This window comes from Balaenoptera acutorostrata, chromosome 15 (assembly GCF_949987535.1).
Source record: "Balaenoptera acutorostrata chromosome 15, mBalAcu1.1, whole genome shotgun sequence".
In the NCBI taxonomy this organism is placed as follows: Eukaryota; Metazoa; Chordata; class Mammalia; order Artiodactyla; family Balaenopteridae; genus Balaenoptera; species Balaenoptera acutorostrata.
In genome coordinates this window covers 83,694,956-83,838,664 of record NC_080078.1, presented here as the reverse complement: position 1 = coordinate 83,838,664, position 143,709 = coordinate 83,694,956, and the positions used below count along the sequence as shown (strand labels likewise).

General features: G+C 45.6%; 4 protein-coding genes across 5 annotated transcripts; 1 reads left to right on the top strand and 3 right to left on the bottom strand.

Moving 5' to 3' along the window:
• Positions 1-41,068: 41,068 nt before the first annotated feature.
• LOC103011264 (protein FAM209) lies at positions 41,069-42,556 on the bottom strand. Its single transcript, XM_007185265.2, has 2 exons — positions 42,308-42,556; positions 41,069-41,374 (listed from the first exon to the last, which is right to left on the bottom strand). Exons 1-2 carry the CDS (start codon positions 42,554-42,556, stop codon positions 41,111-41,113), a joined length of 513 nt encoding a protein of 170 aa, XP_007185327.1. The 3' UTR covers positions 41,069-41,110.
• A 2,214-nt stretch (positions 42,557-44,770) lies between these two features.
• Positions 44,771-86,052, bottom strand: RTF2 (replication termination factor 2). Of its 2 annotated transcripts, none has more exons than XM_007185267.2 (9): positions 85,903-86,052; positions 82,074-82,168; positions 80,822-80,915; positions 78,954-79,093; positions 74,678-74,756; positions 49,344-49,457; positions 46,404-46,458; positions 46,201-46,296; positions 44,771-45,404 (listed from the first exon to the last, which is right to left on the bottom strand). In XM_007185267.2, the coding sequence occupies exons 1-9, from the start codon at positions 85,969-85,971 to the stop codon at positions 45,226-45,228; spliced, it is 921 nt and encodes a 306-aa protein (XP_007185329.1). In that variant the 5' UTR covers positions 85,972-86,052; the 3' UTR covers positions 44,771-45,225. The 2 variants fall into 2 exon arrangements, with proteins under 2 accessions (XP_007185329.1, XP_007185330.1); XM_007185268.2 differs by having other exon boundaries at positions 44,771-45,401.
• LOC103011756 (beta-1,3-galactosyl-O-glycosyl-glycoprotein beta-1,6-N-acetylglucosaminyltransferase 7) lies at positions 60,070-65,673 on the top strand. Its single transcript, XM_007185266.2, has 3 exons — positions 60,070-61,039; positions 61,980-62,075; positions 65,450-65,673. The coding sequence occupies exons 1-3, from the start codon at positions 60,070-60,072 to the stop codon at positions 65,671-65,673; spliced, it is 1,290 nt and encodes a 429-aa protein (XP_007185328.2).
• A 7,791-nt stretch (positions 86,053-93,843) lies between the features above and the next one.
• On the bottom strand, positions 93,844-139,074 carry CASS4 (Cas scaffold protein family member 4). Its single transcript, XM_007185269.2, has 7 exons — positions 138,879-139,074; positions 116,742-117,164; positions 112,359-112,460; positions 101,955-102,038; positions 99,399-100,706; positions 98,106-98,183; positions 93,844-95,061 (listed from the first exon to the last, which is right to left on the bottom strand). The coding sequence occupies exons 1-7, from the start codon at positions 138,912-138,914 to the stop codon at positions 94,651-94,653; spliced, it is 2,442 nt and encodes an 813-aa protein (XP_007185331.2). The 5' UTR covers positions 138,915-139,074; the 3' UTR covers positions 93,844-94,650.
• Between the last annotated feature and the right edge of the window lie 4,635 nt (positions 139,075-143,709).

Genomic DNA, 143,709 nt, shown 5'->3' with positions numbered 1-143,709 from the left:
GGTGCAGGGGCTTAGTTGCTCCGCGGCATGTGGGATCCTCCCTGACCAGGGCTCGAACCCGTGTCCCCTGCACTGGCAGGTGGATTCTTAACCACTGCGCCACCAGGGAAGCCCTCTCTTGGATTTTTGATGTAGTCATGTTATCATTGAATAATGACATTTTTGTTTCTTTCCTTTTAATCCTTATAGTCTCTTCCTTCTTTTTTCTTTTTTTCTCAGCAGGGGTGGGCTTGGCTTGGAACTGGGGAGTAAGGAGAGCTAAGGCTTGTACTAGGGCCATTTCTGTTGGACTTTTAGGCCTTTGCTTGTGTGTTTGGCTGTATTTTTAATAAAGTGATTGGTTTTTAATTATTTTTAAAAAGATATACCCGTGATCCAAATAAATCAATGTACAAGAGCACAGAAAGATTGTCCCTGGACCCTGCCAGGACCTCTGGTGTAGTGTTGAATACAAGCAGTAATAGAGAAGGTTTTGTCTTATTCCTAACTTTATTGAAACATTTTCACCATTAAGAATTCCCTAGGGGTCCAGTGGTTAGCACTCTGTGCTTCCGCTGCAGGGGGCGTGGGTTCCATCCCTGGTCGGGGAACTGAGATCCCACAAGCTGCACTGTGCAGCCCCCCAGCCCCAAACAAACAAACAAAAATGTGTTCTCTCTAGATTTGTGGTGGATACCCTTTATCAGGCTCAATTGCTCTTATAGAAAAAGGTTGTTGATTTGCTTAAACTTGAAATTGTATGGAATTTTATCAAATGTCTTTTCTGCATCCATGGATGTAATCAAGGAGCCTAAAAATATTTATTGAATGAATTCTGTTTTCATCTTCAAAACAACCCAATGACTCAGACATTGGCTTCCTCATCTGTAAAGTGGACAGATGGGGCTCAGAGAGACCGTTTAGCTTTTCCAAGGCCACCCTGCCGGGAGACATCAGTATCAGAATAGAAAGTAGACCTGTCAGTCTCCAGAGTCTGTGATCCTTCCGCTAACCCTCCATGTGTACCCCGGGAAAGTCAGCAAAAACCTGGACATTGGTGGAGCTCCACGTATGTGCAGGGTGGAGAGAGGAGAATTGAAAGCAGCCAGAGACACCCCAGGAGGTCCGTTCCCAGGGGCAAAAGGATTCTCCCGATCGGCACCTCGGCCTGTTCTAGGTTACAGAGACTAAGGAAACGTAACAGGCCAACGCAATGCGTGAATTTTGATTTGATGCTGGATGGTGTGTGGGGTAGGGGGACAACTGCAAGGTATACTTTTGAGGCGCTTTCTAGAGCCTTGATGGAACATTAGAACACAGCTTCCCAAGGGGGGCTGCCCCAGGCATGGGGATAAGCATGGCATGTGATCATCTGTTTTGCAAATTAACTGTGAATCAAATACTTGAAAATTTACAAAATCATAGGAAATAAAATAGGGAGGTAAGTGACATGGGCATGAAAGTGTCTACTTTTTATTTTCTGTCTTTGTGTGGTCTTGTACATTGATTTATTTGGATCATGGACATGTCTTACTTTTATAATTAAAACCCAATTATTTTGGTTTTTATTTAAGAGGTTCAAACTTCCAGTTACAAAATAAATGAGTCCTGGGGATGATATACAGCATGGGGAAGATAGTCATTAATAATGGAATCTCTTTGTATGGTGACAGATGGTAACTAGACTTCTCATGGTAAATCATTTCATGATGGATGTAAGTCAAATCATGATGCTGTAGACCTGAAACTTATACAGGGCTGTATGTCAACTGCATCTCAATAAAACTGGAAGAAAAAATTATTTTATGAAAAATAAGACCAAACAGGGACTTCCCTGGTGGTCCAGTGGTTAAGACTCCTCACTCCCAATGCAGGGGGCCCAGGTTCGATCCCTGGTCAGGGAACTAGATCCCACATGCATGCTACAACTGAGTACGCATGCCGCAACTAAAAAAAAAAAAAAAAAAGATCTCGCATGCCGCAAGTAAAAAGACCCCACATGCCATGCCGCAACTAAAGATCCCGCATGATGCAACTAAGACCTGGCACAGCCAAATAAATATTAAAAAAAAATAAGACCGAACGCACAAGCAAGGACATCAAAGCCCAACAGAAATGGCCCTAGGGCTTCCCTGGTGGCGCAGTGGTTGAGAATCTGCCTGCCAATGCAGGGGACACGGGTTCGAGCCCTGGTCTGGGAAGATCCCACATGCCGCGGAGCAACTAGGCCCGTGAGCCACAACTACTGAGCCTGCGCGTCTGGAGCCGGTGCTCCGCAACAAGAGAGGCCGCGATAGTGAGAGGCCTGCGCACCACGATGAAGAGTGGCCCCCGCTTGCCACAACTAGAGAAAGCCCTTGCACAGAAACGAAGACCCAACACAGCCAAAAATAAAATAAATAAATAATACAAATAAAGGAATTCCTTAAAAAAAAAAAAAAAAAAAAAAAGAAATGGCCCTAGCACAAGACTCAGCTCTGCCCCCTCCCCCCTCCCACCGCAGCCCACCCTTGCCCTCTGCACCTGGGATGTTCAGTCACAGGGGAGCTCCCACCCTCTCGGGGGGAGGGGCTCCTCTGTGATTCTTTCCTTGTGGGTCTCCCCACCAGACTCTGGCCTCCCTGAGTACAGAGACCGTCTCCTCCTCTTCCTTATTTCAGTAAGAACCTCCACGTTCCAGGCCTTGTGCTAAAAGGAATCTGAGCCGGTCAATGTTCAGTTCAAGAGTATTGGGTAATGGGGATTTCCCGGTGGTCCAGTGGTTAGGACTCCGCACTTCCACGGCAGGTGGCCTGGGTTCGATCTCTGGTTGGGGAACTAAGGTCCCTGCTCTGCGCGGCCAAAAAAAAATATTGGGTAAAAGGCAGCACAAACCTGGTCCCCAGTTCAGGTAAATGGGCTAATTCCCAGCAGGAGAGCTCTGACCCAGAACCTGAATTGTGGCTCTTCCCTGCCTTGATGTTGCCCACGGTCAATCCAGGCACCCACCTGGGGAGTGGATGCAACCGAGGACAGGATGTAGGCCAGCACCCACTCTCCCCGAATCTCTGTGGTAAAAAATTATGAAAGATCAACCCAAACACAAGTGTTTAATGCAGATTATTAATGAGTGAGTGGCCAAGGCCGCCTCTTAATAAGGACTCTCCAGATTGGCACCTTGGCCTCGGTCATTTCATCTGTCACATGGGCAGCACCAAGGTGCCCAAGGTCATCACGTTTGACCAGTAAATAAAGTGATCTACATGGGGAGCTTAACACAGGCTGGCACTGAATGTACATCATTGTCAGCCACTACTGAGGCTGGAGGGGAGGAAAAAACATCTCTTAAAATTCGGGACAGGGGCTTCCCTGGTGGCGCAGTGGTTGAGAATCTGCCTGCTAATGCAGGGGACACGGGTTCGAGCCCTGGTCTGGGAAGATCCCACATGCCGCGGAGCAGCTGGGCCCGTGAGCCACAACTACTGAGCCTGCGCGTCTGGAGCCTGTGCCCCGCAGCGGGAGGGGCCGCGATAGTGAAAGGCCTGCGCACCGCAATGAAGAGCGGTCCCCGCGCCGCGATGAAGAGTGGCCCCCACTTGCCGCAGCTAGAGAAAGCCCTCGCACGAACCAAAGACCCAGCACAGCCAAAAATTAAAAAAAAAAAAAAAAAAAAATTCGTGACAGTTCACAGGTGGGGTGGCTATGGAAGACCACCCGAGGTTTCAATGCGCTCTGCTGTCCTCTGTGAGACAGGAGCCGAGCAGGAAGCCGTGATATTTATTATCCCCTCTTCTTGCTTCATGCTTGAAATATTTCACATTTGAAATTCTTACATAGTAAAACGTTTCCACCTTTTTCTTCATAGTCCTGGTGTTTGAGTCATCGTTTCTCTTTTCTTTCTACTATTTTTTACTATGACTTCACCTTATACATCTTCCTGGCTATATCTGTCCTTCTTTGGGACTAAAAAATGATGCATCATTTTTTTAAGTCTTTGATTAATATTTTTTTGAATAATCAATTCTTTCTCTGCTAATGGGAACTGATACCTTTTGCCATTTCTCAAACTCCTATTGAGTTGTCTGCTTTTCTAGTACTAGATTATTTTACTTTTTGGTTAAAGACTGAATCATCAGTATTATAAAAGAAAAGATATATGGGACTTCCCTAGTGGTCCAGTGGTTAAGAATCTGCCTTCCATTGCAGGGGACACGGGTTCAATCCCTGGTCGGGGAACTAAGATTCCACATGCAGCAGGGCAACTAAGCCTGAGCGCTACAACTAGTGAGCCCACGTGCCACAGGGAAAGGTCCCACATGCCGCAACGAAGATCCTATGTGCCGCAACTAAGACCCGAAGCAGCCAAATAAATAAATAAATATTAAAAAAAAAAAGAAAGGATATATGTTTATGGTAAATGAATTTGAAACAACAGATAAAGGGTACAATTTCCCACTCCCTATCTAATTCCACCTCCCAGAGGTCTGGATTAGAGTTCCCAGCGGGATTAGGGAGCAAGAGGTGACCAGCTGTGCCCAGCCTGGGGTGCCAACAAGTCAGTGGAGCTTCCGGGTGGCCGTGACCCTTCCACTGGAGATGAGGACCCCCAGCCGGCTGTGTCTGCCTATCTGAGTGCCTCACCTTCTCCTTCCCAGGCTCTGCTCTGTCAGGCCAGGGGCGGGGTCAACGTCAGAGCCAGCAAGAGGCTGAGAGAGCCTGGACCAGGCCGTCGGGCCCACACGCTGCCCGGGTCCGTGCAGGGAGGGAGGCCTGCGGTCCCATCTTCATCCCCCACTAGCAAGTTCCCTCACCTCTCGTGCCTCAGTTTCCACACATCTAAAATGGAAACAATATGCTCAAACTCTTGGGGTTTGGGGAAGGGAGGGGTGAGAAGCAGTATCTGCAAAGCCCCTAATGAGCGTCCAAAGTGGGAGCCTTGACTTTAAAATAGGACTCACGGGACTTCCCTGGTGGCTCAGTGGTTAAGAATCCGCCTGCCAGTACAGGGGACACAAGTTCGATCCCTGGTCCGGCAAGATCCCATGCTGCGGAGCAACAAAGCCAGTGCACCACAACTACTGAGCCCACGCGCCACAAGTACTGAGCCCACGTGCTGCTACTACTGAGCCCGAACGCCTAGAGCCTGTGCTCCACAACAAGAGAAGTCACCGCAATGAGACACCGCGCACCGCAATGAAGAGTAGCCCCCGCTCGCCACAACCAGAGAAAGCCCGCATGCAGCAACGAAGACCCAATGCAGCCAGAAAAAAAAAAAAAAAAAAAAGGGGGACTCGCTTTGTGGTGTGTTCAGCATGTACGGTTCCGTAGCATCGGCCCCTGAGAAGGCCTGACTAACTGGTCCCCTCTCGGACCAGGGTTGAGTCAGACGTGTCATCTTCTCAAACTGGCCTCCCCCACCCCACCCCCGTCACCTGGGTCCACGACGTCCCTCCACCCTGTGATTCCCGGCTCTGCCCCGAGTTGTCTCTTCCCCACCTTTCATTTCATAACTATTTATGGAGAGTGTACTACGTGCCCAGCGCTATTCTGGGCATTAAGGATGGAGCAGGGAAAAAAACAGACCAAAATCCCTGTCCTCCTGGGGCTTCTGTTCCACTGAAAGGACCTAATAAACTAATGAGTCAAATACAGAGAAGGTCAGGAGATGCCAAGCACCAGGGAAGAGAATAAGGCAGGTGGGAGGGTCGGCGGAACATCCCGAGGGGTATTTGAATGATCACAATTTGCAATGTTTCATTTATTTGTCAGTTTTCTTATTTATTGCCTGTTGGTCAATATCAACACCCCACGCCCTGACTCCAGCATAAGAGCCCCAGGACGTGGGGGGCCTGTCCTTGGTCCACTGCTGTACCCCTAGGGATTACTTCTGTGCCTGACACATCCAATCACTCTGTATTTATTCATAGAATTGCAAGAGGAACCCTCACCCTCTAGCAGTGTTGAGATCTCAAAAAAAAAAAAAAATGTATTTAAAGTGTAAAAACCTAGAACTGGCTGAAATCCTCAAAGGAACTTCATTCAAATACCTTACAGCGCTTTGCCCAGTCCTCACGGCTTCCCAGTTTTACTTTGGCCTTAAGGAAAAGTTGAAAAATACAAGTGGACCATGAAATAAGAGTGAGGTGGCAATCTAACTAAAGATGCTTCTGACTGAGGCTCATGGTAAGCGTTAGTTACAAGTAAGTATTAATTTCTTTATCCCCCAAGGGGACTGGGGGCCAAAGGTCAGGAGGATGAGGTCACAAACATCGGCGCATTTTTGTGGGGAGAAGGGTCAGAGCCAGGGTGACTACATGTTTTATCAGACAGGGCGTTTCTGAGAGTCAAAGGGGTCGATGTTAGTAATTCCCCCAGCTCAGGAGATGCCAATCAGGAAGATCTCAAGGAAACCTGAACACAGATCACCCTAGTCAGGCGGCTCTCAGCCAGGGGCGGGGGTGAGGGCGATTTCGCCCCCAGGGAACATTGGGCAATGTCTGGAGACATTTTTGGTTGTCACAGCTGGGGGGCGGTGGTGTTTACTGCAGGCATCTAGTGCGTAGAGGCCAGGGACGCAGCTAAACATCCTACAATATATAGGACACCACCCCCTCTCCCCACCACCAAGAGGTCTCTTGCCCCAAATGTCAGCAATGCCAAGAATGGGAACCCCTGACCTAGTTAAGACTTTTCATCTGATGCAGAATGGGGTTGGGGTTGATTTTTCAGCTTTTTTTGGAGGGATCTGGGTGAGATTTTAATTTTAATTTAGTACTCCTGCTGCCCAGCTCTGGCACAACTGTCTAACTTTCCCAAGGAAGCAGCTGAGCTGCTAACACCAGCATTTACCTGCTAGAATTGTGGTATTGTGCTGGGCTAATGTCCACTGTTGAAAGTTGCTACTTCCTTGTTCGTTTTAATGCTGTGTGTGTTTTTTAAATGACCCGAGTAATACTTGAATACAATCTTTTTTTAAATTCCGGAGGGGGAAGAGACTTAATCATTTGCATTTCTAGGCTCTCATCTGAGTATCAATTCACAAACACATATAACTTAACACTGGCTTTGTTCTCTCCACAGTCCTTGATGTCATCTTTGGCTTCTGCCTCATTATTTTAAGCACCTGGGAGACATTCCATTGTATGGATGCACCCTGCTGAACCTCTTCCCCCTTAATGGACCCTTAGGTTATTCCAGTTTTTCCTGTCATTACAAAGAGAGATAAAAGGAGCATCCCGATGCTTGTTTCTGAAGATGAGGTCCCAGGAATTGAAACTGCTGAGTCACGGGGTCAGCTCAGATTTGTCTCATTAAAACTCTTCTACAGTGGTGGAACTTTTAATACCATGATCATATATTCCCTGAATCTAAATAAGTACATATACATATATATGTTAATTTCCTCCCCTGCAGGGAAGACCAAGGTCTAAAGCATTCCTTGACATCTGTTACTATTAAGAGGAGACACTGTTTTATCAGAGCCAAGAAATCCCAGCTAATTGGAGGCGGTGTCTTTGTGAGGGCCAAGCCCAAAGTACAGTAATTACAGGAAAACAATCCTTTTCGTTGGGGACATTTGGGGTCAGCCTAGTGTATAAACCATACCCAAGAGAGCCCGGTGCATGGGCACAGTTTCTCCTACTTCCTGTGTCTACCCTGCTGTGGAAGGTGGATGGTATCAGAGCCGTTTCAGGTGGAAGTATGACGAAAGCTCTGTTATTCACCAGTTCTCGGGTATCTACAGGGAGGGCCCCCGATGAACAGTGGGAGCAGGTCTTGTCCGCTACTGAGTGCACTCTTCCGGCTGGGGTGATGGGCCTTCCCAGAACTCTGGGGCGGCTCCTGAGAGCCTGGGTCTCAGGAAGAGAAAAGCTGCCTTGCTTACAGTTACACCCTTTCTGGAATACTCACAAGGCAGCAGGCTGATCATCTGCATGCAAATGACAAACCTCTGTGGAGGACCCACTGCGCTCCCTCCGTTCTAGGCACTAATGTACAGTCACTAATGAGACTGACCTCAATCTGGCTTCCATGGGGCTCCTGATCTACTAGGGGGGATGGATTTAATTAAAACATCACACAAATATACAGTTACAAAGCGTGGCATTGGGTTGGGCTTAGGATGGGGGCGGTGCTCCAGGCAGAAGGAACAGCACCTGGCCAGCGGTGCACCTCGGACGTGGCGAATTCTGCCCACTCAGCAGTGTGGCCTTGAGCTGATCACCTAACCTCTCTGAACTTCCCTCTTTCACCTACAGAGTGGAAAAAATAACCATAGCTTCACCATATTGAACAGTGCCCATATAATTTTTCATCTATAGGACACTTTTGAGAATAATAAAAGGACACTTGTAGGGAATTCCTTGGTGGTCCAGTGGTTAGGACTCTGAGCTTCCACTGCAGGGGGCCTGGGTTTGATTCTTGGTCAGGGAATTAAGATCCTGCAAGCTGCAGAGTGCAGCAAAAAAAAAAAAAAAAAGGACACTTTTAATAATGATGCTGGGAGACCAGGCATGACCCAGGTCTACTGTGGGCGAACAAGGATGCTTGACCCTTGCTCCTGTGAACACACGGTGTATAACGGCCATAGCACTGCATACTTGCCTTCACCTTCAGAGCAGGAAGCATTATCCTGATTTTACAGATGAAGAAACTGCCCATATTTGCAGGAGGCAGGATTTTTTTTTTTTTTTTTAAAGACGGGAAGTGAAATCTTTTTTTTTTTTTTTTAACTTTGGGTTTATTTATTTTATTTACGGCTGTGTTGGGTCTTCGTTTCTGTGAGAGGGCTTTCTCTAGTTGCGGCAAGTGGGGGCCACTCTTCATTGCTGTGCGCGGGCCTCTCATTATCGCAGCCTCTCTTGTTGTGGAGCACAGGCTCCAGACGTGCAGGCTCAGTAATTGTGGCGCACGGGCTCAGTTGCTCCGCGGCATGTGGGATCTTCCCAGACCAGGGCTCGAACCCATGTCCCCTGCATTGGCAGGCAGGTTCTCAACCACTGCGCCACCAGGGAAGCCCCCAGGCAGGATTTTTATGCAGGACTTTTTGACTCCCAAATCCATGAGGGGGATTATTATGCTATCCTGAGATTAGGCTGAAATACTTGCCTTTAGGGTTGTCGTCCTTGCCAAAATGTATTCAAGTTGTCTGGCTGTAGGAGGACCTTCAAAAAATGGGAACTATTACTATTGTAATTAGTGAGAACTAAAACTCACATAATCCCCGTGTTAAGCAATACTGGGATCAGGTAAAAGTCACTTGCTGCCGGTTCCACGAAATATCTGCTTCTGGAAGATAAGATTATGCATCAGCTCTGCTTTCAAAACTCCACCTCCCTGGGCCCACCATTCCAAAGCTGTTGTGTCAGAAACTGCCCGATTCCAACCAGTTTGCTGCCTTGCAAAACTGCTTTAAAATCACCCAACCAGGGCCCTAAAGCCCTATAAATACCATTCTCTAATTTCCCTAATTTGAGACTTTGTTGAAGTGGCGTTTTCCTTTACTGCAGGAGGTATAATAACCCAGCTTCGCTCGATCGGCAGGTTTTTCTGATGGAATTAAACCAGTGGAATTAAGGTCTAGGAAGGCATTAAAAATGCTTTTTGTTATTATTCTACAAAATGGAAGTAACCAAATGTGCTAGACACAATGATGGCCTCCAAAAGATATCCACATCCAAATCCCCGGAACCTGTGAATATGTCGCCTTACACGGCAAAAGGGGCTTTGCAGACGTGATTAAGGGTCTTGAGGTGGGAAATCATCCTGGATTGTCGGGATGGACCCAACGTCATCACAAGGATTCTTATAAGAGGGAGACAGGAGATGAGAGTCAGAAGTAAGAGATGTGATGACGGAGGCAGAGGTTGGGGTGATGGCTTTAAAGATGGAGGAAGGGGCCCTGAGCCAAGGGATGCAGGCAGCCTCTAGAAGCTGGAAATGGTAAAGAATGGCTTTTCCCCTAAAGCCTCCAGAGGGCACACAGCTCTGCCAACCCATTTTAGACTTCTGCCTTCCAGAACTGTAAGAGAATACATAGGTGCTGTTTTAGGTCCCTGAGTTTATGGTAATTTGTTACAGCAGCCATAAGAAACAAATACGCCAAACATTCAAGAGACAAACTATGTGAGAGTGACCAGCAGAGAACAGCAGAGGAGCTGGAACACAGTCTGGAACTAGACTACCTGGGTTTGAATCCCTCCCCTGCCACTTCCAGGTTGGGTGATGTTGGCTGAGTTACTAAGTAACCCTCTGAGCTTTAGTCTTTCCATTTATAAAACAAGGATGATACAGATAACTGCCTTGTAAAGTTACTGTGCTGATAAAAGGAGAGCTACTGTGCAATGAGCCCGGTGCAGTGCCTGGCACAGAGCAGGTGCTTAATAAATACATCTCAGCATTGAGGTTAGAAATGGAGGAGCTGGGGAACTGCTCTACTGTTCGTTTTCTCAGGCTAGACTGGAAAGCATGAGTTACTGGGACAACCAGGTGAATCTCAGTTACGCCACTGCTGTCTGCCATTGGTACATAACACATCCTTCCGACACTTCATTTCTTTTTTTTTTTTTTTTTTTTAATTTTTTTTTTTTTTAATGATATTCTTGTCTGCTTACATTCTTTTTATGTATGTATGTATGTATGTATGTATGTATGTATGGCTGTGTTGGGTCTTCGTTTCTGTGCGAGGGCTTTCTCTAGTTGTGGCAAGCGGGGGCCACTCTTCATCGCGGTGCGTGGGCCTCTCACTATCGCAGCCTCTCGTTGCCGCGCACAGGCTCCAGACGCGCAGACTCAGTAATTGTGGCTCACGGGCCGAGTTGCTCTGCAGCATGTGGGATCTTCCCAGACCAGGGCTTGAACCCGCGTTCTCTGCATTGGCAGGCAGATTCTCAACCACTGCGCCACCAGGGAAGCCCCGACACTTCATTTCTTAATTCACACAACCAGTTGTATATCCTGAAAAAATGCTTTCCAAGGATACATATCATGTTTGTCTCTGATCCGGGGGAGGGGGTCCTGAGGGAGCTGAAGCCCCTTGGGCCCGACCTTCCTTCTCCACAGTCGCTGTTTCTTCTCAGGCTCCGGACGTGCCTCTCGCTCAGTCTAGGTATCAACACTGTTTCCTTTTTCAATTTTATTTATTTATTTATTTATTTTTGGCTGCGTTGGGTCTTCATTGTTGCGCGCGGACTTTCTCTAGTTGCGGCGAGCGGGGGCACCTCTTCCTTGCAGTGCGTGGGTTTTCTCATTGCGGTGGCTTCTCTTGTCGTGGAGCACAGGCTCTAGGCGCACGGGCTTCAGTAGTTGTGGCACATGGGCTCAGTAGTTGTGGCTCGTGGGCTCTAGAGTGCAGGCTCAGTAGCTGTGGCGCACGGGCTTAGTTGCTCCGCGGCATGTGGGATCTTCCCGGACCAGGGCTCGAACCCTTGTCTCCTGCATTGGCAGGCGGATTCTTAACCACTGAGCCGCCAGGGAAGCCCCTCAACACTGTTTTCTAAAATGGGGATCGGTGACCTTCCCAGGCACCACCGAGGCAGATACTGCGATGTGCGATGTGCGTGCAATGCAGCCAGTGTCTGTTCTGGAGCCGTACCAGCCACGGTGGGACTGGTCGAGGATGGAGGTGCCCTTTCAAACGCCGGAGGCTCCGCCCTCCCAAGCAGAGGGTCAGGACCACCGGAAGTTTGGGGGAAAGACACAAACATCCCCATTTCTGGTCCCCAGGCTGGGCACACTCTCTTTGAAATGCTGGCATCTCTACTGGGTTCTTGTTCCCTAATCCTACTGGGAACCCTAACCCAGACCTTAGCCTCTGGGCCTGAGATTGAGCGGGTGGAGGGGTGGGAAATTACTGGCTGTTATTTCAACGTTGTCAAACTATTTTTTTCTTTCAGTTTTATTGAGATATAACTGACGGGCTCAAATACTTTTGAAATAACGATACTCATTTTTAGCATTATTCAAAAAAAAAGATTTTTTCTGAAAACAAAATAAAACAATTTGTTTTCTGAAACAAACAATATTATTCTAGTTCAAAGATAAAAAATTCAATAGATTGAAACATTTAAAAATTCAAATAGGGAACACCTAACTATACATGTAGATTTGGTATATGATAAAGGGTATCATTTTCCTATCAGTGAAAGAAGAAATGGTTATCCAATAAATCATATGAAGTCCTACTTGGAAAAATAAAAATAAATCAAGAAAGCAGAGATTTAAAAGGGGAAAATCTGACTTGAGCCTTAAATGCACCATCAGCGGGGTCCAGCTCCCCAGGTGGGCGACTGGAAATGCCCGATCCCTTTGGGAATGACAGTGGGCCTCAGAAAACTCTCTTCCTTCTTCCTGCTGGGAATTAACCCAACTACCCTTATTGGCGGTCTTCCTAAACTCTAGAACTCAAGTGTTCTCAACGCTCTTCTCAATTGTTAATGTGCATGAGAATTGCCTGGAGGGATTGTTAAATGGTGGATTGCTAGGCATAACCCCCGAGCTTCTGATTTTGATTCAGTAGCTCTTGAGGGGGAGGGGTGGGCAGGAATTTGGTGGTGCTGATACTGCAGGTCTAAGGACCACACTTTGAGAACCACTAGCCTAGGATTGGAGATCCGTGGGCTCGGGGCCCTGTGAGCCAGAACTCAAGAGCTGTGTCTGACACAGTCATCAAGAATGGAGCGGGGCTTCCCTGGTGGCGCAGTGGTTGAGAATCTGCCTGCTAATGCAGGGGACACGGGTTCGAGCCCTGGTCTGGGAAGATCCCACATGCCACAGAGCAACTGGGCCCGTGAGCCACAATTACTGAGCCTGTGCATCTGGAGCCTGTGCTCCGCAACAAGAGAGGCCGAGATAGTGAGAGGCCCGCGCACCGCGATGAAGAGTGGCCCCCGCTGGCCGCAACTGGAGAAAGCCCTCGCACAGAAACGAGGACCCAGCACAGCCATAAATAAATAAATAAAAGAACATGAATTTCTTAAAAAAAAAAAAAAAAAAAGAATGGAACCAACTCTGGGTGCTCAGTTAATATTCAGCTGACAATCCTAAAAGCCCACTCACTGTGTGCAAGGGTCTTTGCCCAAGACCAGGGGCCCTGCTGCTGAACACCTGGAGGAAAATCAAGGAGGTCCCTGGCCTCTGGGAAGTCAGAGTCCAATGGGCACCTGTAAGCAAAGAAGCCCATACATGAGCCCAACATAGGCAGAGGGAGCTGGCCCCATGCTGAGTAGGGCAGGGGTATGTCAGCAGGTGAGTGACAAGGTACATGAGCTACAGAAGAGCCTGGTGACTGTGGTCCAATTGTATGAGCATAAAAAACCATAAGGCTGCTGCTTTCTGCCAAGCCTTGAACCAGAATCTCTAGGGCCATCCTAACCATAAACGTATGGGGAAGGGAACTGTGGGAAATGACGTCCAGTCGAGGCAAATTAACTCATTACCAAGCCAACACAATCATGATATTTTCCCATTGATTGAAGCCTAAGTTTATGCCCTTTGGTCAAGTTTTATACTTTCTTTATAAAGATGTTACACTTCTTTTGCTAGATTTAGCCTGCATATACTTTTCGTTCAGAGTTTTGCCAATCATCCTAATAATACTGTCCTTTATATCGAAAGGATCCAAACTCGATCACACTCCGCACCCAGTTGTCTTATCTCTTCCGTCTTTTCCATCTGGAGAATTTCTTCAGTCTTTCCTCAACTCTCATGACCCTAACATCTTTGAAGATTATGGGACAAGTATTTTGCGGAATGACCCTCAATTTGAGTTCATCCACTGTTTCCTATGATGAGACTCTGGTTACATGTCTGCCTGGAATTTCACAGAAGGGATGCTGTGCTCCTCTCCTTGTCTCCTATCAGGTAGCACATGATTTCAACTTGTCCCATGACTGAGGATGTGAGCACTGATCTCTTGATTAAGATGCTTTGGTCAAGTTCCTCCACAGTAAAGTTACTTTTCTTCTTCTGTATTTAATAAGTATTTCAGGGGGAGATACTTAATTTCCCATTCCTATTCTACTTTCACCCACTAATTTTAGCATCCATGGATGTATCTTGTCTGAATTATTTCTATGATGACTGCCAAAGAGTAATATTCTAATTCCATCATTCTCTCTACATTTAATTAGTTTGCATTGTAGTGTTAGGAAGAGCTTCCTGTTTTCCTCATTTATTTATTCATTTTAAAATTTATGTCAGGGCTTCCCTGGTGCCGCAGTGGTTGGGAATCCACCTGCCAACGCAGGGGACACAGGTTCGAGCCCTGGTCTGGGAAGATCCCACATGCCGCAGAGCAACTAAGCCCGTGCGCCGTAACTACTGAGCCTGCGCTCTACAGCCTGCAGGCCACAACTACTGAAGCCCGCGCGCCTAGCGTCCATGCTCCCCAACAAGAGAAGCCACTGCAATGAGAAGCCTGCGCACCACAACGAACAGTAGCCCCCGCTCTCCGAAACTAGAGAAAGCCCGCGCACAGCAATGAAGACCCAACGCAGCCGAAAATAAATAAATAATAAAATAAATTAAAATTTTTGTCAGTGTGAACTCAAGGATTCCTATTTTATTCAGTGGGTTTTAATCCATTTCTGTCATTACTTATTTTGAAGTTCTTGTTGTCCCAGGTTTGGAAGTGGGAGTTGGTTCAAGACAGGTTTAGTGGCTTTTGATATGATTGCATCAGTCTTTGAGTGATTCCTTAGCATAAAAAGAAAGTTCAGGATCATCTTGTTCTTTTCCTGCCTCGGCCCTGGAACCATCCAGTTCTCCACGGAGTCCTGGCTTCTTTTAGTGCAGAGCAGTGTTTAGAAACCAATATCTGGGTGCTAGGTGTGTTCATTGCTCTTGGGATGGTGCTGCTCCCAGGCCCTCTTAGTGGTCAAAGACAGGGTGTGTGTGTGTGTGTGTGTGACTGTGTGTGTGCATGTACACAGATATACATCTATATTTATTTACATTGGAAAAACATGCATTCATATTAATCCTTCCAATTCTAATTCAATTCCATAGGATTCATTCCAGTATTCCTTCCTTGCATATTTGGACCTCCTTTCCCTTAAAGTAAGATACATGGATCCCATTATTCTCAGTATATTTACTTATTTTCTCAGTCCCCTGTGCTCTGTGTTCAGCAAATCTCCTGAACCACTGGGCCACGGGCTCTCAGGACACCCTCATGAGGTAGACACAAACCCCTGCTGGACTGCTACCCAACCCTGTTCCATGGGCCTCCATCCTCATGTACAGTCTACATATTGACTTCCATTTGACTGGATGATACTTATGTATATGGATTTTTGAATTTATGTTCACAAGAAATATTGACAATGGTTTTTCTTTTTCACAGATTTGTCTCTGGTAAACCTAGCCTCATAAAAATGCATTGAATGGTTTTCTTTCATTTTTTATCCTCTGGAACAATATAGGAATTATCTGGGTTTTTTAAGAACTTTCCTGTGAAATCATCAGCGTCCTGCAGAGTCTCTGTTCACTGTACTTTAAACTACTGATACAATGTAACAAATACAGGTCTACTGCAGTCCTCTTAAGTGATTTTGTAAGGTTATATTTTCCCAGAAAATTGACAGTTTCTTCTAAATTTTCAAATGTATTGGTATAAATCTGCTTCTAAGTGTTGGCTTACTTTTTAACCTCTGCAATATCTGTAGTGTACTTCTTTTCATTCCTAAAACTTACATCTTCTTCTTTCCTTATAAGTAATATCATCAGGGATTTACCTATTTGTTTTTATTTTTGAACAGCCAATTTTTGGTTTGTGATACTCTGAGTTGATTCTAATTCATTTTTATTATTTTTATCCTTTTCTTCCTCCGGTTTTCCTTGGGTTTATTCTGATGTCCTTTCTCTAATTTGTTGCATTGGATATTTAGCTTATTAATTTCAGCCTTTTTTCTTTATTACATATGTGCACTTAAGGCCATATGTTTCCCTATAGTTACTACCATAGCTGAATCCACAAGTTTAACTAGATAGGATTTTCATTGCTGTTTAGTTATAATACTCTCTCACTTATATTATCACTTCCTCTTTTTTTTTGCCAGTCGGTTTCTTTTTTTAAAATTGAAGTACAGTTGATTTATAATATTATATTAGTTTCAGGTATACAACAAAGTGATTCAATATTTTTATGGATTATACTCTAAAGTTATTATAAAATATTGGCTATATTCCCTGTGTTGTACAATATATCCTTGTGGCTTATTTTTTTTTTTATACATAGTAGTTTGTACCACTCAATCCCTTCCCCTATCTTGCCCCTTCTTCTTTCACTCATGAATTATTTACAGGTTTGTCTTTAAATTTACAAACATATAGGATATTTGGGGTTTTCTTTATATAGCATTGGACTTAAACATAATGAAATCTGCATCACAAGGACAAAGTGAACAATTTGTTCCTGGCAAAACTCAGTTATAAAATATCTTTTCATTTACACCACAGAACATCTGTTTAATGTGTGCAGAGGGTGCATTTTGAAGTGATTTCTAGTTTGTGGGGCGGCACTGAGTGAAGTTTGGCTACCTGGGCCCTACAAAGACCTTCAACTGGACCCCAGAGATAGATAACCAGTCTAAGACAGGCACGAGGTACTGTGGGAGATAAACGATGACCCCGGGTTCCAAAGAACCTAGAGACAGTGGGGTGAGAAAGCAAGCACCCAGATTCATCACTCTTCATCCCCTCACTTGTTCATTCTTTGAGAACCTTCCTCCCAGGTCCAGTCTGCAATCTGTGAAAGGATCCCTACTGTTCCTGATCCCCAGGCTTAGGTAGAAATACTTGGAAGGAAATGCAGAAACAACGGCAGAGTCAAACTGGGACTTTCGTGTCCATAGGGTCGAAGACACTCTGGTGAGGATGACCCAAGGCCCAGGCTGGGACTGGACACCAGGTAGCCTAGCATCTGGACGCTCCAGGAAGGTCTGCCCACCAAGCAGCTCAGGTTTGGGACCTGCCTCTGTTGGGGGTTCAGGCCCAAGGAGCCTCAGACGGCACCTGCCCCTCCTGCCCCACTCAGAACTCGTGGGGCAGATTTTTGTTCTCCATTAAATGATGGGGTTGCCATTGCCCCTCAGGGAGCTGGGGTATTTCCAGCATGGGATGTCCCTGCTCCTCTTCCCACAGGTATACTCTTAAGCGGGTAGGAAGAATCCCTAGAGGCATTCACACTTCAGTCCTTCCCATCTTTGGAGGTTTCATTCATCTGGGTTCTTTTTATTTGTTTTTGTTTTTTGGCTGCATTGGGTCTTCATTGCTGCACATGGGCTTTCTCTAGTTGCGTCGAGCAGGGGCTACTCTTCTTTGGTGCCCGGGCTTCTCATTGTGGTGGCTTCTCTTGTTGTGGAGCACGGGCTCTAGAGCACAGGCTCAGTAGTTGTGGCGCACAGGCTCAGTAGTTGTGGCTCGCGGGCTCTAGAGCGCAGGCTCAGTAGTTGTGGTGCACAGGCTTAGTTGCTTCACGGCATGTGGGATCTTCCCGGACCAGGGCTCGAACCTGCGTCCCCTGCATTGGCAGGTGGATTCTTAACCACTGAGCGCCCAGGGAAGTCCCATCTGGGTTCTAAAGCAGCTGGGGGTGGGGAGCAGCTGAGGGGTGGGCGGGATCCATGGAGGAAAATGCCTTTATTTGGGTCCTGACTGTGTGTCAGGAACTGAGGCAGGAGCCTTATGCCCACCGTTTGGTGTCCTTGACTTCATTTTTCACAAGGCAATGAGTGGGGGCAGATGGCTTGCTCTGGGTCATAGAGATCTAAGTAATCTCTGAAGACGCCCTCCTAGGAGACGACATCCCCCCTCACCACCTCTTTATAACACGCCCCCTCCCCCAAGAGCTCACAGCTCCTGGTGACACCGTACACATTAGTGGTTGTGAACCCAGTTTCCTGAGTTGAGCAGAGACGGGTTCAACTCTGGACGTCCCGCATCACACCATCTCCCTGAGCTCTGGTCTCCTCATCAACAAAATGGGAAGAAACCCATTTGCAGGGCTGCTGGGAGGATTCAACAGAATAATAAGGCAGTAAAGTGCATAGTTCCATGATCCCTCTAAGAGAACAGGTATTTGGTCAGAGTCAGACAAAGGGCCAGGCCTGCAGCCGTACAGTTTGCTGGGATGGAGCAGCTACTGAAAATGCTGCCCGGCCGAGGGCAGGGCCGCTCCCCTCCCCCTGGGTCACAGTTTCCCCTTCTGTAAAGTAACAGGATTTGGGGCAAGGTCTTCACTAAATGTCGGAAATTCTGCACACCCGGGCGCTGCCCGGAGCCCCCAGCCCCACTCCCAGGTTCCCTGGGCGCCTCTTTATCAGCACGTTGAAGATGCCGCTTCTAAAGGGCCGCGACTTCCGTCCTCACTGGCCACATTCCTGAACCCTGTTCTGCGGTGCCACCTGGGACCTTCTGCCCTCCAGGGTCCTCGTCTGAAGCCAGAGCTTTCGACTCACTGCTAAACCAAGAAGCAGCAAGGCCGAGTCCTACAATATGAGCCTTGAAAAGTCTTGGCTTCTGCTTTCTTTTCTCCTGAGCCTCAGTTTCTTCCTCTTTGAAACAAGGTCACACCTAATGATTCCCAAACCCCTTCCAGTGCTAAACATCCAAACTACCCAGACAGCTTATGTTCTCGTTTTAAGGTAACCCTGAAGAAAGACGTTCTTACTGCACCCTCCGAAAGCAATACCCATCAACCACAGATAGGAGAGTTTACAAAAGCCTGTGACAGCGACAATGTCATTTCTTGTTGGGTCTTTACCCACAGAGATGAGAGCATTGCTATCTCCACGATTCACATAAGAAAACTGAATCCGGGCTTCCCTGGTGGCGCAGTGGTTAAGAATCCACTTGCCAATGCCGGGGACACAGGTTCAAGCCCTGGTCTGGGAAGATCCCACATGCCGCGGAGCAACTAGGCCCGTGCGCCACAACTACTGAGCCTGCGCTCTAGAGCCCGCGAGCCACAACTACTGAGCCCGTGTGCCACAACTACTGAAGCCCACGCGCCTAGAGCCCGTGCTCCGCAACGAGAAGCCACCGCAACGAGAAGCCCGCGCACCACAACAAAGAGTAGCCCCCGCTCGCCGCAACTAGAGAAAGCCCACGCGCAGCAACGAAGACCCAACACAGCCAAAAAACAAACAAATAAATAAATAAAATAAATCTATATTAAAAAAATAAAGAAACCTGAATCCTCTTTGGTCATACAGCTGGGGGTGGTCAAACCAGGACTTGAACATAGGCTTTTAGACCCCAGACTCTGGTAGGACAAGTCACTGGGGGTCCGAATCCGGGCCCCTCCACTGCGAGGAGCACCGGAAACGAAGACGGGAGGGTGCAGTTTCTAGGCTTGACCACAAGATGGCGATCTGATTCTAGGCATTGCCATTAAGGGTGGGGAGGGCCTCCTTTGGTGTCACAATTGTGTGTTTACACTCTCCTACCTTTACTTTCTCCAGTCCTGGATCTGGTTTTCCAGAGATTTGCAGTGATCTTTAAAAAAGCAAAGCAAACAAAAAGGAAATCAGATCAGGTGATGTGTTTGATTCCCCAAGGGCTTCTCACCATACTGAGAATAAAATCCACAGGCCCACGTATGACCTGGCCACTGCGCCCTCCCCCTACGCTTTCTCCCACCCAGCCTGCAGCCTGCCTGCTCGGTGCGATGGCTCTGCCAGCTCAACTGATGCATTCGGAGAAGGGCCATGGGTGCTCCGGGGACCCTGCCATCCTGTCATCCGATGGTTCCATGATTTGGAGAGCAAGAGCCATGCTTGGTCTTTTGAGTGTGCTGAAATTAACAGCTGGAGGCCAACAATGTGAAACCTGGAACTCTGGTTTGAGAGTGATTTCATTCATTCACGCACTCATTCATTCATCGGTATTGAACCAGCCCCTAGTAGGGGCCAAACACTTGGAATACAACTCATAGTGAGGCCAAGGGGGGTCAAAATATGCTATAGCCAGCCTCCTCCTCCATTTCTCAAGCCATCCTAAGTGACAACGATGATAATTATGATATGAATGAAACAAATCTAGCCAAGGATGTGTTTACAATTCCGGAAGATGGTGTTGTGATTTAATACGTGAAAGGCAGAAGCCAATTCTGTAATCTATCACTGGAATAACTGACCACCCATGTGGAAGAAAAGAACTCGGTTTCTATAAAACCCAGTTAAGTATCTTTTTACGTGAGCAAGGTATACTTTTTATTAATCAAGTCTCTGCTTTTATTTCATTTTCTGATGATCTGTCCCAATCAGCTAATCACATCAGTCACATATCAGGTAAAGATTTGTGTTTTTCTTTAAATATTTATTCATTTATTTATTTATTGGCTGCGTTGGTGCTTAGTTGCGGTGCGCAGGCTTCTCTCTAGTTGTGGTGCATGGGCTCAGTAGTTGTGGCACGTGGGCTCTGTAGTTGTGGCACACGGGCTCTCCAGTTGCGGCTCACGTGCTCAGTCATTGCGGCACGCGGGCTTAGTTGCCTCACGGCACGCGGGATCCTAGTTCCCCGACCAGGGATGAAACCCGTGTTCCCTGCATTGGAAGATGGATTCTTAACCACTGGACCATCAGGGAAGTCCCAAGATTTGTGTTTTTCTAGTGCTATGCAACTGTTTATATTTAGACCCCATTTCTATGAACCTGTAACAAGGAAGGCAAGTAAAAGCGGTGTGCTTGTTGTGCAAACACAGCTTTTGTGATCCCTCCTCAGGGAAGAAAGGAGCTTATGACTCAGTTTTTAGGTCTGATTTGATTTTGTTTTGTTTGGGGAGGATGAGACAGGGAGGGCTTCCTGGAGGAAGGGACCTTTAAGTCAAGCCAGAAGAATGAGTAGGAGCTAACCAGAGGTGGGGAGCAGAGTAGGGAAGGGTAGACCAAGAAGGCAGCAGCAAGTGCAAAGGCCTGGAGTGGAAAGAACATTCTGGAACCCGAGAGGCTGTCAGCATATCAGGGACACAGAGTGCACCCTGCGGGGGCAGCCCTGGAGTCGGGTGAGGCAGCGAGGGGCCAGGCTCTGAAGGGTTGTGTAAACTGAGTTAAGGCAGTTAGACCTCCCCTTAGAGCCCTAGGGAGCATGAAATGGCTTTAAGCGGGGACTGACCTGATTCGACTTTCGTTCTAGAAAGATGCCAAGGGCAGCAGTGTGAGAAATGAGGGCTGGGGATCATGCAGGAGACTGTCACATCACCCAGGAGGGCGTTGACTGTGGCCTGGCCTCAGGTGGCAAAGTGAGGACGAAGAAAGTGGGGTTGGAATTGACAGCCGGTGGCTGATTGGATGGGAGCTTAAGGGAGGAAGAAGAAGAAGAGGCAAGGGTGTCGGCTCGGGCGGCTGGGTTGAAGGGCGGTACCATTCCTGGAGCTGAGGAGGCCTGGGGCGGAAACAGGTGGGGCAGAAGACAACGCGAGGTTTCATTTGGACACGTTCAGTGTGGAAAGCCCACGAGACATCCAAGTAGGGGTGTCAGGTAGGCGATCAATCTGTGAGGTGACAGCAGGACCCGAGGGTAAGTGTGGGAGCCCTCAGCCGCCAGGTCACATTTAAAGCCTTGGCGGTGGATGAGGTCATCCCGTGAGAGCCCAGTGATGAAGTAGACTCGGGCGAGCCATGCGGAACCCAGCATTTAGAGGGCGGGGAGGAGCGGGGCCCAAGACGGAGGCTGAGAAACCACGAGCGTGTCACGGAAGGAAAGGAAGGAGGGAGCTTCTGGAAGAAAAAAGTGGTCAGCTGTGTGGAGTGCAGCTACGAAGTCTCATCACATGAGGACATGAGCGGGTCCTTTGTATATTGTAACATGGTTGTAGATGCCCCTGGTGAGAGAGAAGCCGGGGGTGGGGCAGGGGGCTGGAGAACGGGTGGGAACTGAGGGCATGGAGAAAAGTTTGTCTGTGAAGGAAAACAGATAAATGAGGGTGGACGCAGGTGGGGCTCACAGAGGTCAGAGTGTTCTGTTCTCGTTTTAATAAGGAAGCGGTGCCGCAGGCTGATGAGATGCAGGGGGAGAGAGAAATGGAAAATTTGGGAGAAGGGAGAGAATAATTAAGGACCTGAAATCCTGGAGAAAGTCACAAAGGGTAGGACCTGGAGCAAGATGGGGGACCGGCCTTAGGTCAGAAGAGCAGGTTGTATGTTTCCTCCATAAACCAGGAGAAACGGAGGAAGAAGGGGACCCAGGAAGGAGCAGGCAGGGATGCCCGCAGGACCGCACCCTTGGGCCCTGCATTTGGGAAGCAGACGTCTCTTGGCAGGACGTGGCTTGTCTCTGAGGTCTGAAGCAACTGGCCCCAGAGATGAGTCGACTTGGCCCCAGAATGGAGACCCAACCCAAGGCGAATGCCCTGGCTCACCCGCTCCGAGGTTGGCGGCTCGCTCCCCGTGAAGGCTGTACACGTGGGAGCTCCACCCAGCCAGAGGCAATCCAAATGAGGCCCCAGAGAAAGTGGTTTCCAGGGGGATTCTTTAGCAACACTTCAGGTCTTGTCTCTGCAGAGAAGAGGAGAAACTCACAAAGGATCTTAATCTTCCCTTAATCCTGCCTAGTGCCTGCGTTCACACTGCCTGTCCTGCTTAGTTAGGTTCTTTTGAAAAGGCATCAACTGACATTGGGAATTTAAAGAAAAAAGGGGGGGAGGGGGAGGGAGGAAGGGAGGAGGGGAGGAGAGAAAGAGAGCAAAGGAGGAAGATTCCTTAACGTCAGGCGTTTGAAGGGGAGAAGCTTCCAGAGTGACTTATTCCATCCTTCCCTATGCAGCCACGCTGTGTGCAGGCGGGCGGGGGCGCTGGCAGCTGCCCCCTGCACAGAACCTCAGCTCAGTCTGGAGATGCAACCAAACCCGAACCCTGGCACCAGGCCCGCTCCAGCTCTAGGTCAGCATAACTATCACAACTTTCCTCTGGGGTGCACGGAAGCCAGGTGCTTTCATCGCTGCCCAACGACTCCAGAATTACCCTTGTTCTGCAGCTGGAGGACCAAGGCTAAAGAATGGTCAGCACCCCAGCTTGCCTGGTCAGGGAGCTGCAAAGCCAGAATCCAAGCCTCTCTGAAGGCAAGGAGGGCACGATGCTCAAGGTCCTATGACTCTTGCTAACTGTGCAGCCTTAGAAAGGTTGCAAAGGACCTACCTCATAGGGTCATTTTGAGGTTTAAATGAATGTATGCTTATGAAGTACATAGGAAACATCCTATGTGCCGCGTGATGTTTGGCTATTAATATTGGGGGTTATCACCCCCCCACTCCATCTCCATCAGCACCCCCATAGCAAGGCAATCCAAATAAGGATACACTCAAAATAAAGAGGGCGCGTTCTAAGAAGACACTGCTTCAAGACAAATCCCCCATATTTAAAGTACATTGCCACGCCTAACCCCTCCTTCTCAGGAACTAGCGTTTCAGGAACTGTCAGTCTATATTTTTTAAAAATATTTTTATTATTATTATTTTTTGGCCTTCTCCAGGCATCCTACACTTCCAGCACCCCCAGGTGTTCACCAACCCAGAAGGTCTCTGAATCCCATCCTTCAGCCGGTTTTATGGAGGTTCCATTATGTAGGTACGATCGAGTAAATCATTGGCAACCAGGTATTAACTCAACTTCCAGCCCCCCTCCCTTCCCCAAAGGCCAGTGGGTGGAGCTGGAAGTTCCATCCCTCTAAGCAGGTGGTTGGTTCCCCTTGGCAACCAACCCCACCCCAGCCTCCCATCCTGAGGCTACCCAGGAGCCCCAGTCACCAGTCATCTCATTAGCATACAAAAAGACATTTTTCACTCCAGAGATTCCAAGGGTTTTAGGAGCTATGTGCCTGGAAATGGGGGGCAGAGACAAAATATGTATTTCTTATTATGTCACAGCATCTTAAAATGAGTAAGGAGGTATTTGGAAGAATCGTTTATTTACCCAGAATTCTCTGGCAGGGGGGCATATTGGGGTTCTCTCTCCTTGTCTCTTCCATGTGACGCAAGCTGAGCCAATCAGAGCCCTTCCCTGGGATTTTTCAACTTGAACTCTTGTAGTTCCTCCCTCCTACCCTTCAGGGAGGAAGACTTACAAATCTAATTGGGTCAAATTCTAAGACACTTGAGTATGATTTACTAATGGGCCAGGTCACTGTCACTTAAAACAGCAGCTCCTGACCCCAGCAGTTCTAGCTTTCAAGTTCTACATCCTTGTTTCTCATCCCTTGGCATGATTCACCCCTGGTGGCCAGGTGAAGGTTGACTGGCAGTTGGCAGGAGATGAAAGGCTATCCTTTTTCTCCATCTTCACATCTAAGCCAAGAGGTACCCCACTATTTATCAACAATTAGAGTTCAATTTATCACCAGAGTTCTGCCAAAAGTCCAGTTAATAATAATGAAGCTGGTCTTCCCTGGTGGTCCAGTGGTCAAGACTTCATGTTTCCACTGCAGGGGGCATGGGTTCTATCCCTGGTTGGGAAACTAAGATCCCACATGCCATGCAGCGCCGGCCAAAATAATAATAATAATAATAAAGCTGACTTTTAATTTGCCTTTGCCTCTTGTAGTGGGTGGACCTTAAGGGGAAGGAGTGGATTGGGCTAAAACAAGATTCAGGCATTCCTGGAATGACATGCCCAGCAGGGGCCCTTGCCACTTCCTTTGGGGAAACACTTCTCCTTGAATCTGTCATATGATTCATCATTGCTGTCAATCACAATATCCCATCCTCTTGGCCATGGAGAAGGGCGTAAGTCCCAGATCTTGCCATCACAGTGTCTCATTTCACTAGCCATAGTGGTTGGTCCAGGAGTGGGACATGTGACCCAAGCAGAGTCAATCAGATTCCTTGAAATTGGGGAAGGAGATTTGACTTTGAGGTAGACACTAAAAGGATGGTGAGAAAGGATGTTGACACTCCATATTGATTATCCTCAGTCCTGGCTGTATATAAGAATTACCTCATGGGCTTGTTTAGAAACACAGGTTCCCAGGTGAGATCAACTGAATCAGAATCTCAGGTAAGGAAGGAGGTGGGAATCTATATTTTTTCATCAACAACCTAGGTGACTTTTATGTAGCCCGCATGGGCTAACCTCAGAATTAGGAATCATTGATTTATGATGCAAAGAAGCCTAGCTATAAAATGAAGAATTCCATCACCTGCCAGAATATCTTTAAGGTACCAATCATCCATATAGTCCAGGATTGGCCAGATTTCCCTCTTGATCTCTTTTTGTTGGACAATTAATTTTAAAATGGTTGCATGGGGGTTGAGTTATGTGTGTATTTCTCCATGTACCTGTTGTAATGACAAACAACAATATTTCTGTTTTTCATTTCTCTTGAAAGACTCTGTCTTTGAACACCACACTGCATGGAGAATGCATGATATGGAGCCCAAGTTCGTCCTACAGGGTTATTCATGTTTACCTCCTTGACCGTGGGCTGGTGGCTATGTTTGTTTGTTTGTTTGTTTGCCCAGTCTAAGATTTCCTAATTCTATAATGACCATGTATCATTTTACAACCACAGGAAAAAAAAAAAGTTTAAAAATAAATTTTAAACAAACTCCAAAGCCCCCCATACATTTTTTAAAAAGGCAATGCTATAAATCTGAAAAATGATTATAATGATTGCCTCTTACTTCTTTCTGGCTTTTCCAATCCATCTAAAAGTTGGTTGGGAGATGACACCTGCATTTGGGATGTTTGACATGATAAATGCAGGGGTATAGCCAGGCTTGAGAGTTTGGGCTTTTCAAACACCATTGTTGGTACAAGAAACACTCTCCTGGCTCAGGAGGGGAAACGCTCATCTTTTTCAGGTGAAAATGCTATGAGGAAACTTGGCAGAAGTCCAAGGTTATAGGGCCCAAAGACTCTAATTCCTCTTTTATGAAAAAAAGAAATGCCTAAGAGGCAACACTTTCCAAACAATTAACTTGCCCGTGGGCCCCCGAGGGGTCCTGGATGACAAAGAGCCCCATGTTCCCTGCAAATCTAGGTAAGGTTTCTACCTAAGAAAAGTAAACCCAGAGGAGAATCTGGAGGGTGCCTGGGAACTAGAAAAACTGGTTCAAGCTTCTGTCTTGAATCCTTGATTGAACCTCCTTGATTCAACAAGAAGACCCCTGCCCAGCTTGATGTATCATGACCCCAGGCAAGCAAGTGATTCTTTAGCACAGCTTAAACTGTAGTTCAGGGGGAAATTTTTCAAGGAGCTCCTTGTAAACAGCTTGATGTGGTTGGGACCAGGTTGCAGGGACCTGCAGGGACTCTCCTGGACCATCAGGACAGGGCCCGTGGGATTCCTGAGTACGTGGCTTACTTTATGGGTTTGCAAAGCTGCAAGTTCTTGAGTCAGGAGACATGCCTGAGAAAATGTCCGTTTTCTCAGCCCTTCAGAGCTTAGAGACCAGGGCTGGGCCGGGAGAGAAGTCAGGCAGGGCTTTGGGGACACTTGTCCCACTGCTTCTCAAATTCAGGTGTCTTCCTTAACAAACTCATTTTTTGAGAACATTTGCCAGGGAAATAAATGTGCTCAGGAGAGCAGCTTTGGAAAAGTCTATGGAAGGGAAGCAAAATGCAGTCACTAAAAATGGTGGTGAGGAAGGGTGTTTACTCACTTGGAAGACGTTCCTAGTATATGACAGGGTTGGCAAACATGTTCTGTAAAGGGCTAGATAGGAATTTTAGGGTCTGCGGTACATATTGTCTCAAAAGCAGCCACAGGCAATATGCGAATGATATGGCTGCTGTCACTACAACAGTGAAGTTGAGCAGATGTGACAGAGACCAGATGGCCCTCAGAGCCCAAAATATTTACTATTTCTGGCCAATTACAGAAAAAGTGTGTGGACCTCTGAGTATGCCGGGTGGATTACAAGTCAATGAAGGAAGGAACTCTGGAGAGGAAGCATTCCTACTCTTTCATTGTCAAGATGAAAGAATTGACTCAAAGATGGAAACCACTGGCCACCATCACCACCTGAGCCAGGCAGCCCACAGGTGCGACTTGCTGTCTCCAGGATGCTGGCTCACATCCTCCACACCTCCCCACCCCCGCCCCCGCATCTAAGCTGCCAGCACCTCCCTTTGGGCCCTCCCTGATCTGGCCCCAGCTACCCCTGAGCATGAACCCCACCACTCCAGGCTTTCACTCTACATTCTCATAAAGACGGTATTTGGTGTCCCTTCCGCATTTTCCATCCGTCCTTCCTCTGGAAACAAGTGCCCCCGCTTTCCTCCATGTCCCACTCCCAGCCCACATGTCTCCCCAAGTTGAGCCTCCAGGCCGAGGATGGGGCTTGTGACCTAGGCCTAAGGCAATCAGCACTCTGCTTTCACCTCAGCCATTGCGATTGATCGGGGATGGGCAGATGATCTAGAAAGAGCCAGTGAGAGGCCATGAGACGTTTGACAAGGAAGCCAAAGGAAAGATCTCCATGGCGGTGGCCTCAGGAGCTCCGGGCAGGCTTTTTGCAAGCACGGGGGAAGGCTGGTCTGAGAATGAAGTCAAGATAATAGAAATTGGGCTTCCCTGGTGGTGCGGTGGTCAAGAATCCGCCTGCCAACGCATGGGACACGGGTTCGAGCCCTGGTCCAGGAAGATCCCACATGCCACGGAGCAACGAAGCCCGTGCGCCACAACTACTGAGCCTGCGCTCTAGAGCCCTCGAGCCACAACTACTGAAGCCCGCACGCCTAGAGCTCGTGCTCTGCAACAAGAGAAGCCACCGCAATGAGAAGCCTGAGCACCGCAACGAAGAGTAGCCCTCGCTCTCCGCAACTAGAGAAAGTCCACGCACAGCAACGAAGACCCAACACAGCCAAAAACAAATAAATAAAATAAATAAATTTATTTTTTAAAAAAAGGAAATAAAAATTTCCTTTTCCAGGAAAGAGGGTATATGTGGCAAATTTCCCCCAAACTACAAAAATAAAATAAAATAAAATGCTGAGCAGAGGGGATTATCAGCACCCTCGTCTGGGCTGGGAGAGTTGATCACAGCTGGGAACCTCCCTCCATGGGGTAACTGTTGAAACCACCGCATGGCTGGTGTCTCGGCGGAACCCGCAAGTTTCAGGAATCGGTTCCCAGAAGATAGCGGCCGCTCCCACCCCGACTGCCCCCACCCCGCTGCCCCCAACGCACCCATTTCCACCACTTGTCCCAACGCCTCCCCTTTACGTGAAAGGTTCAGAGGAAGATAAAGCTGACGGTGCAGACTCTCAAAGCAGAGGTCGCGGCGGCCAAGAGAAAAGCAGCTTCTCCAGGCCACACCTGGAAACTATGAGAACTTTCTCCTCCCTGAGCTCATGATGCCCTCCCTTCCCAGAGGCCTGACTCAGTGGGAGCAGGTCCAGTTCCAATCACTCATGCATCGTTGTGGGCCAGGCACCCAGCAGTGATTCAGACAGAACTCTGTGCCTGCTTGGAGCTTACAGTGCAGTGAGGGAGGGAGAAAACAAACAGATATGGGCAGATAAGTAGGGTGATGGCGTAATAACGATGAAGGAGGTAACGTAATATGATTAAGAACGAGAGAGCTAATAGCCCAAAGGTGCAAACAACCCAAATGTCCATCGATGGACAGACGGATAAACCAAATGTGGTCCATCCACGCAATGGAATATTATTCAGCCATGAGAAGGAACATGATACATGCTACAGACACAAGAGGCTGCACGTGTATGACTCAGTTTATGAGAAATGTCCAGAAGAGGCCAATCCGTAAAGACAGAAAGTAGATTAGTGGTTATCAGTGGCGGGGCAGGGATGGAGAGGGAGTGCTAATGGGTATGGGGCTGGTTTTTGAGTTGATGAAAATGTTTAAAGTGGACTGTGGTGATGGTTGCACATGCCTGTGACTCTACAAAACATGCCATTCAGTTGTATGCTGTGAGTGGATTGTATGGGATGTGAATTATACCTCAATAAACTGTTAAAAAGCATGAATGGGAGTTGAAGGAGAGTCCTCCCTTACCACCTCTCTGTAGAGGTGACCTTACCATTCAAACTGGTCAGAAGGCAAGTACGACTGTCAGGATCTTCTACTTCTCTTTTCCCAAGATTTTTAAAAAAGATTAAAAAAACCTTTTTTTAATTTTTTGGTAGCACCACGCGGCATGCGGAATCTTAGTTCCCTAACCAGGGATCAAACCCGTGCCCCCTGCAGTGGAAGTGTGGAGTCTTAACCACTGGACCGCCAGGGAAGTCCCTAAAAAGATTTCTTATTGAAGAATAGTTGATTTAACTTTTTTGCCAAGATTTTGTCTCTGTGTCTACCAAACACTGGACAAGTCACCATGGGTTGCCTGGTAACATACAAGGTGCCCAGATAAACTTGAATTTCAAATCAACAAAGAATAAAATTTTAGTATAAGTATGTCTCAAATATTGCACGGAATATACTTATACTAAAATTATTCAGGGACTTCCCTGGGGGTCCAGTGGTAAAGAATCCGCCTTCCAATGCAGGGGACGCGGGTTCAATCCCTGGTCGGGGAGCTAGGATCCCACATGCTGCGGAAACTAAGCCAGCATGCCACAACTACTGAGCTCGCGCACCACAACTACTGAGCTCACGTGCCTCAACTAGAGAGCCTGTGTACGGCAAAACTACAGAGCCCATGTGCCCTGGAGCCACGTGCCACAACTAGAGAGGAGAAAACGCATACGCTGCAACTAGAGAGAAGCCCGCGCGCTGCAATGAAAGATCCTGCATGCCTCAACGAAGATCCCGCGTGCTGCAACTAACACCCAATGCAGCCAAAAATAAATAAATAAATAAACAAATAATCTTTTAAACATTTTTTAAAAATAAAATTATTCATTGTCATTGTGTGTCTGAAATTCAAATTTAAGGGGGCATCCTGTATTTTTGTTTGCTAGATCTGGCACCCCAGGGTGGAAAGCTATTAGAATCTAGAATCAGCCTTTGATTCAGAGCCTCCTCCAAGCTTGCTCCAGGGGTGCAGATGCCATCCCCACCACCCACCATGATTTGGGGCCTACGAGGATGTGAAGAGCAGGTATGAGGTGCAGGGTGGGTTCCCTCACTCAGGGCCTCCCACTGTCGCCCCCCATTTCACTGATGAGGAAAAGTAAATTCAATAAGGTGAGTCTCAAGTCCAAGTTCCCAGGGCAGGACGTCATGGAGCCAGTGACCTCTGCCTGACTCCAGAGCCCAGAGCTCTTTGCCGGAACAGCTGTGAGGGTCAAATTAATTAGATGAAGTTTGTGAAGCCCCCAGTGAGCCCTGCTTGCAGGAGGGTTCCAGGAAATGGTGACTTTTACCCATGAGTGATGACGGTCTGTTAATCAGAGGGGGAGCAGGGGGTGGGGAGGGGAACACCGCGAGGGGTAAAGAGAATGACTTCTGTTGAGCCAGTGTCTGGTGAATAAAATGAGCCCACAGAAGCCTCCGTGGCGTTTCCTTTCCCTCAGGTGTGCACGAACCCCTCCAAAGCTGCCCTCGTCTTTCCCAGACCAGTTTTAGAGGCAGACACAGGTTTGGGGGCCTCACGGCCTTGGGACGCTGCTGCTGAGAGAGAGGATCCGAGCTGACCTGGAGGAGACTTTGCCAGCACTGGTCATCCGGCTGCAATTCCTGGGCAGCTCCCTGGAACAGCCTAGAATCAGGGCATACCTCCCCCTGTGAAGGTGTCCTCTTCTCCCACGCTAGGAAGAGGAGAGCAACTCACCCCCAGAGGTGGAGGGCTGGCACTGAGATGAGTCTGCATAAACAACCTCACCACCATAACCCTTATCTTCCATTCGTTTCCCCCATAGATTTCCTGGTTGCATCCCCATGATTTGTCATCCCTCAAAGCTCAAACCCTCTTTCCTTTGTTAAAACGGTCTATGACTTCCCGAATCTAACCACGTCTTTGGGTTTCACTTTTTTTCTGTGAACTGCTGTGCACATAAGTATTGGTAAAAAATGTATGCCTTGGGGCTTCCCTGGTGGCGCAGTGGTTGAGAGTCCGCCTGCCAATGCAGGGGACACGGGTTCAAGCACTGGTCTGGGAAGATCCCACATGCCACGGAGCGACTAAGCCCGTGCGCCACAACTACTGAGCCTGCGCGTCTGGAGCCTGTGCTCCGCAACAAGAGAGGCCACAATAGTGAGAGGCCCGCGCACCGCGATGAGGAGTGGCCCCCGCTTGCCACAGCTGGGGAAAGCCCTCGCACGGAGACGAGGACCCAACACAGCCATAAATAAATAAATAAATAAAATTTTAAAAAAAATGTATGCCTTTTCTCTTGTTAATTTAGGAGAAAAGGCATACATTTGTTAGTTTAATTCACAGGTCCCCATGGACTGAACCTAAGAGGGTGGAGGAGAAGTTTTTCCTCCATAACATAGATCATACAGTATGTGGTCTTTTGTGTCTTCATTCCTTTTTTTTTTTTTTTTTAGTCTTTGTTCCTTTTTATGGCTGAATAATATTCCATAGTTTGGGTATTCCACACTATTAATCCATTTACCAGATGATGGACATTTGAGTTTCCACTTTTTGGCTATTATGAATAATGCTGTTATGAACATTCATGTACAAGTTTTGTGTGGACGTATGTTTTCATTTTTCGTGGTGGACGCCTAGGAATGGAATTGCTGGGTCATGTGGTGAGTCTGTATATGTAACACTTTGAGGACATGCCAGACTTTTTTTCAAAAGTAACTGCATAATTTTACATTTCTGCTGGCAATGTGTAAAGATTCCAATTTCTCCACATCCTCACCAACACCTCCTATTGTCCGCCTTTTTGATGACAGCCATCCTAGTGGGTACAAAGTGGTGTCTCATTGTGGTTTTGATTTGTATTTCCCTGATGACTGACGATGAGCATCCTTTTATGTACTTATTGGCCATTTGTACATTTCTTTGAAGAAATGTCTCTTTAAGTCCTTTGCCCATTTTCAGTTGGGTTTTTTTCTTTTCACTGTTGAGTTGTGAGTTCTTCATATATGCTTAATACTAGATCCTTGTCAAATATATAATTTACAAATATTTTCTCCCATTCTCTGAGTTGTCTTTTCACTTTCTTATAGTTTCCTTTGGAGCGCAAAAGCTTTTAATTTTGATGAAGTCTAACTTATCTATTTTTCTTTGGTTACTTGTGCTTTGGGTTGCATTGCCTATGTAATCAGAAAAAAAGGAAACATTTTTTACAAAAATAGGCCCAGACACTATGCAGTTTATTTAGTTGACAACATTCTTGTCCTCAAGGAGCTAACACTCGGCTGACGTTCCTTGGGACTCACTGTCAGTGGTTAAAAAGCGCTCTGTCTTCATCTTGGGTACTTTTCCAGGTTGCTGGGCAAAGTCTTTCATATTCTGATGAACCAGATGGCCCTTTAAACAGCTCAGAATTTAAGTGGGATGAGTCATCACTTAACTGTACTTAGAAATTCTAAAATAAGTCACGTGTAAGCCACTGCAGGGTTTTTGTTTTCAGTGCCTTGCCTGGCTGTGCTTTCAGTGTTTGCTGACTGTGGAATAAACCCAAACACTGGCAGATGGCGGTTGTACGGCCTGAAGTGGGAAGCATCAAATCCTGCCCAATCTAGGGAAATAGGTACCATATGTGTTCGTAATAACAAAACACTGGAGAGCACCCAGACATCCACCAGCAGGGAACTGGTTAAATTATGGTACATCCAAACTCTAGAATAAGAGGAGCCAAAATCTATTAAAAATAGAGTATTTAAAATGTTGGGGAGAAAAAAAAGAAAACTAAAATAATAATAATAATAAAGAAAGAAAAAAAAGACAAAAAAATGTTGGGGAGGAAAGCTCTTCCTCTACTCTCTTATGCTCAGTAAATAGGGGTTTATGAATTAAACTAATAAAAGATGAACAGAAGACAATTTTTACTAATATTTGTGTGCACAGGAGTTCACAGAAAAGAAGTGACAATCAAAGAAGCAGGTAGACTCAGGGGCTTATATACCATTTTAACAAAGGAAAGAGGGTTTAGGGTTCAAGGGACAAACTGTGGGGAAGTGACTAGGAAATATATGGGGGAAACTAATGGAAAACAGGACTGTTCTAGTCAGGTCTGTTTATGCAAATGTATCTCGGTTTCGACTCTCAGTCTTTGATGGTAAGAGTCACTGTTCTCCCCCCGGTGTGCGGGGAAGGGGGGCACCTTCCTCAGTGGGAAATTTATGTCCTGCTTTTAGGCAGAAAAGGGGAGGGCAGACAACTCTTCCTGCCTCAGCTGCCTTCAGCTCAAAATAATCCTTATGCCAAAGTGGCACATTTGGGGACAGCATATCCGTTAAGGAGCCAATCACAACACAAATGAAGGTATAATTAAGTATGGAGGTCAGCCCTCTGAAGGAAGCGGTGGGTTTCTAGGAGAACCTCAGGCCCTTTGCACTTGCTTTTCCCATCACTGGGTCCTCACCTCACACAGGTTTGCTCAAAGTGTCCTCTGAAAGGTCTTCCCTGACCATCTGGCGCAAGAGACCCCTCCTCTGGAGTATTTTTCTTCACAGCACTTAGCCGCTCCTGAATGCTGTTGTATATTTTTATGTGTTTATAGCCACTGTCTGTTTTTCCTAATTGTCTGACAGCCTCCAATAATACTGTAGGATTTGATTACCTTTGCATTCCTGGTGCCCAGAGGGTGCTTGGCCTTTCTGAAGCCGAATAATACTCAACACATGTATAAGACACATTTTGTTCATCCATTCATCCATCCATGGACACTTAGGTTGCTTCTACTTCTTGGCTGTTGTGAACAACACCGCTATGAGCCTGGGTGTGCAAACATCTCTTCCAGATCCTGCTTTTAATTCTTGGGGGTATATACCCACAAGAGGATTTGCTGGATCATATGGAAATTCTATTTTTAAGTGTTTGGGGAACTTCCATACCGTTCTTCACAGTGGCTGCACCATTTTACAGTCTCTTTCTAGAGAGCAGCCTCTAAGGTGTGTGAGGTGGGTCTCCCTGTGGTCCACGTCCGCTCATCCCTGTATCCTCAGCACCCACTGCCATGTTCGCACAGTGAGGTGCTCCTGAGTCCTGGCTGAATGATGAACAGATAAATGACGGAAGAAAGGATGAGTGAGTGAAGGGGAGAGGGTGTTTCTGGAAGAACGAAGTGGCCGGAAGGCACTGGTCCAAGTGAGAGGCAGAGCTCCTGCAGCATCTGCCGGATGTCTAAGTCCACACACACTGGGGAGGGAAGGGTACTGAGCAGACTCGCAGTCTCTTCAAGTTGAAGGAATCCAGAAGTTTGCCCAATAAAGGCAGGCGCTTTCCTGAGGGCGCCAGGAGTGACCTCAAGGCTGGGGAGGCCTCTCTCTCACCGGCACGGGGAGTGAGGGTCTGGTGGGAGGAGGAGGGGGAGCTCATGGTGAGACCAGGCTCTGCCCTCAGGAGCTTAGAGCCTCCCCTTTGTCTCCAGGGTGCTACATCTCCCAGGTCACCACCCTCGGGCAGGTCCCCGCTGGGCCCCCTCCCCTGGGTGTCCCTGACACCTAGAGAATGGAAGACAGGAGAGCCTGGGCCGCAGCGGGTCCTCCCACAGCCACTGCCCCCTCCTCTCCATCACATTTCCTTTTTATGGGTTTTCAAAATGGAAGGGAATCTAGTTTCTTCACCTCCACGTGCTAGAGGTGTCTTCATGTCCGCACCATGGCTGAGAAGGGCTCAGGGCAGAGGGAGAGGGAACTTTTGAAGCGGCAGACTCACGACTCATGCAATATAAGATGATCATGTGTCAAAAACGTGACTCAACTCACTGGTTAAGGAGGGGTCAGTAGGATGGTACAGCGGGTTCAGAGGAGGCTTCAAAGGACCGGAAGCCAATGGGAGGACAGACAGACAGATGCAGAGCTGCACAACTAACTGTGTCCCCTACATGAGATCCACCTGCATTTTGATAAACACCGAGGCTTCGTGTATTACCCATTTTCTACAGTTTACAGAATTGTTAAGTGGCCCAAAGACAATGGAAGGCAGAGGTCACCCAGCAGGGCCCCTGAAAGGTGCCTCGTCTCCCACAGGAAGCCTCATCTCCCCCCCATCTGTCGTCCCCATGTCCCCCACCCCCAAGGGCCCCTGAAAACAGAGACCAACAAAGCCCAGATCAGGTGTGGCCCGGGCTGGGCCGTTTGGAGACACCTGGAGAATGGGTGCGTCTCTGTCTGGGGAGTGGGGGAAGGAGGGTTTCCACAGTCTCCCCACGGCCCTCATCTCTCTAGGAGGGAAACTCCAGTCCTGCCGGTGGCCTGCGAAGCACCCGCTCCCTGTGTCCCACCTCATCCCCTCCCTCACTCAGCCCCAAGTACGGGACCCCCAGCAGCTGGCCTTGAGGCCTGGCGCTCCTGCCTCAGGGCCTTTGCACTTCCCCTTCCCGTCCTCCTCATCTCCTCGCGGGTCCTCAGGGCTGACTCCCTCCAGTAAGGGCTTCTCAGCAGCCCTTCCCCGACCACACTAAGATCCTAAACCAACATTCACTCACTGACCCCCAAACCCTGCTCTCCTTCCTTGTTTTACCTTTCTCTGTAGTACATGGGCCCACCTGACAGCCCACATATTACACTTATGTATGTGTTTCTTGTCTCTCCCCCAGTGGAATGCAAGCTCTGTGCCGGCAAGATGTTTGCTTGCTTGTTTTTATCTCCTCATGCCCAGAGCCTAGAACAGTGCATAGAACAAACACTTGAATGAATGAGTGAATAATCAAACGACAAATGTTCATTGTTAACAAAAAGTAATGTTTTCATTAATACCAGTACAATGAATGCCAGTTGCTAACTGGGATAAAAGTGTTATGACAGCTACTACTTCAACTCACACATGACTGTTATCGAGGGCCCTTGAAAACGAAATCTTCGGGAAACGAGAGCGCTGTTCCCTGTGACGGGCTTTGTCTGCCACCTAGTGGAAATCTTCAGTAACTGCAAGCCATGCAAAGCGTTCTAAGAACGGCGTTTTGGGCAGCTGAAACGCTGTGTTGGCATCCCTGATGAGAACGCGACTCAGCACAGCCCTTCTGGAGGGAAATTTAGCAATGCCTAACAAAACCACACATGCATTCACCCTTCTCCCCACCAGGCCCACTCCTAGGAACCTACCCTGAAGATACATCTCCAACACCATAAAAATAAGTATGCACAAGGTTATTCACTGCATCATTATTTGTCATTTCAAACTACTGGAAGCTACCTGAATGTCCGCATATAAGGCAGGGGCTGAACAAACACAATGGAGCACTCTGCAGCGGGAAAAAAGAATGAGAAAGACCCCCTAAGAGCCACTTTGAAGGGATTTCCAAGAACCTTCTGGTAAGTGGAAAAAGCAAAGCCCCAAAGAATTTGGAAAGCTTGCTGTCCTTCACGTCGGAAACAAGGGCTATAAGAAAATACACACGCATCTGTTCGTTTATGCAAGAGGAAGACAGGAAGGATAAAACAGAAACCAAAGAGGCTGATCACATCACTACAGGGCTTCGGAGAGGCAGGAGGGTGTGGGATCCGGGTAGCCGGGATGAGGAAAGAGCAGCAGTTCCCCGGGCGTATCTTCTTCTAAATCTTTGACTCTCAGTGGAAGCCAAAACATGCACTTCCCATGTGACCCAGAGACTGCAACCCTGGGCATTTATACCAGAAAGATGAAAATGCGTGTTCACATAAAAACCTGCACACGATTCTTCGTAGCAGCTCTGTAATTATAACCGAAACCTACAAGAGACCAAAACGTCCCCCACACCGCAGGCAGAGGGTTCCACGGACTCAGCAGCAGACAGGCTGGCACATGAGACTACCTGGATAGATCTGAAGGGCCTTATGTCGAGTGAAAGAAGCCAGCCTCACAGGTCACACACTGTAGGGGACTTCCCTGGCGGTCCAGTGGTTAAGACTCTGCGCTCCCAATGCAGGGGGCTCCGGTGCAATCCCTGGTCAGGGAACTAGATAGATCCTGCACGCCGCAACTAAGAGCCTGCATGCTGCAACTAAGGAGCTTGTGTGCCGCAACTAAGAACCGGCGCAGCTAAATAAATACATAAATATTAAAAAATAAATAAAAGGTCACACACTGTATGATTTCATTCACATAACATTCTTGTAAGGACAAAAATCATAGAGATGGGGACTCCCCTGGTGGCGCAGTGGTTAAGAATCCACCTGCCAATGCAGGGGACACGGGTTCAATCCCTGGTCCAGGAAGATCCCACATGCGCAGAGCAACTAAGCCCGCGAGCCACGACTACTGAGCCCACAAGCCACAACTACTGAAGCCCGCGTGCCTAGAGCCCGTGCTCCACAAGAGAAGCCACCACAGTGAGAAGCCCGCGCACCGCAATGAAGAGCAGCCTCCACTCGCCGCAACTAGAGAAAGCCTGTGCACAGCAACGAAGACCCAACACAGCCAAAAATAAATATAAAATAATAAATAAAATTTTAAAAACATCACAGAGATGGAAACTGATTGGTGGTTGCCAGGGGTTGGGGGTCTCTGCTGGGATGGTGGAATGGTGGGTCCATGCCTCCTCACCCGGGATAAAACAACACAGAACTCCCCACACACATTGTTGCAATGTCAGTCTCCTGGTTTTGTGACTGTACTCAAGTTTTGTAAGATGTAACCACTGGGGAAAACCAATGCGGAAAACTAGGCCAAGCATCTAAGGAGATACTCTGCTACTTTTGCAACTTCCTGTGAATCTACAAATTTCAAAATAAAATGTTAGAGAATATGATTACAGGTCAAACAAACATGCTGGGGTTGGGGGAGGTTTGGTCCCTGAGCCAACACTTTGTAACCTCTGGTTTCAAGGAGCAGGGTATCCCTGTTCGTGATCCTCTGCCAGTATTCCTTTGGTCCCATTCCCCTGGTTCAGAAGCTGGTCACTAGGCCAGAGGGAGCATGGATGTGTCATCTGAGGCATCAGAAACAGCAGATGGAAAGAGTTTGTGTGTGTGTGTGTGTGTGTGTGCTGTATTGATTTTCTACTGCTGTGTAATAAACTACCACAAAGCCACTTAGTGGCTTCAAACAACACACATTTATTATCTCACAGTTTCTGTGGGTTGGGAGTCTATGTTCTGGTAGGTGGGCTCATATGCTCAGGGTCTCACCAGACTGGGATCCCCTCTGACTCGGGGGCCTCTTCCAGGTCACTGGTTGCTGGTGGAGCCCATGTCCTTGCAGTTGTATGGCTGAGATTCCAGGTTTCTTTTCTAGCTGTTGACTGGGGACCATTCTCAGATCCTCAAGGCTGCCCTCACGTCCCTGCCCCACGACCCATCACCTCGCGTATGGCAGCGGCCTCTTCAGGCCCCCAGGAGAGGGTCTTGGCTACGAATTCTGCCAACCACCCGAGTGAACCTCCTCTGACAGAGACAGCAGGTGTAGACAACTACAGCGATCCCGCGGCTACGATCTGCTGAGTCACCGCGGAGTGTGGTAACACGGGTTTGAGTTGACACTGGAACAACAGAGGTGAGCAGCTTTGTGGAGCTCCGGCTTCTCCATCTATATCTAACGCATTTTTGCCTGAAAATATTGCATGAAATGGGCTGGGGTGAGGAAACACTGTTTTCCAGGCAACACCGAGGTCTGCAAAGCTCTGTGTTAGGGCGAGGCAAAGACCCGGGACACTATTTTATGGGAATTGCTAAATCCAATTGTACAGCAGATTTCGTTCTCATTTATGTCCTCGATCGAATTGCTGTAAGGCATTTTGATGTTTTGCTCTTTCTTAGGATTCCCATCATTAGCTGGTAGTGACCTGGACAAAACTAGACACAAAAATATGATATGAAATTACATTTTTGCCTATCAGACAAAGAGGGGATATTTGTGAAGGTTATTGAATACATTGGTTCTCAATGAACACCTTTTCTGGTTGTTAACATATAAATAAGATTAGCATAAACTAGGATTGGCAAACTTTTCCTGTAAAGGGCTAGTTAGTAAACATTTTCAGCTTTGGGGACATAATGGTTTCTGTGCAGTAATTCAGCTCTGCCACAGAGCACAAAAGCAACCATAGGCAATATGTAAATGGATGCAGCTGTGTTCCAATAAAGATTTATTTATGGTCACTGAAATGTGAATTTCATGTAATTTTTTTTTTGGCCTCACCTCGTGGCTTGCCGATCTTTGTTCCCTGACCAGGGATCGAACCCAGGCCCTCGGCATTGAAAGTGCCAAGTCCTAATCACTGGACCGCCAGGGAATTCCCGAACTTCATGTAATTTTCATGTCATGAAATACAATTCATCATTTGATTTTTTTCAACCATTTAAAAGTATAAAAACCATTATTAGCTCATGGGCTGTACAAAAACAGGCAGTGGGCTGATCTGGCCCGTGAGCCATGGTTTGGCAACCTTTACATTATCTCTATTCTAATCTAAAATGTGCCCCATGTTGACATCACAGGTTAAAACCAAAATCTTTTTTCCTTATCTGCATTTCTTCAGAATGTGCTGTGAAAATAACTCACATAGTCCCATTTGCTTGAAAACACCCAGAAAGAGTACGGAAGGCACAAAGGAGGCGTCTCAGCACCTTCCAGTTTTTCCACATCCTGGAAGTTGAAGTTTCGGCAACAAGTAAAGGGCTCAGGGACCACTTTTCAAAGGTAGCGTCACAGCTATGAGAGGGGAAGAGATGGCCGGCTCTGATCTGAGGTCTCTTCCCGAACACGTATGTGCGACTGATCCTGAGGACTGTGCCCCAGCGATGAGGATGAACTCTGTGAGCTCTTCGTGGCTGGGAAGGAAGGTGATGGAGAGTCAAGCCCACTTTAATTTGGACTGAGGTGGAAATAAGGGAATTTCTATGGTCTCGCACAGCTGACGTCTCTGCCCAGGCCTGCACCTGCAGGTCTCTTTTTTTTTTTTTAAGATTTTTTTTTGATGTGGAGCATTTTTTTAAAAGCCTTTATTGAATTTGTTACAATATTGCTTCTGTTTTATGTTTTGTTTTTTTGCCGTGAGGCGCATGTGGGATCTTAGCTCCCTGACCAGGGATCAAACCCGCACCCCCTTCATTGGAAGGTGAAGTCTTAACCACTGGACCGCCAGGGAAGTCCCTGCACTTCTCTAAAACTACCAGGCTGGCCTAGATTAGGGGTCCTGAGCTAAGAGAACAGCCTGGAGTAAGTGTAGTTTCCATTAGCCATACAAACATGCCAAAATACCCATATTTTAAAATAAGTATTATAAAGAATATTCATATTGACCAATTTGGGAACCCTGGTTAGCTCATCTATATCCAAAGTACATTAAAAACATGGTTTGAGGGCTTCCCTGGTGGCGCAGTGGTTGAGAATCTGCCTGCCAATACAGGGGACACGGGTTCGAGCCCTGGTCTGGGAAGATCCCACATGCCGCAGAGCAACTAGGCCCGTGAGCCACAACTACTGAGCCTGCGCGTCTGGAGCCTGTGCTCCGCAACAAGAGAGGCCGCGATAGTGAGAGGCCCGCGCACCGTGATGAAGAGTGGCCCCCGCTTGCCGCAACTAGAGAAAGCCCTCGCACAGAAACGAAGACCCAACACAGCCAAAAATAAAATAAATAAATTAATTCAAAAACAAAACATGGTTTGATTCTCCATTTTTCTTAATCCACTTAGACACATGTAACTGTTAGTTTTGTAGTAGAAAAGTCAATGCATGGGACCCATGAGACAGTGAATAAGATGACTTTTCTGGTGGTAAGAAAATGAAATGATTCTAGAATCCACCATCCCCTTGACACACACACCTCCTAACAATCATTTTTATCATTTTAAAACCTATAAAGTTGTCCTTTGTAATATATCATAAAGATAAAAAAGGTTCTGTCTTTTGCAAAAATAGCTACTATAAAGATAGTTATCATGACAATAATATCAGCATCTTACCCCAAATTTCCCAAGCCTTATTCTACAAGGGCCATGGCACAGTGGCCAAGAATGTCACCCTACACTAATGTCACTGTCCATACACTTCTCACCACCCTCAGCTCTAGAGGAAGTGAGGAAGGCAAAAACAAAACAATAACTGCTATGGCTACTGGCCTCGCACTTTTTTCAAGCTTAAAAAAAGAGAAAGGAAAAAGGTCCCAAGTTCGAGAATTCTTTTTCTTCAGAATAGTTTTATTAGTTTGCATACGGTTTGTCAACACTCAAATTTTCCTCTCCTACTTTGACACACAAATCCACTCACTCGGAGTCTTCTTCGCCCCATATCTCATATATTGTAATATTATTGTGTGGGTCTGCAGGCACCTCTGAGTTCTGAAGCTTGAGATTACCGCCAGTTGCCATGGCGGCTTTCAGATTCCGCACCTTGGACATGAATTTCACAAGGTCCATCTCGAGCTGGGTTAAGGTATTGAATGCATAGTCTTTGTTGGGGGAAGCATTTTGATTTTTCTTTATTGGAGAGCGAAATGAACAGCCTCGAAGGGCAGGAGGAGTCTTCTGCTCCTGTCAAGAAAGATATTCAGGGTGAATAATACTGTTGATGTTGCTGGTTTTGACACAATTCTAAGAGAGCTGGGCTCACCTAAGAGAAGTTGGCTCTAGCATTGATCTAGCCCAGGGATTGGCAAATGATGGCCAAATCCGGCCCACCAGCTTTTTTTGTTAATAAAGTTTTATTGGAACACAGCCAGGCTCGTTCATTGGCATATTGTCTATGGCTGCTTTCATGCTCAAACAGCAGAGTTGAGTCCTTGCAACAGAGACTGAATGGGCTGCAAAGCTGAAAATATCAACTATCTGGCCTTTTACAGAAAAGGTTCGCCAACCCCTGCTCCCATCAGTTTGGACACAGAATCCTGAAGCGGTGGGTTTGTCCAGGAGCGAACATGCTGCCGTATTTCTCTCCCTTCCCCTTCTCAGAGCTGTTCAGCCACTTTATGGACAGGCCGTTACCTCTTTACACCTCTGACCCTTTACGACAGGTCTTTTCCTTTACCTGGGATAATGATACCATTTCCATTCAGTTCAGCAACTTGTAATGATTCAAACGCTAGGGAAATTAAAAATCAGGGGCAGTGAATCTGCCTCCATAAATAATGTTGACCTGAAACACGCCAAGTTCTTGAATCTATCCTCAATTTGAAAAATCTGATTTAACAGGATAAATATTGAGCCAAGGTTTTAGTTGCCCAGTAAACAGAAGGTGGTCTTCAACTATGAGTCCCCACCTCTGTGAGTTAAGATCTACCGTCCTTCCTAAGGACACATCAGGAAATGAGTTAGCCAACGTTTCTCAGGACCAGAAGTAGGTACTCTGTATTCAAACTCGTTGTACTTAACGGTCTTGCCTGTAACAACCAGAGCATGTGTTCCTCTGAGTCTGAGCTTTCTGAGATGGAATCAATGTGGTGTGAAAAACGGAGCCATCCTTACCTTATCCTTCTCACTATCTCCTCGAAACTTTAGCATCATATACAGCACGACAACGAAAAAAAGCCAGAGCCACTTGCTCCCAAGCCAGCCTTGGGCATGCTCTGGGAGATTCTGCCGAATTCGAAAGTGCCCTCCGCAAGGCACCTTCCCCTGGGGTTCTCTGGCTTTATCCCTCAGAGAAGAAAACATAAAGGCATAGCCACAGGAGAGGCACAGAGGAAAGAACAAGAACCATTTCAGCGTCCGCATGGTGAGCAGAGATGGGGGACAAAGTGGCTCATGGTGGGTTGGTCTGCCCTTGCACCGGAGACTGGGGACCAGGGCTGGGCTGGGCGGTTGGTGATGTCACAGAGGCCCTGAGCCAGAACCAGCTCTGGCCATTGTGATGACTTCAGGGCAGAGGATATAGAGGCTTGCAGGGGTCGCCTGGGAGTAGGGCTTAAAGGGAAATGGCGAAATTTCCAGCGGGCAATAAAAAGAGAGGCGGGGAGTGATAGAAGGCCATCTCCTTGCCAGTATATTCTTTCTGACCCTCATGCTCTACTGGGAGAGTCCATCTATTTTTGTTTTTCTATTTGTTGACTGCAGACGCTATGGTGAGCAGAGCAGACCAGGCATGTGCCCCTGTGGAGCTGAGAGCCTAGTGAAAAAGAAAGATATTAAACCAGAGGCTAAAAAAAAAAAAACAACCAAAAAAACAGAGGCTACAGACTAGGAGCCACTGATGTACTTTGTTTGGCCTACATTGTTTCTGAAAATGATTATTTGCCAATATTTAAATGTCGGTGGGGGGAGGGCTTCACTTAAAAAGGCCAGATTTCAAAGGAAACTAAGTTTCCTTTGAAAAGTATGGATGATCTGGTAACATGGGGGCCCCTCTCTGCTGGAGCTGAGTAGCAACCGCCCCTCTAGGTGGCCATGTTTTCTCCACAGTCCCCACCACTCCCTATCGCCTCACAGTTACGCTCATTGACTTCACCTGAGTGTGCAATGCCTGAGTTAATTAAGAGTATCATTTATTTCATTAAAATTGTGATAAGGGGACTTCCCTAGTGGTCCAGTGGTTAAGACTGCACACTCCCAATACAGAAGGCACGGGTTCGACCCCTGGTTGGGGAACTAAGATCCTGCATGCTGCACGGTGTGGCCAAAAAAGAAAAAAATAACATTTGTGATAAGAACAGAGAGCTTTAAGAGAACACAAGGGGGCAGCTCTAGGTTGGTTCAGGCAGGAAGGCTTTCCTGAAGAAGACACTCAGAATGTGAGGGATGATCAGGAGGCGGCGGGATAAAATGGGGACGTGGTTGGCATCAGGCAGGTGTGAAGACTCTGAGGTGAGAGGGGCACAGCCTGCAGGACGACAGAGCCCGCTGCCAGGAGTACAGCCAGGGCTCACTGGCCAGTGCACTTGAAACCATCAGTTTCTAAAAAGGACATGAAACAAAAAGTCTGACTAATGGAACGCAGGGCGTGTACCTGTTCCGCTGGGTCACCTGATTCACACTTACTCCCGGGGAATAAAGCCTTCTGCTGGATATAACCAAGGGTCCACTGGGTGCCTGCACTGTTCCTCTAACTGTGTTGAGTGATGGAGAAGTTCTGTGAGACGGTTTGAAACCAGGAGGGGAGACGCAGAGTGGGATCCAGCCGCACAGACCGCCCTGGGGCACATGCTCCCCCAGCTTGGGGTGGGGACGTGGGGCTCCCTGCCGAGAGCACCTGTGCAGGGCTTACGGGGGCATGAAGGCCAAGGGTTGGTTAGGAAATAGGCACGGCTATTATAACCAGACTTGCCTGTATGTAAATGTATATAAATGCTGATCTGGGAAAGAAAATAGATAATTTTCAGGTTTGTTCTGGAAAAGCCCACAACAGAAATTCACTGACGTTAAGATCATTCTGATTAAAATGCCTCTATATTCACAATGTCAACACGTCCTCGGGTCCAGCCGCCCACCCTGTTGCAGCACAGGACCCGGGACGGAGCAGGCTGCGTCCGGCCTCCACCCCCTCCCCAGAATCCTCCTTCTGAGGCTGCCCCCTCCCGCCTCCGACCTTCCTCTCCCAGCTCCTTTGCCTGCTTTTTTAAAAAATGTATTTTACTGAAGTACAGCTGACTTACAATGTTGTGTTTCCTTTGCCTGCTTTTTAATGGAAACCAGGGCCCTGGATCTGGTATAAAGAACCATCTCAATGATACAACTGTCTCCAGAAAGGCAGTGTTGAACCTGGATGTTCCTGATTCTTGGTCTCATAGGAGAATTTCATTAATTATTCACTTCAACACACTTTATGGATAAGATACACCAATTTTAGGCACAGTTTCCCCCTTTTATAATCTTCTGCTGAGAGGGAAAGTGGAATTGACATGATGTCATAGAACTACTATCGCTATCAGTGCAATGGCCGCAATTTTCTTACTCAACGCTCGGGGAAGAAAGAAGAAAAATACAGAGACGAGAGCAAGAGCAGACTTTAGACTTTATTTTCGTACGAAATCATCGGGTGCCAACTAAATCTCCTCTCTCATCAAGGCGATCCGCAAGGAAGGCCCCTCAGTCCCCTCCCTGGCGCCGAGACGACCCCTCCTACAGCCCTGCAGGCGGAATGCACTTCAAACTCGTCCTTCCTCAAGTTCGGTTTCAGTTGGCTTGTTTAATTAACCGCCGCGAGCAAAACCATGAGAATCTGAGTCAAAATGAGCCAACCACATACCCGTGAGGAATCTGGAGTCTTTAATTATTTTAAGCATAAATAGCGCGGCCAGCGTGCTTTGGCCGGGGAAGGTCCACGCGCACAGGGGGAGGTGGTGAGCGGAGAGGGCGACAGGGCGGGGCCGGCGGGGTCACCGAGCCCCCGTCTTGCCCTGCCACGCGGGCTCTGAGCTCTGAGGTGCGCCGAGGCCGCGCCCCGGGCCTCAGAAGCAGTAGGACGTGTGGGTGACCCAGTGGGCCGACTCCTCCTTGGAGCGCTTGGCGGAGCTGTGGGTCGTGAAAAGGGACTTGTAAGCTTCTGACTCTCCGCTGTCAGCGATGGACCTCTTCATGGCTCCACATGGAGGCTTCCCGGCTTTTCCGGAAGAGCTCCCGTGTGCTGCTGGAAAAATGAAAAGCCCAAAACTTTAAAGCTGGGACTACGTCACATCCTCAAAAGTTCATTAATCCCAGGAATTTCCTTCCTGCTTTCTGGGGATGAATGTTGAAATACGTTATCTCAATCGACAAGTCCTAAAAACAAATGAAGCTACTGTATTTAAAATCACACTAATCACTACTTGCTATACATTCTCGGCACTGGTCCCAGCTCCGGGGATGACGTACGTGAGATGCCGAGGCCAGGTGGCTGAGGTGTGTGTCTGGGGGACTGGGACCCATGAACACTCTGGAGGACGATTACACCACAGGATTACACACTCCTTTACCGCATCAATCTGTGCTTTTCTTCTTTGTGAAATAAATACTATTTTCTTTGTTAAAGGTAGTGAGTTTCGGGAGAAAGGCACTAAATTCTGGACTATCCAGCAGGTAGAATGGCTCTCGGTCAAGAGCAGGTGGAGGAAGGCCGGCTCGAGTGCACACGCGGTGCACAGCGCGCCCCAGCCTTAAATTAGGGAACGCCCGCGTCAGGCCTCGGCGCCCCTTGTTAGCCTGGCCCCAAGTGCAGATTCCACAGGGAAACTGGCATTTGCGCCCACACCCCTTCCGTCCCGAGAGGGCTCCTGCTCTAAGGTGAATCAACTGTTTCTTAGTTACCCCCCAAGAGAGCTCAGTGAACTATTTAGAGACACCATTGGGACAAGCTTGAGTTCTCGAATTCACACCAGCAAAACTGTGATGCACCCACGCAGGTTCCCAGCTGTCTAGTGGCCCACTGCCATCTGAATAGGACCCACCTGCACTTCTGGGAGCCGAGGTGCTTTTCTTCTCTTGAGAATCAAGGCTGGTTTCTTCGGGCTTCCCTGTCTTCATTTTTGATGGTCCTGGGGCTTCTGTGAAAAAACAAAGTAAGCAAAACAAAACAACATCAGGAACTTATTTAGGAAACAGGCCTATGGCCTTAGTTTTGCTAAAATAAGGAGCTCTTTTAGCATCTTACCTTCACTGACATCTGATTTTGAGAGAGACTCTGCCACCTTGGGTTTCTTTGTTTTCTGTGAAAAGAAAGGGGAGGGCGGACCCGTGCTCAGATGCACTGATTTCGGAGTCAGTGTGGCTCCCGCCAGTCCGGGAGCCCAGAGAGGCCGACACGGGTCACTCAGGGCAGGGCTCCCGCTGAAGACGACTCCGATCCTCTGCCCTAACCTCGGGCCTCCCCACGTGTTTCCAGTTGCGCACTCTCGCCTCATGTGACACACATCTGCAGAGATCCGCTCGGCTGTACAGTTACATTCCCAAACCACCTCCTCAAAACACCTCAACGCGGAGGACAGGTTTCAGTGGGAACAGTCAGTGTTCACGGTGACGACTGCACACGAAAGGGCGGTTAACTGGATAATAACCCAAGTCCAGCCAGTACTGAACCTTAACCCTTCTGGGAAGACTTCTTCAAAGTTGTCCAGCTGCTTTGACATTTGTGTAGTTAACTGTTAAGGACTTGAGGCCTGTACTAAAGAACACTTTAGCCGATTCTCCTCAACTCTGGATTACTTGTTAGAATTCGGTCGCTCGTAATAGTTAAATTGGTCAGCAAAAATTTAAGAAATGAAACAAACCATTCTAAAACCACACAGCTGATTCAGTCACAGAAAGGACAAACAGGACTTACGTTCACTCAGAGAATTTACTTTAAACATGCCGTTTTCCTAAGCATGCAAAAGGTGGCGTTAAAGATACGCAGCCTAAACACTTCAGAAGGCTCCCATCACTAGAAAACATCAAAGACCTTGCTCGGGCAGTGGCCCTGAACCTGTACTATATACATGCTACGTGATCTGTAACACTTGCATAAAACATAAACACGTCCTGCTCATTTCACACATGCAAGACATGCATTCAAATTTGTAAGGGTAACACATCATTCTTCAAAAAAAAAAAAAAATGCAGAAAACTGCTAATTTCTAAGCCCTCCATTCACAGCTGAGGTTATCTGAAAAGCACGAGTAACGAGGCCTTAGACAGGAAATGCTATGCCCTGTCTCCAGCTGCAGGTACATTGGGGAAATATTTTGGTTTCCTGGTAGCCGTCTCTAGGAAGCATTCCCAGAAGGTCCGGGGAGTATTCTGCGGAGAGGGGCATGCTAGTTCCACCGGGCTTTGAACAACCTGGCAGGAAGCCTGGGACAGAGGAGACAACTCAGTAAAGTAAGAAGAAGGCTAATGACCACACCAATGTCTCTAGGAGCTTCCGTTAAAATACAATTTTTCCCTTTTGTGCTTCTTAAAAACTGAACTTGATCAATAGTAGCAACAAAGAACAAGCAGATCCTTTTTGGTAAATGTCGTCAAAAATATCTCAAACTTCTATTCACTTCTAAACCCGAACTCACCCCTTTAAATGACAGAGCGTCTCTTTATTTCTCATGAATATTGTAATAACCTCATACAAGACCGCTTCACGGAGTACTTCCACTGGTATTTGATCACAAAAGCTGGGCACGATTCCTTGTACTACAGAACCATTCACACACACTATTTATTTTCTACCTCAGTGAAGCTTTCAAAGGAGGAAATGCCACTGGTTTGGCTCTTTCTGAGAACTCTGGACCCATACACAATAACCACACTATCACATTCTCAGCTTTTTAAAGCCTCATGACCATGAATTACATATTATTCCAGGGTGATACGGTCTTGCACTTTCCTCTATTATGATTTTAGAAAATGAAAAGCCTGACAAATCTTTAATTCTTACATCACTGGTAAATGCACGCCAGTAGCCCAAAACCAGGCAGGCTATTTTTCTTCACAGTTTTATGTCCTCAGGATCCTGAAACTAATTTTCTAATACTTTAGGCATTCTTTTGCCTTAGTTCTGATGACATGAAGTTTCTCCCACATTTACCCTGAACCTTTTTTTTTTCTTTTTTTAAAGAATGAAAAAAAGACCATGGCTATCATCTGTAAGTACTCAAGAAAGAACAAAATTTACTACTGGACCCAGAGTCGATGACACACTGAATGGTTTCTTAGCTGATCAACTGTTCTGAGCCTGCTCAGCACATCAGACCATTAAGCACTGATTCCACTGCTTATGGAAGGTGATTCTAAATCTGGGCGCAAAGCAAAGCCTTCACCCCAGCACCCCCGACCCAGAGCGCCGGGCACCAGAAAGCATCGCCGGGGCGCCACTCACAACCGGGGCCAGGGGAGGCTCAGGACGGCCAGGACGGCGGCTTCCACAGTGGGAAGGCTGCTCGGCTCCTCACTCCAGGGAGTGCAGGGAGGGTGTGTGTGTCTGCATGTGTGTGTGTCTGCGTGTGTGTGTCTGCATGTGTGTGTGTCTGCGTGTGTCCGCATGCGTGTGTGTGTCTGCATGCGTGTGTGTGGGTGCGCGTCTGCATCTGCACTCCCAGGAGTGGGTGGGAAGCACAGGCCCCGGGCTCCCCCCAGATCTCTAGGACGTTCAAACCTGGGCCGCACAGGCTCTCCAGAGGTGCTGGGGGTGGTGACTTTCACTCCTCCGTTTTACAAGGTGTGACACCAAGCCTCTTACACTCAGTGCCCGCGCAGCAATCGTGGTGGCCGCCTTGCCCTCCGGACACACTCTGGGCGGACTTCACAGGCCTGAGCTTTTCTACCCTCCTGCCCACACCCACCCCCTGCAGGTGGTGTGACCCCCCCGCCCCCCTTCACCGAGGCAGCCGAGCGCAGAGCAGACCTCTGAGCCCAACCCAGCGAGGGCGTTAATCTTCTAGAGCCCGGGCCCGCCTGGTCATAAAAACTGCCTCGATCACGGCAAACCCCGAACCAGTGCCAGCAGCACAGCTGGCGGGTTTGCGACGGGCTCTGGAGCAGAGGCCGCGGCTGGGCAGGATCTGCAGACTTGACTCGCGCCCAAACTCGGGAAGGCGAGGAACCGAGCCTGGGACTCCGGTACCTTTCCCAGCTTGGCTCGCAGCCTCCTCGCCTCCATCCTTCTCTCCAGCGTTTCCACGTCCTCCTTGGTGCCATTGAGCACGATGACGTCGTCCTCCTGGAAGGCAGCCCCACACTGAAGAGGACGAAAGAGAGAAGACGACAGATTCCGTCACCACGCGGAAAGCAGCTACCCTCAGACCCTCACTCTTAGCCCAACCACTGGTCCTCAAGCTCTTGGGAAATTCCTGTTGTTTCCCCGCCTGCACCTTGGCTTGGCCAGTTTTTGACCCCGAGCCCTGCTTGGGAAAGTTTCTGTGTACAGTTAGCATAGCAGGCCTGCCTGCCAGACTGGCCCTGGCTGGTGTCTAGGCACTTGGATTTCTGGAGGGTTCCTCCCACTTCCTAATTGTGTTGGGCTTCTTTGCTTACAGGCCTCCCCACTGGACCTGACCTCTAGGTGGGCAGGAGCAGGGGCCCCATGCAAAGACCCAAGCACAGGGTGGACGTTTAGGAAACGTCTGTTGAAGGAATCATCAGCAATACTTACTGAGCACCTACTGCTGGCTCATCTCATGAGGACTGACTTCATAAGAGCCTGTGACACTCACACACAGCTGAGCCAAGGCTAAAAGCGAGAGGCTGGGGGATCTCACATGCCAGACAGAGGTTTGCAACCTTGACCTTCCATCAGGATCTCCTGGGGGATCCCTGAGACCCCCCGCCAGTTTCTGATTCAGGAGTTCTAGCGTGGGACCCGCTAATTTGCATTTCTAACGTTTTCTCAGGTCACGCAGATGCTGCCCGTGGGGGAACCAGGCTTTGAGAACCACTGTTCTAGAGTTTAGGAAGTTGGCCAATTGGGGTAAATGGACTAAATCCCAGCAGGAGAGGGGAAGGACCATTCTGGAGGCACAGGCTGCATTTCAGCTCTTTCCTGGGCTGCAGCTGCCCACTGTCATGCCCACAGGGGTGCTGCATTTTCAAATGCTCCCTAGGGAGCCAGCCCTGCTGAGGACAGTGTTTGGGCCAGCATCCATTTCGGGGTTTGTTTCCCTCTTCCTGTGGGTTCTCCAGAGTCCCTCTGCCTAGACCTCGGCCTCAGTTACCACATCTGTTAAATGGGGATAAATTGAACTCCCAGCATGATCGGGTTGAGGCAAGAATTAAGGGTAACGCCGTAGGGAATGGAGCCCAGAGCTGGGCACTGAACGCTCAACCATCACCAGTTTTGCATTTTCCTAACACAGATGGAGCTCCAAGTTCCGGCCCTCAGCATCGTGTCTCTAACTAGCTTCCCTAGGCAGAAGCATCGCATAACCTGAGCTCCTCATCCATGGATTCAACCAACTTCAGACAGAAAATATTTGGGAAGAAAAAATTTTCCAGAAAGTTCCAAAAAGCAACACTTGAATACTATATAAATAGTTGCCACGTACCACTGTAGGGTGCGGCAACTATTTACATAGACCAGCAACTATTTACGTAACATTTACACTGTATTTACAACTATTTACATAGCATTTACATTATATTAGGTATTATAAGTAACCTGAAGATGACTTAAAGTAAAAGGGAAGATGGGTGTCGGTTATATGCAAACGCTACACCATTTTATATAAGGGGCTTGAGCATCTGCGGATTTCAGTATATGCGGGAGTCCTGGGCCAATCCCCCCAGCCCCCCAACCGATAGGGAGGGATGACAGTACGCGCTGCTGCATTTTCCTCGCTGGGAGTCGTGCCCCCTCGTGGAAGGGAGAAAGCGTAAGGAAGCCTCACGTGGACTCCTCTAGACTCTGCCTGGGTCCCTGCCCCTTACCATCTGAGGGCTACACAGCCCTGCTGGGTCACTGGACAAACCTGGGCCGTGAGGACGGCCGTATGCCGAGTCCACGCCCAGAATCTCTCTGACAGAAAACATTCTCAGCACAAGAAAAGCCACGCAACTGCTCTCTTCCTTAAAGGTTGCCACCACTTTCCCAGCACCTCCTAACACACAGAGGAGCCGGCCACCGTCTGCTGACTCTCCTTGGCCGCTGCCTTAGCTGGGTTACTTACTGTGGCTCTGTGTCCAAAACCCACAGCTCTAGGTCAAAGTCGGCTCCTTTTCTAAGGTGGTACAGACCCACAAAGCCCGAGCTCTGTGCACAGAGCGGGGGCGTCTGGTACGGCGTCTGGCCAGGGCTGCCTCTGGAGGACAGAGGTGCCGGGAGGCCAGGGGAGGGGAACAGCCCCCCTGCAGGGGAAGGCCACCTGGGAAGCCCCGGGCTGTGGGAGACTGGGGCAGAGCCTTGCCCTGGGGGCTGTCCTCCTTGGAGAGAGAAGGAAGAAGAATCTGCAGGAACAGAATCAGGCGGCAGATAAGGGCCGGTGGGGCTTGGGGCTGGGGCTCTGGCGTCAGTAACCCTCCTCAGCGCATCTGCTGCCCTGCTCCGTCACAGCCCTCGTCCTCCTCCCCCGCGGGCTTTCTGCGCCTCTTTCCACCACTCTTGCTGCCCGGGTCTGACCGATCGTGCCAGCGGTCCGCAGCCTCCTTCCCCACACACAACTGTTTAGTTGTCTACGTGTGACGGTGGGCCCTGTCTTGTACCCGAGTTGTAGTCCTAGAGTTGAATCAGCTGCTAATAACAACACTGAGCCGGGAACCTTGCACATTAAAACTTGAGATATCTTGCTCTTTGTCTCCAAAATTCAAAAAATCCACTAATACCAAACCCCCCCCTCAAGGCCTCAACTGGCTGGACCTGAGCGGGCAGCCCCTGGGGACGGCAGCACGTGGCCCTCCCTCCAGCTACGGGCCCCTCACCTGTTCTGGGGTCATGCCTGACCTCACCAGGCCTCTGCTGGAACCCAGGGCCCTGCGTGGAGCGGCCCGTCCCTGGAGGCGAGTAAAACCAGGGCAGGAAGCAGGTTTCTGCCACGATGTCAGCTGCCAGACAGGGGCTCTCCTCCGTGGACTAAAGGGCGGGGGGGCTTTAGAAAGGGAGGGGGGCTGCTGCAAAGGCACAGAGGCCCAAAGGGACTGCCCCTCTCTTTGCTTATAAAAGTAACCGGTACACAAAGTAGAAAACACCCGTATTTCCCATTTTTCTATGTGTACTGTTCCCGTACAGGTGAAATCACATATTTATTTTCAGTTTTGCTTCCTTTTATTACTTGTACCTCAGATGTCCAAAAAAGGGGGGAAATGGCTAAATAAATCATAATACATTCCTAAAAAGGAAGAGTATATAGTTATTTTAGAGTTTTCCACAACACAGAATATGCTCATTATAGGTTAAAAGGAAAAGCAGACTAGAAGTTGTATATTCACATGACCTCTGGATGTTAATTTTTTTTAAATATTGAAAAAAAAGGCCAGTAGGAAAGTGCTGTAGGAAACAGAATTAAGAGTAATATGCTACTATATCTGTATATTTATATCACAGACAAATGGAATAGTGGTTTCTCAATCTTTGTTCTTACAAATAATAATTGTGATGAACAACTGATTACATGCATCTTTGACCCCCAAATTCCACTTCTGAGACTTGGTTGTTCTCTATCACAGAACGCTGTTTCTTGCATTCACGGCTTATGATAAATGAATGTATGCCTGTATGTGTGTACTGACTTTTAAAATAGGACTTCCCTCTGTCACACTGTAAGCTCCAAATGGGAAGGTTTTGTCTTTATCTTTCATGGTTGTAGCTGAGTCTTAAGCCCAGCATCCTGCACACAGTGGATGCTCAGTAAATAATTGCTGAATGAAGGAATGAGAACATGACCTAAAGAAATATTTCAAACCAGGATGAAAGGGAGTGAAATTTTAAAGCCAAATAGCTCCCCTAGAAGGTCACGTGAACTTTACACTCCTTACAACATGTGAGAATGCCCATCATACCACGTAAAGGAAGGAAAAAAAAACTTATGCTAATCTAAAAAGCAGAAGAAGACAGCCCCTTTTTGGCTTTGATTAAGAAACATAAAACACCCCACTGTATTCACAGCGCCTCTTTTGTAATTTACATGTCTACGCTCTATATCTGTTTTATTTATTAGGATTTTCATCTTTCAAAAATTTTAGTTGAATCACATCAGTATAAGGAGCTGATACAGGGCTTCCCTGGTGGCGCAGTGGCATGCCAGTGCAGGGGACACAGGTTTGAGCCCTGGTCCAGCAAGATCCCACATGCCGTGGAGCAACTGAGCCCGTGCGCCACAACTAGTGAAGCCCGCGTGCCTAGAGCCCGTGCTCCGCAACAAGAGAAGCCACCGCAATGAGAGGCCTGCGCACCGTAACGAAGAGTAGCCCCCGCTCACCGAAACTAGAGAAAGCCCACTTGCAGCAACGAAGACCCAATGCAGCCAAAAATAAATAAATTAAAAAAAAAAAAAGAAGCTGATACATTAAGCCCGTGTTTTTGTCCATTTATGACAACACTCCGTTCAGCATGGTTGGTTTTACTCTGTGTCTCCCTTAGAGCTATGGGAGTATAAAGCTGCACGCAGGCAACTCTCCGCATCCTTTTCTCAGGTTCTTCCACTGCTTTTGTCCAGGTTAAGCACGTGAGGTCCAGGTGAAGTCCAGCGCCAGTCCTCCTCCCCTAGGGACGGGCCTGCCGGGCCAGCTCAGCAGCGCTCACAGGACAACTTAAAACAAGCCCTCGGGCTGGGGGCAGAGGTGGAACCACTCTTCACCGGCTGGCAGGGTGGCCTTTCCTTTCCTGACCCTCGTCTGATAAAAGTCGTCTCTCAACTCACAGAATGTGAACAACTCCACGCAGACATATACAGGGTCTCCCCACTAAAAGGCTGCACGGATCTGTTTTTATATGAAAGGCATACATGTCACACGTGCAGCAAGGCTGCATCCCCCTCAGATTAAAGAGACTAGGTTCTACCCGCCTAGTTAAGAAATCTTTCTAGGGCAACGGCAACATCTGTTCTGCAAAAGAGCAACAGGTATCTCGAGTCCCCGCAGCAGGGGAAGAAAAGCTGAACTCGGCTAACTAAATAAAGAGCTCAGGTGTCTGGACACCTGAGCGGGTGACAGTCTCTGCGGGGTATGATTCACGTCTCTTGGCTTCACTATTCCCGACAGACACATCTGGGGTAAACCTAAAGAGAGGTCCAGCGAGCGGGAGGACCTTTTAAACCAGAAAAGGAAGGATGTTAGGAGGAAAAGTATCCATCGGAGGAGAATAACGAAAGGGAGTCGTTACTAACCATGCACAGATGGCCGCGGGAGGACGGGGCACGGCAGGGCGCACCTGCCTCCCTGAAGTCAGGCCTCTGGAGAGCCACACTGAAGCACTCCGAATGCTACTTAGGAATCAAATGAGATTTTTAAATGACTTTTATTTATCCCTTTAATGAAAAAGTGTCCGATAACCAAACTTGGCCTCCTACTTTTAAAAACACTTAAAGAATTTGACCCAGGACTGCCAGGATTTCATCCAGCTTTCAGAATCCAACAATTACCCTGCGCTGCCCTTCACCTGGGCTGGGTGTTTCCTGCTGTTTGTTTTGTAAGGCAGGCGACCAGCCCCTAAGAAATACGCAGGTTCTATTTTCCAACCCATGCGTCAGGATCAACAAGAATAAAATCCTCCAGGGATGAAAGGGTAACAAAACCTGCCAAGCGACTCTGTTCATGTGATTTCAGCCGGAGCCAAAGCAAGAGAAGCAACTGAAGGAAAAAAAAAAAGCCAGGCTGGGCGCTGACAGGGCCAGGACCTCTACCCCATATGCGAGCCTCCCGAGGTAAGTGCTTCGTTAACTATGCGGAGATCATGAATGGCACAGGCTGAGCAGGTCTTATTACTAAACTATGTTTTACTGTGCCTCCTCCAGGGTTTTACAACAGAACTACTGGAATATCAGTAATATTTTAAAATGCACAAGTAGCAGGCATCTTTTCCTCTCAAAAAACAGTCCTCTAATAAAAACGTTGTTTTTGTTGTGACTGTTTTAAATGGATATCCTAAAATGTAGTTTTCCCCTTCACATCAAAGTGGCTGAAGAAACGTATACACATTTTAGGAATAAGCATGTTGTGATTAAGACATCTATTTTACTGGACAGCTTTGACGGTCTGAATTCAAAATTAGTCTAACTACTATGATAAAGCTCAAATAGTTCAAGAAAAAACTGTTAACTTGTAGGGTGCTTTGGACATCATTCTGAGCCCAGAGACGACAAAAATAACACACAAAATTTTCATTGCTGCAGCTACAGTGACTTCTTTAGGACAAACATGCGGTAACCGGAGAGAGAACCAACATTCACGGTCTGAGGGTCTCGTTGCTCCGGGGGACTGGCGGTAGCCCCACCGGCTCAAGCACTGAGCACTGCCCGGGGCCAGGCTCAGCGGGAAACGCTCAGCCATCTGCCCCACACCCCTAGCCCGCTGTCCTCATGAGGCAGGTACTATCATACACCCCCATCTGCCGTCCAGAAAATAAAGACTAAATTGTTTAATCTGGTTAAGCTAATGTTAATACTCTGAAACAGTAGCAGTCTATAGAATATATGGCAAAATATTACAAGTTCATCTTTAAAGATGCCCATTTTCTATTTACTAACAGGAATTACCTTTAAAAAAAAACACAAGGGACTTCCCTGGCGGCGCAGTGGTTAAGACTCTGTGCTCCCAGTGCAGGGGGCCGGGGTTCGATCCCTGGTCAGGGAACTAGATCCCACATGCATGCCGCAGCTAAGAGTTCACATGCCGCAACTAAGGAGCCGGTGAGCCGCAACTAAGGAGCCTGCCTGCCGCAACTAAGACCCAGTGCAACCAAATTAAAAAAAAACCAAAAAACCCACAAAGTATAAAAGATTTAGCAAAATAATTAACTTATCCAGGATGTTGCCAACTCCCCATAAAAGCCTATATAACAAATTAAATCCCGTCATAACAAATTCAAAATGACTGCCCTTAAGTGTTCTAGTGGCAACACATAGTACCAGACCCATATTGCTGACTTCTGTTCTTGGCTGTTAAGGCCTGCAGTAGGGGCGGTGGGAGAGGGGCACTACAGACAGATAAAGAAGGCAGAAAAGAAGAAGGAAAATATGCTCGCCGGCTCTCGTAATTAGGATAGTAATGTATTTTGAAACAACTCTTTGGAAATATTTTATGCTTGGACAAAAACATAAATAAAAGGTAAAATAATTCCATTCTGAGAACTATAGCTGGAGATCATTTGTGATTTCCAGTACCACAAAAAGGAAAAAATTTTAACACCATCCTTAACCGTAACTTTGGTAATTACTGCTACTGAAAGATATTCTACAAAATCCCTTAGGTGTCATATGTCCTCAGTCAACTGAACGTGTAATCTTCAAAACATGATTCACTGTCTGGAAGCTATTTAATCCTACTGTACACTCTACATATTTTAATGATGCTATGCACCAAAGGCTGCAGATACGAGGAACTAAAAGATCATCAAAATATCTAAGGCCCAGGAAAGATCACTTAAGGAATGACACTATATGAAAAAAGCCTTAAAATGTTCTCTCACACACACAAAATAATAATTTTAGAGATCATCTGTGATTTCAGTAGTACATGAGGAAATAGAACACTGGAATGGTAAAATAATGGGCCTGGTTTGAACAAAGAACTTTTGTATCTGCTCCATGATATATAATGATAACTGCCACTCTTTCTGAAGTCTTTAAAATAAATAAATATTTAAACTTTTTGTGGAGGAAAAAAAATTGCTCAATAATCAGTAAGACTGCACTTTTTTTTAGTGGGCTGCATGTTCCTCTCACTTGGAAAATATCTCTTACATTTCTTGGAAATTAATTTAGTGATAAAAAGGCACATGTTTAACAATTACAGTTTCATTATGACTACAAAAGCTGATTTCACATCATAGAAACAAAACAACAACAACAAATCACCAGGAACCGAAATGTCTGCAAAGCTGAAAACGATGCTCACCACGATTTAAAAAGGAAAAACTGCCAGGCCCTAAAGAGCTGATTCCTGTGGGAATTTTCACATTATCCACCAGATGCAGGTTAAAGCCACAGCAAGAATTATGTAAATTCAGCAGCAGCGGAGTCTCCAAAGGCTTCATTACAAGGCTGTCCTGACTACCTGGAAAAGCTTGTACTGAAACAACGAAAATAAAGGTGGTGACCCTTCCCACAACATGGCATTCTAGCCACACCGATTTCTAAATTTCAAAGTGAACCTGAGCCAAAAGGAAGATTTAACTGGGCAACTGTGAGCGCTGCACTAACAGAACACGAGACAGAAAGGCAGCAGATTAACCGTGACCAAGCTCCTGTGCCTGTCTCTCTACAAATAAGGGAGGGAAAGCATTTAGCCAACGTATTGCCCTGAAGGACAACGGACTACACACGGGACGTGTCTTCACTTAATTATCATAAAACACTGAAAATACCCAAACCCCTGGGCTCTGCATGGGGTATATAGTCTGTCAGTGAAGTGGGGCTAACATTTCTGTGATGAGACCAGCATGTTTTACACTTTGACCATAAGCTTAAAAACAACAACCAAGACAACAAACCAAAAAAAACCCCAAACCCCCTTCCCATGCAAAAGCTAAACACAGGAGAAAATGTAACAAACTATGGTACGTGGTTTACCTTTCACCAAAATTCTTAACAGAGAAGCAGTTAAAAGCTTTATTTTCATTTCAAGAAGGTATTTCCATCCAACCGAATTTGTTTTTATGATACATGTTGTGTCTACTTTAGAGACCAGATATGAAATGTGTTAATTATAATGATGACTGTGCTTATAAAAGGTATTATGTAATTTATAAAAATGTCTGTAAAATTATGCCATAATGTTTTATGCTTGGGGCAATCAACATTTACTGAACCAGAGTAAAACGTAACCTGACATATTTGGGCAGTAATTGTTTTATTTTTGAAGCATGATGGGTAAAAAGAAACTATACAATGAAAATAAATACATTTTTAAAATCCACAATCAGCATTTACAGTTTTTATGGGCTCACAGTTTAAGAACACAGGATAACTCAAAATGCTGCCTTGTTAATGCTTTATCCAAATGGCATTTGCAATAATGATGTGGAAAGGTAAGGGACTAATGTCAAATCTGAGATAAACACTGGTCAAAAGTAAATGGGTTTTTAAAAACAGGAAGTAGGAGGACTTCCCTGGTGGTCCAGGGGTTAAGAATCCACCTTCCAATGCAGGCAACGCAAGTTCGATCCCTGGTCGGGAAACTAAGATCCCACACGCTGTAGGGCAACTAAGCCCGCACGCTGCAACTACTGAGCCCACAGGCTACAACAGAGAGCCCACGCGCCACAACTACAGAGCCCAAGCACTCTGGAGCCCTCGTGCCACACCTAAGACCTGACGCAGCCAAAAATAAAACAAATATTTAAAAAAAAATAGGAAGTAGGAACAAGCAATGATATGACTTTTTACGGAAACCTAGAGACAAAATTCATAAACAAGGGAAAAAACTACTAACGATATAGATATTTTACCTGATCAATTTTCTTCCCTAAATTCCGAAGGATGGTCTTTGCATGCCAATAACAATTAATTAATTAAAATACTTATTCATGAATCTCTGTAGAGTTCAAGAGAGGAAACTAAATTATTATCAAATAATTTTATTAGATAAAGATATCTTGTTTTTAATCACTGAAGCCTTCTGTAAAAACAATTCATAAACTCATTTCAACAAGTTGAATTATGTGATCACAAAATTTCTCTTGATTTGTTGTTTTCTTTATTGGAAAGATATATTCTCATAACATGATACAGAATAATGGCATAAGATAAATTCTGAATAATGCAGAACAGGACAGTATCTATGTCCAAAATAAATATTTGAGATTTTTATCTGCCAAGATAAGGGCAATAACACATGAAAATACAGTCAACATCATTAGTCATCAGGGAAATGCAAAGTTAAACCACAATGAATTACCACTATGCACCTATTAGACTGGTTAAAGTTTTTTAAATGGACCATACCCAGTGCTGGTGAGGATGTACAGTAAATGGAGCTCTCGTACACTGCTGGTGGGAATGTAAAACGGCACACCCACTTTGGAAAAAAACCTGGCAATTTCTTAAGAAGTTAAACATACACCTATATGCGAGCCAGCCATTTCACTCTTATTTACCCCAGAGACACAAAAACATAGGTCTGCACAAAGACTTGTGCACAAAATGCTTTCAGCATCTTGTAATATCCTAAAACTAGAAGCAACTTCAGTGTCCTTCAACAGATGAACAGATAGACAGATTGCGGCTTGTCCATTTGATGGAATACTGCTCGGCAATAAAAAGGGAAAAATGGTGATAAATGCAGTGACGTGGATGAAATCTTAAACTCATTATCCTAAGTGACAAAAAATCCAAGCAAAAAGTACACACGTATAACTTAGCTTATATAAAACTGTAGAATACGCCAACTAGTCTACAGTAACAAGAGCATATGAGTGATTGTCCAGAGACAATGGTGGAAGGAGGATGGAGTAAAAGGGGCCCAAGAAAGCTTTCAGGGGTGAAAGAAATGACTGTTATCCTGACTGTGGTGACAGTTTCATGAGTATACACATATATAAAAACTGATCAAATTATACACTTTAAATACGTGTACGCCAATAGAGTTAGCAGGGGCGGGGGGGAATAGAGTTAACAACACCCTAAATTCTGCCTGTTGTTCTTTTAGGAAGCTTAGAGGAAAACATTTCAAACTATGGTAATAAGAAGGCGACTGGAGCTCAAAACATGAGCCAGCTGCGAGCCACAAAGCCAGGTCTTCTCGTGTGCGTAGCCACTTGCATCTTCATTTTTCTTTATTTAAGGAATCCAACTCCTGAGGAACCAGAGGAGGAACCCACCTACCCAGCAGTAGTGGAATGTGGCTTTTATCCAGATGAACTGTGTTCGGCTTTGTTTGAAGGGAAAGAGGTGGCTCCCCAAATTGCAAAATTCTGTAAAAACCCTCATGGATCTGAAATACTTTCTCATTTACACAGACCAGGAAATTGTTCCAGGATATCCCAGGAGTTGCATTTCATAACCAGACCCCTGTCTGCAGAAGAGGGCATCTTCCCTTTGGCATATATTATAACTATTCATAAGGAGCTGGCTATGTTTGTGCAGCTTCTCAGAGCTATTTATGTGCCTCAAAATGTTTACTGTATTCATGTTGATGAAAAGGCCCCCAAGAAGTATAAGACTGCTGTGCAATCCCTGGTTAATTGTTTTGAAAATATTTTTATTTCATCAACGAGAGAGAAAATGGCTTACACTGGCTTTAGGAGACTACAGGCAGATATTAATTGTATGAAAGATCTAGTCCATTCCAAATTTCAATGGAACTATGTCATTAATCTTTGTGGACAGGATTTTCCAATCAAAACTAACAGGGAAATCATACACTACATCAGAAGCAAATGGAATGATAAAAATATCACTCCTGGAGTAATCCAGCCACCAAACATTAAATCTAAGACAAGTCAAAGCCATCCCAAATTCACCCCTGAAGAAGATATCTATGTATCTCCAAATGAAAGATTCAAAGATGAACCACCCCATAACTTAACAATTTATTTTGGAAGTGCTTACTATGTACTAACAAGGAAGTTTGTAGAGTTTGTACTAACAGACACCCGCGCAAAAGACATGCTTCGGTGGTCTAAAGACATCCACGGCCCAGAGCGACATTACTGGGTAACTCTGAACCGACTGAAAGGTAAGAACAATCCAGCAAAACAGTGTCTGTTCAGGCCAGAGGCAACAACAGGAGAAGTGTATCCTTAACTGAAGATTCTTTCTATTTCGGATCTTTGGCTTGGTAAACAGCTCTGCATTCTGTAAGACCGTCCACTTGGGTAGTCCAGGAGGGTCTTTGCTTTCAGGGATCTGAGGTTTGCTGAGAGAGCGCCACGTTCCCAAATCAGGCTGGCTGCTTTTGCCCCCTCTCCAGAAGCAAGCACCAGCATTGCGCGTCTCCTCAAATAGAGCCTTCTGAAAATTCTGAGCACAGATCTTTGGAAAGTTCTTCCTTTCTTCCTTCACTTATTAGATACTGCTGGATACCTACTAGTGCCAGGTATTGTGCTAGGGGCTCGTTAAGAATGTAAACTATTAAAACTAGCAATTTTGTTTGTGGCTAACATGATACTTCAGATAGGTTTTCTTAGAGGTAGAGGGAAATCTGATGCCCTCCTTTAAATGGGCCTATTTGCTCTTTCTGTAAAGCTGATTGGCTCTTATTGCGAATGTGGCTTCAAGCTTGAACAGCTAACCGAATCAGTCAGTCCAGGCGACAGTGCAAACAATGAAATCCAGCAGAAATGGGTTAGGAGCTTTTTAAAACCTCTCATATCCACTGAAAATCCTTTCAAATCACCCCCAGAGAGCTGTTGCGGAGAAAACGCGATCCAAAGAGACCCAACATAACATGCTGTCAATACTAGGTGAGTTACTAGGGATGGAGGAAGGGATGAAAAGTGAAATCTAAGCACAAAGATGCAATACGGGACCTCGCTCCACCCTGATACTACCACCGGTGCAGCACACACCCTGCCCCCAGAAGCGTTAGCCTTTCATCACATGAGAACATGCATTCTGAATGAGGCTGGGCTTTCCCTTCATCTGCTCACTGTATGCCTGCATGTCTTTTCCCTTAGATGCTCCAGGTTCCACCCCAAACACTGGCTGGGAAGGAAACGTTCGAGCCATTAAATGGAAAAACAAGGAGGGAACTGTTCATGATGGCTGCAAAGGTAAAAACAAAACCCAAGGGGGTTCCCTGGTGGCCTAGTGGTTAGGATTCTGGGCTTTCACTGCTGGGGCCCGGGTTCAATACCTGGTCTGGGAACTGAGATCCTGCAAGCCGTGCAGCGTGGCCAAAACAAAAACAAAAACAAAACCCAAGCCACAAAACGCCTTCAAATTTTATAAAAACTGTACAACTGCTGCCTCGAAAACAGTGGGAGAAGACTGACGGTCATGTTTACTGCAATCTGGAAGAATTAGTGATGATCCAACTAGCACGGTGTCAATTTTTTAAAAACTTTTCTTTTAATTATAATATCCAGACAGAGAAGTAGACAAATTCTAAGTATCTGAGCTGACAAATTTTCACAAAGTGAACACACAACAGGGCTGCAACTTTTAAAGTTTTCAGATAAAAACACATGCGCTATCTGGCTTTTCCAACCTGCTCCTAACATTCATTTAAAATGAGCTCTCTGTCTCCCTGGGTCTCTTTACGAGAACAGACGTCTGAATAGCACAGGTATATGCTCCTCGGTGGGGTCAGCCAGCTGCCCCCCATACTTCTTACGCAGTTCTTGCTGAAAAAAGGTCTCTTTGCTTTGCCCTCAGGAGCTTCTCCCTGAGGGACAGTGAATTCTTTTGCCCCTTTGTCTTGTGTGCCAGAGGTTTTAGTGGCCAGGGCAGTACACGAAAGCCAGATCTGGGGTGGAGGAGACCACGTCTCTGTTCTGTGGAGTCTGGAAGAGAACTAGCTGGCTGCAGAGCGGCTCTCAGGCACGTCGGTTCGGGGGAAACACCTCCGGAGTCGAAGAGCTAGAACTTGGCTCCCGGGAAGTTATCCGTGCCTCCTCTCTGGGGCTGGCTCTCCACACCCCCGAACCCCCAGGCTGAGCAGACAGTCTCAGGGAGGAAACGGTGGATGAGACACAATTCACAGCATGATACAGACGAGTCCAGTAGAAAGATGGCAAGTCCTTTGGTGTACTCCGGGGAAGGAAAACAGCGTGCTTGACGCCTCTGGGGCCACAGCTGGTGGTGGACAGAGGACGCGGGAAGACTGGAGCAAAGCCGTGCGTGAAGGCGGCTCCGGCAGAGCACGAGTTCCCCAGGGATACCTGGGCCCTGCGCTGTCTGTCTACAAGCAGCTCCCTAACCACCTCGGGAGCTACTGCAGAGATACATAACCTATTTTCACAAGGCATCTGGGTACAGTCCTCGGGTCTGAATACAGTATATCAGATAATGCAAAATAAACTAGGTTCGCCCAGTTTCCAAGCTGATTTAAAGACTGACCTAAAAGAAACAGGTTGTGGACAAACAAAAAACGGAAAATCTAATACCAGAACAGTTCAAAGACAAACAATTCCCGCTGCCACGTGCACAACCATCCTCCTGACGGGTACCAGGTCAGAAGGACTGGAATAATTTTCTAGTATTTTTTAAAAAGTAGGTATGATTCAGCTAGGGGGATAGTCACATAGAAAGAAGGTGACAGTTAAACGACAGGCTAACAAACAACCTTGGCCTTTCTTCAGACAGTAAGTGGCTCACTGTCATTACATACGGGTTGACAGGACTGGCGGATAAATACTCAGAAAAGGCGAGGCTCCGATTCTTCCTGAAAAAGTGATTCACCAATGGTATATAAGATGTCACGAAGGGTTGTGGCTGTCAATGATCAAGTAATGATTCCAAATTCTTAGAGTAGCAAAATCTGAGTATTTTAATAATGTTTGCAAAAAAACCTAGTCACTGTGAGTCTTAACAAGAATCATTATTCCCTACAAGTAAACACTTCAGAAAGTTCTTGCCATCACTAGCTTCACTGTGCAAATGGTTCTACTAGCAAAGCAGTACAGGGCCAACCCCGGCCAGCATTCAGTCAGTCCCGACTTAGGCCAAGCACTGTTGTAGGGTCTGTGGTAAACCCTTCTGGAACCCGGCTCTGGGCCTGCCGTCGATGCTTACAGCGATCTGCAGGTAGAAACTATCATTACGCACACTTTACAGACGAGGAACCCCAGACTCAGAGAAGTGAGGTCACTCCCAGAGTCACAGGACGCGGCACAGGCAGTGGCAGAGCCGGGTCTCAAACCAGCTGCGGCTGCCTGATGCCACGCCACTGGGGGAGCACATGGCCCAGCTCTGCACACACTGCAGAGCCATCCCATTACTATCAGCAACAAAGAGTTGGCTTATTTTTAATCACCAAGACAGCATTAACGCAATTCTGACAAAGTCCCATTTATTTGTGTTCCCTTCCGGTTCATACGTACATAAACTATAGAGTATGCAGTTACGATCAAGGTGCAGTTGATTCCTCTTTCACTATGTCCTAAGCTTTTCATGCTATCTTCATATTTACACTTTCAACTGGTTAAATGTAATACTATTGAGATTCTGTGACACTGCACCAAGAGTCTATCAGTTAAAAAGATTCTGATCATGATAACAGCTTCCACGTATACAATGCTCACCATGGGCCAGTTCTAGGCCCTTCAGTACACGAATGCACGCTTAGCAGGGAAAAGATCCCTTTTGATTTTTTTCAGTCTTAAAAACAACACTGGACATTTCTGTGCATGCAGTTCCAACCCTTTTAAATAATATTTCCTTAAGACAGGTTTCTGGAAGTAGGATTACAGCATCAGCAGGGGGGAGAGAGCATGGCAGCGCTGAGCAGAGAAAAGAGCAAGGTCTCCAAAATGAGCAGAAATTTCCCTTACACGCAAACTGAGCACTCCTGCCTCTGCAAACCGAAGGTGATGACAGAAACCACCTCCCACTGTTGGTGGGAGGATTAAAATAGAGTAGGAAGAGCCAAGCACAGTGTCAGACCCATAAAACGTGCTACTGAGTTCACCTCGAAGGAGTCCAATCAGTACTGGATTTGAACTAGAATTCCAATTTTAATTACTTCTATTTATATCAAACTCACTCTGCAAAACCATTAGAAGGCTGAAGCAATGACTTCTTAAAACCAACACAACTCTTATGAACTACCCACAACCGAGGAAAATACTTGAAAAGTTCATGGCACTTAAAACAGCAGCTATCAGAATTTAGGTGTTATCTGGCAAACAATGGCTGTTACTTCTCCCTCGTGCTCATGACTAGCTAAAATTCTACAGTATTCACCTAAAGTAGCCATTAAACATTTCAGAAATCACTAACCAAACGAATGAAAGCTTCCCTTCCATCATGAATTCAAAATTCAACATAAAAGCCCCTGTCAAAGCGATCATGGAAACCCCGTTTAATCTGAACTGGCACGAAGCAGAGAGGCCTTACAGATGACCTTAGAAGTGCGTCACTCTTCCACGTGGATGCAAACTGACGAGGAAACAAAGGCAGCTAAGTTTCTGTGTTCCCTTTGCAGGCCGCTATGTCCAGGACGCCTGTGTGTATGGACCAGGAGACTTGCCCTGGATCATTCAATCACCTTCTTTGTTTGCCAACCAATTTGACTCGACCGAGCCTCTGGTGGTCTCGTGCTTGGAGCGGTGGCACAGACTTAAAGTTCTAGGGCGGGCGGAGGTCCCTGTGGAACCACACTGGCATTTCCAACGGGAGAGTCATTTTAATATGAAATTGAACCGCTGAGCTGGAAGTTATAGAGAATGTTTGCTTTCTTACTGGTATAATTCTGTTTCCCTGACTTGAAATCAGAGAACGCTCAACCAAAAAGAATGGGAAAATAATTCCTTGACACAAGTTAGTTCTGAAATGAGTTTAGAAACGTGCTACCAACAAGACTCTGCTATAGATTATAGGCCACTTTTACGGCTTTGAGAAAGAAATCACAAGAGAAAAAATAACTCAAAGTCCCACTGGTGACTGGGTAAGTGACCCGGAGGCTCGACTGCCTCACATAACAGCTGCTGAAATCAAAGTCCCCCAAACACTTAGATCCAGGCTCAGGTTAGAATAAGAACATATCTTGTCTTAAAGATATACTACTGTGGATGAGATTCTAAAAAAGAACAAACTCCCACAGAAAATGGGAGAAAATATGCTTGTCTCTAACAGTCCTCTTTGGCTGGGAACAATGTACCTTTGTTCCGGAAATCCTAGAAAAACATGGAAGAGTCTACTTCCTTTGGGTAAAATAAAATTCTGGAGTTGAAACACAACTTCCTACAAAGGCCGCTCTAGGTACCTGCAGCCATGCAGCTGTGATGACGCAGTGGTCTATGTCTGCACAGTCTGATACCAGACACAACCACGGGGAGAGCTGGGCATATGAAACGTGGCTGCAGTGGCTGATTAAGTGAACCTTAACTTTTAAAATTTTAGGGGCTTCCCTGGTGGCGCAGTGGTTGAGAATCTGCCTGCTAATGCAGGGGACACGGGTTCGAGCCCTGGTCTGGGAAGATCCCACATGCCGCGGGGCAACTAGGCCCGTGAGCCACAACTACTGAGCCTGCACGTCTGGAGCCTGTGCTCCGCAACAAGAGAGGCCACGATAGTGAGAGGCCCGCGCACCGCGATGAAGAGTGGCCCCCACTTGCCGCAACTAGAGAAAGCCCTAGCACAGAAACGAAGACCCAACATAGCAATCAATCAATCAATCAATCAATCTTTAAAAAAATAAAAATAAAATAAAAATAAAAAATAGTCATACATATGTGAAACCATCAACGAAATCATAATAATAAGCATATCCAATGTCCCTAAAATTAAAAAAAAAATTTTTAATTAATTGAAATCTAAATAGTCACATGTGGCTGCTGATTACCATACAGAACAGCACAGGTCAAAGGCATGAATGGTCTTAATTCTCTCTACTCACAGATTCAGGTCTGCCAAAAGTCCACGAATCTTTGCTGTTCTGTCGAGGACTTTTAATATACTCTCTTTCTAAAAAAGAGCTCACGGCGTTATACAAGGCTGGAAATATACAACTATTAAATAGCACAACTTAAAACAACTAAAATAAAGGAAAAGCAGGAACCACAGGAGAGGACACTAAAGAAATAAATGTATAATTCAAGGGCGAAGTATAACCCCTCAGTGAACTGACGCTTCCCAAACAGAGAAATGAAATGAAATCCACTCAATGAAAATAGCCCTTGAAAAGCACGAAAACTACATAGAAGGAAAAGAGGCTCTGAAAGCACAGCCCACAAATCAAACCCGAGCTAACCACAGCATATTAAAATCTCTGTTTAAACAAACATTCTTCCCCAAAGATACGTAATCCCAGGGAGAACACACAGCGGAGGGTTAAGACCGCCAGAGGAGGGCGTGAGAGCCCCAGACAGCTCGGGGCAGCCTCCCCGCTCACGGGCAGACACACAGATCACCGCCATGTTCCCACTGGCTGTTCCGAAAGCTCAGGTTCACCCCAATCATGTCCCTTACGTGTCATCACAACTCATTTGCAAGTAAGTGCATACCCCATTACATTTTTTAAATTAAATAAAATAAAAAATAAAAGAGAAGCTTAAATCTTTTCAAGTTACTTAAAAGATGAGACTTCCTTCATCTCATTTCAACGTCAACTCATAGAACCCAAATTCAAACACATACCTGCCCTCAGATGGCTCAAACATTATAATGGAAGAAGTCACCTCAATGAATCCTTTCAGTAACAGTGAGATAAAATAAAAATAATAAAATAACTTAAAGGCACGGTGGAATGAAGCAGCATGAGGTTCAGGGAAGCACAAGCTGGGTTTCAGTGCAGCGTCAGGGGACAGGCCAGGGACGCCAAGGTAAAGCAGCAGCCTCCGTGGGCATCAGAACCAGCACGAAGCCGCTGCTCTCTCTACCCTGACTCAGCCTCTGACTGTATTCACTCATAAAGTAAAAGAACAAAATTAAATCATATGTAAAACATGTCTGAAATACATTGCTACAGACTGCAACTTAAAGGCAATCTTGAGGTTAACAGGGATCTTGAGATGATTTCTCTAACTTTCTGGGGAACAGAACCTTCTTGCTAACATGCAAGTCTACTGTTCAATTTTTCTATTGTCTTTTTCTTTCATGTAGAAGTTTACAGCTGCCTGTGCTGTATATGATTTCTTGAGGCTTAATATTCACAAAGACCATAAAGACAGTAGAAAGGAAAAGCCTGAAGGAGGCTGGGCCCGAAAAGCAGAATTTGCCAACCGCTTTTGAAGAGACCCCCTTCCTTAACCTATTTTCTCCCCTTTCCACTCCACCCCCTCCATGATAAGTACTCAAAACAAACAAACAAAAAAAAGGTGTACGAGTGTAAATTTTTGTTTCACTTCTGACCTTAAAACATCCCCACACCACACTCACCCGTCACAAAGCCTAAATAAATGAAGCCAGAAGGCTAGCAAGTCAAATACTGCTGCCCACACCTCTAACACCCAGATCAGCTTCTCAAGCTTTACTGTGCGTACAAATGCCCTGGGGCTCTTGTTAAAATTCGGTTTCTGATTCTGCAGGTCTGGGGAGGGGCCTGGGAGCCTGCATTTCTTAAAAAACAAAAATTAAAAAAAACCCCAGGTGGTGTCAATATTCGCAGGACCATGGACCATGTTTTGAGTAACAACACATCATTTATTTTGCAACCTGTGATTACTCCAGTGTGCTTCTTCTTATTACAAGAAGGGAAGAAGACAGTGGGGAATACAACTAATTTTTCGGCTAGTGCTTTGTGACAGTGAAAACAAAGAAACCTAGCAACTACGTCTCTTTGGACTCTGTTTACTGAAATCAAGGGTGCACACCATGTGTTTTAGACACAGAACCAGAGCTACTTCAAACCCTGGAGTCTCTTCTAGTGACCTGAAAAGCCAGAAGTCGATGGAACTACACAGGGAGAAGCAGAGAATGTGCACACCCTTGGTATCACGGAGGCTCCTGACACTATTCGTTTTTTTTTTTTTAAATATCACATTCTATCGTGTTTGTTTACTTGTTTATTCCTTTCTGTTTCCAAGGGAAGGTGTCTTCCTTTTTTTTTTTTTCCTTTGGCCGTGCCGCGCAGCATGCAGGATCTTAGTTCCCTGACCAGGGACTGAACCCGTGCCCCTTGCAGTGGAAGCGTGGAGTCTTAACCACTAGACCGCCAGGGAAGTCCCTGACACTGTTCTTATGATGCTGGTTCCTCTAAATTTCAGACATTACCTAAAACATGAAAATATTTGCTTTACACTTTGACACTGTGGCCTTATCTTCCATCGTTCACATTTTCACGATGCACTACAGCTCCTGAAACTGCGCCAACACTCTTCCTTTTGCTAGTTTGGCAGAAGTGGCTCCTGTTCACCTCTTCTTCCTGGGTGTCCAGCTGGACTACAATCCCCAGGCTCCTGCATGTAGCTGTGGTCACGTGACTGAGTTCTGGCCAATGGAATGTGAGCAGAAGCATTAAGTAGGCCTGGCCCATAAAAACCTCCTAAGCTAGATGCTTCCTTCTCTGTCCCCATCAGCCAACCGAACGGAGAATACTCTAAACACCAGAGGAGGTCAGACCTACAGGACAGAAGAAGCCAGAGTCCTTGAGTTTCCCTTAAAAGAAAGCTGCCTAACCAGGAGCTCTCACCGTATTAGCCACTGGAATTGGGGGGCTGTTTGTTACAGGACGTAGCCAACCTTGACTGATATACTTAGTATCACTAAACTTTAGAGACTTGAAATTAGAAGTACGAGCTTGATTCCTAACGACAGTATACGAATTTGTCATTTGATTTTTTTTCTTCATTTAAAAATGTCATTGTGGGGCTTCCCTGGTGGCGCAGTGGTTGAGAATCTGCCTGCTAATGCAGGGGACATGGGTTCGAGCCCTGGTCTGGGAAGATCCCACATGCCACGGAGCAACTAGGCCCGTGAGCCACAACTACTGAGCCTGCGCGTCTGGAGCCTGTGCTCCGCAACAAGAGAGGCCGCGATAGTGAGAGGCCCGCGCACCGCGATGAAGAGCGGCCCCCACTTGCCACAACTAGAGAAAGCCCTCGCACAGAAACGAAGACCCAACATAGCCAAAAATAAATAAATAAATTAAAAAAAAAAAAGTCATTGTTTGGCATTTGGGTCTAAAAGGAAAGCGTCCAAGACTTTACTACAATTCCTTTGTTTCACATACTAGAATCTGAAGCCCAGAGACGTGGAGTGGTTTATGCTCCCAAGCCAGCCCGTGCTGGTGTGTGAACCGAAACTGGTATGTATCAGGCTCTCAATGTCGGTCGTGTGAGTGCCCGAATGAATGACTCCCACTCAAGTGTGCCACTGGCTGACTGTCCCATGCTCTGATTTTCTACATTGTATAGTGTTATCAGTGGAATTATGCTTCCCCCCCTCCGGCAAATGTTGAGGTCCTAATCCCCAGTATGTTAGAATGTCACCTTCTGCAGATGCAATTAGTTAAGGTGCAGTCACTAGCGTGGGCCCTAATCCAACCCGACTGGTGTCCTTATAAAAAGGGGAAATTTGGACACGGGGACAAACTCCATAGAGGGAAGACCATATGAACAGACACAGGGAGAAGCGGCCATCGACAACTCAGGGAGACAGGTCTGGAACAGATCCTCCCCTCACTGCCCTCAGCAAGAACCAACCCAGCCAACATTGCGACTGCAGACTTCTAGCCTCCAGAACTGTAAGAAAATAAATTTCTGTGACGTCACCCAGTTTGTGGTACCTTGTTATGGCAGCCCTAGCAAACTAATACGCAGAGTATTCAATCTAGCTACGTATGCAAAGGCAATTTTTAAGGCGATTATACAAGTGAAAAGAGTAAAATATTACTCTTCTGACAACAGATTTATTTTTAAGAGAATTTTGTCCCTGAGGTGTTCCTGGATTCCAGCCAGGGTCCTGTCTTGACGGCGGGTGGTCTCAACAGCCCTGGCAGCCCCCATTAGGAGACTGGAGGAGCCGGTGTCCGGTCCTTATCTGGTCTCCGCTTCTTGTGCAATCCTGATGCAGTTGCTTCCCCTTTCCTCCTACTTCCTTCCTTTCCCTTGAAGTGTTCTACGTAGACTTTCAGAAGTTTACTAGCACTTTGTTCCCAGACACCAACAAAATGATTTCAGAGTTCCCTTGTAATGTTGCATTTCCATGAAATAAAATCAACTTCTCTGCAGAGCTGTGAGCAGACACTCCTATTCTGCTGAAAGTCTGTCAAGATGGTTATGGATGTCTGAGGTCAGCCAATGAAGAGGACAACTGCATACCAATCTAAGAGACAGTTATCCCTGTGGGTCGGGGAAAGAAGCCTGACTGCTTTCGATCCCTGAGTCCCCCAAACCTGCCTGCCCCTTAGAATTATTCTGGGAGCTTATATAAAAGTGGAACTCCACGCGGGCTCCACATTAACCCTGAAGATTCTCACGTGGGGTCTGAGGTGGGGAGTGGGAACTTAGCAAACCACTGTGGTGATTCTGCAGTGCAGCCTGGGTTGGGAACCACTGATCTAGGACATTTGGCTGCTTTAATAAATTTCAGCTTCACTTCCCACCTTCCCATATGTATATTCTTTCAAGTAAACTTCCTGAGTGTACCTGCGAATGTGTCTAACACTCAGACAACGCCTCACGCACTATTTGTGAAAACACACACGCACTTGGACACAGAGCAAATGCGAGCGAGGTTCCTTTCCTGCTCGCAGGAAGCCCAGGCCAGCTGAGCTCCCCCTCCTTCACGAGACTTCTCTCTCAGGCTCCTTTTCCTCACCTGCTGTCAGATTCTTGCTCTTGTTTAGTCTTTTCCCTCTGCCCATACTGCACAGACCTACACACCGCTGCTCCCAACGCACTCTGCTGCTGCAAAGGCATCAGGGGCCACGTGCTGCACGCCCCCGCAGCTGCTCCTCTGCCTGGCACTCAGAGTTTCCGCCACCAGTCTGACTCACATCTCTGGCCTCTCCCTGCTCCTGAGCGGCTGGGGCAGGACTACACCTTGAGGCCCCACCTTCACAGGCTGCCCGGCACTTCCTCCCCTGAGTGTGATGGCTGCTCTCCTCTCCCACTCATTCCCTCTGCCCACAGCGCACCCACCATCACTAACAAGGGCGTCTCTCAAACTTCAGGTGTTCCCCTGCCTAAGGTACCGTCAGTATCTTAATATTTTTCTTTAAATCTACCCATTGTTTTTACTTAAATTTACCTTAAATGTTGACTTTATATTCATACCATATGTATAGAAATAGTACCCCTTGCCATAAATGTAAAGAAAGCATAAAACTGCGAGAACACAAACAAGTCTCTCGAGGCCCTGCCTGCCAAAGCTCTGAGCGTTAAGGTGCGCTCTCTCTTGGGAGCTCAGTGAGATGCATTAAAACTATCCCAGGACCAAACGGAGACTTTCTCCGCAAGGCACGCAGGCACACGGGCGAAGGTGTGCCAGAATGGGAGCTACCGTCCTGCTGTGCAATGTCTCACAGGGACGTCTGGGGTCCTGTCTGTGGACCCCTCACACCAGCTCACCTACGCCAGCAGCCGTGTCCCACTCTCTGGGAAAGCCTGACCCATGAGAACATGCTCTGCCTTCAAGGCCTAGAACAAATGTCTCCTCCCATAAAGCCATTTCTCAGCAGCACAGCCAGAAAGTTCTCTGGCCCTTCAACTCCAGTAACACCCTTACATCCACTTGGCAACTGGCCTCAAAAAACAAAGCAGAATATGATTTTTCATGTAACCTGATTCCTGCACGACTGCAGTCTCCCTGAGCACAGGGACTGATTCCTTCACGACCTATCCTCCCTGGGAACACCTGTAACATCGTCTTGAACACAAGAGACATAATAAATACTGGACAATAAATGACATGAATCAATTCCTGAATGCATTCTTTGAATTTCTCTTTTTTTGGCAAAAGCTTCATGAGACAGATTCCAAATTCTATGATGGCTTGATCCGTAATCACCCCAAACTGGAAACAACTCCACGCCCCTCCCTGACTTCTTCACTACCAATCACCTTTTGTCTGTCTTTGAGTCTCAAATAAACGGAATCACATTTGAGCGTATCCTCCTCCACGTCTGACTTCTTTACAGAGAAATCATTCTGAAACTAAAGTACATCCGGCCTGGCCGAAAGCTGCCCCCAGCTTCCCACCGCTCTTAGGGCAAAACCCACAAGCCCCAGCATGGCCACCTGGGCCCTACAGAAGGTGGCCCCTGCCTGACCCTCGACCTCATCTACTTCTCTCCCGTCCCCACCCTCCACCGCACTTTCTGTTCCTTCAACTAGCGAAGTCCTCCGTCACTTCTGAGCTTTGGCTCAGACCTTGCTTGGCTGGCTCCTGCTCACCCTCAGGTCTTAGCTCAAACCTCCAGAGGCGCCTCTGCTGACCACCACTGAAGAGGCCTCTCTCCCTCCGGTACCTCACCCGCTGCGTTTCCTTCCTGGCAGCTGTCACAATCGGTCCTGCCTTGCTCGGTTACCTGAGTGTCTCTCTCTCCACCTGGAATGCGGGTTCCATGAAGGCAGGGACTGGATCAATCTTATCTACAATGTACACCACCCCACATGCCTAGGACGGGGCTGGCCCATGACAGCGGTTCCACGATAGCTACTGGATCAAAGAATAATTCACAACAGGGATAAACAGTACCGGACGCCTAAGGAAATCCAAGCAGAATTAATGTGGGTGAAAGTGCAGCCAGGAGTCACCGGTGTCCATGACATTAAAGTAAATGCCAGGCTCTCCACAGACTGGCAGAACACCCAGACACAGATGTCCTGGGCTGCAGCAGCAACCCCGTGAGGGCGAAGTCCTCCGCACCTCCCTCACGTGAGCTGGGCAAGCGCGCCCTCACGTGATGGGTTTGCTCACCCCCGGGGGCGTCTACTGAGGACGTGCGACCTGCCCCGGGGAGAACAAGGCCGGCGGGGTGAAGAGGTGGACGAGCTTTGCCCTCGCTCTCAAACACTCATAGGCGGAGCACAGGGGATCACGAGGGCAGCGAAGATACACCACGTGAGGCTATAATGATGGATACACGTCATTATACACTTGTCCAAGCCCACAGAATGTACAGCCCCACGAGTGAACCCTAATGTAAAGGGGATGTGGGTGATGATGGGGTGTCAACGTAGGCTCGCTACCTGGAACGAGTACACCGCTCTCGGGGGGATGCTGATGATGGGGGAGGCACGTGTGAGGGTAGAGGGGAAACCCCTTACTTTCCTCTTAATTTTGCTGTGCACGTAAAGCTGCTCAAAAAAAAATAAAGTCTTAAAAAAAAAAAAAAAAAGAGTTAGAAGAAGAAACCCTCATGGTCCAGCAGGGAAAGCACCACCTAACTAGCAATTACACCATGGTGAGATCAGTGGGATAATAAGGTGCCCAGGGAGCAGGGAAGGAGACTGAGCAACAAGGTTCACACAGGAAGCAATGGCTCTGGAACTAAGGTTCGGCGAGCAGGACCCCTCCCGCTGGCAGGTCACGGTGGACGATGGCACAGGAGAGGACAGGCGGGCAGGGACACGTCACAAGAGGCGGTCTGAGTCTCTACTTCCGGCAAGGACAGGAGTAGAAAGGTTTTAAGCAGAGAAGCAACTAATTAGATCCATGTTTCAGAAAGAATTGAAAGATGCTGAAATGACACATGGAGGGGGGACCCCAAACCATCTGATTTCTTCAGCTACTGGGAAGGAACAAAGGATGCATGTCAACAACTCACCGTGTGACAAACTTCTGTTTTTATCTCTTTCAGGGCTCGTTCAGAAAACACGCAACCACAGCCCCGCAGGAAACAAAACCTGGAGAAATAACCCAACATGGAGAATGACTTAAATAACAATTTAAAAATTATTACCCATGTTATCAATTAACATTTGTTCTGTTTACACAAAGGCCAAGAACCACTAAGAAAAAAATGGTTATATTTAATTCCATTAAGAAAAAAAAAATCAGTGTGTCCTAAATAAATAAAGTACTTAAAACACACACACACACACCCACCCCACTTTCTGAAAGTTTGCTTTACGCCACTTCATTTTTACGAAAGACCTACATTAGTACCTATTTTCGCTAACGGAAAGAAATCCAAAGTGGATTTCTGCTTCTATGAAAAATGGCAAAAACTAAAAACTGGCATTCAGCATTTGTTTTGCAGCACGCTGTTGTACAGGTAGCTTGCACCCCAAGCTCCTTCTAGAGGAACTACACTCAAGATCTCAGTGTCAAGCTGCCATAGCTTTGAACCGTGACCATCTGTGCTTTTTTTTTTTTAAATTTTTTATTTATTTATTTATTTATTATTTTTGGCTGTGTTGGGTCTTCGTTTCTGTGCGAGGGCTTTCTCTAGTTGCGGTGAGTGGGGGCCACTCTTCATCATGGTGCACGGGCCTCTCACTGTCGCGGCCTCTCTTGTTGTGGAGCACAGGCTCCAGACGCGCAGGCTCAGTAGTTGTGGCTCATGGGTCCAGTTCCTCCGCGGCATGTGGGATCTTCCCAGACCAGGGCTCGAACCCGTGTCCCCTGCATTGGCAGGCAGATTCTCAACCACTGTACTACCAGGGAAGCCCCATCTGTGCTTTATCCCTATTTATTTTGTGCATCTGCTAGCAAGATGTGTCTTAAGGGTAACTGCTTCTTCAATTTATGCCATTTCAGCTTAGGAAAGTTTTCTTAGTCACTTAGGAAAATCTCTACTTTCAGAGAGAGGAGAAACTTGTGTGTTGAAATTAAAACCACAAACATAGGCCAAAGTTCCACTCCTACCCCCTTGCAATAATCCTTTGGAAAAAAGACTCTATCAATAAAAATAAATAGAGGCATTTTTAAAAAACACCACAAAGTCAAAAGACAGAATAGGAACTCAGGGAGATAATATTTTAAACACATATGAGGTTCAGAGTTTATGAATATTCAAAGAGGTCTTTAAAAGCAACAGTACACAATATAGAAAAATGGGCAAAGGGCATTAACATGCAGTTGACAAGAGAAATATAAATGGCCAAAACACATAAAAGATGCTTAACCCCTACTGTTAATTACAGAAATGCATTTCAAACAAAGACATACAGTGTTTTACCTATCAGGCAATAATGAAAGAGTCTGAAGGTATCCAGTTGGAAACTGTCTGAGGAAACAGGCACGTTTGTTGATGGGTGGGTACAACACGGTACAACATTTCAGAAGGACAATTGGCAGTAGTATCAGGTAAAGCATCACTCTGCAGACTTTCTCCTACAGAATCATGCCCACAAGTGTACACATGCACAAGTATGTATTTATGAAGCTGTGCAGTACAGCAAGGAAGAAGAGGAAGCCACCTAAATGCCCATCAACAGAGGACTGGTTAAATAAATATGAACTCTTATACAGCTATTAAAAAGAATAAGGTGGGACTTCCCTGGTGGCGCAGTGGTTAAGACTGCATACTCCCAAGGCAGGGGCCCCGGGTTCGATCCCTGGTCCGGGAACTGGATCCCACATGATGCTGCAACTAGGAGTTTGCGTGCCACAGCTGGGGAGCCCGCGAGCCACAACTGAGGACCCTGCCTGCCGCAACTAAGAGCCCACGTGCTGCAACTAAGGAGCCCGCCTGCCACAACTAAGACTTGACGCAACCAAATAAATTAAAAAAAAAAAAAAAAGAATAAGGAATAAGGAAAAGAATAAGTGTTATGTATGGCCAAGAAAATGTTTAAATTAGACAGAGAAGTAGAAAAAAATAAGGTTACAAAATATGTGTAATATGATTCTGTGCCGGTGGGAAGCATACGTGTCTATTTGTATCTCTCTTGCAGAGGTGCAGGGAAGTGTGTTGTCTGTGTTGGTGTTGCAGAGGTCTGTAGAAGGCGTTAAGACACCGAACAGCTAACAGTGCTGTCACTGGAGGCTAGGATGCGGCAAAGGTGCAAAAAGCACTTTCACAATTTACTTCTTTTTAATTTACTTATTTATTTATTTATTTATTTGGCTGTGCTGGGTCTTAGTCGCAGCATGTGGGATCTTCACTGCGGCATGCGAAGTCTTCAGTGCAGCATGTGGGATCTAGTTCCCCAACCAGGGATCAAACCCGGGCCCCCTGCATTGGGAGCGTAGAGTCTTAGCCACTGGACCACCAGGGAAGTCCCTCACATTTACTTCTTATGTTCCTCTAAAAAATGCCACCATAGAAACTTTCTCCAAACTTTTCACCATAGAAACTTTCTCCAATTTCTCCATAGAAACTTTTAATCTCAGGGATTATAGCAGATGCAGATTGCTCTAACGAAAACCAAATTAATAACATCATACTAATATTCACTAAATGTTTAGGACTAAAAAAAAACCCTGCTTTATGAATGCTTACTAAGTATTAGTGATTTAGGAAATGGTTTTTCTTTAAACAAAGGCTAAATGTTTTTATTATACCAATAACCTATTTCTATTTTTCTATACACTTAAATCTTTATTATACAAATGTTATTAAATATACAAACTAACCCCAAAATCAATTTTCTAGTGTGGAGGCCCTATTAACAGCAAGCGGGCAAAGCCAAAACAGGCAAAGCTCAATTAACTGAGAAGAGAAAAAGGAGAAGAGATTAACCAGCAAATGAAAGGGAAAAAACTAGGGGAAGCCACAATCGGAGCAACAGGTTAGAGGTAACCCCTACTCAAGACGCCAGAGTTGAGTCTGTTTCTGCTAAGTTCCTCTTTTGGGGGTGAACCATGGTTTTCTTAAAAAGAAGTGGGAAGCCAGATACAAAAGGTCACATATTGTGTGATTCTATTTATATGAAATATTCAGACTAGGTAAACCCACTGGACAGAAAGCAGATTGTTTGCTGCTAGGGGCTGGGGGGAGGGGGCATGGGGAGGGACTGCTTAATGGGTAGGGGGTTTTACTTTGGGGTGATGAAAATGTTTTGGAACTAGATGGAGGTGATGGTTGCACAACACTGAGAATGTACTAAACGCCACTGAAACATACACTTTAAAAAGATTGTGAATGTTAGGACTTTCACCTCAAAATAATGTGTACGTACACACACACACACACACAAGTAGGACAAGGTTAGGTACATGAATCTCATTCCCCAGAATATTTCTCTTGTGAACTTTAGCCTTTCATTTGGGCATGAAATGAAAGGCTTTTTTCAGCTTTATTTGGGTATAATTGACAAACAGGAATTGTATATATTGAAGGTGTACAACTTGATGATCTGCTCTGTGTAGAAATCGTAAGACGATCTTCACAGTCAAGCTCATTATCATACCCATCACCTCACAGGATCACCACTAAACGGTAAACTTTAAGAGAGGCCTAAATGATTTCAACACGTAATATGTTAGATGGAAGATTCCAGATGACAGTATGGACTACCAGCTACTAAAGGTATTTCTAAATGGTGGGAAAAAAGTTTAAAGCTTTGGCAAAGTGAGACATCCTATAAAAAGGCACCTACTAATCCACTCGACATTCATATTTTTTAAGGGGGAAATATACTTGCTTACTTGCATTTGCTATATACATCTCAAGCTTAAGATTTCTGGTGCTCTAGCCAGAGGACCTGTTATCTACAAATTCAAAGCAAGTTATCCTCATCAACCGGGCCTTTCACTGACTGATCACCCACACGTTCTGTAAGATCGTTTTCCACTGCAGAGTTTTTAGCAATTGTAAGGAAATGGGATTTGTTTGATGGAAAACATCTGTCCTTTACTTTCTTTCCCATAGGAGAAGACCAAAGAACTCAACTCAAGTCTCTTAAGTGTCACAAGACAAATTTTTAAACTCCCTCTTTACTTTAGGCTCTCCTAACCTCAAGAATAGAAAGCTGCAGACAACAAAGAGGCCATGTTACACGTGGCTGGTAGGGAATGAACATGGTCTTGTGCACTACCCAAACCAAAAGACACCTTAAGGAAATCCGTGTGATTATTAAGCTTTGGCACAGATCCTAACAGCACTGGGATCACTCACCCAGACTCCACATCATCTGCCCACATCCATTACTGACCTGTGTCGGCCATTCATCTCCAAGCCCACAACGGGGCAGATGAAACGTGCCCGCTGGAGGTCATCGTGTTTGTCACCTTTAGTGTTTCCTTTATCTCCTTCCCAGGCGGGGTTATCAGAAAGCCTCAGTTCTGTCACATTCTGTGAAAAAAACATGAATATTTTAAGAGTTCCTTTGACAAATGGATCATCTTTAGCCTTAATTATTATTCTAGTCCCTTCCCGTCCAAACCTCTTTTTCTACTTTCCTTTAACATCAATTAACATGGATATAAAATTAAACCATAAGTTGTGATAGAAAACAAAATTTTTTAAATGCACTGTCTAGCAAATAATTAATTTCTATTTTACAAGCATTTTGCTATATAAGGCAAAGTAACTTCAGACATGAAAATTTACCCCACTAAGAGAAGAAAGCTTTGTATTAGTTTCATCCAGAAAGGAACACTTTCTTTCCTGGCTGATGAAGCCTCACTGAGGCTGTCCATATTACTGACAAGCCACGCTTATTTAACAGCTAAACAGACGGTAAAATCTGTGAGGCCATGGTCTAATGAGTCCAAGGCAGAATATTAGCCAGAGATTACTGTCATACTCCAAGATCCAGGTGTTCCGGTTTTCAAAATTCAGTTTTACAAGGAGTGACTTAACAGCCCCACTTTAGCATTTGAAGCATTTCCTCATATTTAACTGCACCATTTGATTTCAACACTCCAGAGAGCAGCTGAGCACCTTGAAAGGAAAAAGCCACCACACACGGGGTCGGCTTCCTGCTTGTGTGTTCATCAAGTTCTCTGCTCAGAGTATCTGTGGACTATTAACTGCAGTAATAATAACCTTTGCATTGTTTTATGTGAATCCTTTTGTCTTTACAGTTGTGATTTCTTGGAAAAAAAATTTTGCATTAAAATTAAAAGTTCACCACATACATTATATACTGTGTTTTAAGTATAGACTTGTATAAGTTAATTTCAGTGATAATCACATTTTTGAGATAAGATAATTATGCTACTGTGGGTTTTTGAGAAATGAGTTCTCCTCCCAAGGAAACGGTGACGACAATCAGCGTGGTTACCTCTACAGCACCACCAACAGCTACATCTCAGAATTACTAATTTGTCTGAAATAAACATTACCCCAAGAACTCAAACAAAAAGCCTATTATAACAATAAAAAAAATTTAAAAGGAAAAAGAAGGAGGAAAAAACTCAAAGCCTTAGCCTGGGAGTCAGGGGCTCTGGATCTGGTTTAAGCGCCCCACTGACTAGCCATGAGGCCTCGACATGTCATACACAGAGAGTGTTTTCACCTGTCAAGCTTGGTGGTTCTCAAACTCTTCACTACTCTGATTTTTCTCCCTCTGACCAGATTTGACAGATTCTGTCCTCTCAACAAACTTCCTTTACTAAAAAACTTGTTTTTCCACTTTTATGAAAGAACTTTCAGAACCTCTAATCAGCAGGAGATAACCACAATGATTGAATAGTTATCTACCTATAAAAATCTCTAATTCTATAAAAGTGTCTTCCAAACCAAAATTCGAGTGGCTGAGTTTTAACTATAAAAATAATGCTTCCCAACATTTATACAGCACAATATACAAGTTTCGAAGTTTTGAAACTTGTATACTACAGTTTTGAAGTTCTTTCACTCATATGAACTCACAACAGATTTATAATCCAGGAAGTACGGGTGTGGGGACTTCTGGTTTGAACTTCAAGTGACCTGCCCCAAATCACACCTTTATTAGGTGGCTGGGTGGGACTGGAATTCCAAATTTCCAAGTTCAGTCTAAAATGTACATGAATTCTATAAAATAAAACCCTAACCACTGAAACCCCCGGAGCACTTCCGAATCACCTGTCTTACCTTAATGCTTTTAATGTGAGAGGCTGCCTTCCCAAGAGCCTTTTCGGAAGACTTGTCCAATAGAAACTCAATGATGGCATCTTTGTTGTAAAGTCTGCAACAATAAAGATCAGTCAAAACATCCTGGCAATAATCAACCTTCACCCAAAGGAAGAAGACTAAACTTAGTACAATCCAAAGTCATTGACGTCTGATAATAGAAATGCCCTGCACTCCTAAAAAAAAAAGTAAATTTAATCCTGTACCAACCATTTCCAAAGCATACAAAGAAAGAAACTAGTTTAAACAAAAGGCTACAAACTGGCAGCCTGAGGACTGAATGTGACCTGATCAAGGCTTTTTCTAAATTGGGAGATTTAATATAAAAGTACACATTTTCAGGCTTCCCTGGTGGTGCAGTGGTTGAGAATTTGCCTGCCAATGCAGGGGACACAGGTTCGAGCCCTGGTCTGGGAAGATCCCACATGCCGCGGAGCAACTAGGCCCGTGAGCCACAATTACTGAGCCTGCGCGCCTGGAGCCTGTGCTCCGCAACAAGAGAGGCCACGATAGTGAAAGGCCCACGCACCGCGATGAAGAGTGGCCCCCGCTTGCCACAACTAGAGAAAGCCCTCACCCAGAAACGAAGACCCAACACAGCCAAAAATAAATAAATTAATTAATTAATTAAAAAAAAAAAAGTACACATTTTCAACTTCCCCTGAAAAAAAGAAAGAAAAAAAAAAAATCAGATGTTCTGGACTCAGTCTACATTCTTGAACTGTAACAGCAGGCTGGAACTGAAGAGCAGCTACCCCGTAATTTGCCTTTTTTGCCGGCCGTGCAGCACAGCTTGTGGGCCCTTAGTTCTCCAACCAGGGATTGAACCTGGGCCCTCGGTAGTGAGAGCATGGAGTCAGTCCTAACCACTGGACTACCAGGGAACTCCTGCAGCTACCCCTTAGACAGGACGTGAACTCTCCAGTTTCCCCCAGTCCTCACCGTTCCCTACTGACCCCACATGGGTCCTCCATGCATTTATCTTTATAACTTAACTCCTAATGGCCCCTGAGTTTTCAACCCATGGATTAAATAAACCAAACTGAATAGAAAAGTGCAGAAGTATGTTTTGAGACAGAGAATGATAACCCAGGCTTCACAAATTTGCTGGAGCTCATTCACATTTGATGAATCAAGAACAGCATTTATACATTAAAATTCTTTTTAAGATCATTTAATAAAAACTCGTCTCCGTTAAGTAAAGGAACCATACCTGCCAAGTTCACAGGCAACTATTGGTCGTCTTAATATTTCTTGACTTAGAGTACAATAGTTCCACTGGGCCACTAACTCAGCATCCTTGTCAACCTGAGAAAAGAAAAAAAAATCCTGTCAATTAATTTTCACCTCTGAAAGACACATGGTCTACAGTTCCACATATAAAGGCTTATTCAGTAATACCACACTGTGACAATTTTTTTGTTTCTTTGTTTTTAAAATATTTATTTATTTATTTATTTGGTTGTGCCGGGTCTTAGTTGTAGCTCACCGGCTCCTTAGTTGTGGCATGTGAACCCTTAGTTGCGGCATGCACGTGGGATCTAGTTCCTTGACCAGGGATTGAACCCAGGATCCCTGCATTGGGAGTGCGGAGTCTTAACCAGTGCACCACCAGGGAAGTCCCACGATTTTTGTTTTTTAAATCAAAGATAGTGACACACGAAGTCGGGATTTAAAAAGTCACAAGTAACCGACACTATGTCAAATAAAGGCCTCTCTATACATGACATGTACAAAGAAACAGTTTACATCAAGTCATTATATTGCTTATGCTAGTTACATATTAATATCTGTATCTTAACAGTAAGTTAGGAAGGCCATACAGAAAAATCAAGCAGTACAGGTTAATTCCTAACAATGGGAAAGGCTCCAAAGTTGTAGCAGAATTTAAGGACAAAGAATTGAGAAGATAGGCATTTTTTAAAAAAAACAGGTCAGCACAAAGACTGTATAATTCTTTATAAAATCAGCAATTTAACAGAAGTGTTTTTTGCCAACTGCTCACTATGTGGCATATCAGGCCATTATCCACAGTATAAAGATCCAGATCTGAGACCTTCCATAGCCCTCAAATGATATTTTCATTTAATATTCCATGTCCCACTCTTTCCTCTTCCTCAAATGTCAAACCTGAATAATGTAACAGGATGGCACATTTGAAAGAAAACAGGAAGAAAAAAATTTTTAATTCCCTTAAATTTAATTTTTGCAGGAACAACTACTTAAGTGTTTACTGTGTGCCAGGCACTGTGCTAAGCACTTACAGTGACTTGTCTTGTAGCCCTCATAAAACCTTCTGAGTTAGGATTTTTACCTTTGTAGTTGAGGAAACTGACATACGAAGAAATTAAGTTACATGTCAGGGTCACAAACAGGCAAGCAGACAAAGGAGCTAGGATAAAAAGCCAGGCAGGGGACTTCACTGGTGGCACAATCGTTAAGAATCCACCTGCCAATGCAGGAGACACGGGTTCGATCCCTGGTCCAGGAAGATCCCACGTGCCACGGGGCAACTAGGCCCGTGCACCACAACTACTGAGCCTGAGCTCTAGAGCCCGCAAGCCACAACTACTGAGCCGTTGTGCCACAACTACTGAAGCCCACGCCTAGAGCCCGTGCCCCGCAACTAGAGAAGCCACTGGAATGAGAAGCCAGCGCACCGCAACAGAGAGTAGCCCCCGCTCACCGCTCACCGCAACTAGAGAAAGCCTGCACGCGGCAATGAAGACCCAATGCAGCTAACAAAAAATCAATTTAAAAAAATAAAAAAATAAAAAGCCATGTTCAGCAAGTTTAGGATCTACTTTCTAGATTACTCCTTGCCCAGGAATTTAAAAATTGGTCCCCCCAAAACTTCTGAAAACATTTATTCTAGGGTCACTCTTTTCAGGGCAAGGTCTCAAATTTGAGTAATGTTTTGGGCCAGACCCAACATACCATATGAGTGATCAACAAATGTTATTATTTATCTATTTGAAAATGTAAGCTCTACAAGGGCTGGACTCTGTTTCCTGTTGAATCCTCAGGGCCTAGAATGGTGTATATGGTAAGCACTTAATAAGTATTTGTTGAGTGAATAAGGATAATAAAAATCCATCCTGCCTGGGCACTCTAGTTGTTTCAGATCACCCTTTTTTCTTTTCTATCCCCTACTGACACCTATTCTTTGCCAAGCCTTTCATTAAGCTACTTCTTCAGCTCTGGGCACAAGTTAACAAAACTGAGCTGAATACTCTTTGGGTAAAAGCTCTCGCACACAAGTGGTAACTACCCAGCATTAATCTCTGCACATGTAGGTATGATTAGAGGGTACACTCCATCCTCCTGGGTGTTCATTCACTCTCAAATTCCACATATTTGTTGGGTGTCTACTGTGTGGCAGACACATCATAGGGGTCGCAGAAATAAGACGTACAAGGACCCTGTCCATATAGGAAATAGACAAGAACAAATATAGTGATAAGCACTATAAAGAAAAGTAGGGACTTCCCTGGTGGTCCAGTGGGTAAGACTCCACGCTCCCCACACAGGGGGCCTGGGTTCGATCCCTGGTCAGGGAACTAGATCCTGCATGCATGCCGCAACTAAGAGTCCACATGCTGCAACTAAGACCCGGCGCAGCCAAAATAAATAAATAATAAATAAATAATTTTTTTAAAAAAAAGAAAGAAAAATAAAGCAGCAGAAGAGGATAGAGTGATCAGAAGTGAGATGTATTTTGGCTACAGTGGACTGAGATAACATTTGAGTAAAGAACTGATTGATGTTAAAAAACAAAAACAAAAACCCCCAAATGATATGACTATCTCAGTGAAGAACATATCAGGTTGAGGAAATTATACTCCAGGTTGAGGAACAAGGCCTGTGTAGCTGGAACAGAATGAAAGGGCTGGAGAAGGGCAGAAGATGAGGTAATTACATCAGACCCTGTCTGACCACACAGGGTCTTGTGGGATTCTTTTTCTGAATACAATGGGAAGCCACTGGAGTGGTTTAAATACAGTTGATATGTGGAATTTATCTTTAAAAAAGACTTCTCTGGCTGCTGAATGGAGACTCATATGGACCATCCACAATGTGCCAGCCACTTGTATCAGGTGCTTTACACACCTTCTATTATTAAAAAGTAATTACTAGTGCTAACTTTGAAATCCTGAATAACTGGATGGGAAACCTGGCTTCATTACCTACCAGTTGCATGATCTTGGTCACGTTACTGACTCAATTTCCCTGTTAGTAGCATGGAAATTATAATACATAATTTGCCCAATCACTGGCGAGAATTAGGGATTATCCACTCATTCATTTATCCACTATATTTACTGCACCAGGAGCTGTGCTAGTTGTAGAGGGGGGAAAAGGTGCAGGCTCTGCCACCAGGAGCTTACCATCCTCTGAGATCAACATTAATCAACCTGGAAGCAGTGTACATGGTTGTTAGATAGTTTTTAAGAGGAGAACCTGGGGACTTGCCTCGCGGTCTAGTGCTTAGGGCTCCGCGCTTCCACTGCAGGGGGTACGGGTTCCATCCCTGGTCGGGGAACTAAAATCCCACATGCCTCGCAGCGCAGCAGAAAAAAAAAAAAAAAAAGAGGAGGACCTGGTCTCATAGGTAACGGTTTGAGAAGACCTCACTGAGAAAACGAAGTTACTATGTACAAAACTCAACAAACAGCAGCCATTTGTATCATTGTTACTAGCAGCAGACAGACTTCAAATCCTGGTTCTGCCACTTACTAGCTTTGCAACTTTCTCTTCCTGAGCCTCAATTTCCATGTCTTTTGACAGTATGTACCCGTAGAGCTGTTTTGGGAATTACATGAGATACCCCATATTACGCGTACTGCCGGGTGAATAACAACAGCACGCACTCAATAAAGGTCCGTTATTAATACTGTGGTTAATCTTGAGTTCTCTGAAAGGGATAAATGAGCACAGTTGCGTGTGGAAACCCGCTGCCTCCCCCTCCCACCCCCTTTCGCTCCCTGGGGGCGTCCGCGTGCCCCACTACCCCCGGGCCCCACTGGGCCCATTTCACTGACCTTCTCAACCTTCTTCGGCCCCTTCACCAGTTCATGCCTCTTGGGAATTGTTCCCCCGTCGCAACCCATCGCAAGCTGGGAGTCAGAGTCCAAAGTAATCCCCTACAGCCGCAATTTCCGGGCTGCCTAGCGACTGTATCAGTCACTTCCGGCGCGCCGCAGTGACGCAAAACGCCCGTCGCAACGCGACGGGGTGGGATGGGGTGGGGCGGGGTGGGATGGGGTGGGGCGGGGTGGGCGGGGCGGGGCGGGGCTTTTGCCCAGCCCTGGTTGCCATGGAGAGTATCGCTAGGCGCTGGGCGTGACCCCGCGGCGGGAGCTGCTACAAAGTGCTTACTGGGCCTCGCGTGCCAAGCAGAGTGCGGAGCGTTCTTCCACTCCACCGCGGCAGCCCGTCCCTTTGTCTTTCGGGTGGGCGCTGGCTTTCTGCTGCACCCGCGTAATCGCTTCCCCACCGTCCGGGGGCGGGGTCCGGGGGGGCGGCGCGGGTGGGCGTGACTCAGGAGCACCCGCGGCTTTTGGGCCTCGTCCCACCCCAGCCTGACTCTGGGCAGACATCCCTAGGCTGGGGAGCACGTGGAGGGAAGTGCTGCATTTTATTCGTGCAATTAGTGATGAATATGGATGGATCTGTTATTTCAATTAACGTTCATGTGTTCAAAAAGAGAACGTATCTTTTTACTGAGCGTCAGTTGTGACCTAAGCACTCACAACAAATCCTTTGAAGTGATATTATATAAGATTATGGGGGAGTAAGATTCTCTAAGGCCTGAAACTTTCTGATACTGCCATGTATATTTTATACATATGAAATAGTGCACACAGTTTGTACATGTATGCATTTCATTCACAGCATCCTGAAGCCCAGGCAAAAATATTTTACTTATTAAAACGCAGGTATATAAAAAAAATTAAAAATTAAAAATAAAGGAAAAAGGAGGTATAATTAACAGACTCAGGTATAGTTATAAAACATACACTGATGTTTCCATGCCTTTTCCAAGAGACAGGCTGTATCATATCTATAATGAGAACACAAATCCCTTGCAAAACCCCTGTTAAAATCCATGATTGTCTGCTTTCATGCTCTTGACCATCTCTCCATTTGTTCCTTTAATTATTATAAATATTAGGGGAAAGCTTATCCACTGCGAGTAAAGCCGACCATTTATGATTGGATGTTACCACGTTGACCAAAGTGAAACAAAAAAACAAAATATTCCCCACTTGGAAACAGGAAATAAAGTGTTTGTGGATACGAAAATTTCAAGGGCTATAAGATTGGGTTATCTGTTACTGCAATTAATGGGAATTAAAAGAAAATAAACCCTTTAATCAGCTGGTCTCTCACTGGCTTATGATTTATTTTTATGCCTATCACAAGAATTGTAAACTCCCTAGGGACTTTGATTTATTCCCTGTTGCATCCTCAGCGCCTAGAAGAGTCTTTGGCACACTCACTATTCAGTACTCAATAAACCAAAAGAAAGTACAGACTCATTCAGAGAGGGGTGACAAGCAGCCCCTAAAACTGATGAGTACACCTAGAATCTCATTTCCAGGGGAGGAAACAGAAGGCTGGAAAGATCGAAGCACTCGTCCACGGTCAGACAGCTAGTCAGTGAGAGCTGGGAATGGGTTCTAAGATAGTTTTCTCTTACAGCAATGGACAGAAAATCAGGCAGAGAATAGCAAAAATCCAAGGATCTTTAGACAGACTCTCAAACCAGTGCTATTTTCTGACAAGTAAATCTACCCCTCACTGAATTCATTTGGGGCAGAAAAAACAAAAATAGCTGCTCTTTATCAAACCATGATTCTACCTACACTGGGAGATTTGGAAACATTCTTTCCTTCTGTCCTCACCACCTTAGTAGGGGGTGTAATGCCTTCTGTTTCCCAAAAGACAAAACTGAGGCTCAGATATCCAAGGTGTCTTGGGTCAGGGGCACACATCAAGGAAGTAGAAGGAGTAGGAGGTGAGGGAGGGGCTTTCTCAAATGAGGCCCATCTAACCACAGATGCCAGGATCCTTGACCTCTCCCCCCAAAGCTGCTGATGACACCCAGTGGTGATGACTGTGAGGGCATTAAAGTTCAGGCAGCTGGATGTTTTTTCTCTTCCTCCTTGGTTTCTTTTTTTAGAGTATTGGTCTCTAAGGTACTTCTTGTTGCAGACTATACACAGCTGAGTTGATTATTATCATCAGTAGCAACTAATTTGTGTTGAGAGCTGTCAGGCATTGTATTCCGTGCTTTATTTGATTTGAGCCATTTCATTTCCAGCCGCACTGGGAAGCAGGTTCGGTATCTGCTGCTTCTTCCCACTGCCTTTGTTGAATGAACCAGTAAAGGATATTCCCTTATGAGGATCCTTGGTGACAACTTTGATCCTTGGATCAAACTGTGAACTTGAAGGTCAGGAGAGGAATGAAGTTGTGAAAGAGAAAACCATTACCCTCTAGCAAAATCAGTATTCCTTAACCTTCCTGGGGTCATTGGACCTGTTGGAGAATTTGATGAAAACTTTGGATTTATTCTGCAGAAAAATATCCATAAGCACGTAGGAAGTTTTGCTACAGTTTATACATGTATGTATTTCATTCATCGCTTCCCGAGGCCCAGGCTAAGAACCAATACTTTAAATGCTTCTACTACGTGTTACTGTAGTTCCCAAATATTTCAGACTTCTAAACTGTTGAGGGTTTGATTTCCTGTTAGCTCTGCCCATGTGCTCTCCAGAGGTGCAGTTTTAAATTCTGTCTGGAGGGACTTCCCTGGTGGCGCAGTGGTTAAGAATCCGCCTGCCAATACAGGGGACACAGGTTCGAGCCCTGGTCCGGGAAGATCCCACATGCTGTGGAGCAATTAAGCCCGTGCTCCACAACTTCTGAACCTGCGCTCTAGAGCCCGCGAGCCACGACTACTGAAGCCCGCGTGCCTGGAGCCCGTGCTCCGCAACAAGAGAAGCCACCACAATGAGAAGCCCGCGCACCGCAACGAAGAGTAGCACCCGCTCGCCGCAACTAGAGAAAGCCCGTGCGCAGCAACGAAGACCCAACACAGCCAAAAATAAAAAAATAATAAAAATTCTGTCTGGAAAAAGTTGATATGCAGAGTAACTCATTTTAAGAGTTAGCATGAAAAAAAAAACCCAACAACTATGTGCTAGGATTTTTCAAGAATTTCACAGCCTCATTTAAGGTTACACTTGGGAGGATAAACCAAAGACGGTTAAAATAAAATAAAGTAGAAAATGGAATTGATTGCTGAGATAACTCAGGACGAAAATTACTTTTTGTTTGCAGTTTTAGTGAAATATTAAAAATATTCTGGGGGGACTTCCCTGGCAGTCTAGTGGTTAAGACTCCGAGCTTCCACTGCAGGGGGTGCGGGTTTGATCCCTGGTCGGGGAACTGAGATCCCACAGGTCGCGCGGTGCGGCCGAAAAAAAAATATTCCAGGACTATACGGGCCTTACATGAAGTGGCGCCTGGCTACTCCTTTCAGCTCACGTCACTCTCTCTTCTTTCCCTCACTCCGTTCCAGCCTCACGGGCATCCTCCTCTCCAGGTGTACGTCTCCTCTGGGCACTCACCTTGCTATTCCCTTTCCAGAACACTCTTCCCCATGTTTGCCAGGCCAGCTTCCTTCAGTGATGCATCACTCGGCTCCTGGTCCCCTCTTCGGAGCCATCTTCCCAGACCTCTCCATCTAAAAGAGCACGTCTCCTCCATCACGCTACCCCCTACCTTGATTTAATTTCTTCCTTGCACTTCCCACCACTGATACCATGTTATAAATTTAAATTTTGATATCTCGTTCACCATGGATTTTTGGCATTGATTTAGATTTTTAAAATATGGCATCAAAGTATAATTTATCTTGGTTACTAAGTTTTGGGGGAGCCCCCCTTACATTTTCCATCCAAAGAGAGTGCCTCACTCGCCTCACCCTCGTTCTGGCCCTGGTTTTCCATCTGCCTCGGCTGGGATGAAAGCTGCATGATGCAGAGCCTTTGCTTTGTCCCCTGCAGCACCTCTAGTGATCAGCAGAGGCCTGGGCAGATAGGAGGTGCTCAATAAGTATCTGTTGAATGAATGAAAGGAAAAGGGCATTAGCAAATAACCTACATAAATGGGCAACTTTTGCAAAGGGGCAGCTTCAGGAGACATGGGGTGCATCCCTGGGGAGAACATAAAGTTTTTAAAAGATGCTTTGTTAAGAAAAATAGTTGCCACTGGGTGCTTGGGTCCACAGTGCTTATCACACTAGGAGATCTCTAAACAAGGCTTCTTACCGCTTCCATCCTCCTGATGAAATTGAACTTAATTGAGGTCAAGTTGCTACCACCACCATCGCCACCATACCACCCATCATTTCCTCTTCCTACCTGGAGAGGAAACAGTACACAAGACAGGGCATTAGAGAAAAATACTTAGCCAAAAGTTGCTGAAAGCTAAAAAATATGATTTTATCCTACTTTACAGTTTTTTTTCAGAAGTAATTATCCTATTGAATTAATCAGTGGAAACTCATCCCGTAACTGCTCTCTTTTAAAAAAAAGGAAGGAAACACATTTAGCTAAGAGCAGCAGTTTTCATTATTTTAAACCCTATGGTTTTGTACTTTGTTGACAAAGGTCCTTGGTTTGAACTCTTTTCAAAAAAAGAAATATATATATATAGATATAGCTCCAGATCTGTGTGTGTGTGTGTGTGTGTTTCTCTGTCTTTCTCTCTCTCTTTGGCTCTATCTCTCCATCGCTTGATCTCTCCACTCACATACATACATACATAGTATTCTGAAACCATTTGGGACCTGTTCATTACCTATTGGAGACTATGTCACTTATAAAGGACTAAAGGACTAAAACATCTAAAGCATTAGAACAGTGTCTGGAATGTAGTAATACCTTAATAGATACATCCTGTTGTTATCACTCATGTGTAAAACATCATTTTGCCCCCTGGAGTAAACACTTATTGGTGTCTCCCTGGAGCAACCCCTCCTCCTTCTAACGTCATTGCTAACTTTGCTAGGGGCTCCAGCTGGGACACAGCGCTCCAAGGGTCTCTCGTGTTTCTGCACATCTTCTGAGCAGAGGCATTGACTTGACATTTTTTTCTAGACTATCTTTTCCAGGATGTTTGTAACAAACTCCCTTGGAAGACAGAGATAACCTCTCCCTCCAGAGCAGAAGGGCAGGATTGTTTGCTGTCCAATATTGTAAAGATAAGGTCTCCCTCTGAGGCAAAGCTTGGTCAGGTTTACACAGATACTATAAAAGATTGGGGCTTCCTATGTTCAGGGTTTTTTTTTTTTTTTTGGCTTTGATGCAAACCCATTGCGTGCACAGCATCACATGCGCCCACCTTTGCATTGCCCCTGGGACTTGAGGGATGTGAGGAAATGACGCAAAGATGAAACATAAGCTGCTTGCGAGGCTGTAAGAAAAGCCTCTTGACTCTGTGCAGGAGAGTTGACATAACAGGCCTGACTAATCTCCCTAGAAAGGCCTGCTTGCAAGGTTGGCTTTGGTGGTTGGATAGGAATTTGGATTTGAGGAGGGTTTTCACCATCCCCAGAGTTGATAAGAATGGTGCAGGGCCTATCCGCAACAAGAGAGGCCACAATAGTGAGAGGCCCGCGCACCGCGATGAGGAGTGGCCCCCACTTGCCACAACTGGAGAAAGCCATAGCACAAAAACGAAGACCCAACATAGCAATCAATCAATCAATCAATAAAGAAATCTTAAAAAAAAAAAAAAAAAAAAAAAAAAGAATGGTGCAGGGCCTAAACTGTTTGTACAAATGATGTGATTCATGCTGGATGCCTGCTTTCCTTTGGAGAGTCTGGAATTTTGGTCCACGCCACACAGAGGCTGCCTGCAGGATCAGCCCCAGTGAAGACCCTGGGGGCCAGGCTCTCAAGAGTTTCCCTAACCGGCAACATTGCCCAGGTGTTTGTCACAGTTCACTGCTGGAGGAATTAAGGGTGTCCCGTGTGACCTCTGGGAGGGGCCTCTCAGCAACTTGAGCCTGGTTTCCCTGCTACTTCACCCCCCCGCCCCGTGCGCTTTCCCTTTGTCGATTTTGCTTTGTCTCCTTTCACCGTGATGGCTCAGAGCTGTGAGCGCAACTATATGTGGGGACCTGTGAATCCTCCTATCGAATCACTGGACCTCGGGGTGGTCTTGGCGACCCCGACATAGTCTCTGACCCCAGAGTCTCGTGTCTTCTCTCAGCATTCATGAAATTGCAATAGGCTAACTTGTGAATTTGAAGTAGGAGAAAATCTCAGACATGTCACAGTTCTTGTCAGATCCATCCCCTTACCTCTCTCGGGACACATGGGAGTGTGTGTGTGTGTGTGTGCGCGTGTGTGTGTAGGGGTGAATTCCAGGTCTAGGACAACTTGGGTATTACATGCCCCTCTCATCATGGAGCTTTCAGGGGCAGGCATCTGATCTAAACTAGTCCAAGCAAAAATCAAGACTCTTTCTTCCCCTCTGGCCACAAACCAAGAAGGACATAACTTAAGGCAGCCACCTTGCCACCATGAGAGTTAACGCAGAGAAAGTGGGACTGAGAAACTGGGCCTTGATGATTCTGCTGGAGGATCCAAAACCAGCTGTTCTTTTTTTAAATTTTTTTAAGTTAAAAAAAATTTTTATACAGCAGGTTCTTATTAGTTATCTATTTTATACATATTAGTGTATACATGTCAATCCGAGTCTCCCAATTCATCACACCACCACCCACCCCCACTCCCGCCACTTTCCCCCCTTGGTGTCCATACATTTGTTCTCTACATCTGTGTCTCTATTTCTGCCCTGCAAACCGGTTCATCTGGACCATTTTTCTAGATTCCACATACATGCGTTAATATACGATATGTGTTTTTCTCTTTCTGACTTACTTCACTCTGTATAACAGTCTCTAAGTCCATCCACGTCTCTGCAAATGACCCAATTTCGTTCCTTTTTATGGCTGAGTAATATTCCATTGTATATACGTACCACATCTTCTTTATCCATTCGTCTGTCGATGGGCGTTTAGGTTGCTTCCATGACCTGGCTATTGTAAATAGTGCTCCAATGAACATTGGGGTGGATGTGTCTTTTTGAATTATGGTTTTCTCTGGGTATATGCCCAGTAGTGGGATTGCTAAAACCAGCTGTTCTTGAAGCCAGCTTGCCCCTGGATTATTTTAATATACTTGAGTCAATAAATTCCCTTTATTGCTTAAGAGAGTGTGGATATGGTTTTTGATCCCTTGTAACAGAAGGAGTCCTAGCTGATGCAGATCACAGCTGCTCCCAGAATGTGGATCTCTCCCTTCTAGTGTAGGCAACCAAGCCTCACAAAGATGGGATCCTTCTTTAGGGACCCTGAGACTAACTCAATGAAAATAATTAGTCTTTTGGCAGTCAACAATTTAAAAGCGTTTACTAAGTAGCAGATAGGAACCGGAGCTGGTACCATTTCAGGTGATTTCCAGCCTGGAGATGCTTAGTGGCTTAGGTGCACGTAGGAGACATGAAGACTTGAAGTGATGATGTAACCATAGCAATGTAAGCTAAAGCCCCAGCTGCAAGGAGAGGAAGAGGAGGTGGTTTGACTTGTGGGGGTGGTGGGGGGAGCTCTGGGCCACTCTCAGATCTGTGCCTGGTGATAGGGATCCTGTTTATACCACACTTCCTGGCTTTGCTTTTCCTGAGCTAGCCTTGCGCATGCAAACTTGGCCTCTTCTGTAGCTCCTTGAACACTCTGGGGAGAAGTGTTTAAATGACACAAGTAAACATGTTGCTTTGGTACCAGAACCCAAGTGACACGGATCAAAGACTTTTCCAAAGAAAAGATTGCTACAAAGGATGTTGCAATTCATGACTGTATTTACATAATATTATAAATGATAACACATTTGAGACCGCTGAGGTATAAACCTTTTATGATCCAACATACTGAATTTATCAAAACAGAACCTATAATGTACAAAATAAATTAATAGGGAACCCAACAGAACATGTTATGTTGCAAATTTACTGCTACTTATAACATGCCTGTTTTACTAGGTTCAGATAAAATAGCAATATATATATATATATATTTTTTTTTTTTTGGTGTAAGATGCAGATACATAATTTGTACCAATCTCACAGAATTAGTTTAATCCAAAATGAAAAACTTATTACATTTTCTAGCAGATGCAACAGAAATTAATCGTTTGAAAATAATCTCTCGCCGCTTCTCCTACTTATTTTCTCCCTAGCACCTAATACATTGTGTATGTATTTCTTCATCATTTGTCTGTCTCCCCATTCGATTGTAAGCTCCTTGAGGGCAAAGCCTCAGTCTGATTCAGTGCTATATGCCCAGCACCTAGAATTTGACATATAATAGGTACCCAATAAGTAAGTACTGAATGAATGAGTTTAAAACAGGCACACATTTAGCCCATATAAAAATTGATTTCTATAACTTCATTTCACACACTGGCCCTACATGATAGGCTAAAAACTTAGGTCCTTAGTTCACACCTGATTCTCTTCCCTGACTCTCTGTGTGATAAGCCAATGTCCTGGGGTTGCTCAGCCACTTGGTAATACCGGGTTTGGGCACCACGGCTGTTGCCACCCCTTGGTGTATCCCCAGGCTGGCTTTTCCCAGAGCACAGACTTGCACAGGCTGTGGGTGTGAAGCTGAAGCGAAGAGGTTAACAGGGAGAAGGAAGGAGGAAGGAGGCTCATTCCAACGTCCCCCTGAATTGTTGCGTGTGCCGCTCCAGCTTCTTGGCCTCGGCCTGGAGGTGCCCCAGGGCGGTGGGGCTGGGATGCTGGAGTACGGCGTGCTTGGTGGCCAGCGCCAGGTCCTTGAGCAGGCTGCAGAGGCGGCTGCTGCCACGCAAGATCTCGTTGCGCACGTCCCTCTCCTGGGTCTCCTGGCACAGCGTGTCCACCAGCTTCTGCCCGACCATGATGACCAGCTTGCTCTGCGTGATGAAGATCTCGGGGGGCTGGCTGTTGCCGAGACTGCTGTTCAACACGCCGATGGCTTTGAAGAGCGCCCCGAAATAGAGGCGGCAGTGTTCAGAGAGGCGGATTTTCTTCTCAGGGTTCTGCTGACTCAAAGGTCGGGTGCTAAGGGAACTAGGATTCTAGAGAAGGTAAAGGAAACGATGGATAAGAGAGAGATTCGGAAAAAAAAAAAAAAAAAAAAAAAGAGAGAGATTCGATCGACAGGCTGTGGTTGTCTCTCTTTTCCTGTTTTTGCTCAATTTGCTAGTTTTGTAAGAAAAAGTACAGTTTTGTTTGGGAAGCCCCACAGTATAACATTTGCCTAATAAATTAATGTTAAGGTTTTCAAAGCACTGTTACATATAAATTACCTCTCAGGTATATAATTTTATATATTGCATTATATATATAAAATCATTCATATTAGATACATATAAAATCGTATTCAATCCTCTCAACAAACTGTTAGAAACCCATTCTAAGAAACTCGTTGACAATGACTAAATTTATAACCTTAAAAAAAAATGCAGAAAACTTGATGGTGAGATTTAAAAACTTACTTAAAGAACAGGTTTTTAAAGCATTTAAAAAACCCTTCCTAGTTCCAGTATCAGAGGTAAATCTGAATCCCCCAAATTTCCAGAAGAAATAAAAGTATACTGACTTATCTGCTTTAAGATTAAAATATTTATCTTACTTGCTAATTAAAGTTTTATTTAGAATTTTACTTTCATGAGTTTTATTTTCTGGAATGTGGAACCAAAGCCTATTCACTGCTGAAAGATTCTCAGCATCAAACTTAGTGGAAATCCTATTCCAGGTAACAATCAAACACACTGCTATATTTAAATTGGATAACCAACAAGGACCTACTGTACAGCACGGGGAACTCTGCTCAATATTATATAACAACCTAAATGGGAAAAGAATTTGAAAAAGAATAGATACATGTATATGTCTAACTGAATCACTTTGTGTACACCTGAAACTAACACAACATTGTTAATCAACTATACTCTAATATAAAATAAAAAGTTTAAAAAAAAAAGCCCCTTTGTTAGGTTATAGGTGAGGAGACTGAGGCTTCCGGAAGAGAAGAGGCTGCCTAGGGTCACTATATTAGCAAAATAAAGATCTGGAGCTCTTAGCCTAGTCAGCAAGTCTGAAACTCTCATTCTTTCTATTAAACTGTGCACTCTTATCAACGTACGATCTTAAAATGCCCAGCTCAGAAGCACTCAGACAGTGTTATAGTCTGACTGTCTCCCCAAAATTCATATCATGAAACTCTACCCCTCAGTGTGAAGTTATTGGGAGATGGGACCTTTGGGAGGTGATCAGCATTAGATAAGGTCATGTGGGTGGGGCCCCCAGGAATGGGGTTAGTGTTCTTACAAGAGTTGCCCGAGAGCTTGCTTCCACCCTCTGCTCTCTGCCAGGTGAGGATACAATGAGAAGTGGGCAGTCTGCAGCCTGGAAGAGGGCCCTCACCAGAATCTGACCCTGCTAGCACCCTGATCTTGGATTCCTAGCCTCTAGGACTGTGAGAAATAAATTTCTGTTGTTTATAAGCCACCCAGCCTATGGTACTTTGTTGTAGCAGCACAAACAGATTAAGATAGACAGGTAAAGGGAAGAAAAGACTGGGGTGTTGGTTGAGATGGACTCTCGGGGGGCAGGGAGCATGAGAAGAATGCATCAGAGGCTAGAAATGAGGAGCAATCATCTGGACATTGGAATGCTGGCATCTTAGCTTGGGAGTATTACCTGTAGGTAAACAAAAATGTACTATGATTTTTATTCTGGGCTGTTGGAAATCTCTGGAGGTATTTTTGGTTGTCACGTTGACCAGGGAACACTACAGGCTACCAGTGGACAGGGGGCTAGGGATGCTGAACAGTCCATCCCACGCAATGAAGAACTGTCCACCTGATGGTCAGTGGTCCTCCTGCCACCCCCACTGAGAAGCAGTCAGTCTAAAGCAGGGTTTTTCCAAGGGTGATCCTTGGACCTCCAGCACCTGGGAACTTGTTAGAAAAGAAAATTCTCAGGCCCTTCCCTAGACCTACTGAATCAGAAACGCTGGGGTGGGGTCCAGCCCTCTGGGTTTTAACAAGCCCTATAGGAAACTATGACACACTCTCAGGTTTTAGAACCACTGGTCCAAGGCATACTTCAGGTTGAACAAAATAGCATGACTTTTAGCAATCTGACAGGCCCCAAGTTTTGGGTTTGGGGTTTGCAGAACGAAGCATCAGGACGCCTGGGTTATTACCTTAGTTGGCCTCTGAGAAGGCAAACAATCTTTTCCACATCATTGGATATCTCTGTCCCTTCTCTCCCACGCTGCCCTCCCCACCCCCACATCAGCCAGGAAGTTGAATGGGTTCACTGGTTCCCAGGCTTCAGTTATTCAAAGAAAACCTTCACACATTATGCCCTTTCTACCTTCCTCTTAACTTCAATCAGCTTCATCTTTGTCTTTAAGTGATCAGCTGTTTTTACTTAAGTTAAAACGTTTAAAATTTGTAAATGGAAAACTACTATCATTTGCCACTAATAGGAGGTAACCAATGAAAAATAAGTACAATGATAACATTTTTGATTTAAAAAAAAAAGGAAGAATATCAAATGTCAAAGAGGTGTTGAAGATACACAGGCCCCAAACCAAAATGGTTTTTCTGTTGTAATCAGAAATATTAAAAGGGAATGTCAAACAGATACACGCACAGAGGGAAGATCAAGTGAAGACACAGGGAGAAGACAACCATGTACAAGCCAAGGAAAGACACGTCAGAAGAAACGAACCCTGATCTTGGATTTCTAGCCTCCAGAATTGTGAGAAAATAAATTTCTATTGTTTAAGCCAAAGGGGGAAAAATGTCAACAAGAATGTGAGTCCGTGTGACTTCATGCCATGTCAGTATCTCCTGTGATAAACTTGCAGAGCACCTAGAATTATTTCACTGATGGTTAAAGGACCATGATCCACATTTTGGGGCTCATTGGACTTGCTCATCTCCAGGGTTCCTTCTACTGCAAAAAAGGAAGAACTGTCACAAAACCAAGTCTCCTCCCATGTGGGTCAGGGCTGTAATGCTGAATTATTCACAGCAGGAAACATCTCTGGGGATAAAGCCTATCCATCAATCAGAAGTATTGAAGAGTCAGCATCATCGCTTACCTGTGTTTCTAAGTCTTTGTTTTCATCCAACCTTTGTTCCAAGATGGGTTTTTCTTTCTCTTCTAGGCTAGGCAACTCCTGAAACATAAAATCCCTTCAAATTACCAACTAGAATGGTCTTTATACTATTATATAGCTGTTTAAGTCCACTTTAAAACTTGAGCATTCCTCTTTATGTTTTTGTTGATGGTTCTACCTAGTGATGACTTTTTCCAACAAAGGAGACTTCAGCAGCCCAAGGGCTGAATTTTGCCTACCAACATGGCCTAATATAATGACACACAATTTTATTGGGAAATGAAAAATATCCAAATTTCCAGCTTCTCTAGAGTGTGTTAAAGCTCTTGCACCTCCAGGCATGTCAGCAGAAAACCAGGACTGGGGCTGAAAGCACTGAGTTATCTCCCTGACACAGGCCCCAGGTTACCTGCTGCATTTCTTGCAACTTGCAATTCTTTTTTTTTTTTTTTGGCTGTGTTGGGTCTTCCTTGCCACACGTGGGCTTTCTCTAGTTGCGGCAAGTGGGGGGCTACTCTTCGTTGAGGTGCACAGGCTTCTCACTGCAGTGGCTTGTTGCGGAGCACGGGCTCTTGGTGCGTGGGCTCTAGAGGGCAGGCTCAGTAGTTGTGGCTCGTGGGCTCTAGAGCGCAGGCTCAGTAGTTGTGGCGCACGGACTTAGTTGCTCTGAGGCATGTGGGATCTTCCCAGACCAAGGCTCGAACCCGTGTCTCCTGCACTGGCAGGCTGATTCTTAACCACTGTGCCACCAGGGAAACCCTGCAACTTGCAATTCTTGAACTAAAGGTCTCTTTCTATAGTGTCTAGACTCATGGAGCAAAGTATTCCTAAGAGTAACTAGAGTCTGGAGGCTGCTAGAACTATGCACAATTTGGAAGAGTGTTTACAGTTCCTCTTCTGTTTCTAAGAAACACACTGACAATGACTAAATTTATAACTTTCAAAAATGCAAAGAAACTTGATGGTGAGATGAAAAATTTTGTTCAAAGAACAGGTTTCACAAGGTTTTCAAAATCCTTTCTAATCCTAGCATCAGAGGTAAGCCCGAAACCCCCAAATTTCCAGAAGACATCCTGTCTGCCTTAATATTAAGATACGTATCTTACTTCTTACTAAGAGCTCATCTAGAATTTTACTTCCATGAATTTTATTTTCTGGAAAATGGAACCCTTGTCTCCCCAAAGACGATAAAACAGATTCTCATCATCTAACTTACTGGTGACCAGTCCAGATAAAAATGGAAAGTCCCCTTATAGTATACCACTCTGAACTCACCTGTTCACAAACATTTGTCCTATTTTTCTTTAATAGTTCAGTAGGGTGTTCGCTTTCCCTTTGTTTCTGAAAAGGAGCATTCCTTTGGTATGATTCAATCTCCTTTTGGGGAAGCTGGACGGATTTTGCAAGCTTAAATTCTGCATTTGGGGTCAATTGCGTGGGGTCGTCCTTTTCACAGTTCGGCTTGAAAAGGAGCCTCCCATTGGCAATGACGAGGGAGGCGAACCTCTTGATGTCTTCTGGAACCATCCTCGCCGTCAGGACAAATCTCTCCAGGTCATCCAGGCTGTTTTGGACTTTGTTGGTCACAAGGACTTCCAGGGACCAATCGCAGCTCTCCAGACTTTCCTTTGTTTCAAGCAGGATTTGGTAGGAGTTGGAGATTGTCTGTAGCTGATCCCTAATTTTGGCCTGAAGTTTACTGTCGGTGAGGTTACAGGCGGTCGCACGGAGGCCGCAGGCGAAATCCAGAAATTCTCTCAAGGATTCCTCTATGCAGTCGGCAGCCCTGCGGATCGCGTGGATATTGGCCTCCAGGTAGTCTCTGAACCTCCACTGCCTGCTGACGAAGAGCATCAGGCCCGCGACAGAGCGGTCCACCTTGTGCTGCAGAGCTGTGGCTGTCTCTTTGGCCAAGTCTGGGTCCAAGGGGAGCTCTCTGGCTGACTCCTCCGAGAAGGAGCTAGAAGAGTGGCTGGACGTGGAGGAGGAGGAGGAAAGGACGCTGGCTCTGCTGCCAGAGCTGGAAACGGATAAGCCGTCGGGTTCGGGAGACAGCGATGTTGCCCGTCTGGAGAACCACGAGGAATTATGGTCCATGGAATTCTCTGAAGGCTCATTGGCTTTTGCCAGCTCTTTCCCAGCCTGGGGGACACTTGGCGTCGCTTTAGGGACGTCGTAAATGTTCAGCTTGGTGTTCTGCTCTTCCACTCGGGAGATCAGAAAGCTTGAAGGGACCTGGTAGCTGGCACCTTCATCCAAAGGGAATGCAACCCTGGGTGGTGGAAAGCTGTAAGAAGGGATCTCTGGAAGGCTGAGTTTTTTCTGCATGGGCACATTTTTCCGCGGGTGTGGACTGAGGGTCGTTGCTCTGCTGTTCTGAGGGCTGTGAAAACCGGACATGTACCTGGGGAGAGCACGGTGCCCCGAGTTTTCCACAAAGCTGCTTAGAGATGTGTTTCTTACATCAGCCTTTTCCGGAGACACTGGCGTGTCATAAATCCATTGGGATTTCTGAGGGCTTGGCAGCGTGTTGCAGCTGCCTCTCCTTAAGGCAATGCTTGACATCAGAGGAACACTCTGCCCCTGTGAAAAACCGCACAAAGTCAGCCAGTGTAGGAGCAATAAAAAGACAGTATGAGCGACGCAGGTGACACATGTGTATTATACTGAGGACCCACCAAGCGCTGGGCACTGTGCTTCTTAAAAATCGGATTGACACTCCCCTACTCAAGCTTCTTCTGTGGTTCCCCGCTGCTGTTATCACTCAAGCCCTTCACAGTCGGGCTCCAGCCTCCTTTTGAGCCTCCTTGCTCTCTGCTTCTGCCACCACCCTCCTTAAAGGTCCAGCTACTCTTGCTGTTTACCTTCCCCTGAACACAGAATGCTCTCTTGAACCACTATATTTAACTTTGCCCAAACTGGTTCCTCTGCTCTAAATGTCCTCCCAACCCCTTGCTTTCCGTCTAACAAACTCCTATGCATCCCTCGTGACACGGCTGAGTTGCCACCTTGGGCACAGGTATATTTACTTCTACATGTGACAGAATCCAACGATGAACATGGATTACAGATTTCAAATTAAGGCACCTCCCCTTTATACAAATAAAAACCTACCTTGATGCAACATGTCTCCAAGGTATACAATAAGAAGAAGCATTTATCTAAATTCTACTGAGCTCATGGGACTTCCCTGGTGGCGCAGTGGTTAAGAATTCGCCTGCCAATGCAGGGGACACGGGTTTGAGCCCTGGTCCGGGAAGATCCCACATGCCGCGGAGCAACAAAGCCGGTGCGCCACAACTACTGAGCCTGCGCTCTAGAGCCCGCGAGCCACAACTACTGAAGCCCAGGCGCCTAGAGCCCGTGCTCCACAACAAGAGAAGCCACCGCAGTGAGAAGCCCGCTCACCGCAGTGAAGAGTAGCCCCCGCTCAGCACAATTAGAGAAAGCCCGCCCGCAGCAATAAAGACCCAACGCAGCCATAAATAAATAAATTAATTAATTAATTAAAATAAATAAATAAAATAAAATAAAATAAAGTCTACTGAGCTCTTGCTCTGTGCCAAGCACTGTACTAGGTCCTTTGCAGGGATTATGTCAATTCTCACATAAGTTTGTGATAAGAAACGGAGGCATATGGAAGTCAAAGGATGTATCTAAACCACATAGCTTGTTCTGTTCCTGAACACCATTGCAGTTACAAGTTTTGCCTCCAGTAAAGTAAGTTCTGCTATGAGGGATTTGCATTCCTAATTTTGACCAAGCAAACAACATTTCCCAGAGGCCGTTCAGGTTTGCATAGCATCGGATCTCAGCGCCCGTCATACTTACGTTTGGTTGGCTGGCAGGGGGACCAAGTGCTGCTTTTTGGGGTCTGGGGGGGATGTCATATAGCTGTTGCTGCTTCCCTGGCTCCTGGGGAAAGACCACAAAGAAGGACAACTTGAATTTTTCCCTCCTGATGGCTGCACATCACAAACTCTCTCCACTCCAGTGTTTCTTTTTTTTTTTTTCCAAATGAAAACACAAATCACTGAAGACCTGGGGGATTTCAGTCATGATGCTTTTATGGTGGAAGTGTGTGCTCTACTGGGTATATTTTCAACAATGGACTCTGTGCTTTAGAAAAGGCGACTTCTCGATTGAAGATGGGGACAAACCACAGAGAGAATTAGCTGCAGTTGCAGTTAAAAACAGTAGTTCATTTCCTCCTGTTAGTTCACCTTAAGATTGAATTAAAGAAGAATAAATATAAGATTGGGACTTACTACATCTTTTACCTTTCTTGTTTTTCTCAGTAGAAATTTTCCTGTGCTTGTAACTCATGTATTCATCCTGCAGATATTTACTGAGTGCCTACTAACGACTAGACACTGAACCGTATGACATACATACACCCAGTAATGAGCAAAAGACATGGCGCCTCTACAGATAATAGGCTTTTTTTGGTGCAACAATTAGGAAATACATATTTTAGGATAAGAAAAATAGGTTCCATATTCCAAAGTGAGGTGAGAGAGCACCAAAACAGGTTTTGCAAAGAAAGAGAGAAAAAGCTGGAATTTGGGGAGGGGGTTTCTTTGGAGCGAGTTGGGCTGTAAGTGTCCTGCTGTTCCCTTCTCAGTGGGGGGAGGAAAGGATGCTTTTCACTCCCTTCAAGCAAAGTGGAAAGTACCCCACGGGACCTTCCAAGATTTGAGCTGTGCCACCTGAGCTTGGGGTCATAGTGCACAGTGTCTAACTCTGCTTGAGAAAAGTTAAAGGTGAGAATCTTCTGACAAAGCACAGGGCGGTGGCTGGGCTGAGGGGGTCTGTTCTCAGGGCGGGGACCAGGGGGAGCAAGGGGAAGCCCCTGCCTTGGCATAACATTTAAAGGTGCACCAACAAACTCAGTGTCTAAGGTAAATGATATTTTAATGCAATATACTTTAAAATCGCAATTGATGTGAAAAAAATCGTGATGAAAAAAATATCAACATTTTGAATAAAGAAATGATCCACAGGGCCGGGACGAGGGTGAGGCAAGTGACGTGAGTCTTGCGAATGTGTCTTTGTTTAAAACTTTAGGGGAGAAAGTGCCCCATTCTCCATTCCCCGCCTGCCCCCCCGTCCTGGCCCTGGGGTCCACTGCGGCTGAGGGAGCCCGTGCGTTCTCTGTGGACCAGACGTGGGCTGCATGGGAACTGGAGCAGGGTCCAGGCCGAGAGGGTGAGAGCATCTCAGGAGGGTGAGGCTGGAGACGACCGGCTGCCTGGAGCTCAGGGAGGAACCTTCAGCCACCGGTCGGAGGAGAAGCATCTGCCCACCCTGTGCAACTTGCAGGTAAGAGATACCCAGCATGGGACTTCCCTGGTGGTCCAGTGATTAGGACTCCAGACTCTCACTGCTGAGAGCCCAGGTTCAATCCCTGGTTGGGAACTAAGATCTCACAAGCCACGCAGCCAAAAAAAAAAAAGAGAGAGAGAGAGAGAGAGATACCCAGCAATCGGGGGAGGCGGGGAGGGGTTGGCACTTGCAGAAATGTCCCCGAAGAGAAAGAATCAGCCTGCAGTGCTCACTACCTCCATGGTAACACTGCGACATCCCTCCCACATAACCAGGCATGCGGGACCTTTCCACCTCTGCCCTCCCCCGTTGCTTCCCCTCAGCCCCGCAGGAGCCTGAGGTCACCCAGTGAGAAGGAACCCGAGGTAGGGAACTAGCAGAGAATCCAGCCAGCCCTCCGTCCCTGCAGCAGGAGCCCAGGCCCTGCAAACATGCTGAGAGAGCAGGAGCTTTTGCTTTAAATATAGTAGGAACTTTGGGTATTGCCTGCACTGAACATTAAATTTCTCCATTGAGACTTCTTATTACCTGTGAGTGACCAGGAAGTTACAGAGCAGGCCTGAATTTTTATTTAGACTGGAGCTGTGGCCTTTAGCCCTGGCTGTGCTCCAGAACCATGTGGGAGCTCTAAAATTACTGCTGCCCAGGGCCCACCCAGACCTCAAACATCAGCGCCTCTGGGTGTGGTTCCAGGAAACCCACGCCATTCCACGTGCATTGATGGGCGGGGAGAACACAGCCACGGGGCAATTTTGATGGGCTAAGAAGTGAGTGAAGTTGTTTTCTGATTACACGAAGCATGGCTTACAGAAGTGATGTACCAGTAACATTCAAATAAGTTTAAAAAAACCCCAAAACCTAAAATTTCCTCCCCCAGAGATAATCAATGTTAAGATAACCAATGATAACGTTAAGACTGTGATGTGGGACTTCCCTGGTGGCACAATGGCTAAGAATCTACCTGCCAGTGCAGGAGACACGGGTTCGAGCCCTGGTCCAAGAAGATCCCACGTGCCATGGAGCAGCTAAGCCCCTGCGCCACAACTACTGAAGCCCACACACTCTAGGGCACGTGTGCCGCAACTAATGAGCCCGCGTGCTGCAACTACTGAAGTCCACATGCCTGGAGCCCGTGCTCCGCAACAAGAGAAGCCCCTGCTCACCGCAATTAGAGAAGGCCTGTGCGCAGCAACGAAGACCCAACGCAGTCAAAAAACAAAAAAAAAGATGCATATCCTTCATGATATTATTACTTTTAAAAAGTGCAGGGGGGCGGAGTCAAGACGGCAGTGCGGGAAGACACCAAGTTAGCGTCTCCCCACAACTAGGGCGCCTGCCGGCTGCTGGTGTGGGACCCTGATGCCCAAGGAGATGGGAGGAACCCCCAAGTGAACTGGTAGGACATGGGGGGACTAGGGGGGAGAAGAAATGGGGGCCAGACAGGATTGGTGCCCCTGAGGCCGGGAAGATCAGGAGAGGCAGGCGGGAGGGACTCTCCAGGAAGAGCGGGAGGGGAGTGAACGGCGATTGCCCCGCCCACTGGGGCTGGGGAGCCTGTTGAGCTCCCAGGCTGGTAGTCCCCCACCAAAGCCCCCTCCAGGCCACGTGGGTCCTGGGGGCAGAGGAGGGAGGCCAGGGAGATCAGGAGAGGCAGGCGGGAGGTGCCCTCCGGGAGGAGAGGGAGAGGAGCGGAGGGCGATTGTCCCGCCTACTCGAGCCCAGGAAGCCTGCTGGGCTCCCAGGTGAGGTCCCCTGCCCTCTGAGACCAGGGGTGGGGGGCACGCCTGGGCCCCTTCTGTTCCTTGAGCCTAAGCCCCACCCCCCACAGCCTTCAGGGCCTTTTCCAGCCCTGTGGGTCCTGAGCATAGGCCCCGCCCACAGCCCAAAACTGCCCTTGCTTAGGCCCCGCCCTCCACAGCCAAGGCCTTCTCCCCCCTTTTTTTTCTTTTTTCCTTTCCTTTTTTTTCTTTTTTCTTTTCCCTCCTCCTCTTTTTTACTATTGTGGTACTGATGTACCTTCCAGTTGCTGATTCATGTTTTTTTTTTTTTTTTAAGTTATACAATTATTTATTTATTTATTTATTTATTTATTTATGGCTGTGTTGGGTCTTCGTTTCTGTGTGAGGGCTTTCTCCAGTTGCGGCAAGTGGGGGCCACTCTTCATCGCGGTGCGCGGGCCTTTCATCATTGCGGCCTCTCTTGTTGCGGAGCACAGGCTCCAGATGCGCAGGCTCAGCAATTGTGGCTCACGGGCCTAGTTGCTCTGCGGCATGTGGGATCTTCCCAGACCAGGGCTCGAACCCGTGTCCCCTGCATTGGCAGGCAGACTCTCAACCACTGCGCCACCAGGGAAGCCCCATGTATATTTTTATTTTTATGTTCTTTCTAACACATCTGTTAGTTTCCTAGTCTAATTTTATTTTTTACTATGTTATTGTTCTTTTTTTTTTTTTGTCACCCCATGTGGCTTGTGGGATCTTGATTCACGAACTGGGGGTGGGGCAGAGCTCCTGTGGTGGCAGCTCCAAGTCCGAACCACTGGACTAACAGAGAACCTCAGACCCCAGGAAATATTCATCGGAGTAAAGTCTCACGGAGGTCCTCATCTCAGCACCAAGACCCAGCTCTACCCAACAGCCTACAAACTCCAGTGTTGGAAGCCTCAGGCCAAACAACCAGTAAGAAAGGAACACAATCCCACTCCTAAAAAATGAAAAAAATTTTTTTTAAATGAGATGGCAAAAAAATATGTCACAGATGAAGGAACAATGTAAAAACCTACAAGACCAAATAAATGAAGAGAAAATAGGCAATCTACCTGAAAAAGAATTCAGAGTAATGATAGTAAAGATGATTCAGAATCTTGGAAATAGAATGGAGGCATGGATTGAGAAAATACAAGAAATGTTTAACAAAGATCTAGAAGAACTAAAGAACAAACAGAGATGAACAACACAATAACTGAAATAAAGAATACACTAGAAGGAATCAATAACAGAATAACGGAGGCAGAAGAACAAATAAGTGAGCTGGAAGACAAAATGGTGGAAACACCTGCCGAGGAGCGGAATAAAGAAAAAAGAATGAAAAGAATTGAAGACAATCCCAGAGACCTCTGGGACGACACTAAACACACCAACATTCAAATTATAGGGGTCCCAGAAAAAGAAGAGAAAAAGAAAAAGGCTGAGAAAATATTTGAAGAGATTATAGTGGAAAACTTCCCTAACATGGGAAATGAAATAGTCACCCAAGTCCAGGAAGCACAGAGAGTCCCATACAGGATAAACCCTAGGAGAAACAGACCAAGACACATATTAATCAAACTAACAAATGTTAAATTCAAAGAAAAAACATTAAAAGCAGCAAGGGAAAAACAAAAAATAACACACAAAGGAATCCCCATAAGGTTATCAGCTGATTTTTCAGCAGAAACTCTGCAGGTCAGAAGGGAGTGGCAGGATATACTTAAAGTAATGAAAGAGAAAAACCTACAACCAAGATTACTCTAACCAGCAAGGATCTCATTCAGATTCAATGGACAAGTCAAAAGCTTTTCAGACAAGCAAAGCTAAGAGAATTCAGCACCACCAAACCAGCTTTACAACAAATGCTAAAGAAACTACTCTAGGCAGGAAACACAAGAGAAGAAAAAGACCCACAAAAACAAACCCAAAACAATTAAGAAAATGGTAATAGGAACATACATATTGATAATAACCTTGAATGTAAATGGATTAAATGCTCCAACCAAAAGACACAGACTGGCTGAATGGGTATCAAAACAAGACCCATCTATACACTGTCTACAAGAGACCCACTTCAGACCTAGGGACACATACAGACTGAAAGTGAAGGAATGGAAAAAGATATTCCATGCAAATGGAAATCAAAAGAAACCTGGAGTAGCAATAATCATATCAGATAAAATAGACTTTAAAATAAAGACTGTTACAAGAGATAAGGAGAGACACTACATCAAGGGATCAATCCAAGAAGAAGATATAACAATTATAAATGTTTATGCACCCAACAAAGGAGCACCTCAGTACATAAGGCAAATGCTAACGACCATGAAGGGAGAAATTGACAGTAACACAATAAGAGTAGGAAACTTTAACACCCCACTTACACCAATGGACCGATCATCCAAACAGAAAATAAATAACAAAACACAAGCTTTAAATGACACAATAGACCTGATAGATTTAATTGATATTTATAGAACACCCAAAAGTGGCAGAATACACTTTCTTCTCAAGTGCACATGCAACATTCTCCAGGATAGATCACATCTTGGGTCACAAATCAAGCCTTGGAAAATTTAAGAAAATTGAAATTGTATCAAGCATCTTTTCTGAACACAACGCTATGAGATTGGAAATCAATTACAGGGAAAAAAAACTATAAAAAACACAAATACCTGGAGGCTAAACAGTGTACTACTAAATAACCAAGAGGTCACTGAAGAAATCAAAGAAGAAAAAAATTTAAAAATACATAGAAACAAATGACAACAAAAACACAATGACCCAAAACCTATGGGATGCAGCAAAAGCAGTTCTAAGAGGGAAGTTTATAGCAATTCAACCTCACCTCAAGAAACAAGAAAAATCTCAAATAAACAATCTAACCCTACACCTAAAACAACTACAGAAAGAAGAACAAAGAAAACCCAAAGTCAGTAGAAGGAAAGAAATCGTAAAGCTCAGAGAGGAAATAAATGAAATAGAAATGAAGAAAACACTAGCAAAGATCAATAAAACTAAAAGCTTGTTCTTTGAGAAGATAAACAAAATTGATAAACCCTTAGCCAGACTCATCAAGAAAAAAAGGGAGAGGACACAAATCAATAAAATTAGAAATGAAAAAGGAGAAGTTACAACGGACACCGCAGAAATACAAAGTATCCTAAGAGACTACTACAATCAACTCTTTGCCAATAAAATGGACAACCTGGAAGAAATGGACAAATTCTTAGAAAGGTATAACCTTCCAAGACCGAACCAGGAAGAAACAGAAAATATGAACAGACCAATCACAAGCAATGAAATTGGAACCGTAATTAAAAATTTTCCAACAAACAAAAGTCCTGGACCAGATGGCTTCACAAGTGAATTCTATCAACCATTTAGAGAAGAGCTAATACTGATCCTTCTCAAACTCTTCCAAAAAATTGCAGAGGGAGAAACACTCCCAAATTCATTCTATGAAGCCAACATCACCCTGATACCAAAACCAGAAAAAGATATCACAAAAAAAGAAAATTATAGACCAATATCACTGATGAACATAGATGCAAAAATCCTGAACAAAATACTAGCAAACAGGATCCAACAAAACAGTAAAAGGATCATACACCATGATCAAGTGGGATTTATCCCAGGGATGCAAGGATTCTTCAATAACGCAAATCAATCGATGTGATACACCACATTAACAAATTAAGGAATAGAAACCATATGATCATCTCAATAGATGCAGAAAAAGCTTTTGAAAAAAATTCAACACCCATTCACGATAAAAACTCTCCAGAAAATGGGCATAGAGGGAACCTATCTCAACATAATAAAGGCCATATATGACAAACCCACAGCAAGCATCATACTCAAAGGTGAAAAACTGAAAGCATTTCCACTAAGATCAGGAAAAAGACAAGGATGTCCACTCTTGCCACTCTTATTCAACATAGTTTTGGAAGTCCTAGCCACAGCAATCAGAGAAGAAAAATAAATAAAAGGAATACAAATTGGAAAAGAAGAAATAAAATTGTCACTATTTGCAGATGACATGACACTATACATAGAGAATCCTAAAGATGCCACCAGAAAACTACTAGAACTAATCAATGAATTTGGTAAGGTTGCAGGATACAAAATTAATGCACATAAATCTCTGGCATTCCTATACACCAACAATGAAAAATCAGAAAGAGAAATTAAGGAAACACTCCCATTTACCACTGCAACAAAAAGAATAAAATACCTAGGAATAAACCTGCCTAAGGAGGCGAAAGGCTTGTACTCAGAAACCTATAAAACACTGATGAGGGGCTTCCTTGGTGGCACAGTGGTTAAGAATCCGCCTGCCAATGCAGGGGACCCGGGTTCAATCCTTGGTCTGGGAAGACCCCACATGCCGTGGAGCAACTAAGCCCGTGCGCCACAACTACTGAGTCTGCGCTCTAGAGCCTGCAAGCCACAACTACTGAGCCCGCATGCCACAATTACTGAAGCCCGCGCACTCTAGGGCCCGTGCTACGCAACAAGAGAAGCCACCGCAATGAGAAGCCCGCGTGCAGCAACGAAGACCCAACACAGCCAAAAATAAATAAATTAAAAAAAAACAACACTGATGAATGAAATCAAAGATGACATAAACAGATAGAGAAATATACTATGTTCTTGGATTGGAGGAATCAATATTGTGAAAATGACTATACTATCCAAAGCAATCTACAGATTCAATGCAATCCCTATCAAACTACCAACGGCATTCTTCACAGAATTAGAACAAAAAATTTTACAATTCGTGTGGAAACACAAAAGACCCCAAATAGCCAAGGCAATCTTGAGAAAGAAAAACGTAGTTGGAGGGATCAGGCTCCCTGACCTCAAACTATACCACAAAGCTACAGTAATCAAGACAGTATGGTACTGGCACAAAACAGAAATACAGATCAATGGTACAAGATAGAATGCCCAGAGATAAACCCACGCACATATGGGCACCTAATTTATGACAAAGGAGGCAAGAACATACCATGGAGAAAAGACAGCCTCTTCAATAAGTGGTGCTGGGAAAACTGGATAGCTATGTGTAAAAGAATGAAATTAGAACACTACCTAACACCACACACAAAAATAAACTCCAAATGGATTAAAGACTTAAATGTAAGACCAGACACTATAAAACTCTCAGAGGAAAACATAGGAAAAACACTCTTTGACATAAATCACAGCAAGATCTTTTTTGACCCACCTCCTAGAGTCACAGAAAGAAAAACAGAAATAAACAAATGGGACTTAATTAAACTTAAAAACTTTTGCACAGCAAAGGAAACCATAAACAAGACGAAAAGACAACCCTCAGAATGGGAGAAAATATTTGCAAATGAAACAACAGACAAAGGATTAATCTCCAAAATATACAAACAGCTCATGGAGTTCAATATCAAAAAGACAAACAATCCAGTTAAAAAATGGGTAGAAGGGCTTCCCTGGTGGCGCAGTGGTTGAGAGTCTGCCTGCTGATGCAGGGGACACGGGTTCGAGCCCTGGTCTGGGAAGATTCCGCATGCCGCGGAGCAACTGGGCCCATGGGCCACAACTGCTGAGCCTGCGCGTCTGGAGCCTGTGCTCTGCAGCAAGAGAGGCCGCGATAGTGAGGGGGCCCGCGCACCGCGATGAAGAGTGGCCCCCGCTTGCCGCAACTAGAGGAAGCCCTCGCGCAGAAACGAAGACCCAACAGAGCCAGAAATAAATATAAAAATAAATAAATAAATAAAAGAGCCTTCCCTAAAAATTAAAAAAAAAAAAAAAAAAAGGGTGGAAGACCTAAATAGACTTTTCACCGAGGAAGACATACAGATGGCCAAGAGACACATGGAAAGATTCTCAACATCACTAATTATTAGAGAAATGCAAATCAAAACTACAATGAGGTATCACCTCACACCGGTCAAAATGGCCATTATCAAAAAATCTAGAAACAATAAATGCTGGAAAGAGTGTGGTGAAAAGGGAACCCTCCTGCACTGTTGGTGGGAATGTAAATTGATACAGCCACTATGGAAAACATTATGGAGGTTCCTTACAAAACTAAAAATAGAACTACCATACGACCCAGCAATCCCACTACTGGGCATATAACCTCAGAAAACCATAATTCAGAAAGAGACACGTACCACAATGTTCATTGCAGCACTATTTACAATAGCCAGGACATGGAAGCAACCTAAATGTCCATTGACAGATGAATGGATAAAGAAGATGTGGCACATATATACAATGGAATATTACTCGCCATAAAAAGAAACGAAATTGAGTTATTTGTAGTGAGGTGGATGGACCTAGAGTCTGTCATACAGAGTGAAGTAAGTCAGAAAGAGAAAAGCAAATACCGTACGCTAACACATATATGTGGAATCTAAAAAAAAAAAAAATGGTACTGATGAACCTAATTACAGGGCAGGAATAAAGATGTAGATATAGAGGATGGACTTGAGGACACGGGGTGGGAGGGCGAAGCTGGGGTGAAGTGAGAGTAGCATCGACATATATACATTACCGAATGTAAAATAGTTAGGTAGTGGGAAGCAGCAGCATAGCACAGGGAGATCGGCTTGGTGCTTTGCAATGACCTAGAGGGGTGGGATAGGGAGGGTGGGAGGGAGGCTCTAGAAGGAGGGGATATGGGGACATATGTATGCATATGTCTGATTCACTTTGTTGTACAACAGAACTAACACAGTATTGTGAAGCAATTATACTCCAATAAAGATGTATTTAAAAAAAAAAAAAAAGACTCCGCACTCCCACTGCAGGGGAACTAAGATCGCACCTGCCAAAATAAAAGTGCTTTGGAAACTGAAAAAAACACAAAAAGTGCAGATATGTGTATGTGTATGTTTGTGTGTGTACATGTGCGTGGATATAAAGTATCTATTACAAATGAAAAGTAAAAGAATTTTAAATATTCAGAATTCAAATAGTCGTAATGTTCTCCTGAGCAGGTCTGGGTTCCCTGGGCACACAGCTGGTTTCTGAGTGGCGATGTGTCCTTTGGAATCAGGACTGATGCTCCAGGAGATATCTCAGTGGTAAAGCTGAAACGCAGGGTCTGCATGACCCTGAGACCCCACGATGGATGGAGAGGTGTGGGAAGATCAGGGCCACGGCTGAGGCTCACCTTTAGGGCTGGGAGGCACCGGCTCTGGGCAGGCACATCGTACACCTGGCAAGGCAGAGCTGGCAACGAGGTCCGAGCAGGTCGGGGAATTGTGGAGAGGGCCTTGGGGAGAAAAAGAAGAGTGGAGGAAAAGAAACGTCACCGCTGAGTCCACGGATCATGAGACAGCAAAGGCAGCTCTGACACACTGGGACGTTCTCTGGGCACCTCTAACTGGAGGCCCATCGTTCTGAGACTGGGAACAGCGGGACGCTGTTGGGGAGGTCCATGGTGGAGGGCAGTCTTCCTCATATGCTGGCCCATAGCTGCTTGCATCAGCCTCACCTGGGAAGCAGGTTGGAATGCAGATTCCTGGGCTCCGAGTCCGTTGTACGGAATTTCTGAGTCTTGACAGAGAAACTGAAAAACTGCAGTATCATCAAGTTTCCCGGGTGATTCTGATGTTCTCTAGGGATCCCAGGCTGTGATTCGAATGCTGGGTTATTAATGTTTGTCTAATGATGCTGAGGATGCAGCCGTGAATGAGGCAGGCGGGGGGGCTTTACAGGCGCTGCCTGATCCTCCGCTCTGTGATCCCTTCACTGCTGCAGGTTAGTAAACCGGACTTGGTCCCTGCTGGTCTTCGGCTGCTCTGTCTAGGACAAACTCAGCACTGGCTCCCCATTACGCTCTGGGTTAATTCCAAGCTCCTTGCAGCCCATGCCCTGCCCAACCCCAGGGACTATGCATGGTGTGTCCCCAGTTGTCAGCCATCACCTTCCTTCCTCCTGGCCCACCCCCCTCCTTATTGGAACACACCGAGCTCTGTCCCACCACAGAGCCTGTCCAAATGCGGTTCCACTGCCTACCACTCTCCAATCACCACAGGTCCATTTTATTTATGCAGCTGACTTTGTGGGTCACACTTGCCCAAGAGACAACCTACAGACTACAAGGGGACTTTCCTGTGTTTGGAATTTTAGGTGGAAAGACGTCAGTTCAAAAATACCCAGTGTTTCTTGGAAAATGTAGATGGCAATCAGTTAAGGAACCTGTTTTGAGAAACGTGGTTTTGAAAGGTCTGGAGGACAGAAGGAAACTCCAGTTCAAGAACTAGAGGGTCTAAAAGCAATTTCATCAGGAAATCTAACCTTTTTACTTGAAATACAAAAGATTACCCTCTCTGAATTTAAACCAAAATCAAATACCTTCTTTGTATGGCCATTTTATTTTATTATTTTTTTAAGAGAGGCTGGCATGTTATATTAAGGAAGTTGGAATAAAAAGTAAAACAAAGCTCAAGATAGTGGTTACCCTGGGGGGAAGTGGCTGGGAGAGGTGGGAGGGGGCTTCCGGGATGCTAGTTTTGTTCTTTTTCTATATCCGGATACTAGCGACTGAACTCTGTACCCTTAGGATCTATAGGTTAAACTTCAATAAGACAAAATAGATAGCGTCAGCCACAGAGCCAGGTGAACAAGATCAAGGGCAGGCCAAGGGCTCTGCCTTGGGTGTTGGCAGCCCAGGGGTGTAGACAGAGACAGACACAACAAAGAAACTTTGGTCTCTGGTATTCATCAGGGTGTGACCCTGGATGGCCCTTTCACCTCCCTGGGAATCAACTTCCTCATTTGTAAAGCGAAGAGTTGTTCTAAACTACACGGGTCTCTTCCAGCTAGAAAGACGGAGAATCCCTTATTAGGACAACTTGAGACAAGTGACATATTTCCGCCTTCTTGGTTTTTAATTTTTGGCCAACCTTAATCTAGAGATACTCAACCCGGGGAATCTCTGAAATGGGTCCCCCGGGCCATGTGCCAACCCTGTGAACTGCCCGTCGGAAAACAGCTCAAAGCTAGTGGCGGGCCGTGCTTGGTTTTACCGATGTCCGCTTCTGCTTAGAATGTAATATTTTCTCGGCGGTCTCAGACTCAAGGCTCACCGCTAGGTTACCCGAACGGGGAGAAGATGTCTGCCTTTTCTGTGAATCAGAAGATTCTTAACTGATTATCATCTTGCATTCTTCCAGCTCCTTCCTTCTTGTAGTAGAGGAAGAAGCAAAATTATTCAGAATCACCAAAAGATACAACTTGGGGTGAACTTAGAAACGATGGCGCCCCGCCCTCTCTTGATACAGAGCAAGAAAGAGAAGTACAGAGCGGTGCTGGGATGTCTCCAGTCACCCAGCATAGCTGCGGCTGCCCGAAAAGCCAAGTGAACCTGGACTCCTGATTTCTAAGCCACAGACGGCATCTCTTGCTTTAAAAGACCCCACGGCACAGAGAAGGCAAGAAAAAAGGGAGGCGGGAGGGAGCAAAAATATAGACAGGGCAGCGATGGAGGGAACTTAAGCAGGAATGAGAGGCAGGAAAGTGCCCCAGGTGTTTCACTGGGGCCACTTGAGTGGTGAGGGGTCTCTCACCTCTAAATTCCCCTTTGGCAGCCGTGGCTTCTGTCCACGGCCGCAGCCTGCACCAGCGAGAGCTCCACGCTTCATGTCAAGGACAAATGTTACAGCTAATGCCCTGGCCCTTTTCTGAGGTAGGATGGTAAACTCATCTCTCCTTTCATACCATTGTCAGTCTAGAAGTTGACAGTGAGTCCACGGTTGTGAAGCCTTAGGTTGGATCTGGTCGTTTCATTCATTCCGTAAATGTTTACGGAGCACCTTGCAGGAGCCTGGCACTGTGCTGGGGGTTTGGGACCCCCGGGGAACAGTGGACATTGCAGCTGTTGTCCTTTTAGGGGGTCTTTGATTCTTTTTGTTTCTTTTAGTGGCTTTGAAAAGCAACTCAGTTAACTTCAGCCCAGGCCACTTGTTGTTCTCAGAGAAGCCAGCACCGAGTCAGCTGCTCAGATGACAGCTGAGTGTGCCAGGCCTAGATCTGGGCCAGTTGTTCCCGAAAAGTGACTTGGGGTCCACCTCACGGATGGCTGCTGGAGACTCAGCTGCCTCCTTCGGGTGTTTGCAGCCAGTGCCTACGAGTGGCAGCTGTTCTGTGTAACAGCTGGTTCTCTGCCTGGCAGCCCCGGGGAGCTAGGAAATCTGAAGTACTCAAAATCTCTTAAGGAATCAACACCTTCTTGTTTGTTTGAAGAAGCTAGTGTGGAGGAGGCCTGCATGGTAGGTGGGATGTTGCTCGGGAGGCTGGGGGGTGGGGGCCGGCACATACATGGGAGGAGTGGCCTTTCCTGGACATGGACCTCGCTGGGACTTCCATGCAGAGCTGGGGCCGGGTGGGATGTGTCATCTGAGCTGAAAGCAAAGTGTGTGATGGCAGGAAATGCCTGCAGTGACTGAAGACCATGCAAATCTGTTCTACATTCTTAACACTTCATGAAGGCCAGGGCTTGGGGAAAAACAGTACATTATTTTTCTCTTCTTTTAATTCCTTTCCTTCTTTTAAAAAAAAAAAGAAGTTTCATTCTGCATTTACTGAGCGCTTCTTTTCCTCTGTTTTTTAAAAATTGTTATTTTAAAAAATTACAGATGTAACACATGCTCTACATAACACAAATCAACTTCCTAGTCTCTTTGTTCATCAAATATTTATCAAGTACCCACCCCATGCCAGGCATGGTCCCAGATGCTGGGGACACAGGAGCGAATAAAATAAAGGTCCCTGCTTAATGCCTTCTTTCACTTTCTCCTTAACCAGTTCCACTTCCTAAGGGTAACCACTGTTGGTGTGTATTCTTTTCAATGCACACATACACGCACAATTTTTTTTTTTTGAGTTTTTCTTTGTTAGGTTGGTTTTTATTTAAATGGTTCTTTCTCCCCACTTATAAATACCTTATAGGATTGCTTCATCTTTTTTTCACAACTGCATAGTAGCTTATCATAGGGTTATGCTGAAATTTATGTAACAAATACCCCATGAATACACATTTAGGCATCTTGGATTTTTCCCTATAACAAATAATGCTATAGTGGCTATGGCCTCCTCATCCAGATCTATTTCTGCCTTCTTGTATATTTCTGCAGCAATTCTGAAAGTAAAGTTTCTGGATTGAAAGGAATACATATTTTAAATCTGATGAGTGATTTCTTGCCTTTGACCCATGGAAATTCAACCCCTCCATTTACCACTAGCCATCCTAGTGTTCCTAGTATAAAAAAAGACCACCATGAATGTTGAGATGCTTTCACACACAGCTTGACTAAGCATTTAGTTTCCTGCAAAGTGTGGGTGTCTTGGCGAGCCAGGAACCGCCAGGGTACCCAGAGTGTTAATAACAACCAAAGTGGGCGCCAAACACAAGCTCACCCACTCACCCCAACCATCTGCTTCCCATCTTGTACGTCTGATCTCCTGATGGACACCCACGATTCAAGGGTAGTTAAGCCCCTGGGTGCTACCTACCCCTTGACCTATTTTTTCTGTCTGGAAACAGGCTTACCTGTTTTGGAAAGCATAGAGTCTTTTCACAGACGATTCTGGCGCTGGCAGGTGGGTCAGGGACTTCATAGACTTGGACTGTGGGAGGCGGAGGCCCCTCCACCCAGCTCTTCATCTGCTCGTACACAGGGCCTGGAGATGAGGGGTTGAGCAGGGTGGGCACTTCATAGGTCTCCTGGGAGCTGGTGGAAGCATCTTCCGGGCCTCTCAGGAAAGGGGGACAGGGCCTGTCGGCGGGGGCCTCCACGAGGATTTCAAGGCGGTTGGCAGGGGCCAGGCCTTGCCTCCCGTGAAGCAAACACTTCCACCAGCCCTCGCTTTCCGGCACATTTTGTTCCAGAATGGTCAGGATGTCTCCCCGGCAGAAAGCCAGCTCATCGGCACAGTCGGGGTGGTTGTCATAAAGTGCCCTGGCCAAGAACATCTGGGGGCGGGGGAGAAAGAATTCACGGTCATTATCATTGCCAATGGCCACTGCAGCCATACTGCTCGCTTAGCACCCAGTCACAGCTGCTCATTTATCTTGTTTCCTCGACCCCAGATGCCCTTGTCCCTGCTGTTTGCCTGATTTATTTCTACCCATCCTTGGGGAGTGTGGGGCGTGGTCTCAGGTGAAATGTCAGATCCCCCGGGAAGTATTACTTCCACCCTGAGACCAGGTCCAGTCTCTCCCCTCTCACGGTCCTGATTTAATTTATGACCCCCCCTAGTTATATGGTAGAGGGCAGCCTAGCACAGAGTTGGGTTGAAATCCTGACTCTGTGACTTCCTAGCTGTGTGCCCTCGAGTAAATTAGCTACTCTCTCTGGGCCTCAGTTTCCTTGTCTGTAAAATGGGAATAATAGTACTATCTACCTGATGGAGTTATTGTGAGAATTAAATGGGTTGGTAAGTGTAGAAAGCTCATTGAGCAGTGCCTGACATTTGCTAAGTGCTCAGTAAAGCTTGGCTGCAAAGTGTCAAAATGATTTTACTGCTCTTTGCCTGGTTGTTATTTTTCTCCTGACTGGACCTGGAAATTCCAGGACTTCTGGGACCAGATCTCGCTCGATTTGCTGCTCTCTCCCCAGCATCAAGCACGGACCCAGGCGCATAGGCGAGGCTCCATCAATGTTCATTTATTCACGTGCAATGAAACAAAGACGCAGGGGGTGAGTGACTAGTCTATACAGCCAGGATCAAAACACGGGCAGTCGGGCTTCCCTGGTGGCGCAGTGGTTGAGAATCTGCCTGCCAATGCAGGGGACACGGGTTCGAGCCCTGGCCTGGGAAGATCCCACGTGCCGCGGAGCAACTGGGCCCGTGAGCCACAACTACTGAGCCTGCGCGTCTGGAGCCTGTGCTCCGCAACAAGAGAGGCCGCGATAGTGAGAGGCCTGCACACCACGATGAAGAGTGGCCCCCGCTCGCCGCAACTAGAGAAAGCCCTCGCACAGAAACGAGGACCCAACGCAGCCATAAATAAATTAATTAATTAAAAAAACAAACAAAACAGAAAAAAAAACAACCACGGGCAGTCTCCTAATTCTCAGACCCATGCTCTTTCTGTAAGCCACACAGTCCTCCAAAAAAAGAAAAACCACCTGTTGTAACGACAGCAATGGTAAAACCCCTTCTTACTGGAATTTTCTGCTGTAAGTAAATGAATGCAACTTGTTTCTGTGGGTTTTAAAGTAATTGCCTCCTTCCCTTATTATATCAATGCATTACAGAAAAATTAGGAAATGTAGAGAAGCAAAAAGAAGAAAATGAAAATTACCTACAATCCCACCACTCAGAGGTAACTATTTACATCATTTTGGTATTCATCCTTCGGCTGCCTTTTTAAAAAAATCAAATTTAGTTAATTATACTTTTTATACCCACTAGTCCCTAATATATACAGTTTATAAATAAAGCAAAAATGACCAACCCTCCCATTACCTTGGTTGAGAACTGATGCGTGGTTTTTTTTGCATAATAATATTTTTTTTTTCTGTCACAAAAATGGAATTGGATGGCCAACTGCTGAAAAATACCATCTTAAACCCACAATCAGGTCTGTGGATTTGGGGAAACACATGCATGCATATCTGAGAAGACTAAGTAGAATCAAATCCTCCTTGCAGGCAAATAGGCACTGAAAATCCTCCATAAAATCTACAGCAGCTGAGATCCTAGGAGATCATGCATATTTTTGTACATGAACCTTTTTTTTCCTTGCTACAAAAGCGATGAAAGTTCATAAAAGAAAGAATACAAAATAATGATAAGAAAACAGAAAAAACCAAAAACACCTACAATGCCACCAACCATAGGTCACTACTGTTACTTCTTTGGTTGTGTCTTTCCAGACCTTTTCTTGAACCTACATGTTCATATACATACCTAGAGTAACAATTATATTTTAACCTAGGGGCAGGACAGGAATAAAGACGCAGACGTAGAGAATGGACTTAAGGACACGGGGAGGGGCAAGGGTAAGCTGGGACGAAGTGAGAGAGTGGCATGGACATATATACACTACCGAATGTAAAATAGATAGCTAGGGGGAAGCAGCCGCGTAGCACAGCGAGACCAGCTCAGTACTTTGTGACCACCTAGAGGGGTGGGATAGGGAGGGTGGGAGGGAGATGCAAGAGGGAAGAGATATGGGGATATATGTATACATATAGCTGATTCACTTTGTTATACAGCAGCAACTAACACATCACTGTAAAGCAATTATACTCCAATAAAGATGTTTAAAAAAAAATGATAAGAATCTATGATACATACAGTTTTATAATCTGCTTTTCCCCACTTAAAAATAGATTGTGAACATCTTCCTCGGCCTATAAACAGTTTTCTTCACTATCCTTTTAAATAGCAGAATGGTTTTCCATTGTATGAATGACCCATATTCGAACTTCCTGATTTGGGGACATTTTAGCTAATTCCAGTTTTTAGCGATTACAAACAATGCTGAAATGATTACCTTGATAGCCAACTATCTGCAACTCCCCCTGTTATTTCCACAGACACATTTGTGGGAGGGGAGTTGCAGGTGGAAATCATTAGGGCTCCCCCTTCCGTGCTGCTCACGGCCCTCCAGCGAGGTCTGACTCATTTCCACATCTGCCCACCCTGACCCTTGAATGAAACTGCCCATTTCCTTGCACCCTAACATACCCTGTGCGTTAGCTCTTTGTTGGATGGCGCATTCGTTTTAAAATCTTTGTCAAGAAAACTTGAAATGTTTTTGCAATTTGGGAAGGGCGTTACCTCCCTGGGGCATCTCCACTGTTAACTCATTTTTCAAAGAAGGAAGAAGGCCCTGAAGAGTTACGGGCTGGTGTACAGTGAGGGTCATTGCTGCCCGTGGAGATTTTCTCTTTCATCCATGGTGAACCACAGATCCTCAGCTAGAGGGATGGTATGAAGCCTTACTTGTCTGAGGTTGAGTGAGTTTATGAGATTAAATTGGAAAGCAAAGAGTTGAGTTAGAGCTAACAGCCAGAGATCCTGAGAAGCATTCCCTCGGGTCAGCCCTGTGTTCCTTCACGAATTCAGCCAACGTTTACTGAGTATTTACTAGCACTGTTCCCAGTGCTGGACTTTCCAGGAACACAAATTTTGATCGTGTCATTCCTCACCCTACGGCCCTTCGACGGCTCCCCAGCGCCCTTCGGGTGAAGCCCCAACTCTGCCAAACCTTCCAGGCCCCTGCTCTCCTGTCCAGCCTCAGGGCCTCACTTCCTCACCAGCCACTCAGGAGAGCCACCCTTTTGGGGTCCTCGAATCCTTCACACAAGCTGTTCCCTCTACCCAAAACAGTTAGCACCTTCCCCCCCTGCTCCCCGTGAAATCCCACTCATCCTTCCAGATTAATTTAAAGTGTCCTTTCCTTGAAAGATGATGCCCTGTTACCCATATTCCTCCAGACTAAGCTAGTTGTCCCCATTTTTTTTTCTTAACACCTTTCCATATCAGGATTTATGACCTTTGTATTTAATTCATTAAGTGGGCGATCATCTATTTGGTATCTGTCTCCCTGCAGAGCATAAGGTCCAGGAGAGCAGGGACCACACTTTCCTGCTCTTACTGTACCCCCAGATTCCAGCACACAGTAGGTGCTCACTGGCTACTTGGTGAGTAAGTGGGTGGATAAGGATGAGTGATGCGATGCCTTATGTTCAAGTCTTTGGAAGGTAAAGAGACGCACAGCACCAAGGTGAGAGTTCCTATTTCTGTCTAAGAAGAAGGAAGCTCTCTGACTCTCTGGCCACTCTTTTTGATGGCTTTCAGTAAGAATGACCCCTGAGATGTCCAGAAGATGGACCTCGAGGCCTGGCTGGTCTGCCCACTCTAGTACTGTCCCTTCAACGTGCTGTGAGCTGGTTTCACATGAATATGGGTGCTCAGCTTTGGAGAATTGAGCAGAGATGAAGCATTTAGAGGGAAGAGAGGTTTAGAATCTTATAAAGGGTATTGACGAAAGGTCCAGACTTAGTAAAGTTACTTGCCACCTTGTGGATTTTTTTTTTCCAGTTAAAGAAGCCAGTAACTTCTGTTCAGTAAGAAAAGATAACCTGAAATGTTAATGGTTTATTATCTTGTTGGTTGGATTTTAACCAGATTTGTGTCTAGCCCTGCAATCCTAGCCTAATATTCCTGTATTGAATTGTCTCCAGATACCTAGATCCCCAAATGCTCTTTGACCTGATTTTAACTTTTTTTCTGGTTCCTTCATTAATTACTCAGTTTAATAAAATCTTTGACATGAGTTCATTTTATATTCACATGAGAGTCATGATTTTACCTTTATGAAAATGATACTTTAACTGTCCACACTGGGAAGAAATGGGAAAACAAAACACAATCTCCAACCCATCATCACAATTCCCATGAAATACATCTAACATAGTCTGAAAAGAAAAAGCCCATCATCTGAAACGTGCTTGCACTTGTCTAGAAATAAGATAGTGTGTATCTTTAGACAGAGCAGTTGCTTCAACATGGCAGTTGCTTTGAAGTGCCCAGATTGACATCAGCTTAGCTGGTGGCTTTGCCTGTTGCAAAAGGCGGGGATGCTTGTCCAGAGAACAATGGGCTTGTGTGATCACCCACCCCATCGGGCACCCACAGCTGTCCAAAATGGAGACACAGTTTACTTTGCACTTACAGCCTGAAGCCTTCAGAGCAGCAGCCAACATCTTAAAGGATGTAAAGTCCCAGTGAAGGAAAATCCTAAATATGTTGCTATAACATGATTCCCTTCAGAATAGTATTTCATTATAATTGGTCCAGAGACATCTCCGCAGTCAATTAATGTCTTAGAGTTTTAATAACAAAGACTATCAAAATTTGTGTCATAAAAGAATTTTTAAAATGTGAGAAATCTTGGGGAGTTCCTCTCCCAGAAAAGGTAGGTAACAGTGGACTATATTGAATGGGGACTTGTTTTGTGTTGGGGGCACTGAAGCCATTATATCACTTAATTTTCAACTGCCTCAGAGGTAGGTTTTCTTATTCCCATCTTACAGATGAGGAAATGGAGGGTCAGAGAGATCAAATGACTTGTCCGAGGTCACGTGAACTCTAAGCCTTCTCCTCACATCCGTTATTGCACGCTTCCCCTTACAGTTCAGTCTCTAGACACCAGCCAGAATGACATTTTGTATGATATTTGTCTTTCTCTGTTTGGCTTACTTCACTTGGTATGATAATCTCTAGGTCCATCCATGTTGCTGCAAATGGCATTATTTCATTCTTTTTATGGCTCTGAGTAATATTCCACTGTATAATATATATGTACCACATCTTCTTTATCCGTTCCTCTGTCAATGGACATTTAGGGTGCTTCCATGTCTTGGCTATTGTAAATAGTGCTGCAGTGAGTATTGTGGTGCATGTATCTTTTCAAAGTATGGTTTTCTCCAGATATCTGCCCAGGAGTGGGATTGGTGGATCACATGGTAGCACTATTTTTAGTTTTTTGAGGAACCTACATACTGTTTTCCATAGTGACTACATCAATCTACATTCCCACCAACAGCGTAGGAAGCTTCCCTTTTCTCCACACCCTCTCCAGCATTTATTAATTGTAGACTTTTTGATGATGGCCATTCTGACCAGTGTGAAGTGATACCTCATTGTAGTTTTGATTTGCATAGAATGGTATTTTATACACATAAATCAGACTTTGGGTCTCTTGTTTAAAAATGTCCAGTTGCTTAGAACCCCATTTAGAACAAAACGTAAGCTCCCTACCAGATTGCCCTGTCTGATCGGGCAGTAGTGCCTGGGCCGCTACTACTCCCGTTAATTTCCCTCCAGCTGCATCATTTTCTTACTCTTCTCCGATGCGCTAAGCTTGCTTCCACCTCAGGACCTTTGCCCTTGCTAGTCCTCCTGCCCTGAACACTCTTCTGCCAGATCTCTGCACGAATGACTCATCCTCTTTCAGATCTCAGCTCGAGTCACCTCCTGAAGAGAATGTCCCTGACCACACGCTGGAGGCTGGGCTCCTACGCCACACGCATCCACGGGACTTGGAGATGATGACCCTCTAGGCATGTTCAAGAAACAATCCAGTCGGGGCAACCCAGGCTTTTACGGACAGGCTGGCAGTGTGGGGAGAACAAGAAATAGCAACTGCAGCAAACAGGCATCGTGAACCCATGCCCCGGCACTACGCTAAACGCTTTACAGACAACAGATGGAGGGGACTGACGAGGGCTGCACAGCAGCCTGATAACAACTGCAATTGTCACTGAGGCCACTCCCAAGTTATTTTTTAACAGGGTGATAATTTGGAAACATTCGTGTAGATATTTAAGAGATGAAAGAGGGCATATGTTTATATTTTTATTCTCTTTGGGCACAAAGACAGTTAGGTTCTAGGTACAACGGAAGAAACCTTCTTAACCGATTTCCAAAAAGGACATTTCCCCCAAATGCCCATCTTCATACAACAGTTAGGAGAAGGGAAAGGAGACTGGGGAAACGAAAGCAAATAAGAGATTCCCTCTCTGGGGAGACGTTCACACAATGGCCAGATGCAATGTGCTAATCTATACTGAATCAGCAATGAGACGTGGGAGTAATTAGCTAGCTTCATTCATTCATTCATTCAATCATTCATACATCAAGATTGCATTGAGCGTCGATTATATGCCCAGCACTCTGCTAGAGATACAGCGGCGAACAAAACAGTTCCTGATCTCATGCCGGTGTATGTCCTAGCAGAGGAGACACATTCCAGTCATATCAGAAATAAACATAGGGTTTCTACTTCTCTTAAGTGCAATGAAGGAAGATACAGAAATTTATGAGGAATTACGAGTGCAGTTGGGAAGTGGGGATGGATGAGGGCTTAGGGAACATTCCCTTGAGAAACGGGCCATGGAAGTTGCAATCTGGGAGAGAGTAGAAGTTAGTCAGATCAAGAAAGGGGGACAGGGGGCTTCCCTGGTGGCGCAGTGGTTGAGAATCTGCCTGCTAATGCAGGGGACACGGGTTCGAGCCCTGGTCTGGGAAGATCCCACATGCCACGGAGCAGCTGGGCCCGTGAGCCACAATTGCTGAGCCTGCGCGTCTGGAGCCTGTGCCCCGCAACGGGAGGGGCCGCGATGGAGAAAGGCCCGCGCACCGCGATGAAGAGCGGTCCCCGCACCGCGATGAAGAGTGGCCCCCGCTTGCCGCAACTGGAGAAAGCCCTCGCACGAACCGAAGACCCAACACAGCCAAAAATAAAAATAAATAAATAAATAAATAAATAAATAATAAAAAAAAAAAGAAAGGGGGACAAATCATCCAGGCAGAGGAAGAGAAGTGGGTGAGGGAGGGAGGGAGTGAATTTGTGTGTCTATACGAAGTGCATTGTGAGTCGGGGAAACTGAAAGATGCCCAGGTTGTCTGGAGAGAAGTAAACAAAAACCTGGGGCTTGGTTTCCATATTGGTTGATGTTTATCTCTGATTGCTGGGTGGAAAGGGGATTCCACGGAGCCAGTGTGAAGCCAAAGAGGCTCATCAAAGCCAGTGGTCCAGTCCAGGCGGGAGATGCCTGAGGCTCAGATGAGGGTGGCAGTTGGCTCTAGCAGTGCTGCCAGGAGGAGTTGGCGAGGGATTGCGGGCAACCCTGAGGTGAGTCTTGGAAGAAGGGCAGGATTGTAACTGCCAGAGAAGGGAAGAGAGGTGCGCTGTGGACCAGGGGAAGTAAGATGCAGAGAGACAGATTTGGTTCTCATACTTTGTCTTCTGCAGTGATGTGAAGAGCCAGCAGCTACAGTTCTAAGCAGAACCACATTAGATGAGCCTGTAGAAATGCCACTTGCTGAAGCTTCTTTTTGGGCTTCTGCATCACTCCCACTGCCAGGATGGTCATCCCCTCTCTGGGCCAGGAGGGTGGGCACAGCTCCCCAGTGACTGCCCCATGCTGGCTCTCCAAGAGCCTGGCTTGCCTTCCTGCTTTACTTTCCACTTTTTTTCAGTTCACTTGAAAGAGCAAAGCTGCAGAAACTCAGAGTGTTCGAGCTGGATGGGGTTGGCGGTGGGGGGGCTCATTTGCTGTGTTGGCCTCATTTTAGAGCTTTACGGTGCCCGAGACTAGGAGAGGTTAGGGTCACACAGCAGCAGCCAGTAGAGTGGGGATTCAAAATCGAGTCTGTTGGACTCTGAAGCCTGCTATTGCCAATTCAGTGCACAGCCTCCCCGAGTCCAAGTCCATTTCCTACTCTAATCTGCTAAAGTCTAGATGCACGTAAGCTTAGAAGGAGCTGGGTTAATGACATCTATAGGCAGCAGTGGCAAACTCAAATGGTTGTAGGAGCCGGGCAAGCAGTATACGTCAGGGAGGCAGGCCAGGTGTCAGACGTTTGGGAGTGGTGGAGACTGCGGCATGCCCAGGCAGATTTCAAAAGATGACTACTTGGGCCAAATGAAGTACTCTGCAGCTGAGCCCAGCCCACTGCTGGGCTGTTAGAGGCCCCACACTGGTTTCCTTTGCAAACTGGAAGTTAACAAGCAGGGGCTGGAGCATTTCTGCCCAGTGCAGGACTCCTCTAATGGGCAATCTGTTCTGAAGCCCCCTGTCACCACCACCCCCCATTATATTATCTAAGACTATGTGCAAAATGCTCACAGTCTGAGGTTCTCTCTACCCTCCCCTGCTTGCTCCCCTCTTTCCCTTCACAAGGGTCAGATCAGCATCACAACCCAATCCTGCTTTATCCTTCACAAGTGCTTCCCCCACCCCCAGACTCTTGTATTCTTGAAATTACAGAGTTAGTGGCCAGGGGATAGGAGAGTAGAGATCCTGGAATGTTTTCCATTAAAGTAGCCAGAAAATCTTCATTTACTTGGGAAGGTAAATCATAGCACAGGGTCACCAGCTCACGGCAGGAAGTAATAAATAAATAAGTGTCCCACACAGGAAGAGATAGAGATCATAAATGTGGAAGGAACCCTGAGCAGCAAGCCGTTGCTGGGTCCCTGCTCTGTACGACATCATGGAACCCCATTAACAAGACGGGCATTTTTCTTCTACTAAAATCCTTCTTTGAAAAGCATCCATGTTTAGCATTTTAGCTTCCTTCTCACAGATTCCATGACTTACTTCCAAGAATTCTTAGTTAGTTTTAGGGGAAGGTGATGGAATGATTGATCCTCCCCCTCTGAGGGCCATGAGAGAGAATAGTTATACATAAGCCACAATTTTTTTTAAATGCATGCACTGTAAATATTTCAAATCCTGTGATGTATGGGAAATGTGAACCCCTGAAGTTCATGAAGGTTTTCCCTGGATGTAGGAACTTTTTCTTTGAGATCAATGAGATATTCTCTTATACATCTTTTATGAGGCTGCTGAGCCCAGACTCAGAACATCAGGAGTAAATGCAGAACGGAGAAAGCTCTTTGATCATCTTTAAAGACAAAGGTCTCCCCTTCAATGTACTTGGAAGTATTTCATATTATATAAATACATAGATAGGCTTAGAAAGATCAAAGCAGAGAGAATGGTGCTATCTGTTGGCTCGTGAATGTTTATTTTCCATCATATTTTAAAGCGCATTAAACAAAATAGAGAGAGGAGAGAGAGAAAGAAAAGTTTCCAGGAGCATAAGAAAAATCCCCTCACCACCTCCATTTTCCCTTTCCCACCCACATTCTCCAAAAAGGGAAGAAAGACAGAGGAAGGAGGACAACCCTGAGGAAGAAACAAAGTATCCACATGACACTTTTTTAATGAGAGATGTGGATGGGTGACAGCATTCTGCAAGGCAATCTCGGGAGAGATAAGGGAGGGGTCAATAGGCGTTTAAGGAATCACAGCAAGGACTATCTAGGAAGGCTCCCCACTTTGCAAACCCCACATAACAACGCAGACTTCTTACACACTGTATGTGTCAACTAATATTAAGTTCCCATAATTAATCAAAGAGAAAAAAAATCCTCTCTAATCTTTCGGATGCATATTGAGTCACATTTGTATTGTTGTTCACTACGTAGCCAATGCCTCATTAATAAGGATTGCTCACAGCTTTTCAACTCTGTTCCAGGCACTGGGATAAGTAATTAGCATTGATCATCTCACTTGATGGTCACAATCCCATAAAGCAGGGACTGTTACTAATGTCCCATTTAAGAGATGAAAAGTTAAGGCACAGAGAGGGTGAGTGAGTTAGCCTAAGGTTGCTCGGAGGGCAACGAATAGAACCAAGATTGGCACACAGGCAGTTCTGACCCTGGAGTCTGCCCTTTCAGCCTACAAATCATAGTGCTTAGCATGCTATCCTTCATGAGATGGCATGTGCATTTCGATGGATGAGCAAATGACAAAGTGTGCCTCTGGAGAGAGACATGGTAAGCTGATAAAAACATTTTTAACTCAGTTGGGTAAGTTGTATGGTTAGAGGATCAGAATTAGATTCTCCATTAAGAATTTGGGAAATGGCTTCAATGTAATTACTGGCAAATAATGACACATTTGTATAATGGAATACTATACAGCCATTAGAAAGAATGAGGTAGAGTTTAAATGAGCCGAAATGGAACATTCTCTAAAATAGAGTATTAATTTTTTTTTTTTGGCCACATCACGTGGCTTGTGGGATCTTAGTTCCCCGATCAGGGATTGAACCTGGGTCCTGGGCAGTGAAAGTGTGGAGTCCTAACCACTGGACCACCAGGGAATTCACAAGGATTAATATTTTAAAAAGCAAGATGAGAAACTGTGCAGACAGTATGTCCCCATGTATGCTTTTATGAGTACAGCATCTTTCTGGAAGATGACATAAGTCATTGGGGCTCCCCCTCTGGCTAGCTGAACTGGAGACCAGGAAACTATAGAGCTCTGGCATTAAAGGAAAACATGCTTTCAGTCCATGTTCATTGGTACAGTTTGAATTTTTAAAGCCATATGTACATGTTTTGCTTTTCAATATAAAAATCTAGTGTTTAAAAAAGATTCTGTTCTGTTGGAAGAGAATTGCTTCTGCGTTGGTGAACTTGAGCTCCTGCTTGCCCAGATCACTTAAGCTTGTTCTACTCCCAGATTTGATAGAAGGGAACCTTGACCCAGTCAGTCTTCATCTCAGCCAAAAGCAGTTTGCCACACAAAAGCATCTGGCATCTGGGGAAACCCTTTGTGTACTTCCAGGATAACTCACACCATCGATGGAACTCTCATTGCCCATCCATCAGAGGGCCCTTTACAGCATGAAAAATGCTGAGAAGTGCTTGGACAGTTGTTGAGAACCAGCTGATTTTGTGAGTGTTTCTTTCTTCCCAGCTCCTTGAGAGTAGGGCCACAGAAGACACCCAGAGAAGGCAACAAAAACCTACCACTTAAATGCAACAGGGTCTAACCGCAGGTGTGTTAAGAATCACACAAGTTTAGGCGGGGCGAAGCTTTAAGGGTTTTTCTGGCCTGGCCCAGGCAAGTTAGAGAGGCATCGAATAAGTCTCCAGGTAAATGGGGGAGGCTGGGTGCCTTTGCCACCACTACGCCCCCTCCCTGGTGGTCAGCTGCAGAATGACATGGTCCTGGGCACAAACACCTGGGCCAGGTGGGAGGGCCCCCCATGAGGGGACTGTCCCCAAGACCAGAAATTAGGACCAGCAGCCACAGGACACTGTAGCCGTGCCTTGCGCTCGCCTAACACTGGGGAAGGTGTTGGCATAACCATTTGCTGCTTTCCTTCCACATGGAGTTGTATTATGAGGTCTGCAGCTGAGATGGGCCACCAGGCCATCAGGCCTCCTCCTCTTTCTCTTCTCTAAGTTAACTTTTCTTTCCTTTCATGAATTTCAGTAGCTTTCCATAGCCACATTTACATTGAAAAGTAAAATTCCACAAGTTACAGGGAACTGAGAGTCACTTAACATAGCAAAATGGTATATTTCACAACCAGAACTTGCCTTGCGATTTGCAACTATATTAAATTATTTCCTTTTAATGTGTCATGCCTAACATGGTGTTGTAGAGCTTGACACAGCTCAGCTGCAATGATCTGCATTTCATTTTCAGAAATACTTAGAATTTTTTTTTAAATGAGGTGACAGCTAAGTAATTTCTTGCATCATCCCACAGCATAAAGAAGAGTTGTTTCTCTTGGAGCTATTTTTTTTTTAAAACTTAGCAAAGCAGTTAAATGAGAGAGGCTGAGGGAAAACTGCTGTCTTTCTTGTGGTTAATATTAATTTGCCAGATAGGCTAGAAAATAACTGAGTTTTAGCTTCAGCTCCGCTTTTGAAAAAGTTGAAAAATTCTGGACTAAAAGGCTCCAGAATGTGTAGAAAGTGATCTGAAGTCATTTAACTGAGATACTGAAATGCCCTTTTCCAGATTACTTTTATATTTAGAGTTACTTTTAAGCTTAAAAAAAAAAAAACTTAACTGAGTAGAATAGAGCTTTCTAAACAAAATTCGATTTCTCCCTTTTTTGCTTCAAAACGTGGGACATGAAACAACTTTTGATAATTTCCACTGATGGGATAGTTGCTTGGGAAACATCATTACCTACTTCCTTAACTTAGTGGAAAAAATGCAGAATAACAAGTAATGGATGCATTTACACAGTTCACTCTGAGCCCTAAGCAATTGAACTCTTGCAGGAAATGGATTCCAGAAGACAGAAACTCAGATACTCACATTCACCTTCGTCTTGATCCTTTAAAGAAATTATTTTTAAAGGTGATTAGTCCATACCCTGGAAAACACTGGCAGAAATCACTTCAGAAGGGAACTCCTTCTGTAGTAGTTGGTGCTGGCATGCTGTGAGGTTTGGGGTCTAGAACACTTGTGCCTGAGTACTGCTCTTTCTGCAACTGTCCCTACTGGGGGTGGGGTGGGAGATCTGGGCTGAAACCAACAGCCATGGGTGGGAAAGGTTGGGGCCGGTTACATAACACATCTAACACATAGGTTCCCTTCCACCCATCTGGATGCAAATAGCCATTGTCTCCGGCTTAGCTGTGGGCACTGGGGACTAAGAAGGGAATAAACCTGGTGAACTTGGAAATGAGAAGGGATATAAGAGAAAAAGAAAAACTTCAATAAAAGAAGGATTCCTTGTTTTCCCAACACCTCGAAAAATGATCCTGACCATGGCTTAGTCTGTGAACACGCACAAACCTTAACTGATTTCTCCATGATAACGTTGAACTCTGATCCTTCCAGCTTTGAATTCTTCCTAATGGTTCAGATGAAAAGGCCTCTCGCCACGGGGACTTGGGTAGCCACAGAAGGCACTGCCGACTAATGAGACTTTGAGGAACAGGCTGTGGTCAGAAAAAAATTCCAAAGCCACCCAGTGGAAATGAAACATTTTCTTCCCTGATGCCTGAATACTGTGGTTTCCAATAGGTTTGGGTCCTACTGGCAGGTATATTGTTTGAATATACTTCCCCTATTCATGGGACTCTTGCTAAAATGCACTTTTCGTGCTTCACTGATTTGGCAGTTATTTATTAAGCACCTACTGTATGTCTGACAACGTGTGCTGGGGGGAGGAAGGTGAACAAGGTTCTGTTAGTCTAAGCTCAGGGTTGAAATGATGCAACAATAAAGATCTCCCAGGTCTTCTAAGTAATTGATATTTTTGGATGTGGCCCAAGACAGGTCCATGTTATACCAAACTGTTTCTGTAGCTTGTAGTGCCCTAGAGATCCAGCATATTTATTCATCCATCCCCCAAACCCCCTCCCCACCTCCAAGTTCACTCCTTGCTAGACAAGTCTCTGGATTCTTGTTTAAGATATTTGCTTTGGGGAAAAGAGGAGTTGAGAGCAATTTTGGGCCAAGGTAAGTGGTTGAGAATTCAGCCCTCTCCTGTGAGAAACACATGGAGGGAGGAGGGCAAGTAGCTGAGAATTTTCCTGGGCCTCAGTATCCTCATCTGAAAGTGTGGCGTTCCCAACCAGCTGCAACCCCCTGCATTTTGCATGGTTTCTTGTCTTGCTCTTATCTCCTACTTCATGAAAGCCATCAGAGGGATTAAAGAAAATGACAGGTGGGATCTTTTCCTTTCTCATCTTTTCCTTCCTTCCCTTTTTCTTGTTTTGAAGCGTAAAGGGGACCAAAGGCATGGAGACGAAAGAAGGTGTTTCATGTCCTTTGATTGGTCTTAAGCAATTATACCACCGCCAATTAGGCGAAAGCTTTGTCTAAGACTGTGTTTCTTAAACTTCGTGTGTCTATTAACTGCATGCTTCCTGTCATATCCATGTGCTGTCTGTACATTTCTAACTTCAAGGAAAATATTAAATTAAGCCAATTTAAAAAAAAAAGTCTCCCAAAGCAATATGACCTATGAAATTACAAGTTTGTTGAGCTAGTTTTAGTTTTTTCCAATGCACATTAAAATACAGAGCTAACATTAAAAAATGTTCTATCTGTGTACCACACCTAAAATCATCTTGTATGAATGAGGTCAAAGTTCCTGCAGGGTGTGATTATTTTCCATTTGATTGATCAGGAAGAATTCAAAACTGGTCCAAGCTGTTTAATGGATCACAGAGAAATGAGTGAAAGTTCATACTTGTTCACCGAATTCTCCATTTGCTAGGATCATTTTTAGGGGTGTTAGGAAAGCAACGAGCCACCTGTTGTTTAAGTTCTTCTCTCAGTCTGTTGGTGGGCATTTATTCCAGTTCACTGGGTTTATTCATTTTGTTGTCAATAATGAGCCACAGATAAACCCATCGCTAGCCTTACACGAGATACCACAAGGAAGGTTATAGAGAATGTGCTCTGTAACTGTCCCTGTTGATTTCCCCAGGGCTGTTGATCCCCTCCATGTTGGGAAACATCCGTGTAGGACAGAAGCAACTTGATGTTCTCGTGCCCTTTCAGCCTCCTCTGAGTTAAAATTGTGAACCCAAGAGAACATTCCACAGGCACTTTTTACTTTTTGTTAACCAGATGGCAAGCGTCTCCAAGGGAGAGGCACCCTACTGCTTTCTTACCCCAATTCTCACCCCCTCCAAGCCCCAAAAGACAAGCTGCCTGTAACAAATGTGTAACAAACAAAACTGCTCTTGATTCTAAGGAGAAGCAACGGGTTTCAAGAAAAAGAACAATCGATTCACCCTGGAGTGAGTGAATGGGCAATGCAGAGCCCAGACTTGACCAGGAATAACATTTCCTAGAGGAGTTTTAAGAGCTGGCAAAGCCTTCCCGCAAAGAGCCAGGAGATGCCGCCCCAGGCGCAGGCGTGCACTCTGCCTTCTTGTTCCTATCTCTGTCCTCGCCATGTGCATACAGGAGCCCTCTTCCATTCCAACAGACACATGGTTTATGGGCAATACGTTTGGAAATGGTTCCTAAAATACTTATTTCCCCTTTTTGCAACTCATGTTGGAGTCTTCGAATATCACTTGTAGTGGTATCTTTTTTTTCTTTGTTACCAGCCTCCCACCTTCCTCCTTTGAAGTTATTTCCCCTCCAGGCTCTTGTCATTTCCCCCCTGAGTCATCACAGTTCCAATATGACCACACACGTTTCTACGGTCGCTTCCTCATTCCATTATCATGCAGGCCACTCTCCTTTGAAAAGTCTCCTGGCAACTTTTTTAACTTGTAGTATAAGCAGTTGGTGTTTTGTCTGGCCTTCCCACCCCCGCCCCCCACAAAGTGAGCTCTATAGCAAATACAATGTTAAGAGAATAAAGGTTATGGACTTCCCCGGTGGCACAGTGGTTAAGAATCCACCTGCCAATGCAGGGGACACCGGTTCGAACCCTGGTCCGGGAAGATCCCACATGCTGCGGAGCAACTGAGTCTGTGCGCCACAACTACTGAGCCTACACTCTAGAGCCCACAAGCCACAACTACTGAGCCCGTGCGCCTAGAGTCCGTGCTCTGCAACAAGAGAAGCCACTGCAATGAGCCCATGCACCGCAACGAAGAGTAGCCCCTGCTCGCTGCAACTAGAGAAAGCCCGCATGCAGCAACGAAGACCCAACACAGCCAAAAATAAATAAATAAAAATAAAATAAATTTATTTAAAAAAAGAGAATAAAGGTTATCGAACGGGAAAGAATAATAGAATGTAATGGATTTTTAATGCTAATGACAGTTTATTAAATATTGAGAAAAGGGACTAGACTTTTGTCTTCTGCGGCATTTAGAACAGCGTCTGGCTCAATATATTTGTGGAATGAATGAGAGAAAATGGAAATAAAGTTGGTGGAAAATAAACATCCGTTTCTTAAAAAAATAAAGCATATAGCACATGTAGCTCAATAAAAGCTATTTATACCTTTATTTACTCTTCTTTCTGCTCACATCTCCTGACACTCTCAAACACCAAACGTTTTATTTTTTTCAAAAGACAGAGCAAACGGTTCTTCTCTATGTGCGTTGAGAACAGCACGGTACCATCCAAAATGGAAAACGAAGCCCTGGCCCTGTCTCCTGACTCACCTCCCCGCTTCTGCTCTTTCCTACTGACTGTCTGCGTGTGCACAGCAGCCTTAAGATGTCTTAAAAGACGTAAATCAGCCCGTGTTATCTCCTACTTTACACAGGCCAGTGGCTTGGGTAAAGTAGCAGTTTGAATGCAGTTAGAGCGCATTCTGCAGTTAGAATGCACGTCAAAGTTCTTACAGTGTCGACGAGGCCCTATGTGAACAGACCCTGCTTACCCCTCAAATCTTGTTTCTGACACTTTCTCCCCTTGTTAACTCTGCTCTGACAACACTGGCATTTTCATTGATGCTCTGCTCTGCTGAATTCATTCCTGCCCTTGCATTTGCTGTTCCCTCTGCCTGGAAAGCTTTTCCCATCATTCTGGTTTCCAGAGAGGCCCTTTCTGTGGATCACCTCTATCAGGTCACCCTGTTTTCTTTTTTTTTTTTTTTTTTTTTATACTAATTTTTTAAAAAATAAATTTATTTATTTATTTATTTATTTTTGGCAGCGTTGGGTCTTTGTTGCTGCACGCGGGCTTTCTCTAGTTGCGGCGAGCGGGGGCTACTCTTTGTTGCGGTGCACGGGCTTTTCTCATTGCTGTGGATTCTCTTGTTGCAGAGCGCGGGCTCTATGCACACAGGCTTCAGTAGTTGTGGCACATGGGCTCAGTAGTTGTGGCTCACAGGCTCTAGAGCGCAGGCTCAGTAGTTGTGGACCATGGGCTTAGTTGCTCCGCGGCATGTGGGATCTTCCCGGACCAGGGATCGAACCCATGTCCCCTGCATTGGCAGGCGGATTCTTAACCACTGTGCCACCGGGAAGCCCTGTTTTCTTTGCTTTAGGGCAGTTGTCAGCACCCGAGATCACTGTGTCCATTTACTCATTTACCGACTGTCTGATCCCACGGGAATGTCGGCTCTGTGTTGATCGCCCAAACCCCCAGAGCTCAATGACCCTGTCTTGGGTTAGAGGCTAAACAGTGGACCATGAGTTGTGTTCTCAAGCTGCGTGCCGTGGCTACTTGTTTTGCTCTGGGAGGCAGGTGAAGGGATGAGGCTGCTGGATGAGGTCAGAGGGAGAACACAGGTCCTTGCGGCCGTGACTTCAATTGCACAGGCTCAGATCTAAGGCAACATCTGACCATGGGAGAAGGAGGGGGGTAATTCTCAAGCATCTAGGTTGAGAGGCGGGTCAGGATGGGGCCAGGTAGGGGTTAGAAGAGCTGAGAGTCAGGGGTGACCTCTGTTCCCAGACATCTGGTAAGCAGGAAGTACCATTCCTGTCCTCGTGGCCATGTTGCAAGGGCTCTATCTGCACTCCCGGTAACCTCCCATTCATTCACACACGCACACCGACCAAAGTGTTTCTTGAACACCTACTATGTGCAGGCATTGCTGTAGGCACTAAAGATGCAGCACTGAATAAGAAAGGCCAGATCTGTCCCTCATGGAGCCGACTTTCCAGAGGGTGAAACAAAGGCAAGACAATTTCCAATCTTGATAAGTCAGGCTGAGATGGAGGATGAGAATGATGGGATGGGTGTGGAAAGGGAGGTGGTTTAGATAGGGTGGTCCAGAGAGGCCTCTGGATGGGGAGATGCTTGAGAGGAGGACCCAGTGGTCAAGCCACAGGGAGAGAGGAGCATTCGCAGGTCGGGAACAGCAGGGGAGAAGGGGAAGGAACTGAGGTGGTGGGAGCTGGTGGGAGTGGGACGCGGCAGGGCCTGGTGGGTGATGGTGAGTTCCCTGCTGTGATCGCACTTGCCCTTCTTCGACAAAGGCTGAGTTTAAATGTCTTGCTTACCATCTGAGAGCTTCTGAAGGTACAAGGAGAGCCTGAAATTGTTCCTCACTCACAAACGAAGCCTCACCAAGCATTCTTGCCCAGCAGCACCAGAGCAGAAGAGTCCTGGCTAGCGGCAGATTCATCCGATGCCACTGCAGGCTGTCAGGGTCTAAACTGACCCTGGGAGTGTTGGTGATTTTTTTTTTTTTTTATTCTAAGTCTCTACCTAGACCCTCCTTGAGTGAATCTAGAACCATCCCACTCACAGTTGAGATGGAAGAGGACCACAGGATATTTGCTTTTTAACTGAAGTTGAATCTGAAATGTTGAGAACATTTCAGGACATTTAAACATTCTTAAAACATAAATATTACTTTGATCAGTTCTCTGGAACATCCACCCTTCAGTAACATGACAAAGACACTTGGTTTGAAAACTCGCTTCAGAAAACCAAGTGAGCAAACAGCCTATGGCTCTATTTAGAAAAGACAGAAAATATAGATTGTAGAGAAAATACTATGGACACTAATTTTTCAAATTTTAGAAGTTCTCAGAAAGTGATGGAAAACAAATACCATGCTTATTTGACCCAGGATTCCTCTTTCAATTCCTGGCCATTCACTCCAGGGAGACAAAGATGCCTGTACACAAAGATGCTATTTTCAGCATCACCTCTAATGGTGTGGACATGTGCACACACACACAGACACATATGCTCAGAAGTAAACACAATGTGCAACAAACAGGACCGAATCACTAAAATACATGCAGACTCTGTTTTCATAAATAAGGCACTTTTGAAACAACCAAAAATCCAAAGCAAGGACTTACATATAGTAAAACCAGTTATTCACCTTGTCTTGCAGACCTAATTTTCCAGCATCTCATGAATGGAGTTGAACATGGAGTCAATCAGCTACAGTCCAATGAGATGTTGGATTTACCACCTTGGCAACACACAACGGTCTCTACCTTTTGCAATTACACTCTTTGAGACCAGTGTTTCCTAGTTCTAATATCATCATGTTTATTTTTCAGTTTTCTCTTCATTTTATAAGACAGTTTGCGGAAACCTAATAAAAGTCAGACAATTACACAAAATCTGCTGTGCACAAAGGTGAAATTCTACTGACGAGGAACTCTTGGTTGTTTGTCAAGCAGCAACACTGGGGAACAGCCTGAAAGGGCAGTTCACCACCTGATGTACACAGGCTGACCTCAGGGCATGAAAGGAGTCTGGGTGCCCCTAAGTGAAAGACAGGGTTGCTTTAAAGTCAGATGCACCAATGCTGAGAACCACTCACATGGTATGACTCCTTCAAGCACTGTGTTACCATTTAATCAAAAGCACCTAAATGACAACGTAGGCATTGAAAATACTGAGGTAGGTCAGTGGTGCTAAAACAGATGGAGCTCTAATATGTACTGTTCACTGTAAAAGACAAGAAGCTCAACAGTTGTTCAGTTACTGCTCCTGTTCTTGAAAAACCTTTAAAAAAAAATCATTATCTTATATGTGCATTGGCAGTTCTGTAGGGATACCCAAGAAAGAATGAACTGAGGTTGCCTCTGGGCTAGGAATGGAAGATTTGGGTTCTTGCCCTGGTGCTGCTGTTACTGGGTAGGGGGGGGGGGCATCCGTACGAGCTGAGACATCATTCATCTAAGACTTGGGTCGGCAAACTAGGGCCTGTGGGCCAAATACACATGACCAGTCCAAGAGTCAAGAATGATTTCATATTTTTAAAGGTTTGTAAAAACAAAAAAGAATATGCACCAGAGGGACTTCCCTGGCCGTCCAGTGGTTAGGACTTTGATCTTCCACAGCAGGGGGTACAGGTTTGATCCCTGGTCCAGGAACTAAGATCCCGAAACCTGAGGTGTGGCCAGAAATAAAAAATAAAAACAAGAATATGCACCAGAGATCAGAGGTGGACCACAGAGCATAAAATACTAGCTGGCTCTTTATGAAAAAAAGACAGCGGACCTCTGGCCTAAGGGTCAGCATATAGTGAGCTGGTTAAGTCTGGGTCTGCGTCAGTCTGTCTGGGTTTGGTTCCTGGCATTCCACTTACTAGCAAATGACCTTGGCAAGTCAATGAACCCTACTTTCCTCATCTGTCAAATGGGGATAAGAGTAACACGTCTACCTTATGGAGATGTCAAGAGGATGTAATGAGAAAAAGCAAGAAGAGCACTGAGCACCAGGCCTGACAGATGGACAGTCAGTAAGGGTCATCTGTTATTATCTGTATAATATTGATAATAGAAATTCATGGGGATGCTGGGACTATCAAATATATGTTATATGTATATATACATGTTAATTACACATATACATGTTACAATTACACATTGTAAAGTGCTATAGAAATTGGGCAGAATAAGTGGCCCATTAAAAAAAAAGTATAAATCATAAAAAATCTGGATATTCGTAGAGAATGTCAGTGTTATGAAAGAAATAAAAAAGTAGTGGACTGTTCTAGATTAAGGATGACAGAGACCTAACAAACAAAATGTGTGATCCTGGAATGAATCCTGGGTTGGGAAAAAAACACAAATAAACATGCAAAGAAATAATAACAGCCAAAAAAGCTAGAAAGGATGTTTTTGGATTTTTGGAAAATGTGAATGTAGCCTGTGTCTAAATATATACAAATAGATGCACACAAATGTGACAAAGTGCCAGGAATCGGTGAATCTAGGTAAAGGATATGCACAGGTTGATGAATTTTTTTTTTTCTGTTTTCCCAAAGGTTTAAAATTTTTCAAAGAAAATAGTCGGGTACAAAATTCTAGGGTAGCAATCTACATAAGAGAGACTGTCATGGGTTATTCAGCTGTACATTCCACCAGTGACACCTATTGTTATTATTATAATAATAAATAACACATATTTAATCATATAAGCAAGCTCCCCATTTCATAATTGTTTCATTTTTTTTCCTGTTCTACTTAAAATTTTAAAAAGATGTAGCAAAATAACCCTGACCTTCACTTTTCCTTGTGTCCAAGCAGTTTTCTTTTAGCAGCCATTTCAACATTCTAAACAGCAAATCCTTTTTGATTCCTGTCACAGACTTGAGCTCCACTCATGCATGTCAGTACAGAAGGTAACGTGAAAACAGCACGAGGAAGGCCCGCTGAGGACTCAGGGCTGGGGCAGAGACCCATGTCTCGCTCAGAAGTTTGTTAGAAGGTGAATGGACACAAAGGGATGGGTTGTGTTATCAACCGCGTAAACTAGGTTTTGCTAGAAAGTAATTTGCAACCATCTCTGAGTCAGACTGGTCAGGAGCTTTACGGCACATATAGTTTCTATACTTAAAACTCACGTGAAACTTTCTCCTCTCAAACTTAGATGTTAGTGGTATTCATCTTTGACTTCATCAGAAACTCAGCCCTGAAGTCGGCCGCTGTCCTTAACCCAAACAGGCAGCTCCATCTCCTGCCCCTGCAGACAGCCCCGCCACTCACCTTGGGCGCCCCGTCCGTGATGCTAGCTCCTTTCATGTTGCTGGTGTGAAACGGCTCCTTTGAGCTCCACGGCTGATATCTCTGACTTCAGAGGTGGTTACGCAATGTCACTGCATGCCTCTGGCTGGTTCTCAGAAACTGAATTCTATGGAGCTGACAGCACAGGAAATTGTCAGAATGATTCTCCCAGCAGGCAAACTTTCTGGAAAGGAGGAGAAGAAAAGAGGTGAAAGAAGGGAGACCAGAAATCCAGGCCACACTCACTCCTCAATGTGTGATGTCTATAAGTATAAATTGTCACACATTTGCTACGAGAAACCGCAAAAGGAAAAAAAAAAAGTCTTCTGCTTTATAGGGTGAAGTTCCTACTTATGAACGCACGGCATTCTCATCCCTTGAACGTTTGTGGAACAACTCCCCCTGGACAGACCAATCATATTTCTCTGATTAGAGGCCGCCAGGACAAATTTGTGATAGCGGTCAGTGTTTCTTCCTTCCTGCCCCCTAAAATTTACCCTGCAACAGCCGGAGAAAATGAGTTCAGCGGGGGCGGGGGGGGCGTGCCCAAGGGATCTCGTCCTACATCTTTCCCCATCAGGTGCACTCTTCCACTTCCCCCTACTCTGACGCCCATACTCAGCCCTGGTCTTTGAGTGCTGGCTCTGCAGCAGGGCTATGCTGAGCACTTATCAATACATTATCTCTCAAATCTCACCGACCCACCCACTTGATGCCACAGGAGTTCACACAGTTCAGGACGACTTGCTAAGTCTTTCCACTTTCCTTAAATTCAGACTAAACACCCAGAGAGGACCTACAGGAGAGCAGATTCCTTGCTAGGCATGTTCGAACTTTTATTTCACATCAACAAACTGGTACCCATCCTTCCCAGCGGGGCTCAGCTTCCACCTCCAATGGGCTGTCTCTCTCATCGCTCTCCTGTGATTACAGCACTTACTGTCTTGTCTGCTGGCTGTCCCGCATGTAGCCCCTACAAGTCTGAGCACCAGGAAGGATTTACAGGTGGAAACAGCTGACTGATTTCTGGCTGAGACAACCTGTATTTTATTTTATTTATTTATTTTAAAAAATATTTATTTAGCTGTGTCAGGTCTTAGTTGCAGCATGCAGGATCTTTTAGTTGCAGCATGCGAACTCTTAGTTGTGGCATGTGGGATCTAGTTCCCTGACCAGGGATTGAACCTGGGCCCCCTGCATTGGGAGTGTAGAGTCTTAGCCACCTGACCACTACGGAAGTCCCCACATCTAAATTTTAAATTGTTACCAGTGTTGCAAGTTAACTTGCAGTGCCAAGTAATTGACATGTCGTTGATGGGAGCAGATAACCGGGAGGGAACAGTGATCGCACAGAACGATCACAAACTGACTTGGCAACAAGTTCAAGGTGGAGATCCATAGAGAGGAGGACAGAGATGGGAGAGTGGGGGAGTAATTTAGGGAAGGCTTCAGGAGGAAGGCAAGGTACGAGAAGCAGGGGAGAAGCCTGGACTAACAGAAGTATTTTATCCTGTTAGTCTTTACAGATGAGACAAATCATTAAGTAGTACCACTGCAAAAATGCATATAACAGGTGATATTTGTGAGGCAAAGGCCGCTGCAAAATAGCAGGTGATTTCCATGTTGTTAAATGTAAATCTGGGTGTTTCTCTTGGGTGTACCTCTTCCCTCCTGCTTTTTCTTCCGGCTCTAGCAGCTCCTCTGTGTCAGTGGCCATGGGCCGTGTAGCACCTCAGATGAGGAAGAGGCAATCCCTGTCCAGCTAAGGCTGAAGTTCATGTTTCCAGAATGGGAATTTATTAAACCAAGATTCAATGTTTCCACATATATATTGAGACGGAACAATGTTATGACTGCATTTTAAAAAGTCCTTATCTCTCAGAGATATATACTGAAATATTTACAGATAAAATTTGAAAATTCAAAATAATTCAAGGGGAAAGTAGATAGAGGTATAGGTAGAACAATACTGGGCATGAGTTGAAAATTGGGGAGTCTGAGTGATGATTCCATGGGGATTCATTGTACTGTACTGCTGATAGTGAATTAAAAAAAACAGCTTTATTAAGATATAATTCACATACCACAAAAGTACGATTCAGGGTTTTTTAGTATATTCAGAGTTGTGCAACCATCACCACTAATTCCAGAACGTTTTCGTCACCCCAGTGAGAAAGCCCGTACCCATCAGCTGTCATTCCTTGTTCTCCTCTCCCCCCGCCCCTGGGAACCCTTGTTTCTACTGTATTATTGACTTTCGTATATAGTTGAAAAAAAGTAAAAAGAAAGGATGGACATACTCGCTCAAGGTCACACAGTGACGAACAAAAAAAAGACAACAGACAGATTTCACACCAATTCAAGTTTGGACGGTTCCTATCACCTTCTCAAACTCCAGAGAGTAATTCTTCCCTGTACTGAAGGGCTGACCTCAAAGGTCCCTATACAGATTAGAATGCTGTAATTTGCATGTCTTTTAAAAAAATTTATTTCATTTATTTATTTATTTTTGGCTGTGTTGGGTCTTCGTTGCTGTGCATGGGCTTCCTCTAGTGCGGTGCACGGGCTTCTCATCGCAGTGGCTTTGTTTTGCAGCACGGGCTCTAGGCACGCGGGCTTCAGTAATTGTGGCACAGGCTTCAGTAGTTGTGGCGCACGGGCTTAGTTGCTCTGCGGCATGTGGGATCTTCCCAGATCAGGGATCGAACCCGTGTCCTCTGCATTGGCAGGCGGATTCTTGACCACTGCGCCACCAGGGAAGTCCGTGCATGTCTTTTTAAGGAAAAACAATCAGAACCAAAATCCAAGACACAAAAGTAATAGGATTTGGCCCTGAAATTAAATACTCACCCCCACATAGATATTTAGTGTAGTATTTTGTGAACAAGGGGCTTGAGTTCTCAGACTCCTATTTGACCCTGCTATGATTTTTCTGAATGAAAGCCTGTAGACATTTTGCTGCAATCCATTCATATTTACATCTTAAGGCAAATGAGTCTCTTACGTGCACAAATATTGCGAGAGTTGATCATTCTAGGAAATTGGGTGGTTTTCGCAATATACTGCAGGCAGAAGTTTGAAACAGAATTCAAAAGAACCAAGTGAGACAGCTTCTAATAAGGTAATTCCCACCCCTCCTCTTTTAACTAATGTACCACTGAGAACAGTATTTTTTTTTTTTTTTTTTTGGTTGCGCGTCATACGGGATCTTAGTTCCCCAACCAGGGATTGAACCTAGGCCCTCGGCAGTGAAAGCGCAGAGTTTTGTCTTAACCACTGGACCGCCACGGAATTCCCAAAAACAGTATTTTTGAATTGATTTTCTTTTCAGAACCTAGGGAGTCAGATCACCTTCACAGCTCCCAATAAATGTGCAAGAAGGCAGGGACTTCCCTGGTGGTCCAGTGGCTGAAACGCCATGCTCCCAATGCAGGGGGCCCGGGTTTGATACCTGGTCAGGGAACTAGATCCCATGTGCCGCAACTAAAGATCCCGCTTGCCTCAACTAAGACCCGGCACTGCCAAATAAATAAATTAAAAATAAATAAATAAATAAATAAATGTGCAAGAAGGCAGATGGCTTTTGCGTACTGCTCTTTATATGCTTTTATACTGTTTTCGTGTGGACTTTCAGCCATTCAGCTCCATGAGTGGTAGTTCAATACCTGACTTACTAAAGTCCAGCCAAACACCACTCAGAATGTCCAAAGCCTTAAAGGCCTGGCAGGACATTTCAGACTGTGCTGCTTTAAAATCACCTTATTATCTGGCAGATTTTTAACCTCATGAACGTAACTCAAAACAGCTCCTTTGGTCAAAGTAGGGTTTCATAAATTGCCAACAAATTCATCTAAATACCCTGGTATAGGGATAATACAGGGAGGAGTGGGATTCTACAGCTACTATAATTATTAGTGAGAACTCAGCTTAAGAGCCTGAATTTTGATCCCAAGGTTGAGAGGGAAAAAGAATCAGAGCAAGACTTGGAAAAAAGGATGCAAAGGAAACACTGCAGGTGGAGAGGGGGTGTAAAGCTGGAGGAAAAGGCTGAATGCAGACAGGGAGATCAAGAAAAACCGGGGCAGAAAATGACACCACAGGCCAGTAGTCATTGTGGGTGAGCAGCCAGGAAGAGAAGAGTAAATTGGCCAGAAAACGACTGGGAAAGAGGCTTTATAGATGAAAACACCCACTAAGGGAGTAAGAAGGCAAAGGCAAAGGCTCCAGAAAAAGGGCAAAAACATGAGGTACGAAAGCTATGGACGTGTTGAATGTTTTATAGTTTTGGTTGTTCAAACCCACTTGGTTACTTTTGACGTCTCTTGATCCTTGGCCCCATTTTAGTTATTCTGTTTTAGTTCTTCAAACATCTTCTACATATATATTGTGCATCTGCTAATTCCACTAAGTCTGACTCGTTTCTGATTTTCATCACAGTGGCTGTTTCCTACGTTCACTTGTGAACACGTGATTCTTAGCGCTTTCTCTGGGAGAAGGAATAATTGAGGCCTGGTGTTAAGATGTGCTCATCCATAGAGAACTGGTGCTGGCCTGTCTGGCACTCATGGCCACTACCAGCTGGAGTTGCTTCAAATTCTCAGCTTGCTTTTCTCCAAACCACATAGGTAGTGTGCATTGGTTCAACCTTGCTTGTGGATGGGATTCTCGAAGACCCTCCCTGTGCCAACACCCCAGACCCTTCCTTGCAAACCTGAGCCTGCAGTGTCAGGGCGGATTCCTCTTTCTCTGAGGTGGGGATTTTGTCCAGTTCACCCTTTTGCTGAGGGGGCCACCTTTCGGGTTCTGGGTTTTC

Bases quoted from the DNA above. Each gene is read 5' to 3' on its own strand.
- LOC103011264 (XM_007185265.2), bottom strand. From the start codon at position 42,556: ATGCGGACGCTGAAATGGTTCTTGTTCTTTCCTCTGTGCCTCTCCTGT. The intron at 41,375-42,307 runs GTAAGGATGGCT...TCTTGACAGGAG, and splicing joins GAGATAGTGAGAAGGATAAG to CAGAAGACTCCTCCTGCCCT.
- LOC103011756 (XM_007185266.2), top strand. From the start codon at position 60,070: ATGAGCCAGCTGCGAGCCACAAAGCCAGGTCTTCTCGTGTGCGTAGCC. The intron at 61,040-61,979 runs GTAAGAACAATC...CTTTTCCCTTAG, and splicing joins AACTCTGAACCGACTGAAAG to ATGCTCCAGGTTCCACCCCA. The intron at 62,076-65,449 runs GTAAAAACAAAA...TTCCCTTTGCAG, and splicing joins TGTTCATGATGGCTGCAAAG to GCCGCTATGTCCAGGACGCC.
- RTF2 (XM_007185267.2), bottom strand. From the start codon at position 85,971: ATGGGTTGCGACGGGGGAACAATTCCCAAGAGGCATGAACTGGTGAAG. The intron at 82,169-85,902 runs GTCAGTGAAATG...TTCTTTTCTCAG, and splicing joins GGCCGAAGAAGGTTGAGAAG to GTTGACAAGGATGCTGAGTT. The intron at 45,405-46,200 runs GTGGGTCCTATT...TCATTTTTCCAG, and splicing joins CTCGGCTCCCAGAAGTGCAG to CAGCACACGGGAGCTCTTCC.
- CASS4 (XM_007185269.2), bottom strand. From the start codon at position 138,914: ATGAAAGGAGCTAGCATCACGGACGGGGCGCCCAAG. The intron at 117,165-138,878 runs GTGAGTGGCGGG...CCCCGCCCCCAG, and splicing joins TCACGGACGGGGCGCCCAAG to ATGTTCTTGGCCAGGGCACT. The intron at 95,062-98,105 runs GTAAGCGATGAT...TACCTTCTCTAG, and splicing joins ACAAAGACTTAGAAACACAG to AATCCTAGTTCCCTTAGCAC.